General features: G+C 42.0%; 1 protein-coding gene and 2 long non-coding RNA genes across 7 annotated transcripts; 2 read left to right on the forward strand and 1 right to left on the reverse strand.

Annotated features, from left to right (window-relative positions):
* Nucleotides 1-24,282: 24,282 nt before the first annotated feature.
* On the reverse strand, nt 24,283-27,599 carry LOC138829411 (zinc finger X-linked protein ZXDB-like). Its single transcript, XM_070025727.1, has one exon. The coding sequence runs from the start codon at nt 27,559-27,561 to the stop codon at nt 24,877-24,879; it is 2,685 nt and encodes an 894-aa protein (XP_069881828.1). The 5' UTR covers nt 27,562-27,599; the 3' UTR covers nt 24,283-24,876.
* Nucleotides 27,600-27,828: 229 nt separating this feature from the next.
* Nucleotides 27,829-33,064, forward strand: LOC138829412 (uncharacterized). Its single transcript, XR_011372592.1, has 3 exons — nt 27,829-28,566; nt 31,207-31,477; nt 32,432-33,064. It is a non-coding gene; the product is annotated as an uncharacterized lncRNA (long non-coding RNA).
* Nucleotides 33,065-44,648: 11,584 nt separating this feature from the next.
* Nucleotides 44,649-82,859, forward strand: LOC138829409 (uncharacterized). Of its 5 annotated transcripts, none has more exons than XR_011372588.1 (7): nt 44,649-44,715; nt 45,033-46,672; nt 47,804-47,969; nt 50,955-51,136; nt 75,124-75,208; nt 76,823-76,960; nt 77,045-82,859. It is a non-coding gene; the product is annotated as an uncharacterized lncRNA (long non-coding RNA). The 5 variants fall into 5 exon arrangements; XR_011372590.1 differs by having other exon boundaries at nt 45,033-45,177; nt 45,263-46,672; nt 76,823-82,859; XR_011372591.1 differs by having other exon boundaries at nt 45,033-45,177; nt 45,266-46,672; nt 76,823-82,859.
* Nucleotides 82,860-144,179: the final 61,320 nt, after the last annotated feature.

Genomic DNA, 144,179 nt, shown 5'->3' on the forward strand with positions numbered 1-144,179 from the left:
ATATGACAAACCTACAGCCAGCATTATACTCAATGGTGAAAAACTTAAGCCATTTCCTCTTAACTCAGGAACAAGACAAGGATGCCCACTCTCTCCACTTCTCTTCAATCTAGTATTAGAATGCCTAGCTACAGCAATAAGAAAAGATGCAGACATAAAGGGGATCCAAATAGGGAAAGAAGAAATAAAACTCTCCCTCTTTGCAGATGACATGATCTTGTATTTAAAGAATCCCATAGACTCCACTCCCAAATTACTCAAGCTGATTCAAAACTTTGACAAAGTAGCAGGTTATAAAATTAATCCCCCAAAATCAATGGCTTTTCTGTATGTCAACAATGGGAAAAGTGTGGCTGAAATTAGGAAAGCAACTCCATTTGTAATAGCCCCACAAAAAATAAAATACCTAGGAATTAACTTAACTAAAGAAGTGAAGGACCTCTATGATGAAAACTTTAAAATCTTGAAAAAGGAAATCAACACAGAACTAAAAAAATGGCAAAGCCTCCCTTGCTCCTGGATTGGAAAGATTAACATCATGAAAATGGCAATACTTCCCAAGGCTATCTACAAATTCAACGCAATACCTATCAAAATTCCAACCTCATTCTTCAAGGAAATAGAAGAGGCAATCCAAAAATTCATATGGAACAATAAAAGACCCTGAATAGCAAAAAAGGTCCTCAATGGAAAGAACACTGCTGAAGGAATATCAATACCAAATTTCAAACTCTACTATAAAGCCATAGTAATCAAAACAGCTTGGTATTGGCATAAGAACAGACCTCAGGACCAATGGAATAGAATTGAAAACCCAGAAATGAACCTACAGACCTATATCCATCTAATCTTCGATAAGGGAGCTAAAACAATAGAATGGAACAAAGACAGCCTCTTCAGTAAATGGTGCTGGCAAAATTGGTTAACTACATGTAGAAAACTAAAGCTAGATCCTTATATATCACCTTGCACCAGAATCAACTCCAAATGGATCAAAGACCTTGAAGTCAAAGCAGACACTCTGAAAACATTACAGGATGGAATAGGAGAAACCCTAGGTCTCCTTGGCTCAGGCCGAAATTTTTTGAATAGAGACCCGGAAACACAACAAATCAAAGAAAGTTTGGACAAATGGGATTGCATAAATTTGCAGAGCTTCTGCAGGGCAAATGACATAGCTAGCAAGATCAATAGAAAGCCCACGGATTGGGAGAAGATCTTTACTAGCCATACAACAGACAAGGGTCTCATATCTAAAATATACTTGGAACTCAAAAAATTAAACCCCCCAACAACAAATCCTCAAAGAAACAACTGCCCAATAAATAAGTGGGCGAAAGACTTAAAGAGAAACTTCTCTGAAGAAGAAAGAAGGATGGCCAATAGACACATGAAGAAATGTTCAACATCCCTAGCCATAAAAGAAATGCAAATCAAAACAACATTGAGATATCACCTCACCCCAGTTAGAACGGCAAAAATCAAAACTCTAACAACAACAGATGCTGGAGGGGATGTGGACAGAAAGGAACCTTACTTCATTGTTGGTGGGAATGTAAACTTGTTCAACCACTTTGGAAAGCAGTATGGAGGTTCCTCAAAAGACTTCACATAGAACTCCCCTATGACCCAGCAATCCACTTTTGGGCATTTACCCAAATGTTTACAAACAAGACCACACTAAAGCTACCAGCACAACAATGTTTATTGCAGCATTATTTACCATAGCTAAGATATGGAACCAACCCAGATGCCCCTCAGCAGATGATTGGATCAAGAAAATGTGGTATATATACACAATGGAATTCTATGCTTCCATCAGAAAGAATGACATTGCCCCATTTGTTAGGAAATGGAAAAACTTGGAAAAAATTATATTAAGTGAAGTAAGCCAGGCCCAAAGAAACATAGGTCCCATGGTTTCCCTTATTTGCAATATCTAGTATATGCATGAGTCAAGCGGAAAAGGTCAGATAATGTGATGTTAGGAAAATGAACCCTTAAATATGTATTTTAATGTTTTTTTTCTTTCATGCATGTGTTTCTAACGCATTTATAAGATTATCTCTTTGTTGCTTTGTATGTCCCTCCCCCATAGTATAACCCCTGCTTTCACTATATTTGATGTCAGTATAACTTGAGGAGGAGATGGGGAAAAACCAGTTCTTTAAGGATACAGGTGGACCTGTTGCAACAGTGAGAAGTACAAGTTGTCATGTCCAAAACAAGCTTTACAACGTCGTTGCGGGCGGGTGGGGGGAATGGGGGGGAAGGAGAAGGATTGGGATTGGGGGGAGGGGGGAGGCTGGGAAGGGACGTGAAGGGTAAACAAAAGGAGGAGGCTGCAATGCTTGGTAAGAAATGTATGCATTATCCTGCCCATGTAATTGTAACCCCTCTGTACAGTATGTTCACAAATAAAATAAATAAATAAATAAATAAAAATATCAAATAAATATACAAGCAAAGCCAAAAGGTCTAGACATATAACTCAAGTGGCAGAGCACCTATGTAGCAAACATGATTCCCTGAATTCAAATCCTATTACTATTAAAATGAGTAAAAATAAGTAGACATTTCAGTAGAAACCCTAAATTATTAGTGCATTAAAAGGCCTGAAATGAAAAAATCTAGCAATGAAGATGAGGATATTCTTTAGAATCAAAGAAGAAATAAAAGAGGTTCCCTTTATTTCTATATAACTAAAGACATTTCTACATAAACTAAAGAAATTTATTACCAATAATCCAGAAAATACTGACAGAAACATTTTATACTGAAGAGGAAGAAAGTTATACACAAACCTGAGATATTATTAAAGAATAAGTCTCATTAGAGAATAAACAAATGAGATGTAGAAAAGAATAAAAATTGTTAACTCAGTAGACACTTTCTAAGGTTAAAAAGTAGAAATTCATACCTACATCTTAAGAATAACCCTAAAGGGAGCTGGGAAGGTAGCACAGTGGTAGAGCACTTGCCTTGCATGCTTGAGGTCCTGGGTTCCATTCCTCAGAACCACATAAGCAAAAAGAAAAAAGCTGGAAGTGGCGCTGTGGCTCAAGTGGCAGAGTGCTAGCCTTGAGCTGAAGAGCTGAGGGATAGCGCCCAAGCCCAGAGTTCAGGCCTCACGACCAGACCCCTCCCCCCCCCAAAGAATAACCCTAAACCAGGCATAGGTGGCTCACGGCTATAATCCTAGCTACTCAGGAGGCTGAGAGCTGAGCATCATGGTTCAATGACAGCCTGGACAGGAAAATCTGTGAGACTCTTATTTCCAGTTAACCACCAGAAAACTGGAAATGGCATTGTGGAGTGCTAGCCTTGAGTGAATATAGCTCAGGGACAGTGCCCAGGCCCTTAGTTCAAGGCCCATGATGGACAGAAGAAGAAAAGAATAACCCTAAATGTGAACAGACCTAACTTCCCAATTAAAAGATGCAGACTGGCTGAATAGCTTTTGTTTTTTCTGTCTGCTGTCTACTAAAAATTCAACTCACTGGCAAAGATACACAAGACTAACACTGAACAGATGGAACACTTTATTCTAGGAACATGGAATTCAAAAGCACGTAGGACTATCTATAGTCATGCCTGATATAGTAGACTTAAGCTAAAATTAACCAGAAGGGATAACATTCACTATACATCAACAAAGGGAACAATCCATCAAGACGATTTAAGAATTATAAGTATGCATCCATCAAGCATAGGTGCACCCAATTTCATAAGGCAAATACTACTATTCATAAGGAAACAGAAGGCTTGAGACATACTACGTGACTTTAATGTTCTACTCTCAACAATCTAACAACAACAACAAAAACCACAAAGAAACTTCAGATTAAACTATGCTATATGAACTTAACAGACATCTATAAACTGTTTCATCCAACAGTTTTAGAATATATATTTTGCTCAACATCCTATGGACCTCTCCCCAAAAGAGAACACATTTTAGACCATAAAAAGCCTTAAAATGTCAAATAACTGAAATAATTTTCCTATATTATCAGATGATAACAGAATAAAATTAGAAATCAATGGCAAGAGATACTACAGAAATTATAAAAGCACATGTAGAGTGAACAATATACTTTTTGAATGATCTGTGAGTAACTAAAGAAAGTGGGTAGAAAAATTAAAAATTTCTTAAACAAAAATGAAAGCACAATTTCCTGAACTTGTGGTATATAAGAAAGTCAGTTTTTAAAAAAATTTTTATTGTGAAAATACGGGGTTACAATTACATGGACAAGATAATGAGTACATTTCTTATCAAGCATTGTAGACTCCTACTTTGTTTCCCCTTCCCATCCTCCCCCCCCCCCCCCGCACCAAAGTTGAAAAGTTCGTTTTCGACATAACGACTTGTACGTCTCATTGTTGCATTGGGTCCACCTGTATCCCTATTTAAATGATTTGTAGTTTGAAGAGGGAACTTTATAATTGTTCCTGCTTACATTAAATAAAATCACTTAGCTCCCAAATAAATAACATAATGGTGTTCATCAAGACATAAAAAAGCAAGGGATACAAATATGAAAGGAAAAATCTTATTTGTAGATATTATAATATTATACTTTAAAAATCCACTAGAAAACTCTTAGATCTGATCAACACTTGCAGCAAAACTACCATAAAAAAACTCAGCAACTTTTCTAAATAGCAATGGTGAACATGCTGATAAAGCAAATAACCCCATTCACAATTGCTCCAAAAGTAAAACATAAAATACATAAGAATACACCTAAAAAGATGAAAGACCTGTACAATGAAAACTATAAAATACTGAAGAAAGAAACTGAAGAAAACTCTAGAAGATAGAAAGACCTGCTATGTTCAATATCCAAATAATTAATATTATTAAGATAGCCAGATTACTGAAACCAATCTGCATATTCAATGCAATCTCCATCAAAATTCCAATGATGTTCTTGGCAGAAGTAGAAAAGACTATCCTAGAACCCATATGAGAACATAAAAGACCCAATTCAATATGGAACATAAAGAGCAATGCTGGAGATATCACACTTGACTTCAAATTCTATTACAGACCCATAGTATGAAAAACAGCATGGCACTGGCATACAAACAGAGATACAGACTAACAGAGTAGATTACAAGACTCAGAAATAAACTCATGCAGTTATTGCTGCATGATTTTTCACAACAGTGCCAAAAAGAGTCTCTTCAAATATCAACGCCAGGCAAACTGGGTATTATTTCACAGTTGGTCAAAGACCTTAATGTAATATGTGAAACATTAAGGTGACTAGGAGGAAATGCTTCCAGACATAGGCATAGCTAATGGTTTTCTGAGTAGGATGCCCATGGTGCAGGAAATAATAGGAAGATTTGACAAATGCATTCTATCAAATTTAAAAGCATCTGCAAAACAAAGGATACTATAACCAAAATAAAGAGGCAGCTTACAGAATGGAAGAGTATCTTTGCCATCTGACAAGAGATTAAAAACTTGAATATAAAAAGAATAAAAAAATAAACACTGAAAGTATATTCCTCAATAAATAGGTAAATGAGTCGAACAGTTCTCAAAAGTAGAACCGCAAATGGACAATAAGTACATGAAAAGAGTATTCAATATCTTTAATCATGAGGAAGATTCAAGTCAAAATTAGTTTGCGATTCCATGTCAGGATAGGTATCATCAAGAAAGCAAACAACAACAAATGTTAGTAAGTTTAAAGGAACCCTTATATGTTATTGACAGAAATGTAAAATATTCCATCTGCTCTGGAGGTTCATCAAAAATACAAAATCAGAGTCAAGCGGAAAAGGTCAGATAATGTGATGTCAGGAAAATGAACCCTTAGATGTGTATTTTAAGGTTTTTTTCTTTCATGCATGTGTTTCTAATGCATTTATAAGATTATCTCTTTGTTGCTTTGTATGTCCCTCCCCCATAGTATAACCCCTGCTTTCACTATATTTGATGTCAGTATAACTTGTGGAGGAGATGGGGAAAACCCAGTTGTGTAAGGATACAGGTGGACCTGTTGCAACAATGAGAAGTACAAGTTGTCATGTCCAAAACGAGCTTTACAACGTCGGTGCGGGGGGGGGGGGGAAGGGGGGGGAAGGAGAAGGATTGGGATTGGGGGGAGGCTGGGAAGGGATGTGAAGGGTAAACACAGGAGGAGGCTGCAATGCTTGGTAAGAAATGTACGCATTATCCTGCCCATGTAATTGTAACTCCTCTGTACAGTATGTTCACAAATAAAATAAAATTAAATTAAAAAAAAAATATAAAATCAGGCGGATGGGAAGGTGGCTCAGTGGTAGAGTGCTTGCCTTGCATGCATGAGGCCCTGGGTTCGATTCCTCAGCACCACATAAGCAAAAAGAAAAAAGCGGGAAGTGGTGCTGTGGCTCAAGTGGTAGAGCGCTAGCTTTGAGCTGAAGAGCTGAGGGACAGCACCCAGGCCGAGAGTTCAGGCCCCACAACCGGACCCCCCAAAAAATAAAAATAAAAATAAATAAATAAATAAAATAAAATGACCTAGGAATACCACTCATGGGTATATAGCCAAATGAATCTAAGTTAACCTACTATGGGGATACCGCCACACTCATTATTGAAACACTATTTTCAAAAGCAAAGTTATGGAATCATCCTAAGTAGAAATAAAAAGATGAATGGATAAAGGACATGTGTGTACATATAGATAATATATGTATGTATATATGTGCATTATATATATATTCAATCAAATTTTATTCAGCCATAAAAAGAATAGATCACATGTTAGATGAAATAAGCCAGACTCAAAAGGACAAATAACTCATATGTTGGAAAGGATGGTCCAATACTTGTGGCTCACATCTGTAATCCTAGCTAGCCACTTAGGAGATCTGAACCTCTGTTCAAATAAAACCAAAGCAGAAAAGAAACCTTGAAGACTCCAAGTCCAAAATAACCAGCAAAAAATAGGATTGGAGGGATGGTTCAAGTGGCAGAGTACCAGCCCAACAAGGTAGACTCTGAGATCAAGCCCCACAAAAAATTAAAAGAAGTACCTATGTTTCTTTGGGCTTGGCTTACTTCACTTAATATGGTTTCCCTTATTTGCAATATCTAGTATATGTATGAGTCAAGCAGAAAAGGTCAGATAATGTGATGTTAGGAAAATGAACCCTTAGATATGTATTTAAATGTTTTTTTCTTTCATGCATTTGTTTCTAACAAGGTTATTTCTTTGTTGCTTTGTATGTCCCTCCCCCACAGTATAACCCCTGCTTTCACTATATTTGATGTCTGTATAATTTGTGGAGGAGATGGAGGAAAACAAGTCATTTAAGGATACAGGTGGACCCGTTGCAACAATGAGAAGTACAAGTTGTCATGTCGAAAATGAACTTTACAACTTTGGTGTGGGGGGGGAGGATTAGGGGGGGATGGGGGGAGGCTGGGAAGGGATGTGAAGGGTAAACAAAGGAGGAGGCTGCAATGCTTGATAAGAAATGTACTCATTATCTTGCCCATGTAATTGTAACCCCTCTGTACAGTATGTTCACAAAAAATAAAAAAAAATTAAAAGAAGGAAGGAAGGAAAGAAAGAAGGAAGGAAGGAAGGGAAGGAGAGAAAGAAAGAGAAAGAGAGAGAAAGAAAGAAAGAAAGAAAGAAAGAGAAAGAAAGAAAGAGAGAAAGGTGTGAAAGTAGTAAGGCAACTAGTTAGGAAGAGGTAGGGGACCAGTGGGAGGGTGAACAAAAGATGTTAATGAAGATGTTATAGCCTATATGAAAGCATTGTGTGTGTGTGTGTGTGTGTGTGTGTGTGTGTGTGTGTGTGTGTAGTGTGTGTATGTAGGAAAATGTCATAATGAAAGACATTAAATTGTTGCTTCAAAAAAAAACTTGTAGCCAGTCCCAGCAGCTCTCAGCTGAGGAGGAGACTGCAGAGTACAGGCCAAGAGGTGGTGAAATAAAAACCTGGCAAGCTACTAGCCCTGGGGCCTTGGAGGGTAGCCAGCTGTGCACGGGGCATGGACTGCAGGGCCAGCCTCCTAGCCCTGCTGCTCCTGGTGCTTACCCAGCCTCAGGATCTGGATCACTTTGTTTCCAGATCTCCTGACTGTGTCTGTCCCAAGAGGAGTGTCGTAGCCTGAGGTTCACCTGTTTTTCATATGCCAAGTCAGTGTTTTCAACCTCTTTTATTTGTGTGGGTCCTGGGGCTTGACTCAGGACCTGGGCACTGTTCCTGGGCCTTTTTCACTCAAGGCTAGTGCTCTACCACTTGAGCACTTCCAGCTTTAGGGTAGTTTATTGGAGATAAGTCGCACACCTTCTTTCCCAGGCTGGCCTTGAACCCTAATCCTCAGATCTCAGCCTCCTGAGTAGCTAGGATTACAGACATGAGCCACTGCTGCCTGGCTTCCAGCCTCATTTTGGCAAAGCAATCTCTGCTTCTCTCTGTGTGGCTTATGCGTTTGTTGGCTTGACATGAATGGCTGGGCCATATTTTCCCCACCTTGTCCTCAGAGCAGGCAGCCACACAGTGGCATCTTCTCATGAGTGTTGGGCTTGCAACCCAAGTTGGAATTCCAAGTACAGTATTTGAGAAATGGACACGACCAGGCTGCTCTTTCTCTACATGGTACTTGGCTTCAAGTCCCACCTAATTACTTCACAGCACAATTTACCCTCTGTCTGTCCACCAGGCTAAAGCAGAAATTCTATGGCTTTACCAGTCCTAGGTAACACTTAGTTCATTAATCCTCGCTAGTTTTGTGGGGGTTTTTTTTCCATAGCAAGGGGCTGATTTCTGCTGAGTTTTTTTCCCCAGTTTTTGTTTCTCTTTCCCTGCTTTGCCACTGTATCTATGAAAAACCTACCATTGTGCTTTCTGTTGAGACCAGAACCAAAATTAAACTTAACACTGACTTTTTTTTGAGCAGACCATACATTCATTCCAGCCTGATATACATACTCAGGAGGCTGGTAGTGTTGCCTAAGTTTATTTGTATGTCAATTTGTTAAAAAAAAAAAAAAAAACAAGCCTAAAGTTATTTTTTCTGGAGTCACTGTAGCTAAATATTCAACATACAGTAAAATTGTAATGCCTACATAGGGTTTTATTGAATACGTGTAGTGGGCATTTTAAATATTTTTTCTCAACAAAACACCTTTTAGCTCTCTTACAAAAATGGCCCATTTTTATTTTTATTTTATTTTTTAATGGCCCATATTTTCAAACACTAGTATATCCTTTTTGGGGGATTGTTGAAGATGAAACCCAAGTGCTATACAACTGAGCTATGCTTCTAATCTTATAACATAACCTGTCTTCAATCTCTCGTGGTTTTTGTTGTGCCAGTACTGTCCCTGAGCTTTTTCACTGAAGAATAGCTAGCACACTACCACTTGAGCCACAACTCCCCTTTTGGAGTTTCAGTGGTTAATTGGCAATTAGAGCCTCATGAACTTTCCTAATCAGGCTGCCTTCAAACTGTGATCCTCAGATTTCAGCCTCTTGAGTAGCTAAAATTTCAGGCATGAGCCATTAGGGCCAGCTTCCTTTCCTCAGATGTTTAGAATAATCTACAGTGCTTTCTACTATTGCCTTATTATATGAATGGAGAGTTAATGCAATGTTAATGCAAATCCACATATTTTACCTTTGTGAAATATTTTTGTTGTGATTGCAGAAGAATTTATTATGAATTATTCAGCATCACTTTCCAAACAAAATATTGGAAAATGCTATTATATTTAAGAACTGTATATATTGTATACTTATATTTCAAAGCTTATGTGCTATCAAATGCCTTTTGTAAAAAAATAAAATATAACACTGGCAAGCCAACTTTAAAATTCTAAATGATGATTTAATATTTTGTGGGGGAATTAAAAAAACAGGCTTCTAAATGAGTATACAATATGGAGGATTATATATAGTTACAAACTATAAATATATATATATATATAAATGTATAATTTTAGACCAAAAAAACAAATTATTTTTCTTTGAGTGTGATTTACCTAATGTCTCATGAATCTGTTTTTCTAGGAACTCTAGCACTGATGTATGATATAGAGGTAGCTTTCCTAACTTTCTCTATTTCCCATGTAGTTAACATTGCAAAGCTATAATTAAAAATATTTTCCTTTCTGGGCTTCAGTGGCTCATACCTATAATCCTAGCTACTCAGCTAGGATCCAGACTGAGGATCCAGATTCAGGAAAGTCTATGAGACTCTTATCTCCAATTATCCTCCAAAAGCTGGAAATGTAATTGTGGCTCAAGTGGTAAAGCATTAGCCTTAAGTGAAAAAGCTCAAAAACGGGCTCTGAATTCAAGCCCCAGGACTAGCACACACAAAAAAGGTTTACCGAAGTAATATTAACTAAGCTGTATATTTGACTACTTCCAATATAGAGAGGAGATTACGACACCCTCAAATAATGAAGTCAAATATGCCCATCACTTAAAAGTTGATTTAATGAGCTAGGTGCTTGTGTCTCATGCCTCTAATCCAAACTACTAGAATTATGAGATCTAAGGATTGGGGTACGAAGACAGCTGGGGCAAAAAAGTTCATAAGACTGTTAATCATCAAAATAGCCGGAAATAGAACTGTAACTCCAGTGATAGAGCACTGTCCTTGAGCAAAAAGCTCAGGTTCAAGACCTAGTACCATCCCACCACAAAAATTGATTTAATGCAAACAATTGTATTTATTTTTCCATCAGCTTCCATTAGTGTAGTCTCACAAGAATGTGATTCATATTTTCATTTTCAAGTTAGAAAAAGAAGCAAAAAATGTCTCTCTTCATTACTTAATATAAAACAAATAGAGCTCCTTTGGAACTATGTAGAGCAATAAACAAAATGCTGTTATACTGATAGCCTTTAGAATCCATAAATAATGATCTAGTAAAACAGCTTGTAGTTCCATGAATAATAACAGAAATTACATTAAGTTAACATGTGAATTTTGGTTGCCTTTTAAGGAACTATATGCAAATACTGAGAAAAACAAACTGGGTTGGAAGGAAAAGAGGAATTTCTGAATGAACCTTTATACAATTTATACAACCAACAAAAGCACAATTTCTTTCCTAACATATACTTTGAAAAATTTTATATAATGTTTCAAGAGAAAATGAGTTTTAAAATTAAGACTTCCATTGTAAGTGAGAGAAAACCTCACTTCTTTCTTTGTATCATTAACAGAAAGGTAATAAGAAATCAAATAGTTAATTGAACAAATATTTATTGAACTGAATATTATTGTAAGGGTTGATTATATAGTAGTTCCTGCTGCTACAAAGTATATCTTTCAATGGGAATAGAAGGATACATACAAAACAAATAAACATGTATTTTATCAGGAGGAAATAATTAAAGATAAGTAGAGTAAGGAAGAGAAGACTTATTTTAGATAGGATAATCTAAAAGCTTGTATGGTGATGTTTTATTTGAGATTTGAATGATATAAGGGAGTGAGTTATATTGATTATATAAGGAAAGACAATCAAGTCATTTTAAGTGGAAATAAAAATTGAAAAGATTGCTACTATTATAGGTGTAACAACTAATAAAACTACTGTTAAAATGAAAACTAAATCGCTAATGATTAGTTCCAGAAAGCCAAAATCTTATATGAATTTAAGGGGAAAGTGCTGTCTCCTGAGAAATAGCAGGTGCTAATATTTGACTTCAGTTAGTATTAAGTAATTCTGGCACTTTCTATACTTCAGTATTCATTGTAGTAGCACTAGACTTTTGAGTATCCTGGGGTGGATTTGGTGCTTCTCTATCAACTGCAATATATATTAGGGCTCTCTTTCTGGCCCATTTTCTGACAGACATGGGACTTGTTTCCCTCTGAGGAGTCAAATGTCACATTGTAGTTATCTTCCTACTTGATCATGTGGACAAACAGGGAAGTTTTTCTTGTTCAGAATACATGTTCTTCTTTTGCTATAATGTTATCAGGAAAATGTCTAAAATTTGAAATTTTTCTTTTGCCGATTGTTTTACATCTGGAACATTTATACTTTGCGAGGAAAAGCTCTATTTTTCTATACATTAAGAACTTTCTTTTACTTCTCAAAATGTTGAGCTACAATAATTTATCTAGAAATCAGAATACTTATTTGCTAGAACTCCCACCTAGAACGTTGGGGATCTTTCTCTAACTCCCAGCAACAAATGGCATATGAAATTAATTATTACCTCCATTATACCATGTGTGACTGGATGATAAGCTTCCCTTCAAAATAATGTCCCTATTTCTTCAGAAAAATTAAATTTTGTGATAATATTTGATTTAAAAAAGTACGAACTATTGATTTTTCATATTCATATGATGAGGTTTCTAGGATCGCTTTTAGGTATAAAATTCATCAAATTAAAGATTGCAGCCAGATGCCGGTGGCTCACACCTGTACTCCTAGCTCCTCAGTAGGCTGAGATCTGAGAATCACGGTTCAAAGCCAGCCTGGGCAAGAAAGTCTGTAAGACTCTTATTTCAAATGGCAGGAACTCCCAAATACCTCTCAGTCCTATCTCTCAACATTAACAGACTTAACTCTCCAATTAAGCGACATAGACTGTCTAGTTGGAATAAAAAGCAAGATCCTCCTATCTGTTGCCTTCAGGAGTCACATCTTGCCCATAAAAACAAACACATTTTCAATGTGAAAGGCTGGAACAAAATCTACCAAGCAAACGGCCCCCATTAACAGGCGGGAGTTGCAATCCTAATATCAGATAAAATAAACTTCAAATTAAAATTAGTAAGAAGAGATAAAAAAGGTCACTACATACTAATTAAGGGATCTCTCCTACAGGAGGATGTTACAATTCTAAATATCTATTTGTCAAACAACAGAGCACCCAAATTTATCCAAGAAACACTCCTTTCCCTCAAATCCCTCATAGATGCAAAGACATTAATTGTTGGGGACTTTAACACACCACTCTCCCCACTAGATAGATCAACTGGGTAAAAACTCAACAGAGAAACCGGAGATCTAAACAACTGCATAGATCAACTAGATTTAACAGAAATCTACCGAACATTTCACCCAGCAGCATCAGAATACACCTTTTTCTCAGCAGCGCATGCAACATTTTCCAAAATAGACCACATTTTAGGCCACAAAGCAAACTTGTCCAAATTCAAAAACATTGAACTTATACCTTGCATTCTTTCAGACCACAAGAGAATAAAATCAGAACTCAACACCAAAAGCCACCAAAGAAAATCCTGTAACACCTGGAGGCTGAACAACACAATGCTGAATCACGAGTGGGTCATGGAAGAGATTAGAAAGGAAATTCAAATGTTCATATTATTCAACAAAAATGAACATACAAACTATCAGTTCCTCTGGGACACAGCAAAGGCAGTACTCAGGGGAAAGTTTATAGCTCTGAGTTCCTACATCAACAAATTGGAGAGATCTGAAACCAGCAATTTAATGAGGCATCTGAGCCTCCTTGAAAAAGAGCAGCAAGATACACCCCAATCCAGTAGATGGAAAGAAATAATTAAAATTAAATCAGAATTAAATGAATTAGAATCCAAAAAAACATAGAAAGAATCAATAAAACAAAGAGTTGGTTCTTGACAGACCCTTAGTAAATCTTATCAGAAAAAAAAGAGAATACACCCAAATAAATAAACTCAGAGATGAGAATGGAAACATCACCACAGAAACAACCAAGATTCAGAACATTATAAGGGAATACTTCTCAAAACTTTATGCTAATAAGTTTGAGAACTTGGCAGAAATGGGCCTTTTCCTACCAAATATTGACATGCCGAAACTAAACCAAGATGAGTTAAATCTTCTTAACAGGCCCATATCAAGTATTGAAATAGAAACAGCAATAAGAGACCTGCAATCTAAGAAAAGCCCAGAACCAGATGGTTTTACAGTGGAATTCTACAAGGCAATCAAAGCAGAGCTCACACCAATACCCCTCCAACTCTTCAATGAAATTGAAAGAGAAAGTTCACTACCAAACTCCTTCTATGAAGCCATCTTAATCCTCATCACAAAACCAGGCAGGGACTCATCAAAGAAAGAGAACTATAGACCCATTTCTTTAATGACCATTGATGCAAAACTTCTCAACAAAATTTTGGCCAATCGACTTCAACAATTCATTCAAAAAATCATACACCACGATCAAACAGGATTCATTTCAGGGATGCAAAGCTGGTTCAATATACGCAAATCAATTTATATAATTCATCACATCAAAAGGAGCAAGGATAAGAACCACATGGTTATTTCAATAGATGCAGAAAAAGCATTTGACAAGATCCAACACCCCTTAATAAAGAAGGCTCTGGAAAAATTAGGAATCCATGGGACTTTCCTCAATACAATAAAGGCTATATATGACAAACCTACAGCCAGCATTGTACTTAATGGTGAAAAATTAAAGCCATTTTCTCTTAACTCAGGAACGAGACAAGGTTGTCGACTGTCTCCACTGCTCTTCAATCTAGTGTTAGAATGTCTAGCTACAGCAATAAGACAAGATGCAAACAAAAAGGGGATCCAAATAGGGAAAGAAGAAGTAAAACTCTCCCTCTTTGCAGATGACATGATCTTGTATTTAAAGAATCCCATAGACTCCACTCCTAAATTACTCAAGCTGATTCAAAACTTTGGCAAAGAAGCAGGGTATAAAATCAACCCTCAAAAATCAAGGCTTTTCTGTATGCCAACAATGAGAAAGCATGGCTGAAATTAGAGAAGCAACTCCATTCGTAATAGCCCCACAAAAAAATAAAATACCTAGGAATTACCTTAACCAAAGAAGTGAAGGACCTATATGATGAAAACTTTAAAAACTTGAAAAAGGAACTCAAAACAGAACTTAGAAAGTGGCAAAAACTCCCATGTTCCTGGATTGGAAAGATCAAAATCATGAAAATGGCAATACTTTCCAAGGCTATCTACAAATTCAATGTGATATCTATCAATATTCCAACCTCATTCTTCAAGGAAATTGAAGTGGCAATCCAAAAATTCATATGGAACAATAAAAGACCCCGAATAGCTAAAATGATCCTCAACAGAAAGAACAGTGCTGGAGCAATATCAATACCAAATTTCAAACTCTACTACAAAGCCATAGTAATCAAAACAGCTTGATACTGCCACAAGAACAGACCTCAGGACCAATGGAATAGAATTGAAAACCCAGAAATGAACCTACAGATATATAGCCATCTAATATTCGATAAGGGAGCTAAAAAAATAAAATGGAAGAAAGACAGCCTCTTCAGTAAATGGTGCTGGCAAAATTGGTTAACTACTTGCAGAAAACTAAAGCTAGATCCTTATATATCACCCTGCACCAGAATCAACTCCAAATGGATCAAAGACCCAAGAGTCAAAACATTACAGGATGGAATAGGAGAAACCCTAGGACTCCTTGGCACAAGCCCAAATTTTCTTAATAGAGACACAGAAACACAAGAAATCAAAAATTTTGGACAAATAGGAATGCATGAAGTTTCAGAGCTTCTGTATGGCAAAGGACATAGCTAGCAAGATTAATACAAAGCCCACGAATTGGGAGAAGATCTTCACTAGCCTTACAAAAGACAAGGGTCTCATATCTAGAATATACCTGGAACTCAAAAAAATTAAATCCCCCAACAACAAATCTTCAAAGAAACAACTGTCCATAAATAAGTGGGCTAAAGACAAAGAGAAACTTCTCTGAATTGAAAAGAAGGATGACCAATAGACACAGGAAGAAATGCTCAACCTCCCTAGCCATAAAAGAAATGCAAATCAAAACAATATTGAAATTCCACCTCACCACAGTTAGAATGGCTATAATCACGAATTCTAACAACATGCTGGAGGGGATGTGGACAGAAGGGAACCTTACTGCATTGTTGGTGGGAGTGTAAACTTGTTCAACCACTCTAGAATGTAGTATGGAGGTTCCTCAAAAGACTCCACATAGAACTCACCTATAACCCAGCAATCCCACTTTTGGGCATTTACCCAAATGATCACAAACAAGGCCACACTAAAGCTACCAGCACTACTATGTTTATTGTAGCATTATTTACCGTAGCTAAGATGTGGAACCAACGCATATGCCCCTCAGTAGATGATTGGATCAAGAAAATGTGGTATGTATACACAATGGAATTCTATGCCTCCATCAGAAAGAATGACATTGCCCCATTTGTTAGGAAATGGAAAGACTTGGAAAAAATTATATTAAGTGAAGTAAGCCAGGCCCAAAGAAACTTAGGTCCCATGGTTTCCCTTATTTGCAATAACTAGTATATGTCTGAGTCAAGCAGAAAAGGACAGATAAGTTGATTTTAGGGAAATGAACCCTAAGATATGTATTCAAATGTTTTTTTTTTCATGTGATTGTTTCTAACACATTTATAAGATTATTTCTTTGTTGCTTTGTATGTCCCTCCCCCATGGTATAACCCCTGCTTTCACTGTATTTGATGTTTGTATAATTTGTGGAGGGGAAGGGAAAAAAAATCGTTTAAATAGGGATACAGGTGGATCCATTGCAACAATAATATGTAGAAGTCGTTATGTGGAAAAACGAACTTTACAGCTTTGGTGGGGAGGGGAGGAGGATTGGCTGGGGGGGTGGGGGAGGGAGGATGGGAAGGGATGGGAAAGGGAAACAAAGGAGGAGGCTACAATGCTTGATAAGAAATGTTCTCATTATCTTGCCCATGTAATTGTAACACCTCTGTACAGTATTTTCACAATAAAAATAAAAAATGTTAAATTAAAAACAAAGATTTATCTCTAATATGCCACTCAGAAAACCAGAAGTGGTGCTCTGGCTCAAGTGGTAGAGCGTTAGCCTTGAGCTGAAGGGCTCAAGGACAGCACCCAGACCCAGAGTTCAAGCCCCATGACTGACAAAAAAAAAAGATTGCAATCTAGAAATAAGTCAAAATCAAATCTATTCATAATTTATTTGCAATTTTTGTTATAGTTTATCAAACCTATGTTTCATAATCCTATGAAAGTTTAAGTTTAAAACAATTTTGCTTTAATACTTTTTATCTCAAATGAAAATTTAGATCTGATGAAATATAACATTTGATATTCTAAATATTTATTTATTTTTATCAAAATGTATGCCCACACACAAAAACTTGTACTTCTTACTCTAGTAAATATATTATGTATATCCTAGAACTTTGTGACAAATGGTTTTAATGGTTTCCCACTAGATCAGAACTTTAAGAATAAGAACAATATTTGTCATATAATATTTAAAAACCATTTTAGTGAGTTAATGACTCTTTTTTAGATATAACACCTGGCAGCACCTCACATATTAGGTAATAATAAATGATGATTAGTGACTTAGTAAACAAACACTATGAAAGATTCACTTGGGATTCCTTAGATTGTTGTTTTCAGGTATCTTAGTATGTTTTGTTTTAAAATACCAAATTAAAATGTTCTTCAGAAAAAAATCACACCTTAAAGAAATTTTTTAATGTCAGCAGCTAATAAAAATGAGCAGCAAATAAGCCAGGTGCTAGTATTTCACACCTGTTATCCTAGCTACTCAGAGGCTGAGATCTAAGGATTGTGGTTCAAAGCCAGCAGGTACAGAAAATTTTGAGACTCTTCTCCAATTGATAACCAGAAAACTAGAAGTGGAGCAGTGGCTCAATGTGATAGAGTGCTAGCCTTGGGGGAAAGAGCTCAGGGAAAGTGCCCAGACCTTGAGTTCAAGCCCCATGACCAAACATCACCCCCACTCCCTACCCCCCACCCGCAAAAAAAGAATGATAATGCTAGCTTACCATGTAGGCTTCCTATCAAACATACAGTCAGATACAATTTAAATCCTGGTGAAGGCCACATTTCTTCATAAATTTTTCATTCTCTCTTTTTGTTACACTGTATCTCAAGTTGTAGTGTAACAACTACAAAATAGGTACATATTCTCCACACTAGGCTCTCTGGCAGCAGTTGTCTCACAATTCTCTGTGAAGAGATTTTGAGCAAGAAGCCTGAAGACAACCTCATTAAGATCCAGGGATATTGAACAATTAAAGATCTTCTCTTCACTGTTCCATTTGAGACAAATTCCTACTTTACTTTCATTAAAAATTCTTGAGGGCTGGGAAGGTGGCTCAGTGGTAGAGTGCTTGCCTTGCATGCATGAAGCCCTGGGTTCGATTCCTCAGCACCACATAAGCAGAAAAAGCCAGAAGTGGTGCTATGGCTCAAGTGGTAGAGCACTAGCCTTGACTGAAGAGGTGAGGCACAGTGCCCAGGCCAAGTTCAGGCCCCATGACTGGCCAAAAAAAAAAAATTCTTGAACTCTGTGGCAAAATATGCCCCCTACAATTATGATGTAATCTTTTATCATACATACATTATTATTCTAAACATAAAAGAGAATGACCACTTGATCTTAAAATCAATAAGAGAAAAGAATCTCAACAGACTGGAGAAATTGATGATGGCATATAAATATGGAGTTTATATAGGTAATGTAACAACTGTATTAGTTTGTTCCAATAGAAACACAAAGAAAGCTACAGCTACAAGTACAATTTTACTTTTTACATTTAAACTGTTTGTATTGTAATAAAAGCCATTTTGTGTAATTTCAAATTTTCTAGTAGCCAAATTAAGAAAGTAAGAAGAGCCATGTAGGGCTAGGAAGGTGGCTCAGTGGTAGAGTGCTTGCCTTGCATGCTTGAGGCCCTGGGTTCGATTCCTCAGCACCACATAAGCAAAAAGAAAAAAGCCAGAAGTGGCGCTGTGGCTCAAGTGGTAGAGCGCTAGCCTTGAGCTGAAGAGCTGAGGGACAGCGCCCAGGCCCAGAGTTCAGGCCCCACAACTGGACCCTCCCCCCAAAAAAAGCCATGTATGGTGGTACATGACTGTGACTCTAGCACTTAGGAGGCTAAGAAAGGAGAATCAAGGGCTGGGAAGGTGGCTCAGTGGTAGAATGCTTGCCTTGCCTTGCATGCATGAGGCCCTGGGTTCGATTCCTCAGCACCACATAAGCAGAAAAGACTGGAAGTGGCACTGTGGCTCAAGTGGTAGAGTGCCAGCCTTGAGCTGAAGAGCTGAGGGCCAACGCCCAGGCCCAGAGAGTTCAGGCCCCATGACTGACAAAAAAGAAAAAGGAGACTCAAAAGTTTGAAGCCACTACAAGTTTGAGATTTACAAGCTAAGGCCACATAACAAGGTCATCTTCAAAAAGATATCCATTTAGAAAATAAAGTGTAAAAAGAAACAGGCAAAATTAATTTTAATAATATATTTCCATTAACCAAATTTACTAAAATTTTAATTTATAGTCATGATTAAAATATTAATATGGATAGGGGTAGGGATCAAACAGTACAGTTTTGCCTAAGCAAATTTGAAACCTTGAATTCAATCCCCAGTACTGTTAAAAAAATGAATGAGATACTTAAGCTTTTGTACTGTGCCTTTAAATTATGCCTTTTATTTTATATTCCTAGACCATCTCAATTTGGATGTCAAATTTTCCATGGCTAAATTGAAATTTAAAATCCTACCAAAATAATAGAATAATACTTAGTGGAAAATGTTTTATTTTGCCTCAGGGTTCAAACTAAAATTTAAATAACCAAGAAATCAATTCCTCAGTTGCACTAGCCTCATTTTAAGTAGGAGATATCATATTGGTTAGTGCAGATCAACATTATTCAATACAAGATAAACTGCCCTCTGGTAAATTAAAAGGAAATAATAAAGCCAGGTGCTGGCAGCTCATGCATGCCTGTAATCCTAGCTGCTCAGAAGGCTAAAATCTGAGGATTGTGGTTTGAAGCAAGTCCCAGCAGAAAAGTTCATGACACTCTTGTCTCCAATTAAACACCAAAAGTCAGAAGTAGAGCTGTGGCTCAAGTGGTAGAGGGCTAGCCTTGAGCAAAACAGCTAAGGACAACAGCCAGGCCCTGAGTTCAAGCCCCAGGTTTGGCACCAAAGATAGCAAAAAAGAAAAAAGAAAAAGGAAATAAGAAGATCAGTACTGTGTAGGTAGTTTTCAGAATGCATGAGGGAACCAAGAAAGAGGAAGTAGCAGCTGTCATCTAGAAAGTGAATAAACCACATTATTGGCCATTTATGCAGGATAGTTTTAATAAATTATCATTTAACTACATACATGTACTTTATACACTCATTCCCAAAAGAACTCTTCCTTCTCCTATTCTATTTAGTAAAAATATGATTGTTATAATTCTTAAGGAAACCTGAGTTACTCTTCCTAATTTCTCAGCTTTTCAATGATGGTATTTCTTTGTATATATTTTTTCCATAAAAGGCATTAATATTCTTTCTTCCAATATTTAAATGTTTGAAGTCAGTTAAAAACTATCTCTATATGTGCAATCTCTTTCCATCCCACTGATGCTAGTCTTTCTTCATGCTTCATCATATCACATCTTAATGGCTACAAAATTTTTATTTTTTTTTCCAATTCTAATCTTTATACACTGGATAACTTGATTGTATTAGCATTTCTTATTTTCATGGAATGATTCCTTTATTAAAACATTTACTGGCTGGGTGCTGTTAGCTCACACCTGTAATCCTAGGTTGAGGTCTGAGGATCACAGTTCAAAGCCAGCTCAGGCAGAAAAGTCTGAGACTTATCTGCAATAAACCACCTGAAAACCAAAAGTAGAGCTGTAGCTCAAAGTGGTAGAGTGCTAGCCTGAGCCCAAGCCCCACAACTGACAAAAAAACCCAAGCAAAAAAACATTTACTAGTTGTCCTCTGTGTTCACAATAAACTCCCTATTATTTTATCTTTTATCATTCCATCACTTTGATACCAAATTTAACTTTTTTCTGCTTTTGCTCTCAAATTCTTTACTATACTTATTTTCTATCTCCTATCAACTGTGATTTTCTTAAAGTTTAAAGTCTCATGTTATTCTTCTCATATAACTTTTAGTATGTTATCTTGAATTTTGTACAATGTCTGTTAGTAAACATTTGTTAATTTGTAATAAATGCAGTGGAATCTGCAACTTACAAATTGCCTTCTAATCACTACTTGACAGAAACTTAAATAGATTACATAATTTATCTATGTTTTATGCTACTAATCAGGCATTTTATTATATGAATTAAATCAAAGGATAAAGCAAAACCTTATTGCCAATATTTTTCTGCAGTGCTAAGGATCAAACACAGAGCCTTCTTAACTCATAACCAACATGATCAATCTAGCCGTTAGAAATAGACTTCTTCATAATCTATCATGTTACCAAGTTTTCAAATGAGGATTTTTTTAAACCCAACACTTGAAAAGAAGTGAAAAGAAGGGAATAAAATTAGAACTTCTATCATTATTTAAAATGAATGCAAGCTGGATACTGGTGGCTCACCCTGTAATATTAGCTACTCAAGTGGGCTGAGATCTGAGGATCAGCGTTTGAACCCAGACTGGGCAGGAAAAGTCTATGAGACTCTTTATCTCCAATTAACAAGAAAAAAGCCAGGAGTAGAGCTGTGGATCAAGTGGTAGGGCACTAGCTTCAGAAATAATCTAGCAGACAGCATCTAGGCCTTCAGTTTATTCCTAGTACAGACACAAAAATAAAAATAAAATACATGATAGCAAATTTATACTACCACCAAAGGAAATTAAAATTCTTACCTTAAAAGCACAAAGCTATTCTCCACTATTATTAGAAAAAAGTGTTATAATAGGTTGAACATATTTGTTGACCAAATTTTTGACAAAATAAAAACCTGAGAAAGTATTTGTCCTAAAGTGAATAAGTCAGAAAAATGTTTTATTATTTTATTAAAAGGAATTTGGTTTAAGCCACTAAAAATGAAGCCACAGCATTAAATAATCTTTATGTTTAGAAATTTATTTGATTTTCAAGACTGTGTATTCATTTCAATCCTTGACATACATATTTACTAGACACCAAAAATAGTGCTCTATTTAAGAGGCATTAATTAATAACATTTTTGAAATATATTTTAAGAGTACAAATATTTCCAAAGCAAAGAGCAGAGAATGTTGAATGGATAAACACAATGAAATTTGAAGCACATCTCCGATTTTAAAATGTATTTCTACTTTTTGTTGTACACTGGATGAATACAACTTTTAAATATATATGAGTCTGCAGGGTATGTGTGTATACAATCACACTCAATACAGAAACATTTCATAGTGGCAAATTTTTAGTGCACTTCAAAAGTGCTACAACAACAGTCATCCACAGATATCTACATGCAAATACTATTGAGCTAGTACTTTAGAGCAAATAAAAAGTATTAGAAGGACTCCCTGGCAAAATCTTTTTTAAAATGGAATTAACCAAAAACCACTTTTCATCTGAACAGCATAGAAAATAATCTCCTTTATGATTTGAATCATATATACACATAGTCATATCTAAGCTCAAAAAATAACTTCTTAACTATACACACAGAACTGCAGTGTACACTCAGCAAATGTTAGTGTCAGAAGAAATTGTTCCATGAGGAGAATGTCTGAGGAATAGTGACAGGAAAGAGAGCTATCCATTAAACACTTTTAAAAAGCCAAGGCATGATGACAAGGACTAAAATGCACATACAAGGGAGTGGACTAGAGACAAAGTAAATAGAAGGTAACAGACTAATGTGAAAGCAGCAACTAGTTATAATACAGTAACAAATCATGAAAATTATGGACAGGAGAGGTAAAAGGAGTTTGTCTTCCTCATTTGAAGCTATACATAAAATTGTCAGTCAATCACAACCCAGTTGGAGTTTGAGTTGGCTAGATTATAATAAGAAACACAGACTTTGCCAAGAGTATTTCACAGGGTTGGTCTGAACAGCAAATAAAACACAAGTTATGAAAATACTTCACAAATGACAAATGCTATACTCATGATAGAGAGTTAACACAATATTCAGCTACAAACTTTCATTTCTTTCAACTCTGGAAAACTATAAAGAATGAGCATGCCAGACCACAGAAAGGAGTATCATTCTCTGCCCCATTACCAGATTCTCAGGAAAACATAGTCCAGCTTCACAGTCACAGAGAAACCTGACATCAAAAACAGAGAGAATAATGTTAACAAATGGACCAAATGTAGAGAGAGGTATGCAAATAAATAAATATGGGGAACGTTTCCACTCCTGGCATTTCCTATAACTCTAGGGAGAAAATGTTTCAGTGTAACAAAAAAAGAGACTCCCTTCTCTGTTTCACTTTGAATCTCAAAAACCTTTATTGTCTGCACATGAGTAGGACTGAATTATCTCATTTTCTCCCTTATATATAGCATGAAGGTTCGAAAGGATAAAATGAGGCTATTAAGTCATCAAATTAAGCCCAAATGTATGTTTTACTCCTATGTTAAAACTTCTATTTATGTGCATCCACTGAAATTGAGGCCTGTGAGACTAACCTGCCATACAGTACAGAACACAAATTGTGCATCCTGGGTCTGTTTCTTGTCAAATACATGTATGGAAGATTTACAACACAGGCTCCCTGCCTCAAAAGAGGTCAAGAATACAAAGTGACAATAGTCAACACTTTTTATTTGCTATTTATTTCTTAATAGTTTTATGATAATTTAAGTACATATTTTGGCATTGACTATTTCTAATAAATTTTATAAGTGCCCAAAACAGCATTCACCCAAATTGTTAGTAATTACCCCCCAAAAAATCATCATAGCAGAAGCAAAAATAATCAAGAATCAGTGATGATTAGAAATGGCTGACAGTATGAAAAACAGAGAAAACCTGAAATAAGCCACCTAGTAAAAGAACACAGACAATTCATGAAACATTCACGTCAAAAATCATATACCTAATTGATCAAGTCATTGATTAAACTACTACAATGAAGAAAGGCTAGGAACAGGTGAGGCATGGATGTAATCCTAGCTACTCAGGAGACTGAGATCCGAGCACTGTGGTTCAAAGCCAGCCACCCAGGAAAGTCCATGAGATGCTTATCTCCAATTAACCACCAAAAAGCCAAAAGTAGAGATATGTGGCTTAAGTGGTAGAGCACTAGCCTAGAGTAAAAAAGCTCAGGGACATTGCCTGGGCCCTAAGTTCAAGCCCCAGGATCCACAAAAAGTAAACATCACCTTAAGAATGACATGAGCAAAATTTACATTGTGGCAAGTGCTAAATGAAAAATGACCTACTTTTTCAATGAACAAAATTATACAAAAATCTGAAGGGGTTTATATATAGATACAAAACATATTTAAGACAAATTGACATCGTAAATACAAAAATATTAAAACATATTGCATTTATTAGACAATTGGAAGGTTGAAACCTGCTGGAATATTGACTCATAATAAGGAATAATGGTTAATGTTAACTACGATATGAAATATACGCTTTTAAAGGACCACAAAACATTTAAAGATTTACAATATTGAGCTGGTTCATGAATTTATAATTGTTGAGTGCGGGAGCCAAATACAAACGTATTCACTATAACATAATTTAACTTAACGCATGTTTGTAAAAACAAAAATAAAATCATCATTGAAAGATGTCCGAAAAGTTTTGAAAGTAGCATATTACCAAGGAATTAATGAGTTCAAAAGACCATAGAGCAACCCAATCAAACCACCTCCTCTTATAAATAAGGACATTAAGGCTCAGAGAAGTCAAGTGACTCACTCAGGGTCACAGAACTTGTCAGTTCCACTCAAGATCAGAATGAAAATCTCCACACTTGCAGTCCAGGGAGGGAGGGGCTGTCTCTCAAAGCAGTGAGAAATGATCCCACGGCCGGAAGCATTCAGTCCAGAGGCCCCTCAAATTCGAGCGAAATAAAAGCAAGCCCCGTGGCGTGGCGGGGAAGGAACAGAGTCGGTTCATACCAAAAAGGAGCTGCCCGTCGCTGTGATAAGATCTGTTTCTTTGTGACAGCCATGGTTTCCTGTTGGGTTGGAGAAGCCAAACTGGCTGTCTTCCTCCTGTGCGAAGAAGTCCGAGTCAGGATGGACATGCCAGTCGGCTTTGGCTGGAGTCAGGAGTTCGGAGACGCTGTTTTCACAGAGGGTGCTGGAAGGAGTGAGAGCTTCCGTGTCCACGGTCAACTTGCTGCTGGGCGTCAGAGCCTGGGGCTCTGCGCTTGCGTTTTTCATGGCCAGACAGCCGAGGGAGCCCAAGGGCCCCACGCTGCCACTGGAGACATCATCCAGGTCCAGGGGGCTCTGCTGAAAGCCAGAGGCCGTGGTTCCGAAGAAGAGCGAGGTGTCCAGACTCTGGGGCAGGTCGCTGGCGGGCCTCAGGGCGCGGGCATCCACAGCGGGCCCCAGGGCATCCGGACTGCTGGCGGGGAGGCTCCCCGCCAAAGTGGAGCTCACAGAAGCCACATCGATCGTCAGGATTCCCGAATTGACCAAGGCCGTGTCCAGCACGGCGGCAGAGCCAGTGCCAGGCACGTCGGAGAAGAGAGACACTATCTCGGGGCCACTGAGATCACTGTGGCCCTGGCTGGTCAGTTCGCTGCTGGGCGTGAGGGAATTGGCCGCCTCCAGCTGCGCCAAGAGATCCTGGCCCAGGTTGTGCCTCTTGGCCATGTGGGTCTTCATGCTGTGCTTGGAGGTGAAGAGTTTGTTACAGGTGGACACCGGGCAGCGGCTCTTCCAAGTGTCCACGTCCTGCAGGTGCTTCTTGGAGTGGATGTAGAGGCTGCTCCGGGCAGAGAACCTAGCACAGCAGCCTTCCACGGGGCACACGAAGGGCTTCGTGCCCAGGTGGGTGATGCTGTGGCCTTTGAGGTGCTCGGCCCTGGTAAAGGACTTGCCGCAGCCCTCCACGGGGCAGGTGAACCTGCGGTCGTCCTCGTGCTTCCTCTTGTGCCGCAGGAGCTTGGACATGCTGGTGAAGTTCCAGCCGCAGCCGTCGAAGTCGCAGAGGAAGGGCCTCTCACCCGTGTGGCTGCGCAGGTGGATCTTGAGGCGGCAAGCCTTGTCATACTGCTTGCTGCAGCCCGGGAAGGAGCAGGCGAAGAGTTCCTGTTCCCTGAAATGGGCGCGGTTGTGGGAGAACAGGGCGCTGACGGTGATGAAGGTCTTCTTGCAGCCCGAGAAGGCACACTGGTAGGGCCTCTCGGGCTCGAAGTGGCTGCGCTGATGGGTGCTGAGCTTGGCCTGCGTGGGGAAGCTCTCCTCGCACACCTCGCATTTGAAAGAGTTCTCCTGCTCGTGGCCCTTCATGTGTGCCTTGAGGTTGTACACGGTGGTGAAGCTCTTGCCACAGCCCTCGGCGGGGCAGCCGAAGGGCCGCAGCTTGTCGTGCGACTGCAGGTGCCTCTTGAGCTTGTAGGACGTGGTGAAGGTCCAGCCGCAGCCGCCCAGGGGGCACTTGAAGGGCCGCTGGCCCTGGCTGCTGCTGTGCGTCAGCAGGTGCACCTTCAGCTGGTGCTTCTTGGCGAACGTCTGCCCGCACTGCGCCTCGGGGCACAGGTACAGCACCACGCCCGGGTGGCCGGGCACCAGCGGTCCGCGGGGGCTCTGGGCGGCCGCCGCCGGCCCCTCGGCCTCCTCCTCAGGCGCCGGCGCGGGCGCGGGCTCGGCCGGCTCCGCCAGCAGGAGGTCGGGCGGCAACTCGGGGCAGTCTCCCAGCTGCGCGGCGGCGGCTTGCGGGAAGCCGGCCGGCGGCGGGGCGGCCGGACCCCCGGGCTGCGGCTGGGGGAAAGGCGCGACCCCGGGCTCCCAGGCGGGCAGCGGGGGCGTGGTCAGGGTCAGGACTCCATTCTCGAAGCGCAGCAGCAGGTCCTGGTTGTGGATGGTGATGGTGCCCGCGAAGGCCGCCGCGGGGCCCGGCGCGGGGCTCAGGCCCGGCACGGGACCCGGCACCGGCACCGACACGGGCACGGGCACCGGCACCGGCACCGGCACCGGCGCCGGCACGGGCACCGACACGGGCGCCGAGGCCGCCGCCACTGCCGCCAGCCGGCGGGGGACCAGCGCGGGGCGGCTGGCGGGCTGCGCGCTGCTCTCGCCCCGCTCGGGCCCCAGGCCCGCCTCGGCCTCCTCCCTCCGCACCGGCCCTCCGGCCTGCTCCGCGCCCGCGCTTTCCACGTCGCCACCCACCGGGTCGAGCAGCAACAGGAAGAAGTCGTCGCCACCGCCGCCGCCGCCGCCGCCGCCGCCGCCGCCGCCGCCGCCGCCGCCGCCGCCGCCACCGCCGCCGCCGCCGCCGCCGATCGCAAGATCCGGCCTGGGCGCCAGCGGGCTCGGGCTTGGGCTCGGCCCGGGGCCCCGCGAGGCCCTGTGGGCCTCGTCGCTCCGCGGCCCGGGCGCGCCATCTTGGGCCCCCCGGAGCAGGAGGAGGCGGCGCGCCGGGGCCTGACAAGCCGGCGAGTCGGGGCCTCGGTGGACCCCGCCGCCGCCGCCCGCGGGGCCGCCGCCGCCGCCGCCGCCGCCGCCCTGCGCCGTCCGGCGAGCCAGCAGCAGCCTCGGGATTTCCATCTCTGTGTCGCTGAGGCTCTGCTGGAACCAGAGCCGAGGCGGAGGCGCGACCCCGCCCCCTGCCGCGGGCCCAAACATGTTCCTCAAAGGAAAAAAAAAATGTGCAATGCGCAGAAACTGGCCCTATCAGATATTAAAACGTGTTTAACGCCATAGTGATTTAAATATTCGGGTACTGGGTCTCTGGAACTGCATGGAGAGCCCGGGGGCACAGCCCCCAGGACACAAATAAGGACCCCTGTTGCTATTAGGAAGTCGCCAAGGGCATCAGACCCAATGGGGGCAAATGACAGCTCCTTGGCCCTTGGAGCTGCAGCACCTAGGCTATCTGGCACCCGGGATGACTCAAGTCCCTACCCCACTGCCTACAGAGGAAATTAACACTTTCCTGCCCGCCTTGCTGGTGCCCCCAGCCTGTTGCCTGGTGCTGCTGCTTCTCTGTTGAACAGGGCTCAGCTCTGGCTGCCTGGCTGCCTGGCTGCGAGGACATGTCTGCACCCAGAATGGTCTTGAGCAAGCTCTCAGAGCAAAATGCCCACCTGCATACGATTTCGTCCTCCTGGCCTAGACATCAGAGGAAGGGATGGGGCCCAATCACGTGAGCACTTGTCAGCCTGGAAGTGCAAAGCCTGGAGGGTGAAAGCCATTCATTTTGGAATCTGGAACAGCCAACCCGAGCCTGGGTTCTCCTACAGACTCAGCTTCTCAGCCTGAAGGCACACTTTGGCCGTCCACCATCATCGCTTACGCCATGACAAGTTTCCTGTTCAATAGCACATGAGGTTCAGGCCCAGTGTCACAGAGCAAGCAGGAATTCCTTCCGTTGCTTCTCCACTCAGGGAGGTCTCTAGACTGGCACGAGCTGCACTTCCACGAGTCTACTTTAAGGCCTAAATCGCTGCAGTTGGCTCCCTGGAGTAAAACGCAGCCTGACAACCACCTGCTAGCTGTTCTCCAGTTAAGTCTTGCTGTCGTGGATGCAGCCCGTGATCATGCCTGGTGGGCAAATGAATGACGATGCCCCTCCAACCTGTTTGTCATCAGTGAGCTGACCAGTGACCTAAATATAGGGTGAAGGGTCTGGTGAGTGAAAACTCTACGGGATGACTGGGTCGTGGAAGTCTCGTCACTGGAACAACCCACCAGTCTTCCCTCCACCTCCACCTCCATCCCACCTTAGCATTTGATACTTGGAGCATAGTAGATACTTGGAGGCCTCTTGGCCGGAAAAATCAAGTTTTCTTCGTCCACAAGAATTCAAACCTCAGCAAAATTTCTATTCTGTTCTCTCTCTCTCTCTCTTGATTCAGTCTTGGCAGGAAGCAGGGTTCAAGTCTGAGGTACAAAGGGGAGCCTCCAACACCAACGAAACCAGGACCAAGCTGTTGGCCTTGGTCTATTAGTTGAAATAAAATGTTGCCAGCCTTCCAGAATAGAGCCATTCTGTTCCTCCCAATCACAACCCTCATGCCCTCTTGTGGATGTGCCATTATCTGGATTTGGTGATAATCATTTCAGTGCTCTGCTTTCTAGCATCTCCTTGCTTGTACACCTCCATGAATAGTGCAGCTTTATAGACTTAGTAAACACTATCATACCCAAATGCTTCCTTTATGACTAGCTCCTTTCACTCTGTATTATATTTGAGAATTACCTGTTGCTCACTGTAGCGGTGGGTAAATTCTTTGTCTATGCCACTATCGAGTGGTATCCCAGCCGCATATGACTATAGGTATAGACTTATAGGATAATGGCATTCCTGTGCCATCCCACTGTACACTAACTTGATAATGCAAACTAAGATGGTTTCTGGCCTTGGAGCATTATCGGGAACAATCTTGTACCTTGTCCACGGAATGGATGTAAAAACCTCTTTAGATTATCCATGCGAGAATGAAATCATGGTCCATACGGTATAGATATTTTCAAATGCATAAAATGATGTCAATTTGACTTTTGTGTAGGTGTGTGTGTGAGAGAGAGAAAGAGAGAGACAGAGAGACAGAGATAGAGAGACAGAGACAGAGAGACAAAGACAGAGACAGTTAGACAAACAGACAGAGACAGGGAGCAAAAAGCGAGGGAGGTAGAAACAGCAAGGACAGGAAGAAGCAGGGGCAGAGAGTCAGGATGTCACTATGTTGCTCAGACTAGCCCAACTTGCTTTCTTCAGTAGTTGTGCCAATTTTCGTCCCCACAGCAGCACAGACAAATCCTGCTTCCTCACATATTCACCTATAGGAAGCATTTCTCTGAATTTATTGATTTCTTTTTAAATCGAGGGATGGCCAGCATCTAAACTTCCTTTAAGTTTTTGCTTTTCACACTTGTAGAGTTTCTCTTCCATAGAAAGCATGGTCAAGTTTAAGTCTTCTAATATATTTCTTGTTCCATTTTCCATCATTGCTTTCCAGCTTAATTGGGTCATTACATATTTTATCTAACAGCCATAATAGTGACCACATTCTTCCCTTGCTCTGTTGTATGAATTTTTATTTTGTGCCCTATTTATGAATGTTCTCATGATTTAGTCACACATAGCATCATATTGCTTTTCTTTTAACAAAATCTGTTTTAACAGTATTTTCTGTGAAATCGAAATCTGTTTTAACAATATTTTCTGTGAAATCGTGGGGCAAAGAAATATTCTTTGCACTGTCATTGAAAGAAAAGAAAAAGTTTCTGGGGCAGGAAACAGGACCTTGCACTTGTAATGCAGGTGGTAGACCACATGAGGGCGTGCTCTCCCAGGCCCAAGCGTACCTTTTATTATTTTTGTATGTTTGTGTCTCACCATCATTGGTTTTCTCTTTGTTTTGTTAGTGTTATTGTTTGTTCCTTTTGTGCCTGAGCTTCAACTCAGGGCCTTAGTGCTGTCCTTTCTCTGTTTTCACTCAAGCTTTTTTTTTTTTTTTTCATTTCTGGAAATTGATGGCAAGGGAATTGACTTACGTTATTGCTTTAATCTACCAAGGTCCAAACTTGGTCTTTTTTAGTACTGGTGCTAGGATTTAACCACAGGGCCCAGGCACCATCATTCCTTAGCCTTAACATCTAGAGCTTAACATCCAGACACTTTAGTGAAAACCTTGCTCTCATTTGAGCCACACTTCCACTTCTGGCTTTTTGGTGGTCAATTGGAAGAAAGTGTCTCACAGACTTTCCTATAAAGGCTGGCTTCCTACTGCATTTCTCACATCTCAGCCTCCTCAATAGCTAGAATAATAGGACTGAGCCATCGGTGATCAACTTAAAGGTAGAAACTCTTTTATTCTATCTTATTTTGTTTTGATAGTGCAGGAGGTTCCAACTCAGCCCTACACTTGCCTAGACAGGCACTCTACCACTTGAGCCTGCTGCCAGACTCTGCCCTGCAGGAACAAGGTTTGTGCTTGCATCAGAAGTAGCTGGGACAGGCTTCCTCTTATGGAGTTTCCTGAGCAGCAAGGATGACAGGCCGGTATCCTCATGCTCAGCTATTATGAAGAGGGTATCTCATCTTCTTTTTGTCCAGTCTGGCTTTGAACTTGGAACTGTGAATGCCAATTCTGACTGGTGACTAGCTGGGATGATAGGTGTGAACCAAAGTGTAGCTAAGTATCTTTTCTTGATTCAAATCAGAGGCCTGCAAATATCATGCAACATGTTATGTATATATTCCTGTCATCTGCAACTAATCCCAAACCTTTGTTTTCCTTTCCTATCATTTTATTCCTTTCCTAGCCTTACTGGATATGCAAGAAAATTCTGGGAGGACATTTCTGAAGATTGAGGACAGTGCCAAGAGAGGATAAAGTTAGAATAGAAGCTCTTACGCCAAACTGCGTTCCTCACTTCTTTGGTGAAGAACCCACTGGGTGACAGAGAACTTCCACAGGTCTGCTAGTGCCTGAGGCTATCTAAAGAACAACATCTGATCTATAGTCACACAGCAAACAAGGAATTGCTGTCTAGAATACGGTGGTGTGGACAACATGGGGCTGGTGACAATCAGGTAGGTATAGGTTAGGAATGGGGTAGATGGTTCCGGCTTCGTTGGGAAGCCTAGAGTTAACATTGCCCTGTTCAAAGGGTCAAGAGGCCCTTGGAGTTGGAAGCGTGTAGTATTAAGGACTACATTAAACAAGCAGCAGGTGTGGAGGTGCCAGGGGCAAAAGTCACCAGAGAAGGCAGTAGGAGTCAAGTGATTGGGAAGATAAGATGGCAACAAGAGGGGTTGGGGAGTTAGCTCAGTGGAAGAGCTCTTGCCCGGCAAGTGCAAGGGTCTTCAGCTCTGGGGAAAAAAAACAAGGTGCAAAATACAAAAAAAAAAAAAAAAAAAAAAGGAAAGAGGGCAGCAAGGAGCTGATCACCAGGCCAAGTTAGGGTTACATACTTGCACGCGGACACAAGTTGTGGGCCCATGAATAAGACAGTCCCAGAATATTCTCATCCACAGCTCCAACAACCAGAAATTATAGGATGGCCACTTCCTCCGTCAGTGTGCATAATACACCTCTGTCAGTGGGCATCTAGCCCCTCTACTTGGTATTTTAGTTATGTTGTAGGAAAAACGGTTAAATGTTTCCCTCTTTATTAAAGAGTACAGACAGCAGCATGAACCTGGAGGAGGGAATAACTAAAAGCTGGCTTCAGATCATTTAAGTTGGGAGCTTTAGGACAGTTCCTTCTCTTCTTAGTTGGTTTCACCAGAGGGGAACCTTCCAGCCCGGGATGAATTTCCCCACTCTTACCAGGAAGATTGTCTCGTGACTACTGGTGAGAGCAATTGTCCTGGCCATTTCAGGAGATGTAGTTGGCTGCTTAGGATTCTTGGTGGGCAGAGGATTCCCCAAGGCAAAACCAGGTTTGTGACAAAAGTCAGGCCCAGGCAAAAAGAGCTGTTACTAGCGTAGAACAGAAAACCTGTATATCCTGCTTTTAAATTGTATTATTTCCTTTGTTTCAGGTTTTTGGGCTGAACTCAGTGCTTTCAGCTTTTATTGGACATCCTTGCTTGTGGCTGGCTCTGACCCATCTGAGCAAAAATAGGTGGTTGGCTTTTGCTGGGGATTTTGAAGGTGGAGGCTCCTGAACTTTGCTATCTGGGCTGGCTAGGCGTTGTGGTCCTCCAGATATCAACCTCTCCAGTAGATAGGACTACAGAATGAGCCACCAGCACCCAATTGAGACCTGTATTTTCGTCCTAAGTTTTGCCTGCTGCCATTGAGAGGAGGGCCTTGCTGTCTGGTAAGATTTCTTCTTCCATCACAAGCTTGAGTAACAAAATGTTCTCCTCATGACTGATGTATACCTGAAATGATGCTCTTCTAACTGATAGTTGCCTCTGCCCAAGATAGGAATGGAGAAGTCTTGGATGCTCTTACAACTAGGCCATTCAGACCCTGTCTTGTGAGGAAAAAGAGAGCAGACTCTTTGCTAGACTTACAAAGTGCATATTCGAGAGCCATTTGGCTAGTGTCCAAAGGGGACACATTTGACATAAGAAAAAATTATACAGGTCTGCCATTTTAATGGGTCAAAATACCTATTCTTAAGGAATTTGTATATTCATTTGTTTTGAGATGAGGGACATTTTAATGTTCTTTCATAAAGAGGTCTCCTGCCCCATAAAATCGAATTCAAATAATAAGATGTCTGTGCATTATAAGAAAAAGATGTTAATAGTTACTAAACCTTGCATTTTCTTTTCTGTGCCTGCCAGTACCCAGAACACATTCTCCCAGGTGAAAAAACGACCGCACAGCCTTCTATTTACCCAGAGGGCTAGCCTGCCTTCCTATTCCTGATACCTCCTTGAGCACAAGCACCGTCATATGTACTGGGGAAAGTTTTTTCTTTAGACGCTGCTTCCCCATGTTCCCTGGCCCAACTCTCTTCAACTGGCACACTGTCAGTGGTAAGTCACACAGGAAAAACCTGAAATTCTTTCACCAGCAAGAGGAGTGACACTTAGGCATGTCCTTTGGCTTTTGTCACCACTAAGAATTCCACCAGCCTTTCTCACTTGTTCGAAATTTTTTAAGACCACAATAGGATTTCTGGAAATAGACAATTAGTACCTGCAATTTCTGAGGAAGGCTGTACTATTTAGTGGCATCCCTTCCGGTGGAAAGGACACTAAGCACTTATCCACATGGCCCATATTATATTCCCCTACCTGAGCACTGCAGGAACTGCACAAAAATATAAAAGAATGAAAGAGGTGATGTGAACAGCAAGAAAATTGTGTTTTGCTGGGTACTATAATCCTAGATACTCAGGAACCTGAGACCTGGAGATCACAGAACCAAGCCATCCTGGGCAGAAATGTACATGACACACTTATCCCCAATTCACCATTACAAAGCTTGAAGGGAGGTTGGGCTCAACTCCTAGAGCGTCAGCCTTCAGCAAAGAGGTATGAAAGACTGCCCTCACCCTGATTTCAAGACCCAGGTATCAGCATACACATACACCACACACACACACACACACACACACACACACACACACACACACACACTCATACAAAAGATGGTGTCTTCCCTCCCCACTGTGTCCAATTCCACAATATTCTGTGTTGTTCTGTTAGACCCTGCAGAGTTAGAGCCATGTGATTTGGTAGCTCCTGGAGGTGAAGTCGGTTGTGTCTCCCTGGTCCTCTATGAAGGAGAGTAGGAGGCACGAGCACTTCCATGTTTCTGTTACATTTTATGCAAACCTGATGACTATCCTGTCATCAACTTTGGCCCAAATAACCAGAATCAGCACTTTTCATCCCCACCATAGAAAATAATTAAATGCTCTAGGTAGCCTAGATTGTCTTAGATTAAGATTCACTTTTTCCTCGCAGATTTTATGTATACAGAGCTTTCCTGACTTACCCTGATTTTTCTTAGTGGAAATGAAAACCAACACAATAATAAATACCAAGCATGCAATTGTATATGGGGCTTGAGTGGCTATGCTAAGACGTTGTGCATGCGACCCTTCCCTCTCATTTGAAAACATGCCATCTTCTGATGGGCTTAGAGGAGTTTTCAGAGAGCCATTTCACTAGGAGCTGCTGGCTCATGCCTGTATTACTAGCTACACAGGAAGCTGAGATCTCAAGATCATGATATACAACCAGTCTGGCCAGGGAAGACTATGAGAGTCATATCTGCAATTAACCACCTAAATGGCAAAAGGGGAACTATGGCTCAAGTGGTAGAGTGCTAGCCTTGATAAAAGAAGCTCAGGGACAGCATGCAGGCCCCCTTAGTTCAGGCTTAACACCAACACACTCCCTCCCTCCCCTTTCCCTGTCTCCTTCTCTGTCTCTGTCTGTCTGTCTGTCTGTCTGTCTGTCTGTCTGTCTGTCTGTCTGTCTCTCTCTCTCTCTCTCTCTCTCTCTCTCTCTCTCTCACACACACACACACACACACACACACACACACACACAAGCACACACAAAGGTATTCCTCTCTGCAATCCCTTCCTGTGGAAGTTGCTCTGAGGAAGAGCATCCTTCTGGAGCCAGATTGATGATCTGACCCTTCCATGGGAAAATTCACCAGTCTGCCAGTAGAGCAAGTGACTGCAAAGCTCTGCCACAATTATTTGTTCTATGGAGATGTTTACTGCGTCCAAGGTCCAGTCTTCCATGTCTGAGGACAGTATCAGCCATCTGCATGCTATGGGTTTGGATTAACTTCTCAGACATATCCATACTACTTTCCAATACTTTTCATCCTTGAGACCTGTGTACCATAGATACCAGAGCATGTGTACACTTACCCTTAGTATCTGAGCATTTCACTCTCACCCTCACTTCATCCTCAGGGGTGCATGAGAGGTGATCCCTAGGACTCTGAGCAGTGATCACACAGCTTCTCTTGGCATTGGACTTTGCCTCTGGGTTCCTTATGAGGTGGCATATGGACTCACACTCAGCTGAGGAGCAAGCCCTGGTGCAAGTGGAAGTTTACAAGATACCTGTTCACCTTGTTCATAAGAAAGGCTTTAGCTGGCTTTCCATCATGTATCACAAGTTTGCAGATGAAAGGTTACTGCTTTAGCATCCACATGGCCTACTTTTCTTCCTAAGCTTCTCCCAAATTCTCCAGGTCCAGGCCACAAGCACTCACAAGGTTCCATCCAACAACTGTCCTACCCATGTCATACCCCCAAAATAAAATACTTTGTTTCTGCAAAGGTGTCAGAAGATAGGAGAACTTTGAATGCAACCTACAGTTGATGAAGTGCTGGGAAAGAGAAAAACTGTGGACAGGAAACGATTGGATATTTTCCTGTTGGAACAGTGTCAGTCTGTTATGGTGATTGGTCCTCCACTCATGCCAGAAGTGGCCTTTGGATTAAGTGCTCATGGAGGTTTTGTTCTCTCAGAAGCAGCAGTTTATCCAGAGGGTTCCATAAATGCCACACTTGTGACACAGGAATGGTTCGGCTGTGAATCACACAGGCTCCAAGACACGAATGTGCCTCAAACCTGATTGTCACTAGTAATAGTCACATTTAGAGAATGTGAAAATTCTTCTGAAAGGATGACTGAATGGTAAAAGACACAATAAGAATCAAACAGGAAGCCAGGCACTGGTGGCTGCCGCCTGTAATCTTAGCTAGTCAGGAGGATGAGATCTGAGGATTGGGGTTTAGTGCCAGCCCAGGCAGGAAAGTCCATGAGACTCTTATCTGCAAGTAACCACCAGAAAACCAGAAATGGAGCTGTGGTTCAAAGTGGTAGAGCACTCGCCTTGAGCAAAAGAGCTCAGGGACAGAGCCTAGGCCCTGTGTCAGGGCCCTAGCACCTGTGTAATTCCCCAAGCAAGACCTAAAAACTAGCACAGGACTGCCTGGTTATCTAGAATATACCTGGCAGGGAGTTACTTCCACCTAACAGGGGATGAACTTAACCTGTTGGCTGCCATGGTACAGGATGTGTATAATATCCCTACCAAGCATGCTGTAGAGTTAGAGCAGAACTGAGGATCCCTCACAGGGCAGCCCTGGATCGCCCTTGCACTTGTATGACTGATACGCATTTTTATGGCTTAGCATGTTGTCTACCTTATAATAGGTCTTCAAATGACTTGGGCAAACTGTCCTTGAAAAATGCTAGCCCAGGCCATAGATGTGTTTCAGCACTTGAGGATAAAAGTGTGGGCTTCTTAAATGACAAATGGCATTGGCATGAAGAAGGTTGGATGCCGTCTTCCCCGAGTCCTGAGTCTACCCAACTTTCTCTGTGGGATCTGCTGACCACTCAATCCTCTTTACTGGGCATAGATGGGCAGGGCTGAAATAAATCCAAATGCCAGAGCTGCCCTGGACTTAATAGAACCTCATGAAAGACAAACACAATCGACTCAGTTATTGCCTATGGATATGGCAAACACTATCTAGATTAAATCAAACTTACCATCATTAGTGAAGCTGCCCTCTTGTAAGCCTAACAAACCATCTCCAGATGATCTGTGTGATGAGCAAGAGACCTAGGGGAGAAAGGGGGGTCTCAATTATTGGCGACTCACTGGAACAACTACGACTCTTACTAGGATTACAAGTTATGAACCACCCCCATCATGAGGTTTCCCTTTAGAGATAGCCTTGTATTCTACACTCTGGTCAATGTCAGTGGCTAGGCATTCTGTCACACATAGTGTTCTGACAGTTCTGGATGGCCTCTTCATGCAGACATTCCCTGTGGTTAGGGCTTCCCAAATAAACAACATTGGCTGGCTTTGATACCCAAGTTACCCAAATCTTCCTAACTGCAGTAAAGAAACTGCAAGTTGCAAGCTTTCAGGCTGTAGAAGGATGTCCCTACCCCAGGAGATTTCCTGTTTGGGTGGAAGAAGGGATAGTGAATTAAAAGGCTGAATCCTCAGATTGGCAAGTTAGATCAGTGGAAGGGCACTTGCCCGGCAAGTATAGGCCCTGCTTTCAGTCCTCAGCTCTGTGAAAGAAAAGGCTGGTTTCCAAGTTAGCTATTCATATTGGCCCAGTACACAACAAACAAAATCCTTGTATCGTGGTTGCTCCATCCTCAGCCTACCCCCGACTACTTTCCCATTATTGGAATAGACTTTGGAATCAGCAGGAAAACTTACCCAACAAGACGAAGGCTTTTATACTATGTGGGGGGCACTTCTTGGTGGAAACCACTTAACCTTTTCTTCTTCACTGAGGTAAAAAATATCACCACTAATAGCTAAAGGATGGCACCAAACATTATGTCTTGTGACAAGGATCTTACATAAGTGAAGAATACTGACTCTTACCATCTCACCTTCCATCTATAATGTATTCTCTGTCTTAGAAGACACTGCTTACTAAAGAATGCAGCTCAGAGCCAGGCGCGGTGGCTCACACCTGTAATCCTAGCTGCTCAGGAGGCTGAGATCTGAGGGTCGTGGTTCAAAGCCAGCCCGAGCAAGAAACTCTGTGAGACTCTTATCTCCAATAAAGCACTAGAAAACCGGAAGTGGCCCTGTGGCTCAAGCGGTAGAGAGCTCGCCTTGAGCTGAAGAGAGCAGGGACAGTGCCCAGGCCCAGAGTTCAAGCACCACGACCGACCAAAAAAAAAAAAATGCAGCTTAGTAAATATCAGAGTTAAGCAGGCTGATTTCTTTGTTACAGCTCCTCTTCTAGACATTGGTGGCTTAATTGATGGCATTACATGTGACTATGAGGCTGAGTTTCTATGAAATCCATGCTCTCTTTTGTCCTCTTAACTTTGAATCTACAGGTAGAGGCAGATGGTGTAAGATGTTGTGTTCAGTGCAAAATCTGCAAAATGAGTCAGTGACATTTGACTTCATCTTTGGGATACAACACTGTACCCTTAGCCATGTCCTCAGTGGATAATTAAAGTATCCCCCCAATCAAACAATCATTGCCAACAGGACCCAGAAACCTGCTCTGTGATTTCATCAGAAACTAAGATTTGCCATTAGACCAGTGTCAGGCTCTTCACTGGACATGACCAGTGCTGACTTATAAATCTTTTCAAACCTTAGTAAGCAAGCTCTCACTGACAGATGACCATGGATAGTTAGCCTACAGTGGATATAAAAGTCTGTTGATTTTGGAAAGTACATTTGGAACTCAGAGGCAGAATGATTCCTAATCCCATAACAGACAAGCTCCTAGAAACTGAATGTTCGTATTCTAGCAGACACATTCCCCACCTCCACCAGGTGTGGGTACTCATCAAAGCATTTTTGACACACGTATATTTTTATTTTCCAGTGGGGATCAGAGCAATAACAAGTCCCAGTGATCTAAGGGACACCATTATTTTGAACTTCCAGTAGTGTCCCCAAAGGAGGGACTTGACAATTTGGAAAAAAGTACAGTTACTGTTGCTGCTTAATATGCTTCCTGAAACCTCTAGATCAAATGGCTAAGCAAATGCCTGCTCAAACATGGGCTTTGGTGTAAAGAGCTTAGGGACTCAGCTCAGAATGGTCATTCCTATGCCGTCCCCTGGTGGCGAACAGTAAAATGACAAAAACTCAAGGCCTTATTGAGGCTGATTACCCACTTGCCCTAAGAATCAATATCCCTGGGGTAGTGACAAAAGGTGCCCCCAAATTGGATTGATTACAAAGTTTGTTTACTAAAATGAAAAGTGTATCAATAACATTTGGTAAAGACTGGGCCTCCTTTCCTCTATTATACGAGGAAAGAGTCATAGCCTGTTTGGAGAGGCTAAAATCAACTTCTGTCCTCAATCCCTCAGAAATAAATACCTCTTGCCCTTTCTTAGTGGGAAGTGGTTAGGGCATGGTCCACATTGTCAAACAACAGTGACTGGCCATTCTTTTGCTTGTTTTCATTTGTTTATTCATTCAGATGCTATGGTAAACTGACCGTGATAGTTTCTGTTGTGTTTATTTTAGTTGTTAGTTTTCAGATGTCAGCTTCAGCGGTAGTATGTTTTCTCAATGAGAAAAAAATGGTTTACCAGCTACTTTCTATGCACGCGCTATAATTTTCTATGAACATAAATGTAATGGTGACCTCACAGATGGAAATGGAAAGTGACTACTCTCCTCTTTTTTTATTTCTGAAGATTTATTAGAGTATGTTTTGCTATCTTTCTAAGTGTTTTCTATCTTAAAAAAATCATTTTATTGTAAAGATGGTGTACAGAGGGGTTACAGTTATATGAGTAAGGTAATGAGTACATTTCTCATCAAGCATTGTCTTTCTCCTACTATCCCTTCCCTTCCTCACCTCCCCCATTCCTCCCCCCCACCACCCACCGCCAAAGTAGTCAAGTTCATTTCCAACATAGTGTCTTGTGAGTCTCATTGTTGCAATGGGTCATCCTGTATCCTTATTTCAGCATTTTGTTATTCTCCTTCCCCTCCCCAAATTAGATAAATGAATATACAAGACGCAGGTTACCAAAATCAAATACAGTGTCAACAGGGGCTATACCATAGAGGGAAGAACATACAAAAGAAACAAAAGAAAATCACATAGTACATTCCAAACAACAGCAAAGAAAAACCTCTTGAGTCCATATCCACCTCACCCCAGTTAGAATGGCTATAATGAAAAGCTCTAATAACAACAGATGCTGGAGGAGATGTGGCCAAAAGGGAACCCTTCTGCACTGTTGGTGGAAGTGTAAACTTGTTTAACCACTCTGGAAAGCAGTATGGAGGTTGCTCAAAAGATTACACATAGATCTCCCCTATGCCCCAGCAATCCCATTTCTGGGCATTTACCCAAATGATCACAAACAAGACCATTCTAAAGCTACTAGCACAACTACGTTTATCGCAGGTTTATTCACCATAGCTAAGCTATGGAACCAACCCAGATGCCCCTCAGTAGATGAATTGATTTCTCTCTCTCTCTCTCTCTCTCTCTCTCTCTCTCTCTCTCTCTCTCTCTCTCTCTCTCTCTCTCTCTCTCTCTCTCTCTCTCTCTCTCTCTCTCTCTCTCTCTCTCTCTCTCTCTCTCTCTCACACACACACACACAGAATTCTATGCTTCCATCAGAAAGAATGACACCGTCCCATTTGTTAGGAAATGGAAAGACTTGGAAAAACTCATATTGAGTGAAATAAGCCAGACCCAAAGAAATATGGGTCCCTTATAATGCAATAATTAGTATAAGTCTAGCATAATCCTATCAGATGAGCAGAAAAGCTCAAAAGCTATGTACCTATGACCCTAGAAGATGATGCAATTTTTTATTGCATAGAATTCTTCAGTATTGTCTTCTAGACCTGATCTGTTTCTATTGGAAGCCTTAAGTTCAATATGTTTAATCCTTAAATACACATTCCAATTTTAAGGGTTTTCTTGCCTTCTACACATTTTCTCATTTCATTTTACATACATCCATTCTTGCCATGTAGTCTTATAGTAGGGTTCCCACCAGTTCTGCTGCCTTTAGTGACTTTTTCTCTTTCACTGTTCATTTCATTCCTTTGCTTTCTTTCTGCCTTTTCATTGAGAACAAAGGAAATGTTTTTCATATGCCCCCCCCCAGCTCCCGAAAGTAACAACAATTGTTTTCCTTTTCCTTCTCTACCTCTCCCATTTCCTTCTTTCTGATTTCTTTGTATTTAGCTTTTCTTTGTCTAGTTTTTTTTCTGTTGGTAGTTTTAACTTTTTATAACTTTGTGATCTTTAAAAAGTATTCGTTTGAAACTAGGAATCGTGGCATATACCTGTAATCACAGCACTTGGGAGCCTGAAGCAAGGGGATCATGAGATTCAAAGGCCAGTCTGAGCTACATAATGATTTTGAGCTTTCCTGATATACAAAATGAGACAAGATCTAATTTCCAGTCACACATGTTTTTTTCTTTGACTATGCATTTTATCAGATTGTATGTACTGTTCTTTAGTTTGCATTCACCTCAATGGGTTTTCTTTTCATTTCCTCATTGTTGCCTAGACTTCTGGTTATTTAGGAGTATATTTTTATTTTTTACCTATTTGTAAACACCCTTCTGTTAGTGTGCAATTCCTTTTTATTTTGGTCAGAAAGTAATGTACTGTGTATTTCCTTTTTCAATGCTGAACTGTTTTATGGTTTAGGGTATAGTGTATTATTATTTGGAAAATATTCCTAATGCCCTTGCACAGAGGGTATATTCTTGCTTCTTTTTTTTTTGTAAGAAAACTTGACAGGACTTTAGTAAGTAAGCAAGTAAGGAGAGAAGTAGACACAAAGCTGACAAGCAGAAACATAGAGGCACAATCTAACAGTGTGGGAACTCTCAAAGGGAGAGACTGTACTCTTGCTTTTGGTGGGTCCTGTGTTTTCTAGATATCTGTTCAATCCTTTTGGCTCATTCTTTGTTGAAGCCATCTGTAACACAAGTTACATTTTGATGTGTTCAACTGCTACTGTGGAATGTTTTCTCCATCCCTCAGTGTTGCGGATTCCATGATATATCATGGGTATCATTCTAGTGTGCATATGTTTCTAATTGTTTAATATATTGGGTTTGGAGTTTTCTTTTTGAGCTAGCATTCAGTAACGCTTGTGTAGTACAAATTGGTTTTGTACTCAACTCTGTTTCCCAGATATGCCTGAAACTCACTAGCTTCCTGTCCCAGCCTCCAGATTACTGCCTTTCCAGGCATGCACCACTATGCGTGATTGATTTTTTTAAACTCATAAAATATGCAGTTTCTTAATGAATATAATTTTCATCATAATTTTTATTTTATCTCTTATTTACATAGAGCTAGATAACATATTTTGCTTTTTTTCTTTTTCTTTTCTTTTCTTTTCTTTTTTTTTTTTTTTTTTTGCCAGTCCTAGGGCTTGAACTTCGGGCATGGGCACTGTCTCTGAGCTCCTTTTGCTCAGTGGTAGCACTCTATCACATGAGCCACAGTGCCACTTCTGGCTCTGTTTATGTGATACTGAGGAATCGAACCCAAGGCTTCATGCATGCTAGGCAAGCACTGTACCACTAAGCCACATTCCCAGACCCTATGCAACATTCTATGGTTAATATTTACATGCTATAAGTTCTACTCATTTTTTCCTTCAGGTTTTTTCTTTTTGGGGGGAGGGTGGGCTTTGCACTATATAATGTCTGTTCTGTAAGGAATATGTAAGTAGCTCCTGCTTTAATGCGGTTTTTGGTTGCTGAATAAACAACAAATAAGCCAGGTTGTGGTGGCTCATGCCTGTAATTCTTTTTTTTTTTTTTAAATTTTATTTTATTTTATTTGAGAACATACTGTACAGAGGGGCTACAATTACATGGGCAGGATAATGCATACATTTCTTACCAAGCATTGCAGCCTCCTCCTTTGTTTACCCTTCACCTCCCTTCCCCGCCTCCCCCCTCCCCCCACCCAATTATACCCCCCTCCCCCCCCACGCCGACATTGTAAAGCTGGTTTTGACATGACATTTTGTACTTCTCATTGTTGCAACAGGTCCACCTGAATCCTTAAACGACTTGTTTGTCCCCATCTCCTCCACATGTTATACTGACATCAAATATAGTGAAAGCAGGGGTTACACTGTGGGGGAGGGACATACAAAGCAACAAAGAAATAATCTTATAAATGCGTTAGAAACACATGTCATGCCTGTAATTCTTGATACTCAAGAGGCTAAGATCTGAGGATCATGGTTGGAAATCAGCCTTGGCAGGGAAGTCCTGGTAGATTCTTGTCTCCAACTGATCATGTGAATTGGAGCTATGGCTAAAAATGGAAGAGGGGTAGCCTTGAGCAAAAGAGTTCAGAGACAGCACCCAGGCCCTGAGTCCTGAGTTCAAGCCCCATGACAGACACAAACAAAATTAAATCCGACATAAAATTTCCCAATATCGTGTATTTTTATTATATTCGTTCTGGTGGTATTATTACTTGTGATTGAAGTATTAAGTCCATCTCTCCCCCCCCCCCCCCCCAACCTCTGGCTCCTCTCCTTCTCCCTCATTGTTCACAGGGGCTTGACACATTGTCTTAGTGCTGTCCGTCAACTTTTTTGCTCAAGGGTAACACTCTGCATCTTCTGGCTTTTTGGTGGTTAATTGGAGATACGAGTGTCAAGGACTTTCCTGCCCTGACTGGCTTCGAACTGACATCCTCAGTTCTCAGCCTCAAGGCATGAGCCACCAGTGCGCAGCTATGTCTATTTACTCTGAACGTTGGTGGGTGCGACTTTGTACCTGCAGATTGTGTGTACTGGGCGGAGAACTCGATTCCCCAGTAGTTGGGAGCGTTCTATAATAGTGTGCTGGTTTACAGGGCTTTGTATTTGGGGTTGGGGAGGTTTTACTTGCTGGGCGTGGCGTTCCAGCCTCTCCCTGGCGGAAAGGACCTTGTTTTCTGTCTGCTGGCTTTTGGGTTTTGTAGTTCGGCTCTGCCTTTCTCCGTGTAAGGCGGGGATTTGCAGCGTCTGTTTCCTGTGGGATTGCCAAAGCACCAGAAGGCCTGGCCTTTGAAGTTTTCAGGTTGGTGGGTGGAGACTTGAGAGGCCCACCCACTTGGCGGGAGGGACGTTGTACGTGGTGGGCTGGCCTTCCGTGCCTGTACGTATAAGGGCGGGACGTGGTACGTAGTGGGCTGGCCTTTGGTACAATTACTAGCTGAGTGGGTGCGTCTTGGGCTAGTAGGTGGAGACTTAGCGTTTAACTCCTTAAATAGAGAGAAGATGAAGGGGGTAGAGTGCTAGGTCTAAGGGCGGGACACTGGCTGACCTTTGGCTGGGCGAGCTTAGTGGGTGAGACACTCAACTTGCTGGGCAGGGAATTTCGACTCGGGACCTGTCGGGAGGGAAGTTGTAGGTGGTGGCCTGGCCATTTGAGCTTGTAGGGGCGGGACGAAATAGTTAGAGGGCAGGTCTTTCGGCGCATTGTACGCCGAGGGTGGGAGACTTAGAGCCTCCCATTAGCAAGAGGGGAATTGCTGCTAGTTGGCTGGCCTGTGGCTCAGTTTATTCGGTGGGCTGTGCCTCAGTGTGCTCTTTGGAGACTCAGGCCTTCCCGTGAGGTAAACGGAAGCTATGTGCGGTGGGCATGCTGGGTAGTTGTGCGGTATGCTTTCTTAAGTGCTGGGTGGAGACTCAGGGTCCCGCTTCCTGTGGGTGGAGACATTCACGTAGCAGGCCTGGCCTTCCAAGCCTGGTGGGTGTGACCCTAACGTGCTGCGTGTGGCATAGGCTCCTCTTCCTAGGTGGGAGGGAGCTGTAACCTGATTGGCTGTCGAGAGCCTTGTTCTTGGTGTGCTGTTTCTTCTTCCCCGGTAGGCCTTGCGGGCTTTTTGCGTGTGGAGCGGGAGCATTGCGGGTGGGGCGGCGTGGGAAAATCGTTGTGTCTGCGGATCGTCCTGAATCGGTGGGTGGTGGACCAGGCGGTGCGGGTTCCGAGCGCGATGGCTCCCCGCGTGCGCTTCTTTGCGATCCAGTGCCTCCCAGCCATGGCTGTGTGCCTTTGCCACCGGAGGCAGCTTCTCCCATCCTGGCTGAGCTCAATTTGCCAGGTGCCAAAGACTGGGACTTGTAGCCTCTGCGGTCATCTCCTTTCTCTCCTTTCCCGGGTCTCGGTTCGTCCCGTCGTAAGGTGACCAGGAGGATGGCTGCTACCCTTGAGCGGGAGTGCGGCGCCCTGGAGCAGGGCCGAGAGCTAGCTGAAAAGGGATGAAGACTTCGCAGGTGAACCAGTTCAACGTGAAGGAAGAGAAGTTAGGCTTGTGGACACCAACACGGTAATGGTTAACATTTGGGCCTTAAGTGCCAGCACTGGGCCAAGTGCTTCACTTTTTCCCAGAACTTTTCCATGCTCTTAACAAGTAGGTAGAAGGTGAGCACTGCGACCGTTTGCATTCGATCAGTCTTGAGGGAATGAGACGTGAAATATTTTAGGATACTGGGCTTCTCTGCTGACGTCTGCACAGCACTCTTCCCATTATCAGCTTTCCCAGCGTTGATGGTGAGTAATCTGTCCCCCGGGAGCGCCTGGGACCTTGTGAGTGTTCCCTCAACCATGACCCGCTTGAGATGCTCTAGCAGTTTCTGCGCTGGTTGTCCCCAAGAAGAAGAGCCACAGAAATCACGAGGTCAGCCAGATCTGTATCCTCCTATCTTCAGACCACAATAAATTGCCCCCCCCCTCCAGTCATATGCAGGGATGGAGCAGTGCCTCAACCCTATCATCGAATTAAACAAATTGTATCATTTCATGCCGTTTAGAATCCCCATATAACAATCTGAATAGTGGTTCTCCTCACCCAGTTATCTAGGATGCGCAGGGCAGCACATAATCCTCCCCCCGAATTTTCTTTATTTGCTATCTTATTTTCTTAGCTAAGACTTCCCAAAGCACTTCATAATGTCTTTGTGTGTCTCAAATGCTCTTTTCCCATGCTTCTCTTTAATTAGCAATAATTTAATTGTACCAAAGGATTTCTCTGTAATATTACCATGCGGGTGTCTAATGTTCTTTGATCAACTTCACTGCTTATATTCTCTCTTACATCTTCTCTCCTTTATAAAATAATCGAAAGGATTCATTGCCTTCTTCCCACCCGCCTATGCAGTACTTCAATTAGATCTGCCTCTCCTTTACCCTCTCCTTTCCCCCTCCCCACTCACCTGAACCTCCCAGCTTCAAATAGTGACACAAGTTCCACCCCCTCCTAGTTTTCCACTTTTGTCATTATTCAGTCTACAGCTATTGCAGAGAGTATGTGATACCTGTGTTTCTCTATCTTGGTTCTTTCTTTTAATGTAATGATTTCCACTTGTATATGTTTTTTTTTTTCCTGGAAGACTCAAAATTTTATTCTTCCTTGTGGCTAGATGACACTCCAATTTGTATATATACCACATTTTAAAATTCAGTCATCAGTTGATGAACACCTAGGTTGATTCCGTAAATTGGTATTGTGACTCATGCTACTGTAACCATGGAAGTGTGTGTATTTCCATTATGTGCTGAGTTACATTTCTTTAGATATATTTCCAAGTTCCATTGTAAGTTTTTGAAGAACTTTCATACTGATTAATGTCACACCCGCACTCATTTACGTTCCCATCCATAGTGTTTGTTTTTGTTTCCAGCTCCTTTTGGTGGTTAATTGGAAATAGGTCTCATGGACTTTTTTTTCTGCCTAAGCTGGCTTTGAAGTTGGTCTGCTGATCTCAGCCTCCTGAGCAGCTAGGATTACAGGCATGAGCCACTGGCGCCTGGTCTCATACCAGGTTGGTGTTTTTATATTTGAGAGGGACATTAATTTGGTTTGAGTGTAAGCCTCTACCACTTGATCCTAGTGCCCAGGTATTGTAGTCACTTTGTGTGTGGTGTGATGGAATCTGAGTGTAGTTTGGATTTGTATTTTATGTATGTCGAATTATGTTGACCATTTCTTCATATTTTCTTGACCATTTGTAATTCTTCTGTTGAGAAAGATCTGTTGCCTATTTATTCATTGAATTAAACCAGCCCTTTGATCTCAGGTTTGTAATAGCACTTCCATAGCATTCTGAGGTCCCAATTCAGATTTAGAAGCCGTACATATTTATAGTAAATTTTTTTTTGGGGGGGGTCCGGTCATAGGGCCTGAACTCTGGGCCTGGGCGCTGTCCCTCAGCTCTTCAGTTCAAGGCTAGCTCTGAAACACTTCAGCCACAGCGCCACTTCAGGCTTTTTTCTTTTTTTGCTTATGTGGTGCGGAGGAATCGAACCCAGGACCTCATGCATGCAAGGCAATCGCTCTACCACTGAGCCACCTTCCCAGCCCCTATACTATTTTTAAATACTTCGGATACTTGTTTTATCTTGTCCTGCCTTGTACAGTCATTAAGCTTATACTTTACCACCCCTGACAGTCCTCAGATTCTGCTTGCTAGATCAGTGCTTTCGTCTTTGGCCTTTCCTGTCTCTGTAGACTTGGATTCTTAGGCCTGTGCTTATTATACTGGAGAATGTGTAACTAATTAGATAAATTTGTAATTTGAAACTTTTAGATCAAACCTGCATCCAGTATTGCTAGTGAAACTGGCTCACCCCATCCCCTGGGATGGCCTGAGCGCCCTCAGACGTTTCTGCTTACGTAAAAAGACCATGTGAATTCCATGTAGCTCCTGGGCTTGCTCTGTGACCCTCCTCCAATTTTTTGCCATTTTTTTTCATTTTCAGGCCTTAGGACCTTAGGTGACACTACCTAAACACATAAATAAGGATTCCTCACTACATCTTCTAAGCCCAAAGGGTCTTCAGCGAATTTGGTAGAGCAGTGATAGACATCTAGCATTTTTACCAGTAACCTGGTTTGCTTGCTTTTTCAGCTAAAACAGTACATGGTATTTTGACTTCTTATACTCTTTTACAAGTATGGTCTAGGTACAAATGAAAACCTTGAAGACAAGTCTGCTCTTGAGGTGACCAGACATACCTGTGGAAGTGTGGCATCCTGTGGGACAGACTGAAATGCATGTGCTCAGTGAAGGGTACCTGCCTGGAGAGACATAGAATGAAGGACTGTGCTGGAGAGAAGAGGTGAGTTGGGGCTGGGGAGAGTTGGTTGAGGAAGGCCCCTGCATGACAGTGGATTCCTGCCTGGCCATCCTGGTTGTAGGGAGGCTGGGCTGTTCCTGCAGCTTAGGAGGCTTATGGTAATAGCAAATCAGAGAAGGTGGAAGGCCAAATCTTAAGAGTGGTGTGGGAAGGAGGAAGTTGGGGCAGGGCTGGGGAGGATAGCAGATGGGAGAGTCTGGCTTGCTTCCTTTTTGTGAATGAAAGACTGAGGAGAACACAGATGTTATTTGAGAGGAGTGCTACAGGATGAAGTACGGGTGGAGGGAGTACTAATGTGTGGCTGATGATGACAGGATAGAAGGCACGTTGTCAGTGTGGGCATGGGAAGAAGAGAGATGGAGTGTGTGAATGGATAGAAAGGTGTGCCCTAGAAATCCTGTATGAGGCCAGGTCACAGTAGAGACACCTAGTAATATTTTGTCTCTGGAAAATCAAATGAAAAGAGACACAAAGGAATTGCTTAGAGGTTCTACTGCATGCAGATTAACTATAGATAACAAGAATGCTCTGTAGTTTCTAAAAGCCTTAAAGGAAGAATTGTGAAAGTTTTCATCCAAAAGCCTTAAAGGAAGAATTGTGAAAGTTTTCATCCTAAACCTAATCAAAGTTGGATGCTGAGCTGGGAGAATGTGGGATTTCAGTTTAAGACCCGCGCAGGCAAAATGATTGTGGCGAGACCTATATTTAAACCAAGACAATTCTGTGCATGGTGGTGCTTTCCTCCCAGCTAAATATGAAGTATTAACAGGATGGTGTACCAGGCTAGTGTCTAAAAAACTCTTTCAAAAAAATAAAGCAGGACTGGGAATGTGGCTCAGTGGTAAAATGCTTTCCTGTCATTCATGAAGCCCTAGGTTCAGTTCCTCTGTACCACATGAAAAAAGCTGTAAGTGTCACTTTGGCTAAAGAGGTAGAATTCTAATCTTGAGCAAAAGAAACTCAGGGACAGTGCCCAGGTCCTGAGTTCAAGCACCAGAATTGGTACAAAAAATAGTAAAAGCAGAAAGCGTTCAGATTATAGCTCAAGTTTGTTGCTGCCTGCTTGGGAAACATGACATTTTCAGGACCCTGTTCAAATTAAGGAAAATGTGTCTTAAGAAAATATTACTATTTCACCTGACTTCAACATTACGTACTACATATATGGATGAAGTAGACTGTGATAACCCATAAGTTAGTTCATTTTCATATTCAAAGAACCTGTTAATAGGTTTTACCTATAGTAGTTGAAATCTTTCAGATTGAAGGGCTAAGGTAAAGTGTAACACATGATAATTTTCCCTTCCTTCCTTCCTTCCTTCCTTCCCTCCTTGCTTCCTTCCTTCCTTCCTTCCTTCCTTCCTTCCTTCCTTCCTTCCTTCCTTCCTTTTCCTTTCTTTCTTTCTTTTTCTTCCTTCCTTCCTTCCTTCCTTCCTTCCTTCCTTCCTTCCTTCCTTTCTTTCTTTCTTTCTTTCTTTCTTTCTTTTTCTTTCTTTCTTTCTTTTTCTTTGTTGTGGGGCTTGAACTCTGGGCCTGGGCGTTGTCCCTATGCTCTTCAGCTCAAGGCTAGTGTTCCAACACTTGAGCCACAGTGCCACTTCCGGTTTTCTAGTGGTTTACTGGAGATTAGAGTCTCACAAACTTCCCTACCCTGGCTGGCTTTGAACCATGATCTTCAGATCTCAGTCTCCTGAGTAGCTAGGATTACAGGTGTGAGCCAGACATGCCTGGCTTTGTCAATTTTCTTTACCTTTATCTTTCTGTCCTGCCTATCCAATTCTGGAATTAAAGGCATTCTGGACCACATCTGTCTATCTTCCTCTATTAAAAGTAACATGCTGTAAGTATAGTAACATTCCTAAAATAACATTCTGTACAGTAATATACTCATAAGTGCCCATCTCAGATTACAGAAACATTTTCTCTCTTTGGTGTTCAGGCAGCCACTGTCTGTCCATTTTCCCCATAGCTTTATGTTGCTTGTGTACTTAATGGCAGCACATGTCAAGAAGGTGTGGTGTCCACTTTGTCCTCTGTTGCCATCCAGCATCCCACGTGTGGGATGCTGACCTGATAGCACCTTGTAAATACTCAGGGCTTCTGTTGGGTCAATGAGCCACATTTTCACTTGCTCAGGTGGGTATCTGCTCACTTTGGCAGCTTTCTATAACTAGTTCCTACCTTCTCATCTCTCAGACATTTCTTTCTTGATCCACATGGCAAATTTATGCATAAAAACAAAATATGTATCTAGGAAGTTAGCTCAGTGGTAGAATACTTGCCTAGAATATGTGAAGCCTTGGTTTTCATCGGAACACCAAAAATATCATTCAGCTGGGCACCAGTGGCTGATGCTTGTAATCCTAGCTACTCAGAAGGCTGAGATCTAAGGATCAAAGTTCAAAGCCAATCGGGGCACAAAAATCCGTGAGACTCTTATCTCCAATAAACAACTCAGAAAACCAGAAGTGGTGCTGTGGCTCAAGTGGTAGAGCACTAGCCTTGAGCTGAAGAGCTGAGGGACAGCGTCCAGGACCAGAATTCAACTCCCATGACCGAAAAAAAATATATATATACATATAGTGTATATATAATTAGTACTTATTTTTTTGTATTCCAGAATTTTAATCTTTAGTTGGAATATTTTCCTCATGATCTCATCATTTGACTATCCCCTCTGGAAATGTTAATTATGTTTTTTTCTTCTTTATGAGTCTCTTTATTTTTTATTGTCAAGGTGATATACAAAGGGGTTACTGTTGCATAAGTAAGGTAATAAGTATATTTCTTATCAAACTTGTTACCCCTTCCCTCATTTTTCTCCTACTGTCTCTCAAGTCTCTTTATTTTAATATTATCTTTATTTCATCTCTAGCAGATTGGAATAGTCTATAGACTCTACCTTTGAATTAATTTGTCCTTTAAAGGTGATTGGTTACATTTATCGTTTTTTTTTTTCCTATTTAGAAAGAAGATTACTGGGAGTAGTGGTGCATGCCTTTCTTCTCAGCAATCAGAAGGCTGAAGCAGGAGGATCTTGAGTTCAAGACCAGCCTGGACAGTATAGGGCTCCATCTTGCCAAAATGCAAGATCAAGAAGACAAGAAGAAATTTTTTTGTTCTTTATAAAATCTCTGGATTATACATAGGTAATGTAAAGCTAAAAAGCTTTCTTTCTCTGTATAATAAGTAGATAGTATGAATCTCACTGTATGTCTCTTTGGACTATTTAAAACACTGAACTTTTGTATTGAAATCTATCATTTACCTAGGAAAAGGGATTCATTTTACTGGTAAACCACAACAGAGTTTGAGCCTGTCACCACTTGTGTAATGAAGAAATTGAACATTTCAGTCACCTATCAGTGCCTTTCCATAGGTTTTTATTTTTTTCTCTTTTGTTGGGCACTGTTCTTGAGCTTTCTTGCTCAAGACTAGCACTCTACCACTTTTAGTCACTGCTCAACTTCTCATTTTCTGGTGGCTAATTGGAGATAAGGGTCTTGCAGACTGTTTTGCCTTAGCTATCTTCAAACCACAATCCTCAGATCTCAGCCTCCTGACTAGCTAGGATTATAGGTGTGAGCTACCAGTGCCTGACCAATCTCCATGGTTTTACCTGTGCAGCTTTGGCCATGTGAAGATGCATTTTCAGGTCTCCCCAGCCTAGAGCACAGTGGAGGTATTGGTCATGTGGTTGCAGGAAACACAGTGGCCTGCAGAGTATGGAAGTTGTGCTCAGTGTAGAATTGCCTGTCATTATGCCACCTCATCCCCACTCACAAGTTGGCAGGAAATTCTCACCCTCTTTTCCTCTCCTGACTCACCTCGGTGTTTGGCATGTTGGCTTACTCTCATTCTCTAAACACCTGTCACCTCATTGCTACTTGTTGGTTAGGACTCATCCAAGTTAGGGTTTACCTCGACTCTCCCTCTTCATGAGCCCAGCCAGGCAACTGTTTTCCACATCAACTTTCAAGACACACGCATGTTTCCAAATTCCAGCTTTTCTCCTAATTTGCAGCATTCAGATGTTCTCATACCGGACCCCAACCCCCTCTCCCTCCCGAGGACAAAGAATGTGCATTTGGCATTTCTGTGTCTCTAAAATTCAGAAACGGCTTAGGCGCATCTTAGGAGTAAACTTGTTTGTTATGCTCAGTGTCAACAACATTTCTTGTATGATTTTTTTATGAATGAAGCTTTTATTTATATTGTGTATACCTTGCCATGGAACATTTATTCTACTATTGATCCTTTTATTTACTTTTAAAATTTGTATTGCAAAGGTGACTACAGAGGGCTTACAGTTACATCAGTTAGGTAATGAGTACATTCTATTGATCCTTTTACATGAATGAAAGTATAAGAGTTATCTACAAGCAGGCATGAACCATAAGCGCGTAGCATGATGAACACATCCACATAAGCACCCTTTGTTTTTTGTTTTTTGTTTATTGTTTTTTTCATCCTTTGAGGAACAGTCCCACCAGGATGCAGGAACACATTTGTGGTTAAGAAAGTTGAAACTTGCTGCAATCAGGAACAATGCTCAGTGGGTGGCCTTAAGAAACACTTGCAGGACCTTGGTGCTGTTGGCTCATGCCTAGATACTTAAGAGGCTGAAATCTGAGGATCATTGTTTGAAGCCAGACTGGGCAGGAAAGTGTGTGGGACTCTAATCTTTAACCATTAAAAAAAAAAAGTTACACCTGGTGCCTGGGGCTCATGCCTGTAATCCCAGCTACTCAGGAGGCTGAGATCTTGAGGATTATGGTTGGAAGCCAACCCAGAGACATTTATCTTCATTCAATAAACTCAAAAGTATCAAAAGTGGCGTTGTTCAAGTGATAGAGCGTTCACCTTGAGCAAAAAGAAGCTGAGAGACAGGCCCAGGGCCAGAGTGCAAGCCCCAGGACCAGCAAAAAAAAAAAAAAAGTTGGAAGTGGAGCTGTCACTCAAGCAGTAAGATCTGGAAGTTCATATCTATTCCAATCCTAGCCCAGAAGTTGATGGTCTTAGGTGGTGGAGCCATTGAGTTCCATCAGTGTCCTTATAAAAAAAAAAAAGCCCAAGTATATCAGCTAGAAGTACTAAAACAGCACTTCCATAACACTGAATCTAACAGCACCCTGATCTTAGACTCTCAGCATCCAAAAACTGTAAGCAAGAAATTTCTCCTGTGTATCCTATTTTAGCAATCTGCATGAATGGAAACACTGGTTTCCTTGTAACTCTAGCATGTGACACTCTTGCAGGGCAAGAAAGTTCTGGTTGTTCTACATTCTCACCACTAGGTGGCAGAAGACTTCTCTCTTTGTGCTCATCCGATTAGCTATTATCTCAGAGCTCTTTACCTTGTGCCTGTGTTATTAAAAATCTTTTATTTACTTATTTTTCTTAACACACAAATTGTACATATTAGATTCAGTGTGATATTTCTATATTTCTGTACAGCATACACTTTTCACATGAACCTCCATTCTACCCACCCTCCTTCATCTCAGCTGCCTTTCTAATTCCTAATCACTTTTTTCCATTCTTTTTTAATATGTTTTTAATTGTAAAAATACTGTACAGAGGGTTACAGTTACATGAAAAAGGTAATGAGTACATTTTCTATCAAACATTGTTACCTCTTTATTTTTCCCTTACCATCCCTTCCCTCCCACCTCAACTACACTCCCCCCAGTTGTATTTCAACATAGTGTCTTGTACATCTCATTGTTACAGTAGATCAACCTGTATCCCTATTTAAGCATTTTGTTTTTTCCCTTCCCCTCCCCAAATTAGAAAAGTGTATATATAAGATGAAGGGCACCGACATCAAATACAGTGAAAACAGGGGTTAGACTGTGGGGGAGGAACATACAAAGAAACAAAAAAAAATCACATGGTACATTATAAATATGTTAGAAACAATAGCAAGAAAGAGAAAACCACTTGCATTCCTATCTTGGGGTTCATTTCAAATAACATCATCTTATCTGGTCATATGTACATAGCTTTTGACCTTCTCTGCTTGTCCCAGACATATGCGAGTTATTGCAAATAAGGGAGACCATGGGACCTATGTTTCTTTGGGTCTGGCTTACTTCACTTATTCTAATTTTTTCCAAGTCTTTCCATTTCCTAACAAATGGGGCAATGTCATTCTTTCTGATGGAGGCATAGAATTCCATTATGTATATATACCACATTTACTTGATCCATTCACCTACTGAGGGACATCTGGGTTGGTTCCATATCTTAGCTATGGTAAATAATGCTGCAATAAACATAGTCGTGCTGGTAGCTTTAGTATAGTCTTATTTGTGATCATTTGGGTAAATGTCCAAAAGTGGGATTGCTGGGTTATAGGGGAACTCTATATTGAGTCTTTTGAGGAACCTCCATACTGCTTTCCAAAGTGGTTGAACAAGTTTACACTCCCACCAACAATGCAGTAGGGTTCCCTTGTGGCCACATCCCCTCCTGCATCTGTTGTTATTTGAGTTCTTGAATATAGCCATTCTAACTGGTGTGAGGTGGTATCTGAATGTTGTTTTTATTTGCATTTCTTTTATGGCTAGAGAGGTTGAGCATTTCTTCATATGTCTATTGGTCATTCTTCCTCTTCAGAGATGTTTCTCTTTAAGTATTTAGCCCACTTATTTATGGGCAGTTGTTTCTTTGAGGATTTGTTGTTGGGGGATTTAATTTTTGAGTTCCAAGCATATTTTAGATATAAGACCCTTATCTTTTATATGGTTAGTGAAGATCTTCTCCCAATCCATGAGCTTTCTATTGATCTTGCTTGTTATGTCCTTTGCCATGAAGAAGCTCTGCAATTTCATGCAATCCCATTTGTCCAACATTTCTTTGATTTGTTGTGTTTCTGGGTCTCTATTAAGAAAATTTTGGCCTGTGCCAAGGAGACCTGGGGTTTTTCCTATTCCTTCCTATAATGTTATTAGGGCATCTCCTTTGACTTAGAGGTCTTTGATCCATTTGGAGTTGATTCTGGTGCAGGGTGGTATATAAGGATCTGGGTTTAGTTTTCTACAAGTAGTTAACCAATTTTGCCAGCACCATTTACTCAAGAGGCTGTCTTCCATTTTATTTTTTTAGCTCCCTTTTCAAAGATTAGGTTGCTATAGGTCTATGGGTTCATTTCTGGGTTTTTAATTCTATTCCATTGGTCCTGAGGTCTGTTCTTGTGCCAGTACCAAGCTGTTTTGATTACTATAGCTTTGTAGTAGAATTTGAAATTTGGTATTGATATTCCTCCAGCACTATTCTTTCTGTTTTTGCTATTTGTGGTCTTTTTAGTTCCATATGAATTTTTGGATTGCTTCTTCTATTTCATTGAAAAATGAGGTTGGAATATTGAACAATTTTTTTTGGGGGGGTCGGTCACGGGACTTGAACTCTGGGCTTGGGTGCTATCCCTGCGTTCTTCAGCTCAAGGCAAGGGCTCTATGGCTTGAGCTACAGTGCCACTTCTGAGGTTGGAATATTGATAGGTATCACATTGAATTTATAGTTAGCCTTGGGAAGTATTGCCATTTTCAGGATGTTAATCCTTCCGATCCAGGAGCATAGGAGATTTTTCTACTTTCTAAGTTCTGCTTTGATTTCCTTTTTTCAGGTTTTTAAAGTTTTCATCATAGAAGTCCTTCACTTCTTTATTTAAGTTAATTCCTAGGTATTTTATTTTTTGTGGGGCTATTACGAATGGAGTTGCTTTCCTGATTTCAGCTGCACTCTTCTCATACAGAAAAGCCATTGATTTGTGAGTGTTAATTTTATACCCTGCTACTTTGTTAAAGTTTCCAATCAGCTCGAGTAATTTGGGAGTGGAGTCCATGGGATTCTTTAAATACAAGATCATGTCATCTGCAAAGAGGGAGAGTTTTACTTCATCTTTCCCTATTTGGATCCCCTTTATGTTTTCATCTTGTCTTATTGCTGTAGGTAGGCATTCTAATACTAAATTGAAGAGAAGTGGAGAGAGTGGACATCCCCTGTCTTGTTCCTGAGTTTAGAGGAAATGGCTTTAGTTTTTTGTCCTTAAGTATAATGCTGGCTTTATTGTATTGAGGTATGTTCCCTGAATTTCTAGTTTTTCCAGAGCCTTCATCATAAAGGGGTGTTGGATCATGTCAGTGCTTTTCCTGCATCTATTGAGATAACCGTGTGGTTCTTATCCTTGCTCTTGTTGATGTGATGAATTATATTAATTGATTTGGGTATATTGAACCAGCTTTGCATCCCTGAAATGAATCTTGTTTGATGGTAGTGTATGATTTTTTTTTATGAATTGTTGAAGTCGATTGGCCAAAATTTTGTTGAGAAGTTTTGCATCAATGTTCATCAAAGAAATGGGTCTATAGTTCTCTTTCTTTGATGAGTCCCTGCCTGGTTTTGGGATGAGAGTTATGATGGCTTCATAGAAAGAGTTCAGTAGTGAACTTTCTCTTTCAATTTCATTGAAGAGTTGGAGGAGTATTGGTGTCAGTTATGTTTTGAAGGCCCTGTAGAATTTTGCTGTAACTCCATCATATTCACTTTTTACTTTCAGGTTGGCTTTTTTTCTTTTCTTTTTTTGTGGTACTTACTTGAGGTTCCATGTTTGCAAAGCAAGTGCTTTACCTATTGAGTCACCCTTTCAGGCTTCCAGGTTGGCTTTTTTACCTTTCACATGTGAGAGAAAACGTGTGATCAATGTTCTTTGTGACTGCCTTATTTCACTTAACCTTACATCTTCCATTCACATGTTTTTTTCCAGCATATGACAGTGTTTGATTCTTCTTTGATTCTGAATGTACCTCTTTCTGCTTATCCCTTCATGTTTATTTTTACCTACTTTTCCTTCAGTTTATATTTGTCTTAGACTCTAAAAGGTCAAGTCTGTAAATAATATGTAAGTAGCTCATGAATTCATGTAATTTGTATTGCCATAAATAGTTGACATAAAATTTTCCAATATAGGCTGGGATCATGATTTGAAACCAGCCAGGGCATGAAAATCTCTGAGTCTATCTCTAGTTCGTCACCAAAAAATGAAAGTGGAGGTATGTTTCCAGTGGTAGAACTCTAGATTAGATTTACAAAAAGTTCAGGGACAGCACATAGCCCCTGAGTTCAAGCCCCAGGACTTCCCAGTATCGTCTACTTTATGGTATCTGTTCTGCAAAGACATTACTTGGCATTAAAATGTTAAGTCCATTTATGGGCTTTTTTTTTTGTATCTGTGCTGCTCATGAGGCTTGACCTCAGTACCTGGGCACTGTCCAGGAGCCTCTTTGCTGAAGACTAGAGCCACTTGAACCTCAGCTTTTACTTCCTGATTTTTTTGGTAGCTGATTAAAGATTAAGAACTTCACCAACTTTCTGTTCCTGGGCTGGCATAGAACCACTACCCTCAGATCTCAGCCTCCTGTATAGCTAGGGCAGGCTAAATCTATGTACTCTTAATCTTGGTGGGTATGATATTGTTCCTGCAGGTTAGTGACTTTAGGTAGTGTACATGCTGGGTGGAATGCTTGATTCTACCCCCCCACATCTGGTGGGTGGGGTCTACTTAGTGAGCTGGCTTTGGAGGTGTCCTAGTTGGGGGGATGTGGGAAGTTGTACTTTGTGGGAATGGCTTTCCAGCCTCTCCTTGGTGGGCTGGCCTTTGGGCTTTCTATTTGGTGGGTTTTGCTTTCTGCATGGAAGAAGACCTTTCCTGCTTGTATATCTTGTGGAATTGACAAAGTACCAGATGGACTGCCCTTTGGTTTGATCTAGTTGGCAAGTGGAAGGTTCCCAGGGGTGAATGGAGAGTTGAAGTCTACCTATTTGATGGATGAGAATTTGAGCATGGTGGACTGGTCTTTTGGGCATGCTTTGTCTAGGGGCTTTTGTCACATTTTGTTTGGTGGGTGGAACATTCTACTTGAAGGTCTGGGACTTCAAGCTTCTAGACCTGGTGGGAATGGGAAGTGGTAAGTGGTAGGTTATTATTGGAGCATGCTACTTCTAGGGTTGGGACATTGTACATAGTGGGCTGGCCTTCAGAGCTTTGTACCTGTTGGATGGGGCACTGGTGTACTTGGTAGAGACTTAGAGCCTCCCACTTAGCAAGAGGGAAGTTGTAGGGGGATGTATTTGGCCTTAGCTTGCTTTGTGAAGACTTGGAGCCTTCCCAGGTAGTAAGAGGGAAGTTGTATCCGGTGGGCTGGCTTTCTGAGCTTGCTACTTAGGATGTAGGATTTCCCAAGTGCTGGGTAGAAGCTTAGGTCCCCTCTACCTAGGTGAGACAATCTGCACACTGGGCTGGTGTTTGATGTTTCTGACTGATAAGTGGGGCCTCTGTGTGCTGGGGAGAGACTCAGGGCCCTCCTACTAAGAGGAAGAAGTTATAAGTCTGGGCTAAAGTTTGTTCCACTGTTCTTAGTGGGATCAGGCTCTGCCTCCATGACAGGGCTTTCTGGATGTTATTGCCTGTGGGGCAAGAGCTTTGTAGATGGGATCGGCATGGGAAGGTCATTGGTCTTAGTGGATCTTCTTGAGTTGGTGGGTGGTGGGCAGGACGCAGTGGTTCCCCATGGTTCTTTGCCACCCAGTGTTTCTCAGCAATAGCTGTGTGTGATTGCCACCCAGAGCCAGCTTCTCCCAGCCTGGGTGAGCTGAAGTTATCAGGTGCTAAAGACCAGGAATTCTACCATTTGTGATGATCTCCTTTCATTCTTTCTCTGGGTCTCAGTTTGTATTGTGTCCATGAGGATGGCAGCTACCTGAGCATGAGTGGGGTGCATTCAGAGACAAGCTGAGAGTGAGCTGAAAGAGAGTGAATACTATTCTCAAGTAAGCAAGTCCAACCTGATGGAGGAGAAGTTCAGCTTGTGGATACTAACACTGTAATATTTACATTTGGGCCTTAGGTGCCAATATTGAGCCATGTGCTTCACTTTTTCAAAACCTTTCATTGCCCTAACAATTAGGTAATAGATGAGTACCACGACAACATTTGCATTTGATTCTTTTTTTTTAATTTTTTTATTGTAAAGATACTATACAGAGGGTTAAATTTACATGAGTGAGATAATGAGTACACTTCCTCTTGAACATTGTTACCCCCTCCATTGTTTTCCCCCTACCATCCCCTCCCTCCCTCCCAAGGTTCTTTTTTTTTTTTTTTTTTGGATTGTGATTAAGTGATTACTTAATTTCCGGAAATTCACAGTATTGTGGAATAATGATGCTAATTAAAATCACAAGTTCATTCTAACTTTCCTGGAGCAAATTGTCTATCACAGTCTGTAATATATAACGGTGCTCACATGTTATATACCATATATGTGATCAGCAGCATGGGGATATTTGGTAGTGGTTCAACCAGATGAGTGGGAGTTCTTTGTTTCTTAAGTCCTGTTAGTTTTGTCATATCACCTAACATTTTGGATTTATCATCCACTTATCAGGGAGACCATGTACTGTTTGTCTCTTCGTTCTTGGCTTACCTCGCTCAACATGATTCCTTCTAGCTCCATCCATTTCCCTGCAAATGCCATTATTTTGTCATTTCTAATGGCTGCATAATATTCCCTTGTGTATAGATACCACAATTTTTGGATCCATTCATCTGTGGTGGGGCATCTATGTTGTTTCCATATCCTAGCTATTGCGAACAGTGCTGCAATAAACATGGAGGTGCACGTGTCCTTGTATATTGGTTCCTGTTGTTCAGGGTAGATGCCTAGAAGTGGTATGACTGGGTCGTAAGGGAGGTCAATCTTTAGCTTTCTAAGGACCCTCCAGACTGCTTTCCAAAGTGGTTGTATGAGTGTACATTCCCACCAGCAGTGTAATAGCGTTCCTCGTTCTCCACATCCCCTCCAGCATTTGTCGTTGGCTGATTTGTGGTTGTGGGACATTCTGACTGGGGTAAGGTGGTATCTCAGGGTTGTCTTTATTTGCATTTCCTTCACCACCAGGGATGATGAACATTTCCTCATGTGTTTCTTTGCCATTTTTATTTCTTCATTTGAGAAGTCCCTCTTTAGTTCCCTTGCCCATTTAGTAATTGGTTTGTTAGGTTTGGGAGGGATTAGTTTCTTGAGTTCCCTGTATATACAGGATGTTAACCCCTTGTCTGATATATTGCTGGTAAATATTTTTTCCCAATTAGTTGGTTGTCTTTCTAGCTTGGTTGCGATAGCTTTATCTGTGCAGAAGCTTTTTATTTTAAGGTAGTCCCATTTGTCGAGTCTCTCTCCAATTTGTTGTGACCCTGGGACTCTGTTCAGGAAGTTCCTTCCTGTGCCTATTAGTTCAAGTGTCTCTCCTACTCTGTCCTGCAGTAGTTTCAGAGATTCAGGTTTAATGTTAAGGTCTTTAATCCATTTTGAGTTGATGTTGGTGCATGGTGATAGGTTGGGGTCCACTTTTAGTTTTCTGCATGTGGCTGCCCAGTTTTCCCAGCACCAATGGTTGAAGAGGCTGTGTTTCTTCCATTGTATGTCTTTGGCTCCTTTGTCGAATATCAGCTGGCTGTAGGCCTGTGGATTTATTTCTGGATCTTCTATTCTGTTCCATTGGTCTTCGGGTCTGTTTTTGTGCCAGTACCATGCTGTCTTTGTTTATTATAGCTCTGTAGTAGAGTTTGAAGTTCGGCATGGATAGCCCTCCCATATTGTCTTTATCCCCTAGAATTTTTTTGGCTATTCTAGGTCTTTTGTTGTTCCATATGAATTTTTGGACTGTTTTCTGTATTTCAGTGATGTACGTCATTGGGATTTTAATAGGAATTGCGTTGAATTTGTATATTAGTTTTGGAAGTATTACCATCTTTACTATATTAAGTCGGCCTATCCAGGAGCATGGGAGGTCTTTCCATTTCCTAGTGTCTTCTGCAATTTCTTTCTTTAACTTTTTATAGTTCTCATTAAATAGTTCTTTTACATCTTTGGTTAGGTTAATTCCTAAATATTTTATTTTTTGGGAGGTTATTGTGAATGGGGTTGCTCCCTTTATTTCCCTCTCTTCCTGTACATTATCAGTGTATAGGAAGGCAACTGATTTTTGTGGGTTTATTTTGTATCCTGCTATTTTGCCGAAGTGATTTATGATTTCTAAGAGTTTGGGGATGGAGTTTTTGGGATCGTGGAGGTATAGTATCATGTCGTCTGCAAAAAGGGATAGTTTAACTTCTTCTTTCCCTATGCAGATCCCTTTAATGTCTTTTTCTTGCCTTATTGCCCTGGCTAAGGGTTCTAGGACTATATTGAAGAGGAGTGGAGACAGTGGGCATCCTTGCCTTGTTCCTGATTTTAGGAGAACTGGTTGTAGCTTTTCCCCATTAAGTATAATATTGGCTATTGGTCTGTCATAAATGGCTTTTATTGTTTTTAGAAATGTTCCTTCTATTCCTAATTTCTCCAGAGCTTTTAGCATGAATGAATGTTGAATTTTGTCAAAGGCCTTTTCTGCATCTGTGGTGATAATCATGTGATTCTTGACCTTGGCTCTGTTGATATGTTGGATTACATTTATTGACTTACGTATGTTAAACCATCCCTGTGTCTCTGGGATAAAGCCTACCTGGTCATAGTGAATTATTTTTTTTATGTGTTTCTGGATTCTGTTAGCTAGACTCTTGTTAAGGATCTTTGCATCTGTGTTCATCAAGGAGATTGGTCTGTAATTCTCCTTTTTGGTTGGGTCTTTTCCTGGTTTGGGGATGAGTGTGATATTGGCTTCGTAGAATGAGTTTGGGATAGCTCCTTCCTTCTCTGTTTCTCTGAAGAGCTTGAGGAGTATGGGTATTAGTTCTTGTTTAAAGGTCTTATAGAATTCTGCTGTGAATCCATCTGGTCCTGGGCTTTTTTTTTTTTTTTTGGGGGGGGGGTCCGATCGTGGGGCCTGAACTCTGGGCCTGTGCGCTGTCCCTCAGCTCTTCAGCTCAAGGCAAGTGCTCTACCACTTGAGCCACAGCGCCACTTCCGGCTTTTTTTTTCTTTTTGCTTATGTGGTGCTGAGGAATCGAACCCAGGGCCTCAAGCATCCAAGGCAAGCGCCCTACCACTGAGCCACTTTCCCAGCCCCTGGGCTTTTTTTTGTTGGAAGACTTTTGATAGCTTCCTGTATCTCATTATAGGATATTGACTTATTTAATTGGTTAACTTCTTCTTTGCTCAGTTTGGGCAACTTGTATTTCTCTAAAAATGCATCCATTTCTGCCCGATTTTCTTCCTTTAGAGAGTATAGCTTTTGAAAGTAGTCTGTTAGAATTGTTTGGATATCTTGGGTACGTGTTGTGATGTTTCCCGTGGCATCCCTAATCCTATTAATATGGGTTCCCTCTCTTCTTTTTTTAATTAATCTAGCCAATGGGCCATCAATTTTGTTTATTTTTTCAAAGAACCAGCTTTTTGTTTGGTTTATTTTGGTTATGGTTTTCTGATTTTCTAATTGGTTAATCTCTGCTTTTAATTTGGTTATCTGGCTTCGTCTAGTAGCTTTAGGTCCCATTTTTTCTTGTTTTTCTAGCTGTTTTAATTGCAACATGAGATTATTTACTTGGTCTGTCTCCATTCTCTTGATGTGGGCCCTGAGGGCAATAAATTTGCCCCTCAGGACTGCTTTTGCTGTGTCCCACAAGTTTCTTTGTGAGGTGTTTTCATTTTCATTGAGTTGTAGGAAATGCTTTATTTCTTCTCTGATCTCTTCTGTTATCCAGGCATTGTTAAGGAGTGTGCTGTTCAATTTCCATGTATTAGAGAAATTTCTGTGGTATGCTTTGTTATTGAGAGCTAGCTTGATTCCACTGTGGTCAGATAGGATACAGGGGATTATGTCGATCCCTTTGTATTTGCTTAAGTTCCTTGCATGAACTATGATATGGTCTATTTTGGAGAAAGTTCCGTGAGCTGCTGAGAAGAATGTGTACTGTGTTGTTTTAGGGTGAAATACTCGGTAGATGTCAGTTAATTCCGCTTGAAGTATGGCCTCTCTTAATTCGGTAGCTTCATTGCCAATCCTCTGGTTGGTAGACCTGTCCTTTGGTGAGAATGGTGTGTTAAAGTTTCCTAGTATTATCGTATTGGGATCTATTTTATTCTGTAAGTTTGAGAGCGTTTGTTTGACATATCTGGGTGCACCAATATTTGGGGCATATAAGTTGATGATGGTTATATCCTCCTCTTGGATTGTTCCCTTTATTAATATGTAGTATCCGTCCTTGTCTTTCTGTACTGATTTTAATGAAAAGTTTATTTTGTCAGATATCAGGATAGCTACACCTGCTTTCTTACTGGGGGCGTTTGATTGGTAGATCCTTTTCCACCCCTTCACTCTGAGTTTGTATGTTTGGCTGAGAGGTGGGTCTCCTGAAGGCAACAGATGGATGGGTCTTGTTTTCTGATCCAGTCCTCAGTTCGTTTTCTTTTAATTGGCGAATTCAGCCCATTTATATTAAGAGAAAGTATAGAGAGATGCATTGTTGTCCCTGCCATTCCGTTTTCCTAAGTTTTTCTTCTTTCCTTTCCTCCTGTGCTTGCTCAGTTAGACTTTGAGTAACGCCTGTTTGGGGCAGGCCCCAGTTTCTGGTTGCTTTCTTCAGGTTGTGTCCCCCCTCTTAGAATTCTTTGTAATGCTGGCTTAATGTTTATGTATTCATTTAGTTTTTCTTTGCTATTAAAAGTTTTCAGTTCTCCATCGAATGTGAATGCTAGCTTTGCCAGGTATATCAGTCTGGGTTGGCAGTTATTGGCTCTCAGGGCTCGTATGGTGCTTTCTCAGGCTTTTCTTGCATTCATTGTTTGTGTGGAGAGATCTGCAGTGATTCTTATTTTTTTTCCCGTTGTAGTATAGCTCCTTCTTCATTTTTGCTGCATGCAGGATTGTTTCCTTATTATTCAGATCTATCATTTTTACTATAATGTGTCTAGAAGTGTTTCTCCTGGGGTCTTGCTTGTTGGGTGTTCGATAAGCTTTTGTGATGTAGTTAAGATGGTCGTTTTTGAGGTGGGGAAAATTTTCATTGATTATATTGTTAAATAGGTGTTGCATTCCCTTGCTCTGGAATTCCTCACCTTCGTCCACTCCAATTATGCGAAGGTTAAATTTTTTAGCATTATCTGCTTGCTCTTGAATATCCCTTTGGTTTAATTTGAGTGATTTTTCCATATCTGTCACTTTTTGGTCCAGTTGGTGTATTCTGTCTTCTGTATCTGACACTCTACCTTCCATTTCATTCACTCTGTTGACAGTGGCTTCTATTGTGGTTTGCATGGAGGAAATGGATCCCTTTATGGATTCAATGTTGGTTCTCAGAGTACTGATCTCACCTCTCAATGAGTTATGCATTACCTCTAATTTGGCGTTTATCTCACTTCTTACTGAGGTTTGTGCAGCTTCTATTTTTGCATGCATCTCTTGTTTGATACCCTGTATCTCTTTGGATAGTTCATCCTTGTGCTCTTTCAATTTCTGATCAATTTCTCGCTTTATTTCTTGAGTCATTGCCTCCAACAACCCTTGGATGTAGCTTTTGTCTTCCATTCCTGCTTTGCTCCCACTGGGGCTCTCCCCTGCGTGGCTGCTGGCTTTTGAGGTGAGCTTGCTGTCCTGGGTGGTGGTAAACCTTGTGATTTTTCTCTGTGATTTTCGCATGGAGGTTCAGGAGACTGCTCTTCAATTTTGTTTTGGTGTGTCTGTCTTTGCTTAGTTGCTGATTCTGTATTGGTAGAGAGAGTCTGTGCCTGATCTGGGTTCTGTTGGGAGCCTATTTCCAGCTGCTATTCTGACTTACTTAGGATTCTCAGCTCTCTGCTGTAGATTGCTGGCAGTTCCCGCCTTTGGAAGGGTTGAGCAGCCTAGACTGCTTGTGTTTGCTCCTACGGGTGCTCTTGTGAAGAACAGATGCTCTGGATGCACTCTCCCAAATACTGGAGTCTGCTATGGGCTCCTGATGTGTTTTTGTTTGTTTGTTTGGGGCTGGTTGTGGGCTTGAACTCTAGGTTTGGGTGCTGTCCCTCAGCTTTTCAGCTCAAGGCTGGCACCCTACCATTTGAGCCACAGCACCACTTCTGACCCTTTTTGCTTTTGTGATGCTGAGGAATCAGATCCAGGGCCTCATACATCCAAGACTATCACTCTATTGCTGAGCCGCCTTAACAGTCTGAGCTCCTGCTTACTATCAGGTGCTGGCAGCCTGTGTTGCCCAATTCCCAGTCTAGGGTATATGGGTGGAGTTTTGGTGGGGTTTGGGCTTCTCTTGTCCTGGGCCTCCAGGTCTTTTGTTGTCACAGGCGTGCTTCCCGGGGAGTGTTGTTTCCTGGTTTTCTCCCCTCTGTTGAGGCGTATGCTCAGCTTTTTACTTCAATTGGGAGGAGTTGGTTGTGTTGTTCAGGCGCCGGATCCCCGGGCCTGGTTCCGGCCCCAGCCTGGAGCGCGCTTGTTAGGCCTGTGCTGATGTGTATACCACCTAGGTTATGCAGCCTGGAGCGCACTCGTTAGGCCTGTGCTGATGTGTATACCACCTAGGTTATACAGCCTGGGGGACACAGTTCAAATTTCTTCTACTGTTGGTAGTCTTGACCCAGGGGCGCTGTTCCTGGCTTGGGCATTTAAGCTCCCTTCCAGGGATGCTCTTGCTCTACCCTGGCCAGCTGAGTGTGCTCCACGGGCTGGTGGAGCTCTCAAACAGTTCCCAGTTTTAGTGGGTCCTGTGGTCCGGGTGTTGGGGTAGGGAGTGTAGGTCAGGGTCTGGCGATTCCCTCCAGCTCTGGTCTCCCTTGAGGGATATACTTCCCCTGTGGGGTACTCACCCTGGAGCTGGTTGTTTCTGTGTGGTGTAGGTCGTCAGTTGTTGTTGCAATCCGGGCTGGGTTGGGCGGTGGTGGCTCTGTGTAATTCTTTTCTGTCTCTGCCTCTGTCGAAGCTGTCGGGTCAAAAGTGTCCACGCTCAGGCAGCTTCTTCGCGGTACCTCTGGGGCCAGAGTGCCCCGCCGGGTCGTTGCGATCGCGATCGGGCGGGTGGGTGGTCTGCCCACAGGTCCCTTTGTTACGCTGCTGGTGCCAAGCGGCTTTGGCGGGATGGAGCCTCTCTGCTCGGGTGGAGAGTGAGGGGTGGGGGTGGGATCCTCGTGGAGACTCCCGGCTGGTAGGTTTCTCTGTTCCTGGCGAACCGCTGTTCTGCAAACCAGTACCTGGTGATCTGAAAGCGGCCCCCTGTGTCTCTGCTGTGTCTCTGGGGCTCCCGCAGCCCCCGCCGGGCCGGCTGGCCGGTGGCTTTGCATTTGATTCTTGTATAGGGAGAGGCACGGAATATTTTAGGATACTGGTTCCTCTCTGATGATCTCTGCACAGCACTCTTTTCATTCCATTGCTTTCATAGTGTCTAGATTTTGAGTAATCAGTCCTTTAGGTGCTCCTGGGTTCTTGTGAGTGCTCCCTCCACCATGAGCCACTTGATGCTTTAGCAGTTTCTGCCCTGGCTATGGAATGGGTAGATTAATATTTCCATTTATATGTTTAATGTGTTTTAATCGAATTCAGTCATTATCCTTTCTTATCTCTTCCCTCCATTTAAAAATAGTTAACAGGATTTAAAGGCCTCTTTTCACACATGCCTGTGACATACTTAGATTATAGACACAACCCATTGCCCCCTCTTTTCACCCCCTTCAACTCTTTAGCTTCCCAACTCCAAATAGTCACTGTCATTCTAAACCCCACCCAGTTTCTCACTCTTATTATACCTTCTTTTCCACATATGACAGAGAATAGGTGATATTTGTATAATTTGTGTAATAATTTTTATTAGAGGATATAAGAGAATCAGGGAAGTTTTGGGAGCATAAAAATGTTAGTTTAAATTCACGCATTTGAATGCAAACCTACACTATGTATAACTGGATAGAGGAAATAAGTATACAAGTCCAAGAAAATGTAGGTTAATATTCAAATAGTTTTGATTAGAATTAGTAGAATTCTTAAGATTACATAGATTTAGTACTTTTCTATATCTCATTGGTAGAAACATTCATCTTGGTTTTTTCTCCTAATGTGATGATTTCTACTCATACGCTTTTTTTCCAGGAAGTATGATAATTTTTTCTTGTGGCTGAATGACAGTCCTATTCATATGTATGCCACCTTTTAAACACTCCTTAGGCTGCTTTCTAGAAATAATTTCAATTCTAATATCTGTCAGACATCTCTTCTCTGTATCCTTTTGCAGACATGATAAGTTTATACATAAAAGCAAACTAAGGAACCAGGGAGTTAGTTCAGTGGGAGAGCACTTGCTTAACATGTGTAAGGGCCTGGGTTTGGTCCCCAGCACCAAAAATACCATTTTGCTTTGTTGGTATAATCCTAAAATTGAATCTTTACTTACAAAATTCACATTGTATTCTTGTCATTTATATATCCCTTCTGGACACATTCATTATGTTTCTGTTCTTATTTATGAGCCTCTTTATTTTATGATAATCTCATTTTATCTCTGGAAGACTGGAGTAGCCTATAGACTCTAAGGTTAAGTTCATTTACATTTTTTCTGTGCTGGTGCTGGGGGCCCTGAACACAGGGCCTGAGTGCTGTCCCTGATGGTTTTTTATTTTTGTGCTGGTCCTGGGCTTGAACTCAGGGGCTAGGGACTGTCCTTCATTTTTTTCGCTCAAGACTAGCACTCTACCATTTGAGCCACAGCTCTACATCTGGCTTTTTGTTGTTTTATTGGAGATAAGAGTCTCAGACTTTCCTTTCTGGGCTGCCTTTGAACCCTGATAGTCATATCTCAGCCTTCTGAGTAGCTAAGATTACAGGCTGGAGTCACTAGTGCCCAGATTCTCTGAGCTTTTTGCTAATGGCTAGCACTCTATTACTTAAGCCATGGCTCCACTTCCAGCTCTTCTGGTGGCCAATTGGAGCTAAAAGTCTAAAGGTCTTGCCTGCTCAGACTGGCTTCAAACCCCAGTCCTGTTTTCAGCCCCCTGAATAGCTAGGATTATAGGCCTGAGTTACCAGCACATGGCTCATTTACTTCATTTTATGATGATTTGTTTACATTTATCAGGCATTTTTTTCTCATTAGAAAGATTACTGGGAGTGGTGTGTCTCTCAGCACTTAGAGGCTGAAGCAAGAAGATGTTGAGTTCAAGGCCAGCCTGGACAATGTAGGGATTCCTGTTCTGAAAAAGCAAGATAAAGAAAAGAAGAAAACTTTTTGTTCTTTATATAACTTCTGGATGATACTTACGTAATATTTCTAGCTTTCTTTCCCAACATAGTAATTTGATAGTATAAATCACATTCTATGTTCCTTTAAACTATTTAAATCATTATTTTTACATAAACTCTTGTTGAAATATAGCCTCATTTACCTATGAAAATGTACTTGCTTTAAGAGTAAACCTCCAAGTTTGAGAATGTTAATAGAGACTGGTGATGCAGAAATTGGGCATGTCATCACCCATAAGTGCCTTCTTTGTTCCCTGTAGTTTTTTCCTGTACAGCTTTGGCCATGTGAAGAGACATTTTCAGGTCACCCTAGCCTAGAGCACAGTGGAGGTATCGGTCAGGTGGTTGCAGGGAACACAGTGGCCTGCAGAGTGTGAAAGTTGTGCTCAATGTAGAATTGCCCCAGTCATTATGTCACCTCATCCCCACTCACAAGTTGGCAGGAAATTCTCACCCTCTTTTCCTCTCCTGACTCACCTCAATTTTTGGCATGTTGGCTTACTCTCTACCCCTACTGCCTCATTCTTACCTGTTGATTGGGACCCAGCACATTTATGGACTCTGTCCTTCCTGATGAGCCCATCCAGTCAAAGCTTTTCCACATCAACTTTTAAGACACAAAGCACCTTTCCAAGCTTTCATGTTTTCTCAAATTTGTAGCATTTAGATGTTTTTGGACCTGACTCCAAGCCCCTCCCTCCCAAGGACAAGGAATATGTATTTGGCATTTTTGTGTCCCTAACATGCAGGAAAAAAGCTTAATATTCATTTGTGATAGTGGCACATTTGTAACGTGATTTCTTTATGAATAAAATTTTTATTTAGTACAGTAGGTGTCTTGTCATGCAACATTTTTTCCTACTGTTGATCCTTTTTAGTTATGTAAAAGTGATATGAAAGTCTTAAGTGTCATCCATAAAAGAGCCTGAATCATAAGTGCAGTGTGATGAAAGCATCCATGTAAGCACTATTTGTTTTGAGGAAGTGTTCCCATTGTCTAAGCCCTCCAGCCAGAAGTCAGGAATACACTTGTAGTTAAGAAAGTTGCAGTGAGGGACAAAGCTCAGTGGGAGGCCTGAAGAAGCAGGACTTTGTTCCCAGAGCATGCTGTTGGATAGTGGGGTGAATTCTGTGATTGGTTATCTGCTATGATCTGATGGGTTATATCCATCCCCAGAGCTTCCATGTTAATCCTAACCTCAATGAGGATGGTTTTAGGTGGTGAGCCTTTTGAGTATAATCAATGCCATTATAAAAGAAACCCTAAGGAGATCACTCACTGGTGGTTCCACTATGTGAGGACAAAACTAGAAGCACTAAAGCAAGTCCTCAACAGCACTGAATCTGCAAGCACCTTGATTGTGGACTCTCAGCATCCAAAAAACTGAGCAAGAACTTTCTCTTGTGTAAAGTCTGGTTTATTTTAGTAACCTGCATAGACTAAAACACTGGTTTCCTTGTAACTATACCACGTGGCAACCTCTCTTGCAGGGCAGGAAAGTTCTGGTTGTTCCACATGCTCACCACCAGATGGCAGCAGGCTTTTCCCTTTGTGCCTCTCCAGTTAACTATGTCAGAGCTCTTTTGCCTTGTGCCTTGTGTTAAATTGTTAACAAATAGTCATTTTTGTTAACACACTATTCTTACACTCATGATGTTTCTGTATTTGCATCCAGCATACACTTTTCAAATCCAAACTCGATTTATCCACCACCCTCCTCCATCCCTTCACCCTTCCTCAATTCTTATCATTATTTTACTTTCAGGTTATCTTTATTTTTCTTTCCTTCCTTTGTTTGTGGTACTTCCTGGGGCATTATCTTGAGGCTCTGTGCTTGCTAAGCAGGTCCTCTACCTCTTGTGTCACCCTTTCAAGCCTCTAGGTTGGCTTTTTCACCTTCCATATATGAGAGAAGACATATGATAGTTGACTTTCTGTGTCTAGCTTATTTCACTTAGCCTAATACCTTTCACTAGCAAGTTTTTACTACAAATGACATTGTTTCTTTTTCTGGGGCTGACTGATGCTCTGTTATGATTCTACCTCATTTTGCTTATCCCTTCATGTGTTGTTGGATACCTTCACTGATTCAACATCTTAGCTAGTTTGGATAATGCTAAAATAACCGGATGTACAGCTCATTTTGTTCTTTTGGATCAATTCCCAAGAGTAGGATAGAAGAATCATATGATATATAATTTTTATTTTTTTTTGCAAAACCACAATGTCTATAAAAATTTGCATTCTCACTAGCAACCAATAGTACATAAGGTTTTCTTTGACACCACATCATGGCCAGCATTTGCTTACTCGCCATCCTAACTGGTGGGAGATGTCTTTGGTTTTTATTTCCATTTCCCTGGTGGCTAATGGAGCATATTTTTATTTCTTGGCTAATTGTATTTTCTTTTTGAGAAGTATGTGTTTGGATCATTTTCCATTTTTAAGTGGTTTGCTTGGTATTTGTTTTTTTTTTCTTAATCTTTAATATAGTATGGATATTTATCTTTTATCAGATAAATAGCTGATGAAGATACTCTCCCATTCTTTGGATTGTCTCTTCACTCTGTTGATTGCCCATACTCACTTTTCCTACAGAATTTCTGGTTTTTCTAAATGTTTATTAGTGTATGTTGTACAGAGGAGTTCCAATGTGTACTTTGATCAAATTCACCCCCTGTACTAGTCTTCCTAAGACCTTCTTTAGTTCTCCCTCCATTTTCTTTGTGTTGTGTTTCATTATCCTATACCCACATGCATACATACACATAGTAATTCAGTCATGCTCATAGCTCACCTACCTGTGTTTTCCCCCATTGCCTCCTCTGTTTTTTTCTCCACAAAATAGATGCTTTTATGCAATCATGCTTTTATCAATTTTACAATTATTATTGTTGATCTAAATTCTGCAGTGGAAAGAAAAAACAGATTTGTCATACTGATCTTGACTTTTGTGTGTGTGTGTGTGTGTGTGTGTGTGTGTGTGTGTGTGTGTGTGTGTGTGTGTTGTTTCTTTTTTAATATGTATTTTTTTGGGGGTCCTATCATGGGGCCTGAAGTCTGGGATTGGGCGCCGTCCTTCAGCTCTTCAGCTCAAGGCTAGCGCTCTACCACTTGAGCCATAGCGCCACTTCTGGCTTTTTTCTTTTTGCTTATGTGGTGCTGAGGAATCGAACCCAGGGCCTCATGCATGCAAGGCAAGCGCTCTACCACTGAGCCACCTTTCCAGCCCCTTTAATATGTATTTTATTGTGAAGATACTGTACAGAGGGGTTTCAGTTACATGAGCAAGGTAATGAATCCATTTCCTATTGAGCATTGCTACCCCCTCGTTTGTTTCCCCTAGCATCCCTTTCTTCCGCACCTCCCCAACTCCTCCCTCCCCTGAAAGTTGAAAAGTTTGTTTTCAGCATTGTGTCTTGTACATCTCATTTTTACAATGGATTGTCCTGTATCCTTATTTCAGCATTTTGTTATTTCCCTTCCCCTCCCCAAATTAGAAAAATGTATATACAAGATGCAGGACACCGGAATCAAATACAGTGACAATGGGTTATACCATGAGGGAAGAACATACAAAGAACAAAATCACATATTACACTATAAGTACATTAAAAAGAACAGCAAAAAAGATAAAATCTCTTGTGTCCCTATTTTGGGGTTCATTTCACTTAGCATCAGCTTATATTGACCTTGCCTTTTCTCCCAACATGATCTCCAGTTCCATTGATTCTTCTGCAGATGATATAACTTCATTCTTCACCAAACAAAGTTGCATTCTGAGTCTTAGCCAAATCAATCGGTTACTGATTCAGTTCACAACGAGCCACATATTGGGTAAGATTGGCCTCTGGATAAAGTTTTTGGTTGTCATTGATTGATTATAGACGAGTTACCCTGACAACTCAAGGTTATAGGAGACTGACAAAGGGAGAAGCACTACCCAACTTACACTAGAATCTGATAGGTAACAATGTGCCCAGCATGCAGTTCAGTTTGCCATGTCAGGCTGGCTATGTCTAAGGTTAGATACTGCTTTAGTTTGGTGGGCAATTTTGTTCCTTCTTTTTATAGGTTTGCACTGAGTTTCATTTTCCTAGTAACTGCCAGTTTTAAATAGCATTGGTTTATTTGTGTGTCATGACACAACCTATGTAGGTGTCCTGTAAATTTTTTGTATTGTACTATGTTGTTTTATTTTGTCAAGTAATAAAGTGAACTCTGGACTGTGGGGTACTCACATGTGGGATCCTCAGTAAGACTTATGTTCATTAAAAGGTAGACATGGATTACATCATACATGTGAGTATTTGTGTTCCTACTGATCTGGACATGGCTGTATTTTGGTGGGGACCATGTGCTATATTGCTTCTGATGTAGAGGAAGCTGTGGTAGGTAGCCATTTGCCTGACATCTGCCGCTTCTGGACTGGCTATGTGGGAACAGGTAGCTTAAGACAGTGGTTGTCCATTTGGAAAGGAGGAACCCATGCACAGATTGCTTAGGCTTCTCCTTCTGTGTCAGAGTCACTTTTATAAGAATTGTCTTTGCAGAAATACCCATACTTACATTGTTCTCTGGAACAGCAGCTTTGTGATCACTGAGTTCACTTCCAAGGATTGATGTCGTGTGGTAATGGGGAAATGGGTTATTAATGGGGAAAGTGAGTTAGAGAAGAATTACCAAGTTGGTGGTAAACCCCACTATTGGGCCTTAGTGCAGACTGCTTTCTATCTATGTAGTGAGATGACCAGGGAGGTGATGGATGGAAAGGTGCCCATGATCATTTGGTTTATTGGTCACTAAGTGGGATGCTTAAAGGATGGGAAGAGAGCTTTACCATAAATAAGACAAAAGACAGCCATTGTTAGAGCATTCATTCTTGGCAGGACATCCTTAATATCTACCATGCTGCATTTCTGTACTCCCTTCAGGTTGCTTTGTGTTATGTGTGTATTACAGGCTTTATTTTTTTATTGATGTATTTTCTTGAGGCATATTACACTATCAATTTGATATGTATGAGAACCATTGATGTTTTATTCTTGTTTGTTTTCTTCTAATTTTTTGTTTGTTCCCGTGCTGGTCCTGGGGCTTGAACTCAGGGCCTGGGTGTTTTCCTGGAGCTCTTATCCAGCTATTTTGCATGTTACTTGGAGATAAGAGTCTCAGGGGAATTTCCTGCCCAATCTGGCTTTGGACAGTGATAATCAGATTTCAGCCTTTGAGTAAGTAGTTTGATCCACCAGCACCCCTTTTTTGTTTTCTTTAAACTTAATATGTATTAATTGCACATAGTAATGGGTTGAGTGTAGTATTTACACACACACACACACACACACACACACACACACACACACACACACACACACACACACACACACACACACACACACACACACACACACACACACACACACACACACACACACACACACACACACACACACACACACACACACACACACACACACACACACACACACCCTTCATCATCTTCCCACCCTGCCTTTCCATACCCTTGCCAATCTCTAGATATCACATTATGCTTACAAGTCAACACTTTTTAAGCTTAAAATTTTAATTTGACTGCACTAATCCTGAGCATCATGGTTCTAATGTCAGGAGCATGCTCCCCCTGGGCTTGTTGTCAATGGGACTCCATACAATGACCCATTGCTCTGGTTGATGGCACTGGTTAATAGCAGATGATTGGATCTGGTTTGTAGTCAAAGTTGTGCCACAAAACTTAGAAGGTACCTATGGGTCACAGACTAAGCTGGAATGGGTGTTGGCTGTGGTAGTAGACTCAGGAAGAGGAGGAGTAAAGGCCTTGGTGTTGGTATCTGGTCCTGTTAGTAGAAAAATGACCATCCCAAATATCCCAGCAGCAGAGTTGCCATTGTCACCTATCTGCCCTGTGTTGCCTGTCTCTGTGCACTGTGCATATGGCTTGGTTCCTAAGTAACCCTGCTGTCCCCAGGGCAGCGTGGGCCAGCAATGGATGTGTAGTAACCACTGGAGATAGGAGGTGTTTTTCAGGTGAGAGGCTGCACAGGTGGGTGCTGAGTACCAGGTCACCTGTGCTTAGAAGCAGGCCATCTGATGGACCACTGAGAATCACACAAGTAGGGTCACCTGGCCCAGGAGAAACAGGGTTACCTCATGGGTGTGGAGAGCAGGCCTGGTCTGTTTGCTTCACAGAGCACAGCAGATGGAAGCAGTGAGGTCCCTCTCTGTACCAAGTCTTGGGTGGTGTGCTTTGCCAATGCTGAATGAAGCATGGATAGGATTTGGAAAGGGTCCCAGAGATCAGGTCCATATCAGGGGTGCACCATTATTAAGAGGAAGTGGCTGGAGGTGCAGGTTTTTGTGCTGTGAATTCCAGAGTTGAGGCTTCTGTGAACATGAAGCTGTAATTGTGTTTCTGCATGAAGCAGCACTGGCCACAGTTCCTTCACTGTTCTCTTCATTTGATAGACATTTCAATATGGTACAATTTGGATGTAGAAGGGAGATATAATACAATTGGTATAGGCAGTATTTTGGGATCTTGCAGTACTTTGGTGTCACATATTTCTCAGTAGTCCTTACCTAGAAAACCTGCAACCTATTGTATGTATTTCTAGATTGCCTGTCTCAAGCAAAGTGATTTATGTTTTGTGCTGGTCTTGGGGCTTGACCTCATGTCCTGAGTGCTGTCCATAAGCTTTTGTGCTCAAGGCAAGTGCTGTGCTACTTGAACCACAGCTTTGCCTGTGGCTTTTTGGTGTTTAATTGTAGTCTCAAGAGACTTTCCTGCTCCAACTGGCTTCTCACTGCAGTTCTCAGATCACAGCCACTTGACTAGCTAGGATCATAAGTGTAAGCTACCACCTCCTGGATAATCAAAGTGATTGTGTTATTTTTACTTTGCAGTGAAGCAGGAGCCTGGATCTGATGACACCTTGTACAACATCCACAAAGCTGCCAAGTGAACCCTCTGTAGCTACATTAGCAGAATGTGAGCCACAGGCACCTGTGCAGAATTGTACCATCACTAAGTTATGACTAGTTCTTCCATCAGTGGGATTCCAGCCCCCACCCCACTGAACTGTGTCCTTCAATAGCTGTATGAAAGTCAAATAGGTGCTTCCAGGTGCTTTGGGCATCCTTCCTGCAACAACACCAAGAGCAACCAGTCAGCCAGTCCTGCATGAAAAGTACTGACTAAGCCATGTCTGTCCACCAGAGTGCATTAAAAAGAGGAAGAGGCTCATTTTGTTTGAGGATAATTTGGGGAATGAAAGACAGTTTGGGGGGGTACATGCATGGTCACAGTTCTAATACTCCCAGATATTTTATAAATGTAAACCCTGCCCAACTCCAGGTTCTACACAGATTCCATTGTGGACTTCCATGAGTGATGCTGCCCTTGTATAACCATGTTGGCATGAGAATCACAAATACAGTAATTCATAAGCAGGACATCTTGATTGGCAGCCCACATCTGTTTTGTGGTTCTTAGATGAGACCATTCAGACCATGGGTCTTGAGCTTGTCTCTTGCCTTGGAAATTATGTGCCTCCAGCAGAACTGTGTCCTTTGGAGAGACTGACTCATACTTTCTGCAAATTCACGTTTTATACCTTACAAAAATGTGTGTGTGTGTGCACGTGTGCTTGCATGCATGCATGGATGTGAGTATGTGAAATAAAAAATCATTTTTTAAGATAGGGAAAGAAGCCAGGCTTCAGTGGCTCACGACAGTAATCCTAACTACTCAGGAGGCTGAGATATGAAGGCAGCTTGTGGTTTGAAGGCAGCTTGGGGAGGAAAGTCCATGAGATTCTTATCTCTCATAAACTACTCAAAAACCTGGAAGTGGCATTTTGGCTCAAATGGGACAGCACTAGATGGGAAAGCACTAACCTTGAGCAAAAGAAGCTCAGGAACAGCACCCAGGCAAAGAAAGAAAGAAAGAAAGGAAAGAAAGGAAAGAAAGAAAGAAAGAAAGAAAGAAAGAAAGAAAGAAAGAAAGAAAGAAAGAAAGAAAGAAAGAAAAGAAAAAAAGAAAGGAAGGAAAGAAAGAAAGGAAAGAAAAAAAGGAAGGAAAGAAAGAAAGGAAGGAGAGAGGGAGGGAGGGAGGGAGGGAGAGACAGAGAGGGAGAGGGAGGGAGGGAGGGAGGAAGGAAGGAAGGAAGGAAGGAAGGAAAAAACAAAAAGGGAAAAAAGTTGCATAACTACAACTGTTCATCCTAAATTAGAAATGTATTCTAGTTTCAATGATTTTAGGGTCATGTAAGATGGTCCCAGCTGATCTGAGAAACATTTTCTTTGCCACTCTCAGGAAGATTATATTAATTCTTGTCTACCTTTGAGGTTGGTTGATTGAATATCTGGTTGGGTTTTCAGTTTATTTATTTATTGATTGCATGTGCATGAACTATTTCTGGAAAAAAAAACCCACAAGAAGCTAGTAACCCAAATTTCCTGGTCATAGGGAAGGGACAGGCAATTGCTTGGGGGAATTCAAGTTGGAGGAGGAGAAGTGTGTGTCCTTTCATGGCTTGAGAAAATTAACTGGATATACTACCTTATCAAAAGTAAATATTTGATTTGTTCCTTTTCTCTGCAGAGGAGTTTGCTGAACAAATAAAAATATATCATGAAGCTGGAAAGCAAAACATTGGTGATGATATTTGGACAGCTACCAACTTTTGTTTTCACAAACAGTGCACTCACAATCCTTCTATGTTGATTATTTTGAACATATGTGAGTATATACTTTTCTAGGAATGGAAATCCTGGCTTAAAACCCATTTTTGGTTTTGCTAACTTTCTTTTTATTTTGCTCAAGCTCAGGACCTGACCTTCATTTTGCTCAAGGCTACCTACCACTCTACTATGTGAGTCACAGCTCTGCTTAGGCTTTTGTTGTTGTTGTTTGGTTATTAATTGGAGATAAGAGTCTCATGGATTTTCCTCCCTGGGTTGGCTTCAAACCTCTATCCTCAAATCTTAACCTCCTGAGTAGCTAGGATTACAGATATGAACCACTAGCATCCAGCTCATTTTGCTAATTTTTAAGTGGTTCTCATTGAATAGAAGCTTTATTCCTAGACTTGCTTTTCGCTGAAGGTTCATGTGAGAGAATATACCAGAGAGGCACATTCTAAGCAGATCAGAACTCTGTGTGTGTGTGTGTGTGTGTGTGTGTGTGTGTGTGTGTGTGTGTGTGTGTGTGTGTGTGTGTGTGTGTGTGTGTGTGTGTGTGTGTGTGTGTGTGTGTGTGTGTGTGTGTGTGTGTGTGTGCGCGCGTGCGTGTATGTGTGTGTGTATGTGTGTGTCCGTGTCCTGGGGCTCAAACTCAGGGCCTGGGTTCTGTCCTTGAGATTTTTTTGCCAAAGGCTAGCTCTCTACAACTTGAGCCACAACTCCATTTCTGGCTTTTTGCTGGAGATAAAGAGTCTCACTGGCATTCCTGCCCTGTCTGGCTTCAAACCGTGATCCTCAGATCTTAGCTAGGATTACTGGCTGAGCCACTGACACCCAGCCAGTGTTTTCTAAAAATTGAGAACTTCCCCAATATCATTTGTCAGTTGATTCAGATTTTACTTCTCCTAATTCAGGAAACAGGAGGTGTTCTGTCTTGTCTTTGCCTGAGTTCCTCCAGCTGTTTCTCTTATCTATACAAACTACTTCCTACAATACCCAATAAGGATTTTCTGAGTTACTTCTTGTTTGTGGCTCAAATCTATTTCTCCTCAGGCGTCACATGGCCTGAAAAAGCCTACTTGCCCATAAACTTTATTCTAGTTGCCCCAGCTGCCTGTGATCCTGCACTGTAGTGTATATCCACCCTCAGCAATGAATTCTAGCCTTTGCTGTCTCGTATTGTGGCCTTCAGCTTGCTCTGAATTCTTTGAAGGCTCTTAATTGTCTATGCCTCTGGAAGCCCTTCTCTTAATTTTGTCAGATACAGAGATGACACTCTTGCTTTTTTGGTATTTCGTTTGGACTAAAATGGAGATCAAAAGACAAAAAGCTGACATTTCTCCCCAGGTTTAAACAAGAAGCCAGGGTACATGTTTTTGCATACTACAAAATTATGGGTTTCTCTCATGACATTTTCATAAAGATATGCAGTATCATATTTATACCCAGTCACCATCATCCTATCTTGTTTTACACCTACCTTCAAGATGGTTTCCCTTGGTCCTCTAAACCCCCGTGCCTTTTTCAGTGCATTAAAAAAAAATTTAAATTGTTATTACAAAGGTGATTACATAGAGGTAACAGTTACATAAGTCAGGTAAAAAGTACATTTCTTTTTGGGAAATGGCACTCTTTTCCTCACTCTCTCCCAGTTTTTCCTCCCATCTCCACATGTCTGTTTTTACACTAGATTTCACATATGAGCAAAAAATGGAATATTTGTCTTTCTCAGTGTGCCTTATTTCTTCACCTCACATGCTGATATCCTGTTCTCTTTTCCACGGTTTTATTCTTCTATGTGTCTGAATTAAACTCCATTGTGTTTGTGGATTGCTTTTTTAAAAAATCCATTCTTCTGTTGATGTGTACCTAGGTAGATTCCCTAATGTACCTACTGTAAATAGACCTGCCCAAAACAGGAACACGCACATATCTATACTGTATGCTATCATTGATTCCTTTGGCTACATGTCAAGAGTAAGCTGTACAGCAGTCATATGATAGTTCTATTTTTAGTTTTTTTGAGATACCACCATACTGATTTCCATGTTGGCTGCACTGATTTACATTCCCACCAACAGTGCATAAGGGCTAATTCTCTACTCCCCAGTGTCCCCACCAGCATAATCTGATCATCTCAGTGGACACACCTGTTACCATACCCTTTCCCTTGTCATATCTGGTAATGGTATGACCTGTCCTCTAGCGCTTCTTGTAATCCGACCATACCCAATGTCCATGGGGTTTGGTGTACTTCCATGTGTGTAGTCCTTATGACCCCTTTGGGGACAATTCCAGCTGTGGATTTATCAAGACAGACATCTATGTAAGAAATGATTGGTGTGTGTGTGTATGTACGTACTATTCCTGGGGCTTGAATATTGCCCCTGAGCTTGTGCTCTACCACTTGAGTCACACCACCATTTCTGGCTTTATGGTGGTTAATTGGAGATAAGAATCTCATGGAAGCCAGGCGCCAGTGTCTCATGTCTGTAATCCTAGTTACTCAGAAGGCTGAGATCTGAGGATGGTAATTCAAAGCCAGTCCAGGCAGGAAAGTCCATGAGACTCTTATCTCCAATAAACCACTAGAAAACCGGAAGTGGCACTGTGGCTCAAGTGGTAGAGCACTCATCTTGAGCTGAAGAGTGCAGGGACAGCGCCCAAGCCCAGAGTTCAAGTCCCATGACTGACCAAAAGAAAAAAAAAAAGAATCTCATGGATTTTCCTTAGATCTCAACTTCCTGAATAACTAGTATTAAAGTTGTGAGCCACTGATAGCTGTAAGCATTATGCCCACCTTTGGTCCTCAGCTCCATCCAGACCTGAGCTCGTCCCTGCCCTGGAGTTCCCACCATACAACTGGCCCCCCTCTCTCTCCACCCAGACCCACCTGAGCTCCCATCTACCTCACTTCCTACCCCCAGACCCTGTTGCTACCTAGATAGTGGAGGTCGCCATGTGCTCTCTCTCCTGGGGAGATATGGCTCCTCTAATAAACTTTGTAATAATCTTTCTTCTGTGCCTGCCTGCCTCTGTGTGGTCCCCTGGGATGGATGTCATGAATCCTTTCAAAACCTGGCTCTGTTGTTGTTTTCTGTTGGTCCTGGTAGTGAACTCAGGGCCTGAGCACTGTCCCTGAGCTTTAAAAAAAAAAATTCTTAAGGCTACTGTTCTATTGCTTGTGCCATATCTCTACCTTCATATCTTTAGTGGTTAATTGGAGGGCAGACTTATGGACTTCCCTGCTCAGGCTGGCTTGGAACTCTGGAAGTCAATCTCAGCCTCCTGAGTAGGTAGGATTAAAAGTTTGAGCCACTGGTGCTTAGCTATGAATCCTCTTTTTAATTATTTTTACTTTCTCTGTGTACAACTATGAAATGAAATTCTTTTTTTGCACAAGGATGTAAATTCGTTAGTCTTCTCTTTCAACAGTTGTAATCATTTCCCCTCTGCTAATCTTGTTATTCTCTAGTTTCCTGTAGTTTTGTGTGCTAAAGAGAATGTTTTTCTAAAATAAGGTACTAAGTAACTCATTCAGTTAGTTCAGTTAGTAATGCATATTTCTGATAAAAAATATAGTGTAAATTAAAACTAAAAAGAAAATTAGTGGTTTGAAATGGGTTATTCTCAAAACATGCAGCGTAAGATATCAGGTATCTATTAACACACAACACACACATACACTCATGCACATACATACACATATACACACATGTACGTACATATCCTTTTTATTTAGTTTTATTTATTTTTATTTTTTGGGTTTGGTTGTGGGGCCTGAACTCTGGGCCTGGGTGCTGTCCCTCAGCTCTTCAGCTCAAGGCTAGCGCTCTACCACTTGAGCCACAGCGCCACTTCCGGCTTTTTTCTTTTTTCTTGTGTGGTGCTGGGGAATCGAACCCAGGACCTCAGGCATGCAAGGCAAGCGCTCTACCACTGAGCCACCATCCCAGCCCCTTTATTTAGTTTTAATAACACATATTCATACATATTAATGGGATATAGCATGGTATTTCCAAACAAATGAAAAGTACAAAAATAATCAACCATATCTTCTTCAATTTTTTACCCCACCTATATTCCTATCACCTTTCCTAGTCTCTGATAATTATTATTCTACCTGCAGTTTCTTTTTGGTCCTCAAGTGTGAGAGAACATATCATACTTATCTTTCTTTTCCAGCTATTTCACTTGAGATAATGTGGTATAATTGAAGTACTCCTTGTACAATAGAAATAAGTATATCTACTGTGCTGTATCATGAAAAATTAAAGTCATTCAAGAATATGGAACATTCATCTGATTATCTGGCTTTATTAGATCTTCCCAAAAGGGTAAACTCCAGTAATAATACTAACTGAAGGATTGGTAGCAATCATTCTCCCCATCTCTGCTTCTTCCTCATCTTCTTCATTTTCTTGTTCTTGCTCTCTCTCACTCCATTCTTGCTTTTGGTTTCATTCTGTTCTGGAGACTGAATTCAGGGCTTTGTAGCTTTCTACATGCTAACTGCATTTCACATGAAAAGGGTGAATTTTAAAAACATGTATTATACTGAGGCTAGGGGCTGGTGGTATAGCTCAGTGACAGCAATTGCCTAGCATATATGAAGACCTGTTAAATTCCCATCATACTTTACTGGGCAGTGTGGTTTGTGCCTTTAATCCTAGCTACTAATGAGGCTGAGATCGAGGATCACAGTTGAAAGCCAGGCCAGGCAGGAAAGTCTGAAACTTTTTATCTCCACTAAACTACCAAAAATGCTAGAAGTAGAACTGTGGCTCAGGTGGTAGAGGGCTAGCCTGGAGCAAAGGAAGATCAGGGACAGCACCCAAGTCCTCAGCTCAAGACCCAGGACCAGCACACAAAAAACCCTACCATTACCCTCACAAAAATTGCACTAAGCATCTGTTTATGATCTCCAAAGTAACCAGTATGTTGCAGGGCTGGCCATCAGTTATGAATGAATGCTTTGTAGTATAGAGTATTCTATACTGGCAGTTGTTTACAGAAGCTGAAATTCATCATTTTGCTCCCCTGTTGCTTTTATGGTTTCTGCTGAGAAATTAACTGTTATTGCATATTCCGATAGGTGTTTCCTATGTAAGTGATTTCACTATTCTCACTTAAAGATTTTCATTTTCTTTCTTCTTATGCTCAATGTTATGAGAAATTTTCCCTAGTCTGGTCTATTGAGTGTTGTAAAAAGCCTCCTGTACCTTGATGAGCTTCTCTTTTTTGAGATTTGGTAACTTATCTACAATTAATCTGTTGGATATATTGCATATGCATTTAGCTACCTTCTCTTTTCTTTCTTCAGTACTGATAACATATAAATATGATCTTTAATTGAGTCTAGAGGTTTTTGCCAACACTTTTCATATGTCAATGTTTTCTTTTTTCTCTATGTTCTGTTTATTATTTTCAAATAGTTGTACATAGGGGTTTAAATTTAACATGTACATTTATATGTATATGGCATCTTGATCAGTGTTACCCTTTCTATCATTCTCCCTCACCCTCCCATCCATCCCATCCATATTTGTCTCCTCAATTTTCTTAATTTCTCCTATATCTGTACACATTGAGTAGATTCCTGTTTGTCCACCATTCACCTTTCCATTAATCTGTACTGCCCTTTATCGATATCCCTCAAGACATGTTTCAGCTTCCTGATGTTCATTTTGTTAAACTGTCTATTAACTGCTCAAAGAGGTTATACCATGGAATCTCCTTCCTGCATATATGATCCTTTAGTCAGTTTGATTGTGTATATTTGCCAATGACACTGTATGCTTTCGCGTGTATGTTCATATTTTGGTTCTAACTTTCACCCATGAATTAAAAAAACAAAACAAAACATGTCCTTTGTCTTTCTAAAACTGACTTACATCAATCAATATGATTATTTCCAGATCTTTTAATTTTCTGCAAATGACATATTATTCCTGAGTATGAATATGTCCATTGTATATACACATAAATTCCATTTGTTAATTTTGTTAATTAAATTTGTTAATTTATTACTTGTGTGGCATCTGGGCTGTTTTCATAACTTGACTGTTGGGAATAATGCTGCAGTGCATATGGGTGTACAAGTGCCTTTATAGTATCCTGACTTTCAGCCTTTTGGATAAATGCCCAAATTTTATGTTACTGGAGCCAATGGTAGTTCTACTTATATTCTTTGAGGAATCTACACAGTGACTTCCACATTGATTTTACTGTACTTCCAGAAGTTAGCTAGTATAACACCAGTATTCTTTTATATTGCATTTTGTTTATTGCTTGATTGATAAAGTCTCATGATAACCTTTATCATGGCCTCAAAGTGACAAATCTGCTGGGATTACTTGCTTATGTCATTATACGAGGCTATTGTTATCTTCTTTAAGTCCTCCAAATAGTTCAAGGAATTACCTGTTTGTGTCAAAATAAAAACTCCTCTATTTTCTGGGGTGTAGCTCCATTTAGACCTAGTGTATTTAACATGGACCAGCCCTGTTCTCAATCCCTAACAAGAAAAATACCATTCAATATAAAAATAAAACCAACATTTAATTTTATTTGTGAAACAGTTCATGTGTAAGAAACAACCTTTGAAATAGAAATCTCAACTAAGGTGTAAAATCAGAATCTTTTATGGTAGAGGTTATGCAAGAGTCAAGGCCCAACAGTGGAACAGTGCTGTGTGATAGGTGAGTAGCCTTCAAAATTGCTCACTATAATGATTTCTGGCTCACAGGACTTTTGTCAATCTTCAGGTAACCATGTAGCTGTTGACCAGTTTTCAGCACAACGCGCAGATATTGGTCCCATTTTAGGGCTCTTAAAAGATGCTCACAGAGGCCACATGAGGAAATCCTCAACATCCTGGCTATAAATGAAGTACACATCAAACCAACATTGAGATTTTGTCTCACTTTAGTCAAGGACTTGGAGGCAAAAGCAATTCTTAGTAACTCTTAGAAGGAATATAAATCACTATGGAAACCAGTATGGCGGTTTCTCAGAAAACTGAAATTAGAACTTCCCAATAATCTTTCAATAACACTCTAGGGCATATATCTGAATCTATGTCAGAATATAATGGAGTCATGTATGCACCTTATTCTTTGTAGTACTATTCACAATAGCTAAGCCCAGATGCCCTACAATTGATGAACGGATTTTTTAAAAACTGGTGCATATACACAAGGGAGTATTTTTCAGCCACTAAAAATGAAATGTTTTCTCATATGTTGATGCATACAGGAATGTTTGTGAACTTGGAAATGTTTGAAGGGATTAAACGAGAGAAGGAAAAAATATATTGCATTTGTGAATGAAGATAGCCAAATGAAACTCATATGAAAGGTATTGAATAATAGGTTAGGGATATAAGGAAAATGAGAGTAATAGAAGGAATTAATCTGATTTGAAGGATAAAATATGCATGTGTGGTATGGCACAATCCCTTTGGACAGGACAACTGACACTGGTTTGGTTTGATTTGGTTTGGGTTTTTTTTTGCCAGTCCTGGAGCTTAAACTCTGGCCCTGAGCACTGTTCTTGAGCTTCTTTTGCTCAAGGCTAGCACTCTACCACTTGAGCCACAGGGCCACTTCTGGGTTTTTCTGTGTACGTGGTACTGAGGAATCAAACCCAGAACTTCATGCATGCCAGACAAGCACTCTACACTAAGTCACATTTCCAATCCCAATTGACAGTACTCTTAAAAGGTGAATGACAGGAATTTAAAACAGGCCCTGTTCTGAACAATGCAGGGGAACAGACAGTGTGAAAGATGAAGTAACCTTGGAGTCAAGAAATCCATGGAGGCACAACAGTGTGAAAGATGAAATAACCTTGGAGTCAAGAAATCCATGGAGGCACGGTCAAACGTGACAGAGGAGTCTTTATTAGTCAGTCAGTAACTGCTTTGTCCTGGGCTGCAGTGTCTCAGAACTAAGAGCAGCTACAACCTCCAATGGGGCAGGGTTTATAAAGGCAAAAACCACACACAGGTGGCAGTTTCACAGCAAAGCAAGCTGATTTACAGAAGCTCCATATCTTCAGCTGCTGGACATTAAAGGTCATTGGGGAGGGGATAATTCAACAGTTGTAGTCAGGACCAGGTGGACAGCATTCTGCTGATTCAGGTAGTGGCCAGAGGTGCATGCAGTTACAGGACTGGGGGTGGGGGTTAACAAGAAATGGAAAACTGGCTTCTTACAAAAGAGTTAATATGATAAAAATACATTATGTACATGTGTGAAGATTGAACAGTGAGGCTTGCTGATATGGTTTGAAGGGGTAGGTGTGCTCAAGGTACATTACATACATATATGGATAAATCAAAATAATAGCCCCTTCTACAACTAATTGATGCAAATAAAAGTGTAAAAAACTAAATATAGAATTATCATCTTTCAGCAGTTACACTCCTGGATCTATAACCAAATACAAAAGTTCTAACAAAAATTAGAAAATAAGATATACAAAGCAGTACCTACCACTCATTAGAAGAGAACAACTCAATCAAAATTGCTATATTCATAAAGGGAATGCTATTCAACCATAGAGAGTACTGAAGTAGTGCTACATGCCATGACATGGATAGACATTGAAAACCTGTTAAATGAAAGAAGCCACATGCAAAAAGCCAAATAAATCATAACTAGATTACAAATCAGGGAAAAGCAAATTTAAATAATCCTTTGGGTGTACTTTTATTTTTCCTCTTCCTTTTTTTCTTTTCTGTTTCTGATTTTTCCTGGCAGCCACCTAAGTATGTAGCCCAGGTAGGCCTCCACTCCTGATCATCCTTCCTTACCTATGCAAGTGCCAGGATTAGAGGCTTTCATCACCATAGCTAGAGGGTGATTTTACCTGATACTAAAACTTTGGAGATTCTTGGGTGCAAATGAAGAAAAGATCTAACCCTATTGACATCCACTAGAATGATTATAATCAATAAACAATAGGAGCATTGTAAAATAAAGCAATTCAACCACTTCATAAAATATTTTAGAAGATTTCGGAGGAAGATGGCGGAGGAGAAGCTGGAGGCTAAACAAGCTCTCGCATAGAAAGCAGTTTTAGTGTTCTAGTGAACAGTTCTAGGCTAGAGAATCACACCAAGTGTGCCATCAGAATACAGAGTTTGGCCAGAGAGGGAAAATCCAGGCAAGAAGACAGATCTGAGCACTTGCCAGTAGCCCCAGCTGCCTTGGCAACAGTGGCAGTGGTGGTGGCCGTAGCCACCATACCTACAACAGAGGGAGTCCAGGACAAAGGCAACAGACGCAGCAGGCTAGCGGATTTTACCAGCAAGAACTGACAAGGAGGAGATATCTTCATCCTGCAGATCGCAGACCAGAGATGGCCCAGGAACCAAGATTCTGATGTGAGTAGAACCCTGACATCCTCACTCCTTCGCAGGGAGCAGAGGAGGGAAGGCCGCCCCTCCCCCACCACCAGAGATCTCCATCTTTGATACTGACAAATGCCCTTCTGAGAAGCTAGCTCCAACTCAGGCCTTGGAAGAAAATGAGTCATTTAGCAAGTCACAGGAACCTGACCTGACCTGCCAGGCTCAGCTCCACCCAGGGAAAAGTCACCCAGCCCAGGCAAAGGAAGCTCTGCCCCCAGAGGAGTGACTTTCTTCACTGAGTAAGAGGCTGCCCCTCCCTACAGCAGCCTAGACAAATAATTGAAACTCAATAAACATAAACCCTGAGAATGGCTCTAGTCTGGGCTCTGTGAGTGTCTCAGGAACTAGCCCCTCAGGGAAAAGTTAGTTTGCTGAAAGGCCTCAACCCTACCCAGAACCTAGCCTCATCACAGCATCTCCAAACTAGAGGAAACAGCAATCTCCCTATTTTGTGATACTCAAAGCAGATCTCCCTCCCACTGAACTGGCCTGGAAGGAGGATGACAAAATCCTGGGTAACTCAGAGCATTTTTCTGCCTGCTCAAACAAACTGACTTAAGAAACCAATCAAGCCACAGGAAAACCAAACACTGCAAGCAGACCAGAGACTCCACCAAGAGACTGGTTACGGACACAGGGGAGATACAGGATCTTCCCATTCCCCCCCCCCAAAAAAAATCAAAGAACTCTTGTACCTTTATTAATTTTTTATTTTTTAAAATTGTTTTCTATTAATTTTTTTCTCTCATAATTTTAATTTTAGGTGTATATGTGTGTGTTTGCTTTTTAAAAGATCTCTTTTGACCTTTTGGTCATTTTTTTTTATTCTTTTCATTTTTTTCTCTTTCTTTTTTGCGTGACTAAATTGCTGTTCTGCTCATCCCCAGATATATACCCGTTGTTGATTATTAGACTTTATCACCCATTGTGTTCATACTTAATCCAGAAATTTATTACTCAATTCACAACCCCTTGGGCTTAACTTCTTTAATAACAGTATTATATCTTTATACCTATATAAATTTTCAAGTAACTAATTTTAAGAATTTTTATTTCTTAGTTTCTCATGTCTCCTCTCTATCCCTCCCCTCCTATCCTTTTCTTCTCTCAATATCATTTCTTTATAATTACATAATTTTTAAGTATTTCACTTTTTAAATTTAAATTTTTATTTTTCCATTTTTTCTTTTTTCTTTTTTTAATCTCCTATCATTCTGTTCAATCCATTTCCAACTCTGAGATTAGGACTTGGTTAAATTCACTCTCCTTTTACCTTTCCACATCCCTTTAATCCTATTTTCCCCCACATTTCTTTCTAAACCTAATAATTTCTGGTTTGCCAAATCCTTCTTTGCTGTTCTTAGCCCATTAATCCATAGCTGTTTGATGTTGAATAGATTGTATCTGTTGAACTAGATTGTATCTGAAGCCATTTTGACTGTGCAACTACAGGACTCTGATACTTGCCTTAAAATAGTGTTCTAGCAGAAAATTGGTGTTACTTTCATACCAAATGGGCAGAACAAGCCAGAAAAACACAAGAAAAATGGCAAGTCCTGTTATTTCAACTCCCACTCATGATAATCTGGTGACAGAACAGTTAATGAATAATCCACAGGAGAGTTCCCAAAAAACTCTACAAACACTACTGGTAAACATGGTGAATGAAAAGATTGAAAACCTGCAAAAGACTCAGTGTCAGCGTTATAGGGAGAAAGAGGAGGCAACCCAAAGATTAATATAAGAATCTCGTGAGTGTGAGGAAGCTACTCAAAGATTAATACAGGAATTGCATAAGCAAGCTGAAAACAGTCAAAAAGAACTACAGGAATTGTGTGAACATGAGGAAGCTAATCAAAGAGTAATACAGGAATTGTGAGAATGGGATGACAATAGACAAAGATCAATAGAGGCATTCATGGAATCCATAAACAGACAGCTGAAAGAATTCAGGGAGAACACAAAGGGAATGCTGAATGGAGCCCAACAGAAGGAATGGGAGTCCAAGGAAACCATAACCAATCAACTAAGTGATTTGAAAATAAACACTGAACACCAAATTAAGGAAGTAAAGAAGTTCATACAAGATCTAAAACAAAGCTCCAACAAAGAATTTGAAGCCATCAAAGCTGACCAATTAGAAGGAAAAGAAATAAAAAACAAAGTAGAAAGTCTTGACAGTAGGTTAGACCATGCAGGAGATCGAATCTTGGGGATTGAAGACAGCCTAGATATTTTAGAGAAAGAACATACAACTATCCAAGACAAATCCAAGAAATATGATAGATCTACTCAACATTTGGAAGACACCATCAGAAGTCTAATCTGAGGATAATGGGTGTAAAGGAGCACCTAGAGACAGAAGTTAATGGGCTAGGAAATTTGTTTAACAGGATCCTAGAAGAGAACTTCCCAAACATGCAAAAAGATAGGCCTCTTCAGATACAAGAAGCTTTTAGAACCCCAAATAGACCAGACCAGAGCAGGACATCACACGGTCACATAATAATCCACACAGGATCAATTCAGACCAAGGAAAACATCCTTAAAGCTGTCAAGGAGAAAAGATCAATCTATAAAGGGAAACCAATTAGAATCACCTCAGAGTTCTCAACAGAGACAATTAAAGCAAGAAGAGCCTGGAATGATGTATGCCATGCCCTAAAGACAAACAACTATCAACCAAGAATACTGTACCCAGCTAAACTCTCCTTCATAACAGAAGGTCAAATAAAAACCTTCCATAGCAAAGAAAAATGGAAACAATATATATCCACCAAACCTGTCTGGTTTTGGGATGAGGGTCATGATGGCTTCATCGAATGAGTTCAGTAATGAACTTTCTCTTTTAATTTCATTGAAGAGTTGGAGGACTATTGGTGTGAGCACTGCTTTGAAGGCCTTGTAGAATTCTGCTGTAAATCCATCTGGTCCTGGGCTTTTCTTAGATTGGAGGTCTCTTATTGCCGTTTCTATTTCAATGCTTGATATGGGCCTGTTAAGTTGGTTTAACTCATCTTGGTTTAGTTTCGGCATGTCGATATTTGCTAAGAAATCATCCATTTCTGCCAAGTTCTCAAACTTATTAGCCTCTTCAGGAAATGGTGCTGGCAAAATTAGTTAACTACTTGTAGAAAACTAAAGCTAAATCCTTATATATCACCCTGCACCAGAATCAACAACAAATGGATCACAGACCTCAGAGTCAAAGCATACACCCTGAAAAAATTACAGGACGGAATAGGAGAAATCCTAGGTCTCCTTGGCACAGGCAGAAATTTTCTTAATAGAGACTGAGAAGCGCAACAAATCAAAGAAAGATTGGACAAATGGGATTGCATGAAGTTGCAGAGCTTCTACATGGCAAAGGACATAGCTAGCAAGATCAATGGAAAGCCCATGGATTGGGAGAAGATCTTCACTAGCCATAAAACAGATAAGGATCTCATATCTAAAATATACCTGGAACTCAAAAAATTAAATCCCCCCAAAACAAATCTTCAAAGAAACAACTTCCCAATAAATAAGTGGGCTAAAGACTTAAAGAGAAACATCTCTGAAGAGGAAAGAAGGATGACCAATAGACACATGAAGAAATGCTCAACCTCCCTAGCCATAAAAGAAATGCAAATCAAAACAATATTGAGATACCACCTCACCCCAGTTAAAATGGCTATAATCAAGAACTCTAATAACAACAGATGCTGGAGAGGATGTGGACAGAAGGGAACCCTACTGCATTGTTTGTGAGAGTGTAAACTTCTTCAACCACTTTGGAAAGCAGTATGGAGGTTCCTCAAAAGACTCCATATAGAATTCCCCTATTACCCAGCAATCCCACTTTTGGGCATTTACCTGAATGATCACAAACAAGACCATACTAAAGCTACCAGCACAACTATGTTTATTGCAGCATTATTTACCATAGCTAAGATATGGAACCAACCCAGATGCCCCTCAGTTGATGAATGGATCAAGAAAATGTGGTGTATATATACACAATGGAATTCTATGCCTCCATCAGAAAGAATGCCATTGCCCCATTTGTTAGGAAGTGGAAAGACTTGGAAAAAATTAGATTAAGTGAAGTAAGCCAGACCAAAGAAACAGAGGTCCCATGGTTTCCCTTATTTGCAATAACTAGTATATGTCTGAGACAATCAGAAACCATCAGATAAGTTGATGTTAGGTGAAATGAACCCCAAGATAAGGACTCAAATGTTTTTTCCTTTCTCGCTATTGTTTCTAACATATTTATAAGATGATTTCTTTGTTGCTTTGCATATCCCTCCCTCACAATATAACCCCTGTTTTCTCTGTATTTGATGTTGGTATAATTGGGAGAGGGGAAGGGAAAAAACAAATTGTTTAAATAGGGATACAGGTGGACCCATTGCATCAATGAGATGTACAAGACAGGATGTTGAAAAATGAACTTTACAACTTTGGTGTAATGGGGGAGAGGGTTGGGGGGAGGGAGGGGGAGTGGAGTTGAGAAGGGATGGTATAGGGAAACAAAGGAGGAGGCAACAATGCTTGATAAGAAATATACTAATTACCTTGCTCATGTAATTGTAACCCTTCTGTGAGGTATTTTCACAATAAAAAAATAAAAAATTAAAAATTAAAAAAATATTTTAGAAGGTTCTTTTCATTGAACATAAATTTACCTTATACTGATATTGCTAGTCAATAATTTGTTCAAGATAAATGAAAATATATGAACTAATGAATACTTATGGCTAAATAATAGACATACCTGATTGAAACCTTGTGGTATTATTCCTTTTTTTATTTTTGGGGGGGTCTGGTCATGGGGCCTGAACTCTGGGCCTGGGCGCTGTCCCTCAGCTCTTCAGCTCAAGGCTAGCACTCTACCACTTGAGCCACAGCGCCACTTCCAGCTTTTTTCTTATGTGGTGCTGAGGAATCGAACCCAGGGCCTCGAGCATGCAAGGCAAGTGCTCTACCACTGAGCCACCTTCCCAGCCCCTGTGGTATTATTCTTAATAGCATAAAATACCTATAATACTGTGACTTCTTGAACAACTTACCTCCATACAAAATGCTATTAGACAAAAAAGAACTGAAAGTAGCTACATGCTATGGTGTGGATGAGTCTCATAAACTTTTATTGTATTTATTAAAAGTCAGAAAAAAGATAAAATAGTGTATATTGTGTATATTGTGCAACTTCTGTCATAGGGCCTAAAGGGCAAAATATATAAGGACTGAGCATTTGTGATTAATAATGGATGACTTTTGTTTTTGCTGGTCCTAAGACTTGCCAAGCCAGGGCATTTTCCCTGAGCTTTTATGCTCAAGGTTGTCTCTTTACCACTTGAACCAAAGTACTTCTTTTGGCTTTTGGTGTAGTTAATTGGAGATGAGAGTTTCACAAGATTTTCTGCCCAGGCTGGCTTTGAACAGTGATCCTTAGATTTCAGCCTCCATAGTAGCTAGGATTGGAGCTGTGAGCCACTAGCACCTAACTAATAATGACTGACTCTTACATATAAATTTCTGGGGTTCTGGGGATACAAGCCAGGGTCTAATAGATGCTAAGCATCATTTGACCACTGTGCTACATTCCAAGGTCAGGAATGGATATTGACTGCATTTGTGTAGGGAGGCATTTGAAAATAATCTAAAGCATGTTTTAGGTGATAGTTACAAATTGTTGTGTATAAAATAGATGAATTTTAATATGTATTAATTATATCTCAAAACTGTTCAAAACAATAACAAAATTACCCAAAAAAGCAGAAGCAGCCTTCATTAACATTAATAGCAGCACAATACTAGGAAAAATCAATAAGAATAAAAGCTGTATCTATGATTAACCAAACTGAAAATTCTCTGGGATTAAGTGGCTGAATGAGTCAGTGATCCTAGGGTCAAGGATCCTAGTGATCCTAGTGATCAAGGATCAAACCCATGGTTATTTTATTATGTGTCCAGGTCTTGCAGAGTGAGTATCCACCTGTCTTATATCAGCAGTTATTTTATCCACTCCCCTTTTCTCAGAGTTTCCACAATCAAGATCAGTAACATAGATACAATTGCAAGAGCTCAGATTCTCATTACATATTGGAAGGGGTATTACTCATCTATAATCCCATCCCTGTGGAGGCTGACAGAAAATCAGATTGAAATTTTGAGGCTAGTGTAGGTTACCGTGTAAGTCCTAGGTCAATCTCGGCTACCAGTTGAGACCTGGTCTCTAATATATTTTTTAAAAAGGCATTCAAACAATAGAGAAATATTAAAGGCAGTTCGTTCACCAACCAGGTACACTTTTCCAAACATAGGGCCAATTCCTGTCCAGTGAAGATACTCAGAAAACAAAGTGTGAAAAAACAACACTCACTTTTTTCAAATGTTCTCTTTGTACAACAGCTTAAAGAGAGAGGACCCATGAAGACATTAATGGAGTCAAAGACAGAAGTGGCCTTACAAGAAAGGTTCAGATACGACAGGCTAGAAAATCAGTAAGGAAAGGAATGCATACATGACCCCACCCAAAGATGTGAATTATGATTCTGTGTAAACTGGAGACATTTTGGCCAACATTGAGATGTTTTAAAACAATCCTTTTCACAAAGGGAACATTTTTGCAGTGAAAGGAACATTTGAGAAAGTTGTATATTGATGTGGACAGTCTTTTCCAGACCTAAAAGCAAGATATGAGTCAATCTGTAAGGGGAAATGACTCCTCCACTCTATACAATAGACAACAATGAGAACTATAAACTGGCTATGTTTGGCCTTTTTAAGTATAAAAATAGAGCCAGGCAGGGGTGGCTCATGCCTGTAATCTTAACTACCCAGGAGGCTGAGATCTGAGGATCATAATTCTAACCTAGGCCAGGCAGGAAAGTCTGTGAGACTTTTACCTCCAACTAACAACTCAAAAAAGCTGAAAGTGGAGCTGTGGCTCAAGTGGTAGAGTCCTAACCTTGAGAAAAACAAGTTCAGGAACAGAGCTGAGGCCCTTAGTTCAAGCCCAGGACAGGCGCATGTGTGCGTACACATACACACACACACACACACACACACACACACACACACACACACACACACACGCAGAATATATAAACAAAAATTGTCAGAACACATCTACAGTTGTCTATCAATTTCAGTGCTAGTACTTTTGCACTTGCTTTTCTGTTTTGAGTCCTATCAGAGTAATAACTTTTATAATAATGATTAAAATATGTCTAAATATTTATGTTGAAACCCATATGTTACAGCATATTTATAATAGCAGAAACTAGAGACTAATACAAATGAGTTAATGTACATTGTTATTTAGTAGATTCCTGCACAGCCCATAGAATAGTTGATGAGTTTAAGCAGAGAATTATCTTTCATCCTCAGCACCCTGAATCTGTACCTCAGGGAGCAAGTCAGAGAGAAGCATCTCGCTGAAGATGCTGAATTCCCATTGGCTTGACATCTGGGGCCACAGCATGGCAGCATATCCCACATTGAAAATTCCCAGCCTAGACTGTGCAGATCCCATCCCTGGTGTTACCTCTTGTCACCTCTTGCCAGCCATAAAAACTACCAGACCTCATGAGGGCTTATCAATATAAGTAGAGGAGTTCCAAATCCGTTCCCTGTGAGGTAATGAAGAGGTGGGAGATGAAGCCTGTTTCCATCTTAGTGTATCTTCCAAGAGATCTATGCTTGAGGCTGAGCCACCAGAGAGATGCTGATAAAGCTGGTCTGGAGTGCTTTACCCTGTTCATGCAGATGTATGCCCCAAACCCTTCACTGGAACAATCTCAGGATTAATTTTAAGGCTAGGGAAATTCCCACTATTGACTTCTTTTTCCCTCAAGGGGCTTGAACTCAGGGCCTAGGTGCTATCCTTGAGCTTTTTTTTTTTTTTTTTTTTTGCTCATGGCTAGCACTCTACCACTCTGAACCACAATGCCACTTCCGGTTTTTCTGGTGGTTAATTGGAGATGAGGAGTCTCACAGACTTTCCTGCCCAGTTTGCTTCAAACCATGATCCTCAGATCTCAGCCTCTTGAGTGGCTAGGATTAGTCATAAGCCTCAGGCAACAAGCCTCACTGCTGACTTTTGGTGGCATAAAATAGATGGGTGGTGCACACCAGATATCCCTATCATCTCATCAGACTATATCAGACCTCATCAAGCTCTGTCAAACTATTATCAGATGTCACAACACTCCAGTAGAAATTGACAGACCTCCAGAAGACTCTACCAATCTTAGCCATTTTACCAGGCCCAGTTCTCTACAGCAGTTCATTGGGAGCGTGGCTCTGTTTTTCATGCCTTGGGCCACACTGGAAGGTACTAATTGTTAACACTTCCCCAATCCAGCTGATTCTAACTACCAAGACCATGTTGCACTAGCAGACTCAGATCTCTGCAACTACACCATTCAACAAGGTGCAGTTCTTCAGACCAGTGCACCCGTGTCCAGCACTGTTATTTGTGGATGTGCCACCAAGGCAAACCTGAATGTCTGCAACACCAAGGCCATGGCATACCTTCCAGTAGCCACCCAGGAATGCCCTGATTGCCACCACTGCCTTTTAGAAAAAATTCTCAGCCAAGCTATGTAGGCAGTCCTTGATCCCCAAGACAGTGCTACGTGGGCAGGGATGGACTTACCACTTTGCTTGGCCATGTTCTCCCTAGAAGTTCCTCAAGGTATGGCCCTGATCTCCATTTCCAGGACATCTAGATATTCCCAGAATGTAGCTGCTACAGATTTTGACCTCCACCACCACATTACTCAGTCCTGGATCTCTGTAAATCTACCAGTCAACAAAGTCTTGTTCACCACAACAGTGCAGCTGAGTTCCAACCTGATTTCTTCAGCAGCAACATCCAGGAAGGCTCATGAATCTTCACAACTGGGCCACTTTCTTTGGCCCCATTCAACATAGTAAGACATCCAGGTCCAGATGTGATTTCCATGGCTGCATTACTCCACATGGGCACCACTAACATACCATAGCAAGTCCCAACTTCTCGAGTTGTCTTGCATGGGCAAACCAAGGTCTCTGCAATCTGTCCATTCTCCCCAGGTCCTTTTCTCTCTAGTAATGCCTTTACTTCCAGCTTTCATTTATATAGGCATGAAACTCTGGGAGATCTTGATCTCCAGGGCCTCCCTCTCAGAAACCAGGTGACTTTGCCAGGCCTTAATTTCAGCATCTGTGTTTTCATCCACTGTCTCATTATCTGTGCCACCCAGGCCAGCTACAATTTCTGAATCAGGGTAATTCATCCAGGCTGTGTTCTGTGCATCGGGTATCAGCTCTGAATTCCCTGTTTCCTGCCATCCAAGCTGGTCTTGATCTCTGTACTCTGGCTTCCAACCCAGACTCTGATCTCCATGGCCAGGCCCAACAGAGCAGTCCTTGATTACTCTCATCTCTAAAACCTAGTCATTCAGTCATGTGGTAGTCCCAGATATTGTTTCTATGTACCAGGTGTTAATATTTGCAGCCATATCCTCCACAGAAGTGAATGTCTAGACATCCTCATCCTCAACAAAGTTCCATAACTATGTCAGGTCTTCTATGCCAGTCAAAGCTATACCAAGCTGACAGATCCTGTTCTCCCCAGCCAAGCCAATTAACCTGTCCCTGCCAGAGGCAGTCAAGCAGTAAGGGAAAGCCCTGCCCTTGGCACACAGTACAAACAACCAGGTGCTGTTCTCTTTAGCCTGGCTAAAGGACAAAGCCTTCCTCCAGTAGCCAGGCAAATCAGCAGAGTCCATCCTTCAAAAACCAAGTCCAGGACACCAATCCTGTTCTTTTTCTTACAGCAGTGCACAAGGGTATGGCCAATTAGGGCATACCCTTTACAGCCCACAAGCCAGGCCTATCAATAGGCCCTGAACTACCCAGTCACGGTATATTATCAGGTCTTTCTTTCATTATCCAGGCAAAAGTACAATGTGCAACTGTGCAAAATCATTTGGCCCCATCCTGAAACAGCAAGACAAACCATCAGCCAGGTAAAACCAACAGGCCTTGTGCTTCAGAGACCTTATGCCACATTACTATACCTTGCTCTTTATCTTTGACATACAGATGAAGACCTCCAGGCCCTATCATTCAGAGTGCACTATACAAGCAGAACCACCAGGCCAGATAGGATGCATGGTAGGCCCTACTTTCCACAGTCAGAGAAAAACCTCAAGATCATCCTCTATAGTGTGCATGAAACAGCAGGCTTTGTCTTCTGCAACCAGAGCAAATAACCAGGCCCTGATGCTCTGTCATTATGCAAAAGGACTGGGTACAACCCACATAGACAGGACGAACCACCATGACCTTTCATCCTTAATGCTGAACCATCAGGCCCTATATTCTATAGCTCTTAGGTAAATTAAATAGGTAGATTTAATTAGGTAGCAGATAAAGAGAATACCATGAGGTATTCAGGCAGGAAGAGAAGTTTATTCTGAACTGCCTGCTACCTGCCATGCATGGTGGATAGGCATGGCGGAGGGCTGTTTTGCCAGGCCTTACAGGGAAGCTGGGGGGGGGGGCGAAGGTGTGGCCAGGTTAGGGAAGGTGTGGTGGCACCAGATGCAGATGTGACCTCAGAGCCTGGGACCCTCCCTCTGTCCAATGAGAGGCGTGAGAGGGAGGTGACTGCCTCCAGGTGTGCCACCTATCTAGGTGATTCAGGTACTGGGTGGAGACTTAGCAAAGAGGAGGGAGGAGTCTGCTCCATCTTCTCAGGGCAGACCTTACAATAGTCGGGTCAAATTAATAAGCTTTGCCCTTCAGAGCCTTCAGGCAAGGACAGGCTCTGCCCTTCAATGCCTTACCATATTCCCATATCCTACTCTCTACAACTGGTCTACATGACCAGATCCTGCCATCTGCATTGATGTCTCTACTGGAGGCCCAATCTCCAGGAGCCATACAACTCAGAAAAAGTCAACCCTCTGCTGCTTCTCTTCTGTATCCCTGGCAGCTGCCTATAGTACTACATTTTCCCATGGTTGGACTCACAAAGGCTTGTCTTCTAGAGCAGCTCACCTTATCCTGAAGTTCTACGCCTGGCTTCCAAGCCCCATACTACCATTCACAGGAGCCCTTCCTCATTCTCTTTTCTGGCAGAGTTTTTTTTTCTACTGACAATTTCTCTTCTCATTATTTTTCTTCCTATCAACTGACCTCGGCTCATTCTCCAATCCTAACTCTGGTAGCCATAGGAATACTTTCTCCCTGATCTCCAGGTCCTGAATCTATCCTCCTTGGAGAGCAAATATAAGGAGCAGACAACTCCCCCTTCCCCTCCTTAGCTGCGGCCCTCTCCAAGAGTTCTACAATGCATCACCATCTACCTGTTGTGCTGAGTGGGATGCTTCATGATTACCTACAATGAACCCATTATCCAGACCAAAACTGAAGCCAAATTTCCCCCTTGATGCCATCACACAACATTTACCTCATATGAACCCTCGATTCCCTCTTTCTCCTCAGAAGACCTACTTTTGCTCTAGAGTTGATGTTACTGTTTTCAATGTTGTCTCTTACATAGCATTTGTTTAATGAGTAAAATTAAAATGTTGGTTTCATTTTTTTTAATGTAGTATGACTTTTTTGATTTTTTTTGTGTGAAAATACCGTACAGAGGGGGAGGGGTTACAATTACACGGGCAAGGTAATGAGTACATTTCTTATCAAGCATTGTTGCCTCCTCCTTTGTTTCCCCTTCCCAATTCCCCCTCCCTCCTCTCCCCTCCCCCCCTCCCCCCCCCCCCCGCCAAAGTTGTAAAGTTCATTTTTTTTGTTTTTGTTTTTGTTTTTGTCGGTCATGGGGCTTGAACTCTGGGTTTGGGCGCTATCCCTGCACTCTTCAGCTCAAAGCCAGAGCTCAACTGCTTGAGCCACAGTGCCACTTCTGGTTTTCTAGTGGTTCATTGGAGATAAGAGTCTCACGGACTTTTTTGCCTGGGCTGGCTTTGAACCGCTATCCTCAGATCTCAGCCTCCTGAGTAGCTGGGATTACAGGTGTGAGCCACCAGTGCCTGGCAAAGTTCGTTTTTTGACATAAAGTCTTGTACATCTCATTGTTGCAATGGGTCCACCTGTATCTCTATTTAAACAATTTGTTTTTTTTCCCTTCCCCTCTACAAATTATACCAACATTAAATACAGTGAAAACAGGGTTATACCGTGGGGGAGGGACATACAAAGCAACAAAGAAATCATCTTATAAATATGTTAGAAACAATTGCAAGAAAGAAAAAACATTTGAATCCTTATCTTGGGGTTCATTTTTGTCTGCTGCCAGTGATTGAGCCCAGGGTGGTGTGTCCATGCTAATATGGAGTTACACCCAACACCAAGAGGACTCTCCATTGTGACAAAAATAGGTAATTCCTTAGTATATTTGAAGAAAAAAAAAGGGAGTTATAATCAGGAATGGTGACACTGGGTGTAATCTTATCATATGGGATATTACCAGATAGGTAATTGAAAAGATATCTAAAGGGAGGAGGCCTTTGTCTGGCCCTTGGGAACTTTTTCCAGATGTTATTGCAAAAAGGAATTTGAGGACACATTGGTACAATGACCAAAGATATTTATTAGTAAAACAAAGGGAAGACAGAGAGACAGTATATACCCAGGTAAGGGTTCTCTCACATCTGATGACAGGTGCAGTAATTGGGATATGTCTGAGACAAGCGGAAATGGTCAGATAAGTTGATGTTAGGTGAAATGAACCCCGATAGGGATTCAAATGTTTTTTCTTTCTTGCTATTGTTTCTAACATATTTATATTTCTTTGTTGCTTTGTATGTCCCTCCCCCATGGTATAACCCCTGTTTTCACTGTATTTTATGTTGGCATAATTTGTGGAGGGGAAGGGGAAAAAAACAAATTGTTTAAATGGGGATACAGGTGGACCCATTGCAACAATGAGATGTATAAGATGTTATGTCGAAAATGAACTTTACAACTTTGGAGTGAGGCGGGGAAGGAGGAGGGAGGGGGGGAGGTAGGGAAGGATGGTACGGGGGAAACAAAGGAGGAGGCAACAATGCTTGATAAGAAATGTACTCATTATGGGCTGGGAAGGTGGCTAAGTGGTAGAGTGCTTGCCTCGTATGCATGAGGCCCTGGGTTCGATTCCTCAGTACCACATAAGCAGAAAAAACCGGAAGGGGCGCTGTGGTTCCAGTGGTAGAGCACTAGCCTTGAACTGAAGAGCTGAGGGACAGCGCCCAGGCCCAGAGTTCAGGCCCCATGACCAGCAAAAACAAAAAACAAACAACAAAAGAAATGCACTCATTACCTTGCCCATGTAATTGTAACCCTTCTGTGCGGTATTTTCACAATTAAAAAAAAAGATTACAAGTGATGAGGCTGGGAATTTAGCTTATTGGTAGAGTGCTTCCTAGCATGCATGAAGCCCTGGGTTTGATTCCTCAATACCACATAAACAGAAAAGCTGGAAGTGGCACTGTGGCTCAAGTGGTAGAGTGCTAGCCTTGAGCAAAGGAAACTCAGGGACAGTGCCTAAGCTCTAAGTTCAAGCTCCAGGACTGGCAAAAAAAAGATTACAAGTATTTTTGGAAAAAGTAGGCTTGTGTTTGGCTCAAATTCACCTTAGGATGAGTATTCCCCTTTATTGCCATATTTAGTACAATTTGTCATTCTTGCTGTTACACTATTTTGGGGGGGGGGCGGTCTGGTCGTGGGCCCTGAACTCTGGGCCTGGGCACTGTTCCTCAGCTCTTCAGCTCAAGGCTAGCGCTCTACCACTTGAGCCACAGCGCCACTTCTGGTTTTTTTCTTTTTGCTTATGTGGTGCTGAGTAATGGAACCCAAGGCTTCATGCATGCAAGGTAAGTGCTCTACCACTGAGCCACCTTCCCAGCCCTGTTACACTCTTTTATTAATGGGCCTTGAGATTTTGCAGTTGGTTTACTCAAAACTTGGGACACTGATGCATCACATTCCTTCAATCATGTGATGGATTCTGTCACATGCTCCCACCAAGACAGGTATCCATTCCCATGACAAATTTTCTTCCTTAAACAGGTTTTGTGCCAAGCGGAGTCATTTTCCTAGGATAAGTTTTTCTTTAACAACTCCTTGCACAATTCCTAGAGCATATTCAGGATTTGGGAAAGCAGGCAGGGTTACAGGGAGACAGATATTCGTTTGACTTTTTTTCCCTTCTGTCAAATCATTGCAGCTTATTAGGGAGTATAAGGATTAAAGCAAAAAGAGAGCTTGCATGCTTTATATCAAGACAAATATTAATACAGTTTTTGTCTTTGAATTCCTAGCTACTATTTCTCATGTCTCTCTCTTGTCACCTATCCTGTCACAGGGAGGCTGAGGCAGGATGATTTCAAGTTTGGGAGCAGTCTGGACTACATAGTAAGACATTCTTATATATGTTAGGTCCACTCGGGAGAAATGGTCCTTTTCCTCAGCTCTCTTGCCATGCACCTTAGACATCCCAGCCTAGCACCTATAAACCAGGCAACTGGCATGCCTAATGGCAGTGGGAGGTCTCTCAGGCTCTGATTTCCCCATTCTCTGAGGTCACCCCTCCCCCACCTTCCCCTATATCGTCCTCCTCCTGCCTTAAGCTCTCTTGCTCTGCCACCTCCATCTTGTGCAGCAGGCAATTTGGTTTCTCCCTCTCTCAATGAACTCTCTTCTGCCTGAACTGTCTGGGAGTTTCCTTTTGGCAACCCTTACAATATCTGTATATATATATATATATCCATACAATATCCATACATATATGGATATTGTATACAAATGGATATATGTATCCATATATATGGATATATAATGGCATGTATGTATATTACAATATATTTATGTAGTATGTGTTACACATGATATTTAATGCATATTATATACCATATTAGGTTATTCATATTCTATATTATATAGTACTATATAGTATAAAATGGAATATTTATATATAATTCATGTGAAGGAATGTAGGAATCATAGCTAATTTTAAAAGAAGAATAAAATTATATCGTGAAATGGAGTTCTAGCTAAAAAGTTCACACTTTCTCACTATATATTTCATATTACAAACTTCATCAGACTTGCCCAAACACTTCCAAAGAATTTGAACACAATTTGGAAGACTCAGAAATCTGCAGACTCTGAGGACTCTTTGGCCAACTTTGGACACGTCTCCAGACATGACTCCCAAAGAACCCCCCCTCCCCCACTCCTCACTGACCCCTCCCAAGACTGTATTCAGACCCCGGTACACAACTTTAGACACTACTCTCAAAGACCAGCCTCCTCCCCCGACCCCTCCCAAGACTGGGTCAGACCCGAAGCTTTCAGCAAACATGAACAGAGGTCTGAGTGAGGGATAGGGGGAGGAGCGGGCAGCCACAAGCGGGGTCAGAGGGCACATCCCAGCCTCCGGACATGATAGATGTGTCATATGACATCCTGGCAGCCATGTAGTTTATCCCGGAGTGAGAACCTGCCAGTATAGACTTGGCAGAGGGCAAAGAAGGGGTCTGCCCTAGCCCCTGGACACGGGTGCGGCCTGACTGCTGCACGCTGAGTCAGTTCTGAGGCCTCAAACCAGGTATTGTGGCGTCAGCCGCCATCTTTGTTTCCGAAGCCTGGCGCCGCCCCTATGGGACTGCAGGCCCCAAATGCGTTCTGTTCAGTGCCAGGACAGCCGTGGTCCCTACAAATCCTCACCCGTTTGGGGACCGCGGGGGACAGCCAGGGCTCGGAGGGGAAATATAAGAAGGGCACTGGCTGGAATCGGGGCAGACACAGAAGCCTGAGGACAGTGCTGTTGGGAATTGGTCTGACAGAGACCAGGCAGCAACTGGTCTGGGGGTGCCATCTTCTTCCTGGGCTCCCTTGTCTCCTCCCTGTACTCCTTTACCGGCATCTCAGAGCTCTCAGCCATGTAAGCAGTAGCCAACCTACAGCTTCTAGAGGAAGGCAGGCTCCGGTCCAGGGCCACCAGCGGCACCAGTTAGTGTAGGTTTTTGGCTGACATCCGGGCTAAGTCCTGTTCAGTACAGCATATATCAACTCAAGGTACTGATATCCGTAGTGGTTCCACCTGAACTGTTTCTGATAAGCTTAGAATCAGAGAGTCCCAACTATCAGGCCAGTGGACAAGGCCTTCATTCATAACCAGCAGGTCAAGATCTTTGTGAATGAATGGGCACCTTTGCCATGCTGGGTCCGGGTTCTCTGACAAAGCCATTAAGGTCTGGCTCTGATCTCAGTGTACTGAATTGTGCAGTGATGTTCTGATGGAGGCTGCCTCCACAATCCCTCCCTGTAGGTTCTGATCAATCCTGAACTATAGGCTACATATTAAGAATATATATGCATATATGCACACACATATATTTACATCTAAAATATATACTTATACACACATATAATGCATAATATATAGTATATTACATTCTTTTTTTTCTTTTTTGCCAGTCCTGGGGCCTGAACTGGGCCTGGGTGCTGTTATAGGAAAGAGTTTCATGTATTAGTCCAGACTTGGCAGACTCATGTACTCCAAAAACAGTGTGAGAATGAATAGCTCATGTCTTTCATATCCTGTCTGCCTCCTTATCAAGTATATGTTTACATAGTATTTTATAGGCTTAATCACTAGGATGGCAAACTTTTCACTGAAGTTATCTGTGTGTATCTTTGTCCCCAGGGTTCAGTATCTCCCCACATGCTTTCTTTTCTTTTTTTCTTTTTCTTTTTGTCACTCATGGGGCCTGAACTCTTGGCCTGGGTGCTGTCCCTCAGCTCTTCACCTCAAGGCTAGTGCTCTGTTACTTGAGCCACAGCACCACTTCCAGCTTTTTCTGCTTATGTGGTATTGAATCGAACCCAGGGCCTCATGCATGCAAGGCAAGCACTCTACCACTGAGCCACCTTCCCAGCCCTCCTCACATACTTTCAACTGAACTCCTTTGCATCCTCCTTGACATTCCCAATTTTATGCTTTGACCCATTAAGGGTTAAAGAGCATCATCATACTTAATGATTGATTTTTTCCCATCATTATAAGGTGGCTGACATTTGTTATTATTATTTTTGACCATAGCTTCCACGAGAACAGGAGACATATTTTATAACCAGAGATAACAGGCAAGAACATGGATAGTCTCCTAGTAGTAAACCCACAATATCAACGAGGGTTTTGCGACCCACAATAGTTGGAAACCATCCAAATAATTTCTTGGGGTTACAATACTTGCAGGTTTAAATTGCAACCTGGAAAATTCTTTTTGCATTTTATTGGTATCCTCTTTTATTATTTTGCCTTTATTATTTATGTGTAAGCAACAGTTAGGGTTGCTTACAGTTAGGGTAAACTTCTCACATACTGTATCCATCAGAGGTCAGTAAATGATTTAATGCCTAAGGGGTTTTGTTAGATATTATTGTGTGTCTTAGACCACAGTTGGGTTTGTAGAGTGAGAGTTCTGGCAGTTTTATTAACATAGACTAAAACCATTTAGAAAGGTTTAACATGTCTATTGGTCAATTTGTAATGCCTGCTGCTCTTGCAGTATGCACAATTTTGTTAGACTGGAACCTCTAACTGATTGATTCCCTGCTCAAGGGTAGTAAGAAGAAGGAAGGGTGAATAGGCCCTAGAATGTACATTTCTCACTAACTTTGGGTAAAATAAATCCAACAATGAGATCTCCCAGTATGTCTCAATTTTGATATCATTCCATGCAGCCTGGAGGTTGGTGAAATTAAACAAATGGTACAGGTCCAGTTTGGTATAGTTTATAACACCCCTGGTCCACCATTTAGTCTCCTGGGCTGAATTGTTATAGAATATTTGACCCAGACAAGTTTTTTTCACTGGTTACTTAAATTTGCTTTTTTAATGAGGTGTGGCAGTACCTTTTAATAATAGACATAGTTTTAGAAGTTATCTGCTGCTACTTGTATTGTAAAAATTAATTGCAACATTGGGTAACTAGGGATTTAATATTTTTGCTCTCATGCCTACTGAGCCATCATATTAGTTCCTCCACAGACAAAGCAGGAGGACAGACACATTTAGTGTACTAACTCCCTGAAGGTATTTTTGGTTGTGGAGGAGATGGGGTTTTCTATCTTTTTATTTATTTTTTTAGATTCAGCTTTATTGGTGGCAGTAACTCTGTTGAAACAGAATAAGACTCCTGGGTCCCTGCCTTGTTCATAGCTATAGATTGTAATCTATCAGCCACTTTTCCATGTAGGGACCTCTGACTAATTTACCCATTGTAAATTGACAGGATTACAAGCCTCAGAGATATGTGTCATGTAGTGATAGCCTTTTGTAGGAGAACTGTTTTATTTTAAATTTTGGAAATTATTAATTTACTTTATTATTATACAGGTGATGTACAGAGGGATTACAATTATATGAGCCAGGTAATAGTACTTTTTCTTTCATATGGTGTCCTCTGTTCCCTTACTCTCTCCTAGTCTCTCCATTCCATCTCTACCCATGAGTTGTTTAGTTTACTTTCATCAGTGTCCAGTGAGTTCCACTACTTTCCTTGAGTTTTGTACCCTCCTCCAAACCCTTCTGAACATTTTGAGTTAAGAAGCCCATTTGACAGAGTTCCAACTGGGACAGTGTGAGGTTGTGGGACACATGCATAAGTTAGGGTGCACATTGATACATCACACATGTACTAATTGGAGTGTGTTGCTGTTTCTAAGATAGTCCCCCTCATGGGCTACCCGTGGTCGACCTCTACAGGTGTCATCTTACTTCATGTAATTGTGGTGAACAGATTTTTGGGCCCCACATACATCAAATTGAATTGACACTAGCTATTTTAGGATGGTGATGTGTATTTTCTTAATTACAGGCCCCTTGCTGTTGTGGAGTCTGACATCCAGCTATTTGTCATCTGGAGAGTAAGTAAGGAGACAAACATAGTTCATCAGTCCTGGTAAGTGGTGGATTTCTCAAGTTTCCTCCATGGGTAAGTTAGTTTCAGGGATGATTAAACAGTGCTAAGATCTCACTGCTTGTAGGTAGCTAGGTATTTTGGAAGGTTTTGTTGAGGGACTGAGAAGGTGTTTCTGAGAGTGAAGTTGCATGGCGAAGCTGGGTCAAGACTATACTACTCAGTAGAAGCTGGTTTTACTTGGCTAAGGTGGATCCAGGATCTAGTCTCTGCTAATTGACAGCTGTGGAATAGAAAAAATCACGACAAAGGCCCCTTTCTAAGGGGTCTTAATGGCTGGACATTTTATTTTATTTTATTTTCCAGATAATCACTAGGATTTATGTGTGATCAAGATTTGTCAGGCTAGTTGGGAGTTTCTCCCTGACTCATTTATTGCTTTTTTTGAGTCAGCCAGAGGTTTTGTATTTGCTGTCTTAAGGTGAGATCTCTTATCTGCTATAGTTCCCCCCATAAACCTCAAATTAAGAGAGATAACCTGTTGGGAATGTGGCTTAGTGGTCGAGTGCTTGCCCAGCATGCAGAAGCCCTGGCTTCCATTCCTCATACCGCATAAACAGAAAAAGCCGAAAGTTTTGCTGTGGCTCAAGTGGTACAGTGCTAGCCTTGAGTGAAAGAAAGCTCAGGAACAGTGCCCAGGCCCTGAGTTCAAGCCCCAGGACTGACAAAAAAAAAGAGAGAAATGACCTCCCGCACTACATCTCATATGATGACAGTCCAGTCCTAATTTTTCACAATGCTATAGGTTAAATAAGTCCCATTTTAAGTAAGTCTCTTGAAATAGGTTTTTTGTTTTTGGTGTTTTTTTTTGTTGAGTTGGGTGGGTTCTAGGGTCCATTTCTGATGTTATATACATCTGAGTTATTTTTAGACCTTTTGCCATTAGTTGTATCTCATCTCTGCCATAATTGCTAACCCTTTGCCCTACCCAATAGACACAGGTATTTTAAATGTGGGATGATTTTTAACAGGTACTTTGTCACTCCTCATACCTTGTCACTTGCCCATATGGTCAAGGCCTCCACCTATCCTGACAAGATACAAATACCAACAAATATCTGCATCCTCAAGCCTCTCAGTAAAGTCTATGAGTTTTCAAAGGGAGTCCCTCACACATTCTGTACCTGGGGTGGTGCTTTCTTCATCTTCTCAAAGATTTTCTTTCATTTTGTTTTTCTGCTTTAAAGGCTACAGATCTCCAAATTTGGTAGCTTTATACAGAAGCCTGGCTATGAGAGAGAACTTGGAGATTGAGATATGGCATAAGCCTGCTGCCTCAGGCAGGAACAAGAAAGGTGATTTATCTCTATTTTCTCGATGGGTCTTTATCCTAACTGCATAACTGGAATGCAATATCTGTCCCTTGTTATTTTTTCTCTACATGCTGCTTTAACTGCTTTAGATTATTTTTACTGTCATTTTTACTATTGTTAGAGGGGGGCAAAGGATAATGACCATTGTGGCTACTTCCTGGGGAAAAGGGCCAAAGTAGGTGAGGGTAGTATGGGAATCTGCAAGAATTGCTGCTTAGCCAGGATTTGGTGGCTCAAGCCTGTAATCCTAGCTACTCAAGAGGCTGATATCTGAGGATCATCATTGGAAGCCAGCCCAGGCAGAAAAGTCCTTGATGTTCTTACCTCCAATGAAGTACGCAAAAAAGCCGAAAGCAGAGTGGTTCAAGTGGTAGAGCATTAGCCTTGAGCATAAAGAGGCTCAGGGACAGAGTCCTGACCCTGAGTTCAAACCCCCTACCTGGAAAAAAATTGCTGCTTAGGTATCTAATTACATATTGATCTTATTAATGTTTTATAAGCTCAATCATATCAAACTTAAGATATACTGATATCCTCTGCTATTTTCTTAAACATTCTGTGGTTGGTATTAACTTTTCCTTTTTCCATTTAAGACAATCCTTATTTTCCCAATTCTTTGTTAATTCAAAGGAAAACTTTTTTGTTTCCTCAATTCATTTTTCCAGAGCATTTCCTTTTTTTAAAAAAGAATCAAATCCCCCGTTCCTTTACATTCCCTTTTGCCAATTTGCTCCCCTTTAATTTGTATTTTGAAATAACTCTTATAAAACCTGTAAATTCAAAAATCAAAGTTTTTTGTATCCTAAGATATTTAATTTTATTATTTTTGTATTGTAAAGGTAATGGAAAGAGGGATTACAGTTACATAAGTCAGGTAATGAGTACATTTCATTTTGAACAGTGTCACCTCTTCCCTGGTTTTCTCCCATTTTTTTTCCCTCTCTACCTATCTCTCCCACAAGTTGTATAATTCATTTTAAAGATAGTGTCTTGTGAGCTTCACTGCTGTATTTGTTCATCCTTTGTCTTCCACCATTTCTGTGCTCCCCTTTACCCTCGCTCATACAGATAAACTTACATATAAGACAAAAGGTACAAAAATCAAAAACAGCAACAAAGAGAAAAAAAAGCAAAATAACCAAAAACCTCATTTCCATTTCTTGGAATTCATTTTGATAAACATCATTTTATATGATCATATGTACATAGCTGTTAGGAAAATGGAGGAGAAAGGAAGGAACAGGCCAGACTCCCCATCTAGACAGGCAAAGACTATTTATTGAGGCACAGGTAGGGGCAACAAGCCTTCCCACAGGATCAGAGGTTGTGCAAGGAGGTAGGGTTGGAGTTGGGCATTTATAGGGTTTGAGCAAAGAAACAGAGGTCATCAAAAAGGCTATTAGGGCTGCGGGAGGTAGGACTTTTGGTTAGGCCCACAATGGAATGTTGACAGCTAGGCTTATTTCAGATTGTCCTGCCTGCATGCCAAGCATGACCATGTATACCTGGAGTTTTGCCTGATGTCTGTATTTACCTGAGATAATAGGGTAGGGGTCAATCCTTTATATTCCATCTTTAGATACATAAGAAGATTGGGCCAAGAGGGGAGAGCTAAGTCTTTCATATAGGGTCTTTGGAAATGATTGGGCTTTGGGGCTGGGATGGTGGTAGAGTGGTAGAATGCTTGCCTTGCATGCATGAAGCCCTGAGTTCAATTCCTCAACACCACATAAGCAGAAAAAAATGGAAGTGGGGATGTGGCTCAAGCAATAGAGCAATAGCCTTGAGCTGAAGAGTTGAGGGACAGAACCCAGGCCCAGAGTTCAGGCCTCACAACTAACCAAAAAAAAAAAAAAAAAAAAAAGATTGGACTGAAGTGGAGACCAAGAAAGAGATTAGACTCTTCTTTGTAATTTTTTTATCCTGTCCTGTTGGGGATTTATTGTCCAAACTATCTAATTTGGGATTTATGGTGCAAAATGTCCCATTTGGGATTTTATGGTAGGAGTATCATCCTGATGCTGGCAGTGTGGCACTTTCAGATAAGTTTCCCTGAGAATCAGGAAGGGTCCCTGGGGAAGGGTTGCCGTGAGACCAACGTGGAGATTCTCATTATTTGAAACCTTGGAAGGGTATAAAAAGTTGAGGGACATCTTGGTCTTTTCTGGCTTCTTCCTGCTGACATGGTGGCATCGAGGAATCACTGAGGCTAGGGTTTTCAGGGTCCAGGTCTGTGCTGGGCGGGTCAGGGTGATGTAAGTGTAGCCTCCAGTTTCATGCAGTAATAGGATGGCCTTAATTTGCTTCTGGGTAGGATCCTGAGTGAGGGTTATTATACCCTTAAAGAGAAACTTTTGAAAAAGGTTGAGAAAACAGGGTTCAAGAAGGAGGAATAAGAGGATGGTTGTTAAAAGTCCTGATAGAAGGGCCAGCCAGGGGCTTCACAATGAGAGGGAATCCCACTAGGAGGTCCACTGGAGCGGTCACATCATCCACTGAGAGGCTCTCGCAATTGAGTTGAGATCCAGCAAAAAGCTAACAGGGTGAGAGGACCAGCCAACATGAATGACACTAAAGAACATACCCTGGCCTCAAGCCAAAAAAGTTCCATTTGGAACACAAACCTAGTTGTGACCCATTATAGGGAAGGAAGAATTTCCATATAACTGGACTGGGCAGGAAGGGAGTGTTTAGAGTTTCTGGTGACTGGGTAGTGGAAAGCATAGTGGGCTGGTTAAGAGTAACCAGTCAGAAGCTAGGGTTTAATTGGAGTGGTTAAGGGCTTGGTGAGAGGCCTTTATCATTTCCTGTAACTGGACTATAGATTTCTAGGCTACAGATGTCTGGTCTATAGAGTATGGATGGGAGATCCAGCAAGGTGCCAAGGCAAACTATCCTGAGTCTAAGAATCACTATAAATAGAAATAGCAGGTAACAAAGACAAAAGTGTAAGTTCCTGTTAGAAGGTAGACAGGTGTGGACATTATATAGGCATGCTTATTAACTATTTTCTTTTGGTCTTGGCTCTAGTTAATTTTGAAAGGGCAAGCACAAAGTGACTCCACTTAGGATCTGAACCATCCCTTCTTATCTGCCCCCTGACGAGCAATTGTCCAAGATAAGCTTTGTCCTGGGGATGTCTGCTTCTTGCTGGGATTTCCTTTGTCAGTCATGGGGCTTGAACTCAGGGCCTGGGTACTGTCCTTGAGCTCTTTGGCTCAAGGCTAGCACTCTACCACTTTGAACCACAACACTACTTCTAGCATTCTGCTGGTTATTTAGAGATGAGAGTCTTACAGGGACTTTTCTGTCCAGGCTGGCTTTGAACCACTGTCCTCACATAAAATGTCTTTGCCCTTATATTTTCAATTGAAGTAACAAGGAGATCAGTAGTGAAGTGGACTGACCCCCCTAGACAAAGTCACAGACACTGACCAGTATCTTAAAAGATGGAGTGTATTCGATTGACTGGCTGGGGCTAACTCAACTCGGGAGTAAGCAGCCTCAAACTCAAGCTCAGGGTTTATAAAGGCAAAGTATGCCTTCTTTTAGAGCAGATGCAAATAAACGTGTATAGAAGCAGAACTTAGCAATTATTTTGCAAGTGGGTAAATCACAAATATTCTTGAATCAACTAAAATCATAAATACCCCCATAACAATTTCTTGACCTAAAGCAACGGGCAGTTCCTGGTTTTGGGACCAGGTGTTTTGCTTTTTCAAAACTAGTGATTACAGTTGAAGGGGCATCCAGGGGCAAATGGGCCAGTTACAGTAGAAGGGGCAGCCAGGGGGTAAATAGGCCTTGTCCTTTCCTCAGAATTAGTTGTTCCAGTTCAATCCTGCTTTGCAAGTTTTTTCCTGTTCTTAAAAATCAATAATTTTATTCTGTTTCTAATTTCACATTTTATTTTCTTTTTGGGTGGTCATCACAGTAGTAATAGTTTTAAAGCAGGGCTGGAACTTGTAATAGAAGTTCGTTCCTAAAAAGTTAGGAACGAACTTCTATTATTAACAAGTGACTCATGCCTGTAATTCTAACTATTCAGGAGGCTGAGACCTGAGGATAGTGGTTTGAAGCCAGCCTGGGCAGAAAAATCCCTGTGAGACACTTATCTCCAATTAACCACTCAAAACCCAGAAGTGGTACTGTGGCTCAAAGTGGTAAAGTAGTAGCCTTGAGCAAAAGAGCTCAGGGGCAGCACTCAGGCCAAGTTCAAGCCCCATGACCCACAAACCAACAAACATAAAGAATAGAAGTTCAAATTGACCAATAAATTCTTGTAAGAGTTATTTATTCCACTGTGTGTCTGACTAAGTGCTGCAGAGGATAAAATCTGTTATAAACCTTAATGGTAGTTAATTTGTTGATATGATGAAAAGTTTTAAAACAGCAACTGATTAAACAATGAAGTTAATTTTTAACTGAATATAACACTTTAGTACACTAGTTAAGATTGAAACCACCATCAGCTTTGTATCTAAAGTGGCTTACATACTTGGGAAACAGATGTTTTTCACTTAGAGAATCTGGACTGGCTACAGATAGGAGACATGTAGTTACAAGAGCAAGAATGGAGAAAAGGCTTGGGCTTAGGGAACCTCTGACCCAGAACAGCTAACCTTCAAGAGGGAAGCTAGAAGCTCCCAAACTCTAGGTCCTAGAGGGATCCAGCCTGCATCTTTCTCTCAAGGGCACAAGTCCAAGGGCTGTCAGCTGGAATGGAGGTGGTTCAAATGGCAAATGATCTCCTGTCTGAGCAGAGAGTGGTCACAGAGACAGAGACACACATACAGAAACAGAGAGACAGAGACTGAGATGCCACAAGACAAGGAAAGTTACCTTTCTAGAAGAGATGGCTGGGAGGCTTATGGCAGAGAAGGACTTGGTGGGCAGGGCAGGACAAGCAGAAGGAGGCTCTGGAGCAGAGGTAGAGGAGGTTTGGATGTAGGGGGCCTCATACCCCTTGCTGTTTTGTTTTCAGTCAGTCAGTCAGTCAAAATTAAAAATACAAAACTTGGGCTTGAGTTTGTGTTGAGGCCAGATATGGATAAGTAAGCAATTAATTTTGGCAGGCTGCAATTGAGGACCCATTTGGGAAAAGTTAGTAGGACTATGGAGTGCCCTGTTTCTCTGCTTCAGGCGTCCCTGTGGCTTTGGGAAGGCAAAGGGATGCACACCAATAATTAGGAGAGGGTCTCCCCAAGGTCCTAATTGAAGGGTGCCAGGGGATCAGTCGAATATGAGGGAGACTCCTGGAGTCTCTGGGGACCCCATAGACAGAAAATGGAGGGACTCCTAGAGTTCCCAGATTTGTGTCAGAGTGTCTCTGCCATGGACCATGGCTGGTTACCTTGTCCTATAGACTTAATGGTGATGAATGGAGTTGGTCAAATGGCAAAGGGCCTTCTGCCTGGAGATCAAGAGTCTGGGGGCAGAAGAGAGGGAATAGTAAGCACGGGGGCTCTGTGTTCCTGGTGGAGACAGCCTCAGAAGGAGAGGAGTAGCAGCAAAGGACTAAATGAAAGGTGGCCAGGAGGTGAGTGGCCCCTCAGCAGAGGGGACCCAGTTGCTCCTGGCACTTTTCCTCTCCCAGGTCTTTGGCACTGTATGTTAGGAAAATAGAGGTGAAAGGAAGGAACAGGTCAGACTCTCCATCTAGACAGGTGAGGACTGTTTATTAAGGCACAGCAAGGGGCAACAAGCCTTTCCACAGGATCAGACGTTATGCAAGGAGGTAGGGTTGGAGTTGGGCTTTTAAACATTTTTTCTTAATACTTTTTTATTGTAAAAATACTGTACAGAGAGGTTACAGTTACATGAGAACATGAGCAAGGTAATGAGTACATTTCCTATCAAGCATTGTTACCTCCTCCTTTTCCCCTACCATCCCTTGGGGTTTGAGCAAGGAGACAGAGGTTATTGAAAGGGCTATTAGGGCTGGGGGAGGTGGGACTTTTGGTTAGGCATGGAATGTTGACAGCTAGGCTTATTTCAGATCAAGAGCTGTGGAGGTACCTGATAGTATTCTCCTTCCAAGTGCCCAGGAAGCCATCCTAGGTGGCAAAGGAGCTGAAAAATTACCATCTCAAATCCCAAATGGGATCACCAAAGTATACTTCACTTTCAAACAGGGAAACCAGATTCTGTTATAGAAAGCAGTATTGTGCTAGCACACAATTGGCAGACTCATTTCCTTCATGACTTGAGAATCTAGATAAAATCCTCTATCTTTTGTGTTATTCTTCCTGCTTATCTAGTATATAGTTATATAGTATTTTATTGACTGATTTCATAATACAGAGTTTTTGCCCATATTTGTCTAGAGGGCTCAGATTCCCCCCATGTAGTTTCAGTCCAGCTTCTGTCCATCCCACCTATCAATATGCATTATATACTATGGATTAAGTATTATTTGTTATATGATACATATTAAATAGGAACAAATTGAATATCATATGTTATTTATATTTTATACTAACACGTTATTTATATTGTATAGTACACATACACACATATGTAATTGAATACATGTTTAGTACAAAATGAAATATATAATTTAAAAGAAATAATATAGAGGTCATAGTATTTTATTTTTGAAAGTGGAGTAAAATACTATTGTGTCAATTACTCAAGGACTCTGAACTGGAGTTCTAGCTCAAATGTTCACACTTAGACACTATATATCTTGGTATTTCAGCTTCAGGAGAAACTGGCAGAGTCCTTTCAAAGATATCATCAGAACAAGGAAGACTTTGGTAGACCCCAGCAGGCTTCTCTTGTAGTCTCCATTAGACTACTGAAGAGCCTGGTAAAGTCTCACAGACTTTTCCCAAAGACCTCCATCAGAACTCAGCAGACTCTTTTAATAGATTACAGCAGACTCCTCCTAAGACTCCTCCTAATGTCTAGGTATGTGACTCATCCCAAAGACTTGGTAAGACTTTGGCAGGGAAAAGGACGGCAGGGAAGCCAGATATTAGAGGGAGCTAGGGGAAACATCCCAGTCTTCTGACCTGTTGATTTATGCTTAGCCCATAAGAGGCAGGGATTCAGCCATTTCACTCCACCTCTTCCACAGGCTTTCCCTCCACACATCTCCAGTTGAAGACACCATGGCAGTGATGCTGCCATGTTCTGAACTGAGAACCTGTGGGTAGAGATAACCAGACACCTCAGCTAAATGGAGACTATAAAGAAGGAGGCTTCCCTAGTCCCTAGACACTTGAAGGTAGATACTGTTGGACTTGTGAAGCATCAAACCAGATACAATGGCGTTAGTAGCCATTTCCATTTCTGAAGATGAGGGGCCTCCCCCTAAGTACTGCAGGCACGAAGTACGTTCTGCTGGTAGTCAGGAAAGCCAGGGTCCCAATGAAATCCTTAGGCATACAGGCACTGAATCAGAAGGTCAGGAACCAGTGGGGCAATCTCCAAAGTACACTGGGTCGCCTAGCCACAATCAAGGCCAAAGACAGAATCTCACAGACAACTTTGATTGAAATCAGTCCTATGGTGACTAGGCAGAAAACTCTCCAGGGCACCATCAAGTGCATAGGGATCCTGTTCCTCCACTGGCACCTCAAAGATCTCAGCCCTATGGCAGCAGACAACCTGTGGCTTCTAGAGGAAGACACACATCTCATCAAGGCCTATTTTTTGTAGGGCCACCACTGCAGTAGCCATACCAGGTAGTGTTCCCCTTAGCCATGTATCTGTACCAGGTCATGTTTGGCAAAGCCAGGGTTCAGCTCAAGGACTAGATCTGCACAGTGATTCTATCTGTACAGTTACTGTACTGGTAATAACCAATCAGAGAAGCTCAGCCATCTTCAAACAGGCCAGTGGAAAAGGTCCTGAGCCTCAGTCTGATGGGGCCCACAGAGGTCTTCCTGATGAGGTACCTTTGCCAGGCCAAGTCCAGATCCTCCAGAGAAGTACTTCAAGGTCTGGCTCTGATCTCTATGGCTTGACTATACAGGAAGGCACTGATCAAGGCCACCTCCACAGCATGACCCAGACAGTTTCTGATCATACCTGCCTTGATGCCATGGCAGAACCTGATGAAGAGAACCCTATTACACAAGTAGGGCAGGATCTCTACAACCCAACCTCTTCAAAAGGCCCCATTCTTAGTAGCAGTACATCTCAGTTCTACACTGATAACCTAAATTGTTATGGCTCAGCAGGCTCCCATCTCCCCAAGAATGTTGGGTTGGAAGAGATTAGTCTCCATAACAATGAATTAGTGTCTGATTCTGAGCTTCATTTTCAGGTCTTGCATGAAAGTCCAGATTGCCACCACCAAATTGTGGAAGGTATTGAACTTCATGGCACTGCTGACCAAGTAGGCCCGAGTTTGTCCAGCCAGGCTACTCAACAAAGCCCATTTCTCCATAGCAGTGAATCAGAGTTCAGTTGTTACTTCCATGGCCAGATCCTCCAGGAAGGCTCTGATCAGCATTGTGGCCACAGCCACCACCACCACAGAAACAATACCAACCAAAATATACTACCCAGGGAGGTTCTGATCTCTCCTGTGTAGACACCTGCTAGATCTCAGTATGTGGAATCCTTTAATCCAGGGAGGCCAAGATTTCAAGCAGGACACTGAAGAAGGCCACAGCAGTATACCTGGGTTCTACTGTGAAGTCAATGGCCATAGCAGCTGTGGAGGTCTGAATCATTATAACCAGGACACATGGTCAGGCAGCCTATTAAGGACCAATGCATCAGGGTCTGGCCCTGATCTCCATGGTCAAGTCTTCCAGGACTATCCTGATTGCTACCACCAATGCCCCATCAGGGAAAATTCTGAACTCAGTTGCCAAGCTTCCCCATCATATCCTCATCTGAAGCACTTCTCCACTCAGGCAAACCATGGTATCCCAAGCCAGTTCAACAGACAAGGCCTCAAACTGCACAGAAATGGAACTGCATCCTACGATAATGTCTGGTGCTATAACCTCCAAGAGTGCAACCAACTCACGTTACAAGATCCTGTTTTGCAGAGAAGCACATATGGTTCTGGCTCTGATATTTCTAGCGGGGAATGTCAGCATGACCCTCATTGCCACCCGTGCACCATCTGTGCAAATTCTGATCACATTGGCAGTGTTACCCTGGAGGAAGGCCATGATTACCAGTGGCAACAGGGCCAATCTTACTGGCAAGGTCCCACCGAGATAATTTCTGATCTCTTCAGTCATGCTACCATGGTAGCTACTGATATCCAGGACCCATTTTTCCTGGATGTCCAGGATCTCCTCAAGCAGGACACCCATGAAGACCTCATTGTTACCAACAGTGACTCAGTTTCCCATCATGATGTGTGCTACCAAACTATCTGGGGAAGCCCAGATATTCTGAGCCCAGCCACATTGCTGGGCCATGTTCAAGAGAGCAGTGCATCAGCATCTGGTTCTGATATCTATGTCCAAGTTTTCAAGGAATGCCCTGATTATTGCCTGTGCCTTGTCTTGGGAAGTTCTGACTACCCTCAATGTGCAACCCCATCTGATCTTAATCCCTGGGACCTCTCTCCTAGGGAAGGCCCAGATGTTCCAAGTCTTGCCACCCAAGAAGACATAATTCAACACAACAGTCAATCTCCATCTCACCCTGATATTTCTCTGAGTACTACCTAAGCTGGACCATTTCTTCGCAACCAGGCTCTACTGATAGACCATGTTCTCCTCAGCACTGTATCTGGATCCCAACTTGATGTTTTGAGACATGCCACATTGGAAGGCCTTGATCTCGAAAACTCTACCGCTTTGTCAGGCCTGATCCTCAAGCAGCAACTCACCTGATTCTCATGCAGTTACCTGGAGCCATGCCACACTGGCACAGATCTCCAAAACTGAGCTAATCTGACAGATCACATTGTCCATATCAAAGCATCAAGTTCTACTTCTGATTGCAGTGTTCCTACCACCGGGCCAAACCCTGATGGGTAGCTTTGCTATACCATGGCAAATCCTAATCTTCCTAGGTTTTCCCCTACCAAGAACTGATCTTGTCAACCCAGCCACTCCACTAGACCTTGTTTTCTCCAACAGTGAGTCCAAGGCAGGTCATGATTTTCATGGTCATGTCCACTATGCAGTCCAAGATCTTTGCTACTGAGCCTTGAATCCTCACCAAGTTCCTTGGAACAGTGCATTTGGGTCCAAACATAATGTCTGTCATTCTACTGTGAGCACAGCTCACAACTTGGCCACATTGCCAGGCCACATTCTCCACAGCCATGCATCTGGGTCCCACTTGATGTTCAGGACCAGGTTTCCCTGGCAGAATCACATCATCACAGCTGGGCCTATTTACCATGTTCTGTTCTCTGGAACAGTGGATTTCCATCACAGAATTATATCAGGCATTAGGCTACTTGGCAAGGCGAATATCTGCACCCCTTGCCCCTTTGCCAGGCTCTGTTATGCAGAGCAGTACATCTGTATCCTCTCATAATGTCTCAGCAGGCTTGAACCACCAAAACTGGGCCACTTTGCTATATACTATTCTTTGCAGCAGGGCATTCTATTCCACCACCGATCCTAATAGCAGCACCACCTAGGCAGGTTCTGATCAGCAGTACTGCCATACCATGGCAGAACTTGAGTTCCAGCTTCCTACCACCCCAGGAGCTCAGACTCTGGACAGCTTGGGCACCTGGTCAAACTCTGTTTTCAGCAAAAATGCATCAATGTCAAGCCACTATTTGCATGACCTCATCACCTGTGCTGGCCAAGATACCCACAATAGAGCCACTACAACAGGCCACATGCTTCCGAACAGAGGAATGAAGACTGATCCCAATTTCCATGGCTGTGTCACCCAGACCCATTGTGGTATTCACTGTGGTATTGGGTTAAAAAACAGGCCCTCAATACTGCAACACCACTTCAGGGGCAGGGTTGGATCTCTGTAGGTCAATAAGCATTCCACAAAATGTTCTCCCATGCCATTCCTCTGTAACAGGTGCTCACCTCTGCTGCTTGAGCACCATGCCTGGCCAAGTTTGCCACCACAGTGAATCTTGATCTCAATTTACTTCTCAGCAGTATCTTTTAAGACTGTGCCAGGTCCTACTGTAGGAGGCTGTACCACCCCAATAGGTGTTCTACAACACAGCCAGGACAATCCACCAAGACCCACCCAAGGAAGTCAAGACATTAGGGAATGGTGTAGCTACCATAGCTAGGTACATCACCAGGCACCACCACCCAATATGTAGGCCAAATCACCAGACCCTACTGTCTTGCAGCAATGTCAAACTACCAGGATGGATCCTCCACAGCCAAATTCCAAACCCTACACCCTAATAGAATTAAGCCAGACCAGAGTAGTTTATCTTTGGCACCTATGTACATCTACTAGGACTTGCCATTCACTGTCCACTCACCAGGAAAAACTACCAAACCATCTACTACTGACCCAGTGAATATGATTGGTCCCTATTTTCTACAGTCAGGGCAAAATACCAAGACTATCATCCATATCTAGGTTGTAACAGGCACTACCCCCACCAGACAGAACAGAGAATTGGAAGCTGTCACTCTGTTAGGATGCAGAAGGGCTGTTAGATGTTTCATCCAGATAAAGCATGTCACACATGTCCAAGTGGGGAGAAAAGTATAATACCAGCAAGACTGGTAGACTGTCTCAATCAGGACAGAGAGCAAAAGTTACAATTTTCCTAGGGAGGGGTATTTATAGGGAGGGAGCTTGCAAGAAGATGGAAGACTGCTTTGTGAATGGGAGGCAGGGTTAACAGTGACCAGGCCATGTGGCCAGCCCAAACCATCCTGCCCTTTGATATGGAGTCTATCTCAATCAACAAACCCTGGACTCCATAGGCAGGCCAAATCAAGAGAACTTCCTCTACAGAGTCTCTACTCTTGGACAGGCTGTGTTCTTCAATGCAGTGCCACTTTGCCACACACTGCTGCCACAGCTGCTGTACATCACCAGGGCCTGCCATCTGCAGTCCTGCCTCTATTCCAGGCAGCATCCTGAAGAACCATGCCACTCAGAAAAGGTCACCCCTCTGCTGCCTCCCTTTGGTGTCTGGCTCAGCTGCTAACAGTACTCCTTTTCCCCTTGGCTTGGTCTCATAAAGGCTTATCTTCTAGAGCAGTTCACCTTATCCTGAGGTCCTACACCTGGCTGGCTAGCAAAATCTTGCCATTTGTAGGAGCTCTTACTCACCATCCTCTCTTGGTACATTTCTTTCCTTGGTTATAATTTTTCCCTCTTCTTCCCTAGGTTTTCTGGACTCCTCTCCAAACCCTAATTGCATATTCTGCCATGAGCATCTTTTCCTCCTCCCATGGGTTTGTAGGCCTGGGCTCAATGTCACTCCTAGCCCTGCTGGCCTTAGGTAAACCTTGCTTCCTCACCCTCATTCCCTAAATCCAGCCTCTCCAGAGAGTATATATAGGGAGTAGAACTCAACCCCCTTCCCACCTGAGCTGTGGCTTTCTGTGATCATCCCTGTAACACTTAAAATATAAAAAATACAGCCGGGCACTGGTGGCAAATGCCTGTAATCCTAGCTACATAGGAGGCTGAGATCTGAGGATTGCGGTTCAAAGCCATCCCGGGCAGGAAAAACTGTGAAACTCTTATCTCCAATAAACCACCAGAAAACCGGAAATGGCTCTGTGGCTCAAGTGGTAGAGGGCTAGCCTTGAGTTGAAGAGTGGAGGGACAGCGCGCAGGCCCAGAGTTCAAACCCTATGACCAACACAAAATATAAATAAAAATACTCAGTGTATTGAATGGGGTGCCTGCTGCATAGTTATCTGTAGGTTACCTTTGGAACCATTCTGCTGTGAAATCTTTTCTCTACATCATGCATTCCTCTCCCAGTGTTAATTCCTGATTTTTCTACTTCAAAATTTCTGCTTTTGCCCCTGAGTTAAGATTTCTGTTTTTTAGTTTTTTTCTTATGTATGGTTTGGTTAAGCAATAAAATTTAAATGTTGATTTTCTTTGTTTTACATAAATTTATTTTATCTTCTTTGGTACATGTTAAGCCCACCACATTTTTCATTATACTCAAAGTGGTAATTCCTTGCCATATTTGAAGTACTTTAATAAGGTAGCAGTATCCAGGCAAGGTGACACAGGCTTGTAATCAAAGCACTGGATGGGTTGAGGCAGAAGGTTTGTGTATTTGAGAACAGTCTTGACTATGTAGCAAGACAGTCTCACAAAAACAAGATAAATACAAAATAAGAATATGAGGGGTTCAAGTTATTAATTCTGTAACGAATTAGAGTAAGATAATATTCTGTCTAAATGGATTATTTCCTGAGAGTTTTAACAGAGGAATTCTATAACCACTTAGCCAAGGCAGCTTTTAACTTAGATGAGAGGACTTCACATGCTTTTATACAAAATGTGTGAAGAAAAGTGGGTGGGTATTGATCAGATATCCAGCATCTGCAAAAAGGCAGGGCATGCTCAAGCAAGGCTTGCTGGGCTAGGAGGAACATGCAGAATCAGGGGAGGAGGAACAGCCTGAGGGTAGGGGCATGAGTGTCTAGAAGCAAAATTCTGTCTGCTGGTCACAAGAACTCAAGATGTAGCGGTTAATGATTGACAAGATATATCATATGTTAACTGGAAAGCCATTGATGTAAAATCACACTGTAAAAGGGAATTCTGACCACTTTGAAGAGGTATATGAGGCAGAGGGTCAGTTTGTATGTGGGTTCCAAGTTGCTTTATATATGTGATTGGCAGGAGCTGTGTGGACATAAAACATGGATTGTAACCTGGGGTTACAATCCTACACTTACACTTTTGTTGCATGTTCTTCCTCCTCCGTTTAACATCAATGTTTCCGCTTGTTGTTTCTGAGAACCTTGTTGGACTCTGTGTCGACTCTGGCATTGACCCAGTTAATAGAAACATATGAAGGTAAGCACATCAAATGTATAGGTCAGAATCCCCATAGGTAGGCCACCCAACCACACCATGTTCTGTTGAGCAATTCATTTGGGCTCCAACATGACATGTGTCACTCAGTACACTTCTATGCACTGCGCACAGATGTCTGCAATTGGGAGAACTTGTCAGGGGCATAAGCAACCAGGCATGCTGTTAGATGTCTCAACTAGATAAAGCATACCACACATGTTCAAGAGGGGAGAAAAGTTTAATACCATCAAGACTAGCAAATTGTCTTCATCAGGACAGAGAGCAGCAGCTATCATTAAGCTAAAGAGGGGTGTTTATAAGAAGGGAGCCTGCAAGAAGATGGAAGACTGACTTATGAATGGAAGGAGGGGTTAACATTAGTGACCAGGCCATGTGGCCAGGCTGGGGTAGAGTGAACTTGAGAAGCAGATAGCCAGGCAGAACCTTGGCCACTGGAATGTTCTTCCTCACCCAAGACAACATTTCACCTTTTTTGTTCATTATCAGATGGGATAAGGGGCAGCGGTCTGTCTTCTGAAGCTGCTTTCTGCTGAAAAGGGGTGATGACCTTATGAGGTGGCCTTCTGAAGGTCTGGACTTCCATCAGACTTGTGGGTGGAAAGTTGACTGTAGCCTCTATACCTTATGTTCCTATGTAGGAACATCTAGTTGACAGTTTGGCTTGTTGCATTATCCCACATGGGTAGTATCTTATCTGTGATGTAGCACTTTCCAGGAAGGTCCAGATCTCTGCAATCAATCCACTAGAAAAAGCCTGGTTCGGGGGGTGGAAGGTGGCTCAGTGGTAGAGCGCTTGCCATGCATGCCTTAGGCCCTGGGTTCGATTCCCCAGCACCACATAAGCAAAGAAAAAAAAGCCGGAAGTGGCGTTATGGCTGAAGTGGGTTATGGCTGAAGTGGTAGAGTACTAGCCTTGGGCTGAAGAGCTGAGGGACAGCGCCCAGGCCTAGAGTTCAGGCCCCATGACCAGACCCCCCCCCAAAAAAAAAAGAAAAAGGAAAAGCCTGGTTCTCCACATGAGTACACCTGGGACAAATCCTGGTCTCCATGGGCACAGTACATGGTCAGGCCCAGATCTCTGCATCCTAGCCACTTAACCAGGCCCAGTTCTCTATTGCAGTGCATCAGAATCTATTTCTGATTTATATGGCTAGGCAATACAAGAAAGTTGTGATAACTAGCATTACCAACATCATGCCATGGTATGCCCAAATTTCCAGGAATTCTCTATCTGGGTAGATCAGACCCTTTTTAACCAGGCGACATGTCAAGAACCTTTCTCAGTAGCAGTGTATCCAAGTACAGCATTGATCTTTACAGTGATGTCCTAATAGCAGGTCCTCATCTCTGTGTTCTTGTCATCAAGGTAGGATCTCATCTTAACAAGCAGGTCATTTGACTAGGCAGTATTTTCCAGAACATTTCATTGGGGTGTCATTCTGATGTCTATGACTGGCTATACAGGAAAGCACTGATTGCAAACGCTGCCTCCATTTGGCTGATTCTGACTATCATGGCCTTGCCACAATGGCAGACTCAGATCTCTACAACCAGGCCATTCAACTAGGCCAAGTTTTCCTCAGCAGTAGAGATGAGTAGAGATAAGTCTAATCCTTTCATGTGACTGTGTCAAACAAGCAAACCTGGATGTCTCTAGCCATGTGATTCATGATATACCCTTTCATTTGTGTACCTTAACCACTCAGGAAGGCTTTGATTGCTACCACTACCCCTCACAACAAATTCTCAGCCAAGCTACCCATGCATTCTGTGTTCCCCAAATAGTGCTAACTGTGTAGGGATACATTTCTGCCACATCTCCCACTTACCTGGCCATGTCCCCAGAACTTTCTCAAGGTAGACCTTGATTACCATTTCCAGGACATCCAGAAATTCCCTGATTGCAGCTTCTGCCCCATCTGTGCGTATTTTGAACACCACTGTTACCTTACTCAGTTAGGCTATTCCCCAAGGGCCTAGTCATCACAGCAGTGTAGTTGGGTCCCAACCTGATTTCCACAGCAGCAACTTCCAGGCAGGCCAATATATATCTTCACAACTGGTTCACTTCCAGGCCCCATTCTTCACAGTAGAGCATCATTACCCAGCTGTGGTTTCCATGGTGGCACCACTCCACTCAAACCAGGGCAAGTCCTGACCTCCCCCCTCCCAGTTATCTTGCCAGTGCAAGCAAAGTTCTCTGCCACCTGTCCCCTCTGCAAGGCCCCTTAACCTTTAGTAAAGATTTTTATTTCCAGCTGTAATCTACACAGGCATGAAAATCTGACAAATATGATACCCTGGCTCTCCATGTATGTATAACATCCAAGCTAAGAAACCAGGACATTCTACTAGGCCTCATTCTCATCAGTACATCCATGATCTTATTAGGCATGTCACCCAAACAGGCCACACTTTCTGAAGCAGGGTACTTCAGCCAGGCTGCCTTTTCTGGAGCCATCCTTTGGGTATCAGCCCTGATTTCCCTACCCCTCTCTCCCAAGCAGGTTATGACCTCCACAGTGTGGCCTCCATCCCAGCCACTGAACTCTGTGACCAGATGAGCAGAACAGTCCTTGAATACCCTCATCTCTGAAACCTAGTCCTTTGGTCACTTTTGGCTTCCATATGTCATTTGTATATACCAGGTACTACATGCTGCACTCATAGCACCTCAACAAAAGTAAATCCATACCTCATCATCCATCTCAAAATAGTCCCATACCTATGCCAGTTTCTCCTGTAGGAAGTAAAAGCTTCACCAGGCTGGAAGGTCCTGTTTTCCTCAGCCAGGACAAAGGAAGTATCCCTACTGTCAAGCAATCAGGGTAGAACCTGCTCTTGACAGGTAGAGCAAAAAAAAAACAATCCCTGCCCTCTTTTGTCTGCTAAAGCACAAAGCCCTCCTCCAGTCAGTAGGCCAATCCACAGGCTCCAACCTTAAAAATCTAAATCTGGAACCAGTGTCATTCTCCTCGCTATGGTGTTAAATAAGGATAGGACCACTTGGCTCTGTTCTTTTAGAGTTCACAATGAAGTCTGATCAACACACTCTCTATTTTCCAGCCACAGTATATTACTAGGTCTTGTACTATCCAGGTGTAAGTGAAGCAGGAAAATAGAAAGAAACTGAGGTCTAGTGAAGCAACGCAGCAATATGGTATTAGAAATATAGAAGTGCTGTCTTTGCTTCAAAGAGAAACAACAGGATATATTCCCTCCTAAAGTATGCATGCCTCACCCAGGGATTAATAACTGCATTTCTCACCCAAGGATTAACAACTATCTGATAGGATGCCTCAAAATGCAGATAGCAGAATACCTCCTTGTCTCAAGGATAAGGATCTGTTTTATAGCAAGATGCATTCTTATCTGGAAACTCAGAGAATAACACCAGGTATGGTTAGAGTAAAGACAAAGCACCTAACTTTACATAACTTTTTTTTTTTTTTTTTTTTTGGTTCTGGTCGTGGGGCCTGAACTCTGGGCCTGGGCGCTGTCCCTCAGCTCTTCAGCTCAAGGCTAGTGCTCTACCACTTGAGCCACAGTGCCACTTCTGGCTTTTTTTCCTTTTTGCTTATATGGTGCTGAGGAATCAAGCCCAGGGCCTCAGGCATGTGAGGCAAGCGCTCTACCACTGAGCCACCTTCCCAGCCCCCTAACTTTACATAACTTAAAGCCAGCAGCCCAACAAGCTGTGTGTCTCTCTGGGTGTCTCCTTATGTGTGTATCTCTGTCTCTCTCTGTCTCTCTCTGGTCTCTGCACACCCTTGTGTGTGTGTGTGTGTGTGTGTGTGTGTGTCTGTGTGTCTGTGTGTGTGTGTGAGATATGGTGGAGGCAGTAAGGATGGAATATAATATTTCAGCAATTTTTCTCAATAAAATCTTGTACATTTTCACCACGGACTGAGTGGTCTCACTGCCCCTCCCTACTACATTTGTGTGTGTGTGTGTGTGTGTGTGTGTGTGTGTGTGTGTGTGTATCTGTGTGTTTGTGTCCCTGTGAGAGCACCCACACTTTGCTGGAGTGTGCCCCTGCCCTTCTGTTGTCTGCTTTTTCATGTTTGTCTGCTCGCCTACTTGTTTACTTACTCAATAAAGCTCTACCAATTTTCTTACCACTGTGACTTGTGCAGAAATTCTTATTCTGTGATCGAAATCAAGGACCCTACGTGAAAAGTTCCTATACTTAAAGGGAAGCTTCACTAAACCTCACCTCCATCCAGTGACATAAGCACTTCATTTTTCAACTAAGACAAACCATTAGCCAATGCCCTGAACAACCAAGACAAATGGCCAACAGGTAAAACTAAGAGTCCTTGTCTTCAAAGCTTCCATTCCAGGGCATTTCTGCCCTTGCAAACTGCCCAAATTTACCACACCCTGCTCTCTATTTGGAATACAGGTGAACACCACCAGGCCCTGACATTCTGAGCATACTAGCCAAGCTAAAACCCAGGCCATCCCCTATTGAGACAATATGCATAGTAAGTCCCACTTTCCACAGTCAGGGCACAACCTCAAGATAATCCTCAATAACTAGAGTGAAACATCATGCCCTACCCTCTGCTAGCCAAAAAGAATGAGATCCTATCCGGTGTAACTATATAAAATGACTGGGTACAAACCACACAGCCAGTACAAATCACCATATTTTTTCATCCACAACTAGTACAAACCACCATACTCTTTCATTCACAGCTAAGCTAACCCAGCATTACCTGTACACCATAGCCAGAACAAATACACAGGCCTTGTCCTTCAGAGACCTCAAGCCAGGGACAGGCTCTGTCCTTCAATCTTTAGTCACACCCTAATGTCTACAGATGCTTTATATCACCAGATTTTGACATCTGCATTCTTGTCTCTACCACATGCCCCGTCCTCTAGAGCCATGCTACTCAAAAAAGGTCATTACTCTGCTGCCTCCCTTTTGTATCTGTGCTGTCTGTCTATACTACTCCCTTTCTTCATGGGTTTGCCTTACAAATGTTTGCCTTCTAGAGCACCTTTCCTTTTTTTAAAAAAAATTTATTTATTTATTTTTTTTGTGAACATACTGTACAGAGGGGTTACAATTACATGGACAGGATAATGCGTACATTTCTTATCAAGCATTGCAGCCTCCTCCTTTGTTTACCCTCACATCCCTTCCCAGCCTCCCCCCCCACCCAATCCTTACCCGCCCGCCCCCCCCCAACGTTGTAAAGCTTGTTTTCAACATGACAACTTGTACTTCTCATTGTTGCAACAGGTCCACCTGTATCCTTAAACGACTTGTTTTTCCCCATCTCCTCCACAAGTTATACTGACATCAAATATAGTGAAAGCAGGGGTTATACTGTGGGGGAGGGACATACAAAGCAACAAAGAGATAATCTTATAAATGCGTTAGAAACAAATGCATGAAAGAAAAAAACATTGAAATACATGTCTAAGGGTTCATTTTCCTAATATCACATTATCTGACCTTTTCCGCTTGACTCATACATATACTAGATATTGCAAATAAGGGAAACCATGGGACGTATGTTTCTTTGGGCCTGGCTTACTTCAGTTAATATAATTTTTTCCAAGTCTTTCCATTTCCTAACAAATGAGGCAATGTCATTCTTTCTGATGGAGGCATAGAATTCCATTGTGTAGAGCACCTTTCCTTAACCTAAAGTCCTACAAGTAGGCGCTTATCCACATTTGGCCATTCACAGGAGCGTTTCCTCACCCTTCTCTCTTGGCATAATTCTATTCTCTAATGAGAATTTCTGTTCTGTTTCTCCCAGGTCCTCTGATCTGAGTTCTGATCTTATCCCATCATTCTATCCTGAGCTTCTCCTCCTCCTCCCCTGGTGTTTTACCTTGGCTCATTCTACACTCTTAGCCCTGCAAGGCTTAGGAACACCTTTATTCCTGACATTCAGGTCCTGAATCTAGTCTCCCTGGAGAGCAAATATAAGGAGCAGACCTCACTCTCTTCCCTTCCTGAATTGTGGCCCTGTCCAAGAGCTCTACAATGCATCCCTGTCTACCCACTGTGCTGAGTAAGCTGCTGGTTTCATGGTTCCCTGTAAGGAGGCCATTATCCAGACCAAAATTTTAGCCAACTTTCTCCCTTGATGCCATTGAAGTAAGGTGGCTGAGCCCAAATAATTTCTTGCAGTCATCCTAGTTCCTAGGCAGGAGATGGGGGATGTCTACTCAGCTCCAAGGCCTGGAGGTGACACAAGCTATCCTTTGAAATTCAGATGCCTAGCTCAAGGTGAGCTAGGAGGGCTCTGCTGCAGAGAAATGCAGATGTTATCTTGTTTTCGTGGTGTAGGACGGTGAAGCCCACCTCTCCTCAAATGATGGGCATACCTGGATCCCTGGAGATGGGGGCGGGCACTTGGATGATAGGTTGAAAAACCTGTCAGTACACTGCCTGGGACTGGGAGTGTCCTGTGATCTGGACCCTGGCCTGAATCTATTTAGGCAGGGAACAGCCTAGGCACCCTGGTGCTATGCCACATGTATCTCCATGTTCCTGTCCTGTGTCTGTCTCTTGGCTTGTGTCTGATTATCATGGCATCCTAACTCAGCTCTCTATTGGAGCTGAATTGGTTTGTTAGTATTTTTTCTGTTCTTTCATTTCTGGACTGTTTCCTAACTGTGTTATGTGTATTTGGGGGCTGCAGGCCTTTATTACAGTGGACAACCTGCAGACTGCTAGTGTTGTAATAAAGACTCCAATATTCCATCCTTCAAAATGTGGCTTTGCATGGGGCTGGGAAGGTGGATCAGTGGTAGAGCGCTTACCTTGCATGCATGAGGCCCTGGGTTCGATTCCTCAGCACCACATAAGCAAAAAGCAAAAAGCTGGAAGTGGCACTGTGGCTCAAGTGGTAGAGCGCTAGCCTTGAGGGACAGCGCCCAGGCCCAGAGTTCAGGCCCCACGACCAGACCCAAAAAGAAAAAAAAATGTGGCTTTGTTGATGTTACCTTACAACACCATCATGCAGCACTTACTTCATGTGGGCCCTTGATTTCCAATGTTCTTCTTTTCAGAAGGGTCTAATTTCATTCCAGTGTTGACCTTTCTGTTTTCTCATGTTGTTTCTTATACAGGGTTGTTTAAAGAGTCAAATTACAATGTTGGTTTTATTTCTTTTTATGTAGTGTGACTCTTTTTCTGCTGCTAATGATTGAGCCCAGGGTACTGTGTCCATGCTTAGTACACATTCTAATATGGAGTTACACCCAACACTGAGAGGACTTTGCATTGTGGCAAAAATAGGCAATTCATCACCATATTTGGAAAACCAAAAGAAGGGAGTGATAATCAGGAATGGTGACACAAGCCTGCATTCCAACACATGGGATGTTACCAGATAGGTAATAATAGATTATTTTTTTGTCAGTTGTGGGGCCTGAACTCTAGGCCTGGGCGCTATCCCTCAGCTCTTCAGCTCAAGGTTAGTGCTCTACCACTTGAGTGCCACTTCTGGGGTTTTCTGCTTATGTGGTGCTGAGGAATCGAACCCAGGGACTTATGCATGCGAGGCAAGCACTCTACCACTGAGCCACCCTCCCAGCCCCAATAGTAAATTTCTTAATAAGTTTTATAATTGTGAAAATACTCTAAGAGGGGTTACAGTTACATAACCTAGGTAATGAGTACATTTCTTATCAAGCATTGTTGCCTCCTTTGTTTTTCCCCTACCATCCCTTCCCTCCTACCTCCTCAACTACACTCCTCTCTTTCCCCAGCAGTAAATTCATTTTTGTTAAATTAAATTTTATTTTTTTATTGTGAAAATACTGTACAGAGGAGTTACAATTACATGGGCAAGATAATGAGTACATTTCTTATCAAGCATTGTAGCCTCCTCCTTTGTTTCCCCTTCCCATCCCTTCCCGTCCTGCCCCCACCACCACCCAATCCTCCCCGCCACGCGCCCTCCCCCCCTTGCACGAAAGTTGTAAAGTTTGTTTTCGACATAACGACTTGTACATCTCATTGTTGCAATGGGTCCACCTGTATCCCTATTTAAACGATTTGTTTTTCCCCTTCCCCTCCACAGATTATACCGACATCAAATACAGTGAAAGCAGGGGTTATACTGTGGGGGAGGGACATACAAAGCAACAAAGAAATAATCTTATAAATGTGTTAGAAACAACCGCATGAGAGAAAAAAACCATTTGAATACATATCTTAGGGTTCATTTCCCTAACATCACCTTATCTGACCTTTTCTGCTTCTCAGACATATACTAGATATTGCAAATAAGGGAAACCATGGGACCTACGTTTCTTTGGGCCTGGTTTACTTCACTTAATATAATTTTTTCCAAGTCTTTCCATTTCCTAACAAATGGGGCAATGCCATTCTTTCTGATGGAGGCATAGAATTCCATTGTGTATATATACCACATTTTCTTGATCCATTCACCTACTGAGGGGCATCTGGGTTGGTTCCATATCTTAACTATGGTAAATAATGCTGCAATAAACATAGTCGTGCCGGTAGCTTTAGTATGGTCTTATTTGTGATCATTTGGGTAAATGTCCAAAAGTGGGATTGCTGGGTTATAGGGGAACTCTATATGGAGTCTTTTGAGGAACCTCCATACTGCTTTCCAAAGTGGTTGAACAAGTTTGCACTCCCACCAACAATGCAGTAGGGTTCCCTTGTGGCCACATCCCCTCCTGCATCTGTTGTTATTTGAGTTCTTGAATATAGCCATTCTAACTGCGGGTGAGGTGGTATCTGAATGTTGTTTTTATTTGCATTTCTTTTATGGCTAGAGAGGTTGAGCATTTCTTCATGTGTCTATTGGCCATCCTTCTTTCCTCTTCAGAGAAGTTTCTCTTTAAGTCTTTAGCCCAGTAGTAAATTCTTAAGGGAAGATATCACCTAAACAGAGAAGGGATTTGCATGCTCCCTAGGCATTTTATTCCTGATGTTATTGCAAAAAGAAATTTGAGAATGTTACATGGTAATTCAATTAATGAGGTACAGAGGTGCTACATCAAGAAGTCGAATTTGGAGTATTTATTAAAAGGCCAGTGACTGCTTGGTGGACTTCTGTCTCAAAGACCAGCTTCACAGAATCGAGCTAACACATAGCTTTTAAAGACAAGATCACATGCTTGGGTTGGAGACCAAGCCTTAACAACCTTAACAAAAGTGTCATATATAACATACATAAAACAAAGTAAGCTAAATGAGAATACTTATTCCTAGTAAAGTGGTTATACATAAGCAGAGTGAACAGACTTATTTCTAACAAAGTGGTGATACATAAGAAGAGCAAACTACGTGGGGATACTTAACTCTAATGACAGTATAATACATAGGCAGAGTAACTAGGTGAGGATACTTAACTCTAACAAAAGGGTTATACATAGGAAGAGAAAATTATCCACGGGGACAATAAAGGACAATCAGGGCTCCAATCATCTAGAGGAAGCATGAGCTTCCTGGAGCCCTACAACACATGAAATTTTGCAATCCAAAAACTGTTCTCTATAACCTCTAGAGTTTTCAGAAAGTCCCCATCTACAATTAACTAAATCAAGATGCCAAATGGCATCCAGTTACTTAGATCCAGTATCCATATTTCAAGGACAAACTGAGGCTGAAGTGGGGATGTTGGGTCTAACCTTTGCCATCTTGACCAGGTGGTGGATAGGAAATTGGATTTAACTGGTACCATATTGTCTTCATGGTGGAGGAAGAGGAAGTACCACCTCCCAGGTGATGGGCATACCTGAATTCCTAGAGGCAGGGGCAAGGATTGGATGATAGATTATTGGAGCTGTCAGTCTTGTGCCTTGAACTTGGGGACTCTGGGGTTTCCTGACTTGACCATATTTTAGCATCAGACCAGCTCAGACCATTACACCAGGCCTAGTGTGGGGTGTCCTGTCTCTTGGCCCTTCTCTAGTCACCATGGTGTCCCACTTCATCTCTCCATTATGGTTGATCTGGGTTGTTGGTATTGTTTTTCTGCTCTTTCTTTCCTCTCCTGGTCTCATGGCTCAATTTTCTAACAGTGTTAAGCATATTCACAGGGCTGCAGGTCTTTATGACAGGAGCCTGCAGAAGCCAGATTTCTAATAAGGACTCCTAAATTGACCACTCAAAATGTGGCTTCTGTATCTCACTGACTGGATTCACCTTACAATAAGGTGATGAACAAATACTTAATGGTAAAGCAAAGGGAAGAGAGAGAGAGAGAGAGAGAGAGAGAGAGAGAGAGAGAGAGAGAGAGAGAGAGAGAGAGAGAGAGAGAGAGAGAGAGAGAGAGAGAGAGAGAGAGAGAGAGAGAACAACATACCCTGGTAAGGGTTCTGGCATGTCTGATGACAGGTGCAATGACTGGCTCAAATTCACTTTAGGATGAGTTTTTGCATTTATTCCCATACCTGGTATAATTTGTCATTCTTGCTGTTCAGTACTTTATTAATGGGCCCAGAGCTTTTGAAGTTCGTTTACAATTTAAACTTGGGACATTGATGTCTAAAATCCCTTTTGGATTCTGTCACATGATCCCACCAAGTCAAGTGTCCATTCTTCTGATATGTTTTCTTTCTTAAATGGGTTTTCTATCATTTTCCTAGGTTAAATGTACTTTCTATTAACATCTCCTTGCACAATTTCTAAAACATACTAGTCCTTTGGACCAGCAGATCAGGTCACTGGGTAACAAATGCTCCTTTGAGTAATTTTTCCTTCTGGCAAATCATTGCAGTTTATAAGGGAGTATAAGGATTAAAGCAAAAACAGTGCTTATGTGCCTTTAATCAGGATGGATATTAATAGAGTTTTTGTCTCTGAATTCTTGGCTACTGTTTCTCAAACTTATTTCCGGTCATCTATCTTGTCTCACTGAGGCAGAGCCCGAATGGTGTCAAGGTAGGAGCATTTTGGGCTACATAGTAAGACATTTTTATGTATACATGCCCATTTATATATATATATATATATATATATATATATATATATACATAGTATGTTTTATATAATATTGTATATTTTATGTAGTATGTGTTATAGTTTATGTAATACATATTATGTAACATATTTTATGTGATTTACATTCTATATTACATAGTAGATGTATATAACAAAATGCAATATGTATATGTAAGTGAAATGAAGGAATGTATGGGTCATAGTAGCTAATTTGAAAAGTAGAATCAAATAATACCTGTGTAATCACTCAATTTCTGTGAAATGGAGTTGTAGCTAAAACTTCACACATAGACACTATGTATCTTTTTCTTGCAGGCTCTGGCAGACTTCACTAACAGTATTTGTAAGGCTCAGGCAGCAGTCCGGCAGAGTCTTCCCAAAGATTCTCATTAGACTTCACTAAAAGTCTCCCGTTAGACATCCCCAGACCTCAGCCGACTTCAGCAGACATTGGTAAACACTATCCAAAATCTCCATTGGATTTCTGGGAAAGAACGCCATCAGAATTGGGCAGACACCTGCAGACTCTGAGGACTCCTGTGGACAACTCCTCTGGCACACAACTCCCAGATACAATGCCCAAAGATCCTCCTCCCCATCCCAAGACTGGGTCAGACCCCAGCAGACTCCTACAGACAGGGACAGAGATCTGAGGGAGGGGGAAGGGGAGGATTAGGTAGCTTACATGCAGGGTCAGAGGGCACATCCCAGCCTCAGGACATGGTGGATGTGTCATGTGATGTACACCTAGCCAATCAGAGGCAAGGATTCAGCCACTCTCCTCCCCCCACCCCTTCCACAGGCTGTACTTTCTCAGGGATCCGACTGAGGAAATCCTGGCAGCCTTGCCGTTGGTCCCGGAATGAGAACCTGCTGGTATAGACTCTGAGACACCTCCTCTTCGCGGAGGGCAAAGAAGGGGTCTGCCCTAGCTCCTGGACACGCGTGTGGACTGACTGTTGCGCTGCTCGGTTCTGAGGCTGCAAACCAGGTATTGTGGCATCAGCGGCCATCTTTGTTTCCGAAGCCCGGTGCCGCCCCTATGGGACTGCAGGCCCCAAATGCGTTCTGCTCAGTGCCAGGACAGTCGTGGTCCCTACAAATCCTCACCCGTTTGGGGACCGCGGGGGACAGCCAGGGCTCGGAGGGGTAATATAAGAAGGGCACTGGTTCACTGGGCCGGAATCCGGGCAGACACAGAAGCCCGAGGACAGTGCTGTTGGGAATTGGTCTGACAGAGACCAGGCAGCAACTGGTCTGGGGGTGCCATCTTCTTCCTGGGCTCCCTTGTCTCCTCCCTGTACTCCTTTACTGGCATCTCAGAGCTCTCAGCCCTGTAGCCAGCCTGCAGCTTCTAGAGGAAGGCACGCTCCCATTAAAGCAGTCAAAGAGGCTTGGCTATCTGCAACCAGGCCAGTGTATAACCCTGGATTTCACTTATATCCAGCAGGTTGAAATCTTTGTGTATGAACGCCTTTGCCAGATCCAGTCTGTGTTCTCTGGTAGAGTACAACAAGGTCTAGCTCTGATATCTGTGTCCTAAATTGTGCAGGGAGCTCTGATGGAGGCTGCCTCTGCTGCTTCTCTCAGGCAGGTTCTTATCACTCCTGAACTCTGGGCTACATAGTAAGACATGTGTATACAGATATATGTGTGTATATTTCCACATAAAATATACACACACATATAATGTATAATGTATCGTATATTACATGCTTGTGGTGGGCTGTCAAAATCGGAGATATAACACTAGGCTCTATTATAAGATACAGTTTCTTGTGCTGAAACAGATTTTGCTGACTTATGTCCAAAAAACTGTAAGAATAAAGGACTCATTCCTTTTACATCCCCTTTACCCTCTTATCTAGTGTATGGTTACATAGTATTTTATTGGCTTACTTTCAAGGTTGCAAACTTTTCACTGAAATTGTGTGCTGCCTTGGCCCCTAGGACTCAGCTTTTTCCCACAGTTTCAGCTGAATGCTCCATCTATCTAATCATTCCCTATTTCATGCCCAGCCCTAAATGTAGGGATTATCTTGCCTTAGTGGTTGATACCTTTTATTACCTCATATAAGGGCAACTGGCCTGTTAATTTTTTTTTTTTTACCATAGCTTACATAAAATTTGGAGACAAATTTTATAACCTGAGGTACCAGGCAAGGGAGTAGTGAATAGGCTCTTAGTAGTAAACCTACAACACTATTGAGGGTTTGGAGTCCTCTAATATTTGAAAACCACAGTCAAAATAATTTCCTTGTGTTTCAACACTTCCAGGTTTAGAATGGGATCTGGGCAATTCTTTTCATTTGACCAATGAACTCTTTTATGACTTTGCCTATATTATTTATCTGTAAGAAACAGTTTCTTAGGTTAAACTTCCCACATGCTCAATCCCTCAGAGACCAGTAAATAATTTAAGAGGTTTTGATACATAGTATTGTGTGTCTTATACCACTGTTGGGCTTTATAGAATGAGAGTTCTGGCAGTTCTATGAAGAATAGCCCGCAACTATTTTTAATGCTTTAACATATCCATTGACCAATTTCCAATGCCTGCTACTCTTGCCAGGGTGCATGAATTTTGTAGACTGGAACCTCTAATTGTTTCCCTGTTGGGGGGGGGGAGTAAGAGGAAGGAAGGGAAGTAGGTACATTTCTACCAGTCTTTCAGTAAAACAAATCTGATAATGTCCAGGGGCTTCCCAGTTTGTCTCAACCATATCATTCCATGCACACTATTGGTGGGTGAAATTAGAGGGTGCAGGTTTGGTTTGGTATAATTTGGACTCCCCACCATTTAGACTCCTGGACTGAATTTTTATAGAATTTGACCCAGACATGTCAGTTTTCCCCCAGTTCTTTAAATTGACTTCTTTGATCATAGGAGGAAATATCTTTTAGAATGCCTCAGCTGGTTCTTTTTATTATTGGGAAACATAGTTACAACACACACACACACACACACACACACACACACACACACACACACACACACACACACACACACACACACACACACACACACACACACACACACACACACACACACACACACACACACACACACACACACACACATTTTCCCCCAAGGCCACTGATCCATCATATTATTCCCTCCATAGACAAAGAAGGAGCCATTTAAAGATTGAATTATAGTCAATGCTAACTCCACAGACATATTTTTATTTGCTGAGGAGATGAGATTCTCTGTCTTTCCCATCTCCTCATAGACTCAGCTTTATGGATGACAGTAACCCTCTTGAAATAGAATAGGACTTCTGGGTCCCTGCCCTGTCCATAGATATAGATTGTAATCCATCAGCCACTCTTCCATGTAGGTACCTCTGACTAATTTACCCATTGTGAAATTCACAGGATTACAAGTCCCAGAGGTATAGTGAAATCCTTTTGTAGGAGTACTCTTATTTTGGCTTTTACTGACCCAAGAAACCTACTTTACACAGTCCCCGCTGAGACAGTATGAGGTTGTAGGACAAGCTTAAGGTACTCAAGGATTCATTACACATGTACTTATCTGAGTCTGTATTGATGTTTTCATGATAGGTCCCCATTTAGGCCATAGTGGGCCTGATTCTGCAGGTGCCCTCTTACTGCATATAATTGGAGTGATCCAACAGGTTTTTGAGCCCCACATATATCAAACTGAATTGACATAAGCTACTGCAGAGTAGTTATGTAGATTTTCTTAATTACAGGACCTTTGTTATTGCATTTGACCTCCAGCCATTTGTCATCTGTGATGTGAAGAGGCCGATAGAGTTCATCTATCCTGGTAAGTTGTTGATTTCTCAAGATTCTGTCAAGTGTAGATTAGACAGCATCTGGAATGACTAAAGCATAGCTATCATCTCACTATCTGGAGGTAGCTGGAGGTTTTAGATGGTATTGTTGAGGGAATGAGCAGGTGTTTTTAGTGTGAACTTGCACGTTGAAGCTGGTTCAAAATTGTATTTTCTTTTTTGTTTTTTTGTCCATTGTGGGGCTTGAACTCTGGGCCTGGGCATTATCCCTGAGGTCTTCAGCTCAAGGCTAGCATTCCACCACTTGAGCCATAGTGCCACTTGCAGTTTTCTGGTGGTTTATTGGAGATAAGAGTCTCACGGACTTTCCTGCTCTGGCTAGCTTTGAACTGCAGTCCTCAGATCTCAGGCTCCTGAGTAGCTAGGATTACAGGTGTGAGCTACTGGCACCCAGCCAAGGCTATATTTCTACCCGTGAAAAATTGGTTTTATTTGGCTGTGGTAGATCCATGTAGCAGTCTGCTGCTTGACAGCTGTGGAGTAGAAAAAACAACAAAGTCCCCCTTCAAGGGGAATTGATGGCTGGACATTTTATTTTATATTTTATTTTATTTTATCAGATAATCACCGTGCTTTTATGTGTGATCATGATTTGTTAGGCTTGCTAGGAATGATGGAAATTTGTAATCACAAAAGACTGCTATCCCCATCCTCCAGGTGATAGGTGATTTAGTTCCTTCAAGCAGGCCACACTTGGCTGAGCAGTGGATATGCTCAACAGTAGGTTTCCAAAACCAGGCCTATATAATCAACTTCAGGCTTAAACAACAAACTTGGAAAGCACATAGCATCTAGCTACCTTTGAATCTACCCCCCACCTGTGATCATACCTAAATTCCCTTGACCCCTGCCCCTAGTATGCCTTATTTCTTCTGACTCTTCTCAGATCACCCTGGTGTCTTCTTCAACTTTCATTAAAGTTGATACGGTCTGTTGAGGTCGGTGTTTTTGCTTTCATTCTTCTTGCCTTTCAAATTTGTCCCTTTCCCTAACATTTATTGCTGAAACCCAGGACAGAATTCTCGGAGGAAAATCTTCCTGCTCGAGACTCTGTCTCTTCCTCTCAGCTCCACCCCTCTCTCTCCATACTTCCTTTCCTTTTCTGAAACAGCAGCTTTCATAGGGCCAGTTGGTTCCTCAAACTTAGTAAGGGTGGAAGCTTGTGGCTAAATTGCAGCCTGTATGTGACCAGAGCTTTCACTCTCACTGGATCATGGCTCTAGTTGCTTAAACCATCATAAATGAGGCAAGATCTTGACATAGGTCTTTATTGACAGGATTCACAATTTGATCAACTACGCTCAACATTGGCCAAAGCAAATTTCTCTGGGTATTGTGAGGTAAGGATTCAAGTTTCTCTCTTGAATGGCCCTTCAGAGTGAAATATAGGCTGCTTCTCAGGGACCCTCTTTGGCTGAATGGATTTGGGGGATGCCCAGCTGCTCAGTGGAGGATCTAACTAGCTTTGAATGCATATTGGGGGATACCTTAATACAGGTTCTTGGCTCAATCCTTTTCTTCATAACTATCCCGGGACTTGTCTTTTAGGTCCCCAGAGGGACCTCCAAGAGCCGATAACCCTTTGGTTTATCTTCCAAAATATCTAGCCATTCTGGGCTTGAAACTGGATCTAAAAATCAAAGAAACTTACACACTTTTTCATAAAATTTGACCTCAGAATCAATTGAACATTAGTAATCTGCGGCCTGAATATGGGACTTTTGACCCCCCCTCCAGTACTGCAAGGTATAGACAGTTTCCTCCAACAGAATGGCAAATGATCAGCGGTTCCCTATATTTTAGCTTTCTTTCTTCTTCAATTGCATCCTTCTCTCTGCTTGGCATGTTCCACCTAACAACTCTTCCTCTCTGTCTTACCCTCCTGACCCTGCCCTTCTAAAATTTCTCCAACTCCCTGTACACCCACTCTGGATACTCTTGGGACTGAAAATGATACCCTTGACCCCATAGATTAGCCTCCTCCCTACCAGATCTCTCATATTTACCCCTCTCTCCTTGCTTCATGTGACTCCACTCAGTCATCCTCTATTGTGACTGTTAAGCTAATCTCTCTAATAACCTCTATCAAATCTCCTAACCCCATTCCTTCCTCTTCTCATACCCAATTTAGGCAAATTATGTTACCCTCAGGGAGGTGGTAGGACTGGAGGGTCCCATCTGGGTGTACCATCCTTTCTCTGTATCTGATGTGTCCAAAATTGAGAGATACCTGGGTTCATTTTCAGGAAACATGGGAAAATTCTGCAAAGAGTTTCTCCACTTAGCCCAGGCTTATACTCTCACCTGGTTGGATGTTTATAATAATCTCATTTCTTTTTTGACCTCTAATGAGCTTGCTCATATCTGACAATCTTCTCATGACCATGCTGACCAACTTCATAATCAAGACCACACTCTGCACCCGGTGGCCAATAATTCTGTGTCTTCTACTGATCCAGAATGGACTTACAAACCTGGTGATCCTGGCACTGTCTGCATAGCCCACATGATCACATGCCTCTTGGAAGGGATGTCAAAGAATGGGAATACCCAGATGAATTATGACAATGTCTGGGAAATAACTCAGAGACCAGATGAAAACCCCACCCATTTTATGGTCAGACTAATGGAAGCTATCACTAAATACACTTGTCTTGATATAAACACACCAGCTGGCACTCTGGTACATCCAATTTATAGATTAGTCAACCCACAATATTAGAAAAAAAAACTCTGCCATCTAGAATGGGTGTTAGAGGCCACACAAAAAGAACTCATTAATATGATTTTCTATGTCTTCAATAACAGGGATGATGAGGCTATGCAGGAAAAGAAGTAGTAACTTTGGGCCAAATATCAACTCAGCTTATACCCCTAGAGTGGCCAAAGTGTCTAAGCCTGAATTCTACTCACTTTTTCTCTGCTCAGAAATTGCTTCTGATGTGGCAATCCCAGTCACTGGGCCGTAGCTTGTCCTAAGCCTAATTCTCCTTCCAAACCTTGGAAACATGTGGCCAATGGGGTCACTGGAAAAGGGAGTACCCCCAGCGTTGGCCACCCTGAACCTTGTTGCCCCTCATGGAAACTCTAGAAAACCTCTGCCATCAGTTCTTGGAATGAAGAGACCTGGGCTCCCTAGCACCTCCGGCAGAACCTGAGGAGTCTGAGGGGCTTTGGGTAAAAGGGACAGTGGCTTGTCAGACCTTTTTATTTGTGGCAGACACTGAAGCAACTTATTCTCTTCTTGTTTGTTTTTGTTTTGATTTGATTTTTGGTTGTGGGTCTTGAACTCAGGGCCTGGGCACTGTCTCTGAGCTCTTTTGCTCAAGGCTAGAGTTCTACCACTTTGGCCACAGCACTATTTCAGTTTTTTTTCTTTTGAGCAGTTAGAGATACGAGTCTCATGGGAACTTTTCTGCCTGGGCTGGCTTTGAATTGGGTTCCTCAGATCTCAGCCTTCTGAGTAGCCAGGATTACAAATGTGAGCCACCAGCACCTAGCCTTATTCTCTTCTTACCTCTTGGTCAAGACCCCTATTCAAGAACCCTTAGTGGGAGTGTCGGGAACCCAACAATATCCATTTAGAACTCCTGAGGTGCTGTGTATATTTGGTTAATCAATTTTCACTCATTCTTCTTTAATTGTGCCATGATGGCCAGCTCATCTTTTGGGCCAGGATTTGCTTCATTAGTTGGGGGCTCCCTTACACATTCCTCCCCTGAACTCTACTTCCATTCTTTCCTCAAGCCTATTCCCCCTCCCTCCTTTTTGGGTCTAGACCACCCTCTAATGAATGAGTTTGGGACACAGAGTACTCTCAAGTGGCCCAACAACACTAGTTTGTCTTAATCTCTTAAAAAAATCTAACCTCCTTCATTAATGTACCTCAATATCCTCTAAGGCCCTCTACCCATTATTCAAACCCATTATTTCCTGACTGCTGCATGCCAAACTTCTCATCCACCCGCTCATAACACCGCCACCCCCCCCCCCCCAGTCATAGGAGTCAGAAAGCCCAATGGTCAGTATAGATTAGATCAGGACCTCCAGAAAATTAACATACTCACCTGTCCTACTTTTCCTATTGTCCTCAATTCTTTTTTTGGGGGGGGGGGAGGTCCGGTCGTGGGGCCTGAACTCTGGGCCTGGGTGCTGTCCCTCAGCTTTTCAGCTCAAGGCTAGCACTCTACTACTTGAGCCACAGCGCCACTTCCGGCTTTTTTCTTTTTGCTTTTTTTCTGCTTATGTGGTGCTGAGGAATTGAACCCAGGGCCTCATGCATGAAAGGCAAGCGCTCTACCACTGAGCCACCTTCCCAGCCCCGAGATTTAAATATTTACAGGTCTTGATGGACTCCTCTGGTTGGGTGGAGGCATTTCTCACCACCAACCAAAGAGCTGTCAATATGGGTTCTGTCTTAATAAAAGAAATTATCCCCCCCTTTGACCTTCCTTCATCTCTGCAGTCAGACAATGGGCTTGAGTTTTATTTCTTCCATCACCCAAGTAGTTACCCTGTACCTTCAAATTTCCTGGAAATTTCATATCCCTCATCATTCCTAATCATCTGGTATGGTTGAGTGAAACAAATGACCCTTACAAAATCTACCTTTATAAATCTAAAATCTAACCTTACAAAATTTGCTGTTGAAACACATTGGGACTGGACTTCTTTCCTTGTCTCTCTTTAAATTGTGAACCCTCCCTGGAAAGCCTCTACTTTCCCACTGGATTACACTCTCTCTTCCTATGCTCTCCCAACTCCATTCATGTTTCACTTTCAGAGCATCCAGACCACTCTCTCCCCAGGCTTGCACCTGAGCCTGCATGCCAAGAAATCCATGTATTCCCTTTTATAGGTGGGAGACCAAGTATATTTGTTCTCTCTCCAACACAGTCTTTTTCCCTTCAACCCAACGTTTGGGACCCTTCCAGGTTATCCTCACAACATCCAGTACTGCAAGACTCTAAGGCCATCATTCATATTTCTAGACTCAAGTGCTCCAACTCACCACAATATTTCTCTGTCCCTATAGACTTACATCCTTAAAGATTACCATACTTCCCCTCTTACAGAGGAGCTGACCTGACATGTTCCATCAGGCTAGATCAGGTAAGTTATTCTTTGTATGGCTCTTTGTTAATTTCATTGCCAACTTTATTGAAGATACTTACATATTTGTCCCCCTGAACCCTCTGACTATATAGTCCTTCCTCTCCTATATCACTGACCCGTGGCTCCAGGACATGTTTATGAACTTTACTCCCATGTAAATCTCCTCTTACTCCTGCCTGCTCATCCTACTCCACACTAATGTCTCTAATGCCTTTGAGGATTCTGATTCCACACTTTTATGCCTCCTTTATCTACTGGAGTCTCTAGCTGAGGATGGTGGTGGTGGTAAATTCCTGTATCACCCTTAAGGGCATATGAGCATTTCAAATTCTTCCCCTTAACTCCTCACTGGGTGTTTTCCTAAACTACTCCACTTAGGATGGAAGTACCTCCTAAGTGGATCTCTTCTTTGATGTATGTCAGCTTATTGATGATTTTTAGGAAACCCACTGGTGATGTTCACACCATGGGCCTCATTCACATTTCTGGTTTCAGGATTTTTAGATTTGTGGGAGACTCTCACCTAAACAACTTACAACCTGTCCTCAGTTCTGTTCCCAGGAATGGGACTGTGACTCCTGTGCCACTGTCTACCCAGATAGGAGAGGAATGGCTACAGGGCACCTTAAGCCTTGTCCCATTATACAAATTTCCCTTAAATGCAGAGTTTGTGTTTAAAAGTCTTGTCCTGAAAACCAATGCATGCCTCTCATCATCTCCGTGCTAAAGCCCAATGATACCATGTAGACGACAGGTATTGCTCTCCTGCTGGGGTGATATGGGCCATTGTCAACTGATTTTATGGCTAAGTTTATGATTAAATCTGTCTTCTTTCTCCTAGCCTGATGGTCAATCCCCAGGATCAGGGACAGGATAGTTTGCCTTGGCTCTTTCCTTGGTCTTCCATCTATACTAGGCAGATATCTGTAACCCAGCTATAGAACATGATTAAGATCTCCCACCAGGCCTTTAGCCACTCCATTCCAGCTGTAGCTTCTGACCTTTGGATTTGTACAAATCCAAGCCTCATACAATATCTGAGTGTTATTCTTAAGCAGTCCACCATTCTCTCCCCTACCTAGTTTCCAGAAACCCTAGATACTCTCTTCCTGACCATAGTTGAGCTATTTGGAAATTCTTCCTTCCCAGTAAAGGGCCATAACCAGTTTTGTGCTCTAGTGGATACTTTTGGCTTGGGACTAGGGTGTGTGTTACTGTAGTATTCCTATCAACTGGTCCTGCCACCTTGTCAGCTGATCTCACAATTCTCCCCAGGGCTGAAACTCTGCTCATCTGGAGGCCTCTTCAACATTCTCAATGATCCCCTACTATTGCCATCCCTCTTGTTGTAGGTCTACTAGCCACATCAGGCACAGTCCTCAGAGCCACTGGTATCAGAGTGCCAAAAGTCCAGTACCAGGGGTTGACCCAGCAGGTCACAGAGGACCTTACAGCCCTATCTATACAATGTCAACTCAACTTACTGACCACGGTTGTATTCTAACGTAGATGTGAACTTTTTTTACTTACTGCTGCACAAAGGGGATTTTGCCCCTGTGTACAGGAAAAGCACTTTTTCTGTGCTAATGAATTGGGAGTAGTCCAAGAAACCCTAACTCAATTGCAAGAATACCTCAACCATCAATGGGCATCATGGTGAGATTCGCTCTCGCATGGTCTGTTTGGTTGGCCTCACTACTAAGACCTTTGAAAGTTATCCTTTTGCTCCTTCTTCTTGGACCCTGTTTTCTTAATCTTTTTCAAAAGTTTCTCTTTAAAAGGATGACTGCCTTTACTCAGGCCACTACCTGGGAACAAGACAAGGCCATTCCCATTCTATTACTATAGGCAACACGAGGCTTTGATTACATCACCCTGCCCAATGCAGACCTGGACCCTGAAACCCCTAGCCTCAGTGACCCCTTGACACCCCTGTGTCAGCAGGAAGTAGCCAGAAAAGACCACAATAACCCTCAACCTTTTATATACTTTAGGGTCTCAGAAGATAGGAATTTGTTATCTCAAAAAGCACACTGGGTCGCTCTCCAGGTGACATGGGTCTGAGTTCCTCCAAGCAGCCTACACCTGGCTAAGCAGGGGATGTTCTCAACAGTAGGTTCCAAGAACCAGGCCTGTATAATCAACTTCTGGCTGAAACAACAAACTTGCAAAGCACATACCATCTAGTCACCTTCGACCCTACACCCACCCATGATCTAACGTAAGGCCCCTCAACCCTTGCCCCTAGTAGTCTCCTTTCTCCTGACTCTCCTTGGGTCACCCTGGAGTCCCTATTCAACCTTCATTAAATTTGATCTGGTCTGTTGAGGTCAGTGTTGTTGTCTCTTCATTCTTCCTGCCTTTCAAATTTGTCCTTTTCCCTAAGAGGGAGTCCTACTCAGATCCTATTATTATTATTATTATTATTTTAGTTAGCCAGAGGGCCAGTATTTGAAGTCATAAGGTGAGATCTCTTATCTGATATACATCTCCTCTTAAGCTTCTACTTAAGAGAGACAGACTTCCTGTCTCCTAGGATGACAAATCTGCCTAATGGGACTGGACCTGATTTTTAACAGTGCTATGGGTAAAAGTAAGTCCCATTTTGGGACTAATTTTTAAAAATGCTATAGGCAAAAGTAAGTCCTATTTTAAGTCTCTTGTTATAGTTTTACTTGAGTTGGGTTTTAGGGGTCTATTTCTGTGTTTTATCTTCCCTGAACACTGGGACCAACAGGCTATAATTACCAAAAGTTAGTTTTAGACCTTTTCCATTAGTGGTATCATCTTTGTCATAATTACCAGCTCCTTGCCCCACCCAGTATACTAAGGGACGATTTTTTTTTAATTTTATTTTATTTGATTTGAGAACATACTGTACAGAGGGGCTACAATTACATGGGCAGGATAATGCATACATTTCTTACCAAGCATTGCAGCCTCCTCCTTTGTTTACCCTTCACCTCCCTTCCCAGCCTCCCCCCTCCCCCCACCCAATTATACCCCCCTCCCCCCCCAAACAGACATTGTAAAGCTGGTTTTGACATGACATTTTGTACTTCTCATTGTTGCAACAGGTCCACCTGAATCCTTAAACGACTTGTTTGTCCCCATCTCCTCCACATGTTATACTGACATCAAATATAGTGAAAGCGGGGGTTACACTGTGGGGGAGGGACATACAAAGCAACAAAGAAATAATCTTATAAATGCGTTAGAAACACATGAATGAAAGAAACGAAAACATTAAAATACATATTTAAGGGTTCATTTTCCTAACATCACATTATCTGACCTTTTCCGCTTGACTCATACCTATACTATATATTGCAAATAAGGGAAACCATGGGACCTATGCTTCTTTGGGCCTGGCTTACTTCACTTAATATAATTTTTTCCCGGGACGATTTTTTTTTTTTCTGTCATGGGGCCTGGGAGTTGTCCCTTAGCTCTTCGGCTCAAGGCTAGCACTCTACCACTTGAACCACAGTGCCACTTCCGGTTTTCTGGTGGTTTATTGGAGATAAGAGTCTCAGGGACTTCCCCTCCCAGGCTGGCTTTGAACTGAGATCCTCAGATCTTAGCCTCCTGAGTAGCTAGGATTACAGGTGTGAGCCTCTGGTGCCTGTCTAGGAACGATTTTTTTAAAATAGGTACTTGTCATTCCTTAGACCTTTTTAGTCTATGTTGGGAAAGCCTCTACCCATCTAGAAAAGGTTAGAGATG

The sequence above is a fragment of the Dipodomys merriami genome, unplaced genomic scaffold, assembly GCF_024711535.1.
Source record: "Dipodomys merriami isolate MVZ:Mamm:240054 unplaced genomic scaffold, mDipMer1.0.p SCAF_171, whole genome shotgun sequence".
NCBI lineage: Eukaryota > Metazoa > Chordata > Mammalia > Rodentia > Heteromyidae > Dipodomys > Dipodomys merriami.

Coding starts and splice junctions, on each gene's coding strand:
- LOC138829411 (XM_070025727.1), bottom strand. CDS start 27,561: ATGTTTGGGCCCGCGGCAGGGGGCGGGGTCGCGCCTCCGCCTCGGCTC.